Here is a 144,179-nt window from a genome sequence, read left to right as displayed (position 1 = left end):
AAAGGGCACTCCAACCAGTATTATTCTTGAAGGCACAAATATAGACATTTTTTTCTTCTAGATTTGAAGCTTTCGTGACTGCAAGGATTCATACTCTTTGGTTTTGTTCGGTAAAGTCACGTAGGTGAAAAATAAAGAAAAATAAATGAGAAAGTCGACAGGTGGTTTGGAGGTGTAATGCTGCGTCAAATGACTGAGCCCAGCACCGCCGATCCTGGATTCAAACCCAGGCGAGCGTGCAAAATTAAACCATATTCTCAAGTGTAGCCAAGTTGAAGATCTTAGCCAAATCACCAACAAGAGCTCAAACAAAGTCTTGTAAAACATTTATTTCTGCATTTACATATATGGTAGTTTACCTTTGAGCGATCAAAATACATTGCTGAATTATTGAAATGTGAAGAACTGTTTAACACGTCGGCTTTCGCGACCAATATCATCCTTATTCTTGGTTTTATTGTTTCGCTTCTACGTGGTGGTGACTTCACCGAAAGAGCCAAGAATATGAATCCCTGCAGTCACGAAAGCTTTAAATCAAAATATCATCCTCGTAGGTTTTATTGGGTTAGATTGCGTGAACACGTAACTGTGTCATGAAACCTGCCACCATCCGACACAGCCAATTTGTAAGGTTCGTCACAAACAGAACATGCCAAGTCGTACTCAGATGTTGTGGCTTCGCTCCCCAACACACCGGCGTGAGTTGTACTAGTGACGAATTGGCGTCTTCTGTTTAAGTGAAAAACCTTACTAGTTGGCTGCGCCGGGTGGTGGCAGATTTAACGACAACATTTATATATAACCCCCCAAAATAACCCCCTGTGTCATGGTGAAAAACTGTCTATTGGGTAAGAATGGCTCTTTCAAGCAACTTCAGAAGCAGCTGTGCAAGTGTAGTGGCCTTATTGACGACGGAGACTTATTCTTCGGAGGCAACACGTATTTATTACAGACACTTCACTCTACAGTGGCTAATCTGATACTTGAAGAGGTAACGGCCTCTTCACCCGTACTATACAGAGGGAACGTTCCCCGAGCCTTAGCCCACGCCAGCTCCCTGGTTCCCTCTATCCTGGTCCTCTCTCAGGAGGCTGTCTGACCTGGCCCAGCTTCGGCGCAGGTCCCGATCACCAGCCACACGAGTTCGGCCCTCGGAAGGACATCGGCCCTCGTGGCTCTGGGGTCACACCCTGGCTTGCTGTGCCCGGCCCTCAGAAGGGCAGTGGGCCAAAGGAGTTCCAGGGTCTGGCTAGTCGATCTTCGTTCTTCACTGGCTCTTCATCTTGCTTGAGTCGAACTAAACCTCAGCTCCCCGGGTCCCACCTTTTATACTGTCCCTCACTGAGGGGCGGGGCTGGGAGTGATCACAGCGTCCCCCAGTCCCCCAGGGTGGTGGCCGTAGCGGACGTGTTTGTGGCCACCGTTACACAACCGCGTGTCACCCTCCCGTAACACCTCTACACGTGTTTGTGGCCACCGTTACACAACCGCGTGTCACCCTCCCGTAACGCCTCTACACGTGTTTGTGGCCACCGTTACACAACCGCGTGTCACCCTCCCATAACACCTCTACAAGTGTTTGTGTGGCCACCGTTACACAACCGCGTGTCACCCTCCCGTAACACCTCTACACGTGTTTGTGTGGCCACTGTTACACAACCGCGTGTCACCCTCCCGTAACGCCTCTACACGTGTTTGTGTGCCACCGTTACACAACCGCGTGTCACCCTCCCGTAACGCCTCTACACGTGTTTGTGTGCCACCGTTACACAACCGCGTGTCACCCTCCCGTAACACCTCTACACGTGTTTGTGGACACCATTACACAACCGCGTGTCACCCTCCCGTAACACCTCTACAAGTGTTTGTGGCCACCGTTACACAACCGCGTGTCACCCTCCCGTAACACCTCTACACGTGTTTGTGGACACCGTTACACAACCGCGTGTCACCCTCCCGTAACACCTCTACACGTGTTTGTGTGGCCACCGTTACACAACCGCGTGTCACCCTCCCGTAACACCTCTACACATACAACACTCTTCATGTGCAAGGCAAGGTGGTCTGACCCGGAGAAAGACCTGCAAAGATCACAAGCTCGCATTACAATTGTGAACTGTGGGGATGAGAATGTATTTTTCTGCCTCCACCACCATAACCACAAGCTTAGTAATGTGTGAACAACAGATCAATGTTGGTGAACAGATATACATGGGTTATCTCCACTGTAATGAAGGTGAGCGGTGCTGTTCAACAAAGCTGTAAGTATATTTGTACAGCCACTATATTGCAGTCTTTTTTTGGAAAGACTGGTTCCCATTAAGTGAAAAATGGATCTCCCCTTCTCACGCATCAAATTAGAGCAGAAATGTAAATATATACACACACAGCAGATTGAGCAGTTGCTAACATTCATCATCCATATTTCATTAGAATATTTACCCAGGAAAGCACCACCGAGACTGAAGACTACGTGCATAGATCAAAATGAACGCTCTGACAGACACCACAGTGCTGCCCTGCAAGTCGGGCGTGCAGAGTTTTACGATCATTGCGTGATCCATAAACTCAAAGAGTTGCTGTGTAAGAGTGTGGCACCGTACTCCGCTGATGAAAAAAGAGCTCCATCCTCTGCTTTCACAGATACCATTAAAACATTAACCTTGTTTATATAAAGTGTTTTAGAAATGCTTGACAAGTTTCTTCACTTGCTGGGAAGACTGTTATAAAGTTCACAGACCTTCAATAATGCACACCATAAATTTCATCAATGTGGTATACTTTCATAAAACATATTTGAGCTTATTTCCATTCACATTAATGAATGGCATCTCGGCTTAAATAAAATGAACGTTATGCACACTTGAAGGTCAGAAGCTGTATTCCTGTATAGTCATCTGTTTGAATGCAAAATGCAACCTATATGTTAACCTTATCCAGAAACACAAAGCAAAGTGTCACCATTGTCAAATATACATTTGACGGCTCTTATCTGAGCTCGAGGGTGGAAGTTACACATTTATTGGCAGGCACCGGTCTCTGCATAGGATGACTCTTCTATTATTTTTAGGATGTATAGCAAGGTTGGCTACGTACTGTGCGAAAGGAGTTCAACATACACACATGAGGATTACAATAATCATGAGAATAACGCGAATGATTTTTATCCAGAATAGCCTTCTTGAGTCTCGAGATATTCGTGTCGAGAATACTGCCATTGGGATGCTGTGATGACGTTGATAGGCGCCTGCAAACGTGGGAGGAGCACCCGGAGAAGATTCCTGACCTTCACGCTTCAAGGTCGCCCCTTCTTCATATTTCACCGTCACTCGTGGCCACGTAGCGAATCGTTTTTATGGATTTTGTTGTTGTTGTTGTTCTGTCTCTCACTGTTCAAATAAACGTATCATTAAAATTATAGGCTGATCATTTCTTTGTCATGGGGCTAACGTACAAAACCAGCAGGGGACCAAATACTTTTTTCCCTCACTGTAGACAACACTACCATAGACACAACACTACCATAGACTCAACACTACCATAGACTCAACACTACCATAGACTCAACACTACCACAGACTCAACACTACCATAGACTCAACACTACCACCCATAGACTCAACACTACCACCCACAGACTCAACACTACCATAGACACAACACTACCATAGACTCAACACTACCACCCATAGACTCAACACTACCACCCATAGACTCAACACTACCATAGACACAACACTACCATAGACACAACACTACCACCCATAGACTCAACACTACCATAGACTCAACACTCCCATAGACACAACACTACCATAGACACAACACTACCACCCATAGACTCAACACTACCATAGACTCAACACTACTATAGACTCAACACTACCACCCATAGACTCAACACTACTATAGACACAACACTATTATAGACTCAACACTGCACATACAATCAGCACTGCCCATAGACTCAGCACTACCAATGGACTCAACACTGCCACCCATAGACTCAACACTGCTACCCATAGACTCAGCACTACCCATGGACTCAACACTACCATCCATAGACTCAACACTGCCATAGACTCAACACTACCCACAGACTCAACACTACCACCCATAGACTCAACACTGCCATAGACTCAACACTACCCACAGACTCAACACTGTCTACACACTCAGCACTACCCATAGACTCAACACTTCCATAGACTCAACACTGCCATAGACTCAACACAGCCCATAGACTTATGGACCACAACGCCTGTGTCACCAGACTTATGGACCACAACGCCTCTGTGTCACCAGACTTATGGACCACAACGGCTCTGTGTCACCAGACTTATGGACCACAACGCCTGTGTCACCAGACTTATGGACCACAACGGCTCTGTGTCACCAGACTTATGGACCACAACGCCTGTGTCACCAGACTTATGGACCACAACGCCTCTGTGTCACCAGACTTATGGACCACAACGCCTCTGTCACCAGACTTATGGACCACAACGCCTCTGTCACCAGACTTATGGACCACAACGCCTGTGTCACCAGACTTATGGACCACAATGCCTTTGTCACCAGACTTATGGACCACAACGCCTCTGTGTCACCAGACTTATGGACCACAACGCCTCTGTGTCACCAGACTTATGGACCACAACGCCTCTACGTGTACAAATATTTTTTTTACCAATTCCACTTAACGTATAAATAAAAAAGACTGCTTACAAATATCAGCTCTATGTTTTCAAGTAAATACAGTTTGGGTAGTGAATAAATTATAGTCTAAATAAGCTACACATGACGAATTGTAGGCAATTATAGTTATAATCAAAGACATTTTTAAACAATCACGTGGTCCCTGTAGTCGCCGTTAGAGACAATCTGCTTGAAAACAGTTTATCAACATATATGAATACATTGATTCGAATAAGCAGAGTTAATTTCCTATTTATGGCATGCCAGTTATATGTCAGTTTTCGATATCAACATCACCTGACACGTGGAGCGATTTCATTGTTTCGTCTCCCCACTGGGCATCATCTCGGGTGACCACCTCGCCGCCCATCGGCATCACTCGCCCCCTTCGCGCCCTCCACCGTCACCCTCAACTCCACCCGCGGTGGTTTCAACAGCCTGGTTGGCCACTGGAACGGTATCCCGGACAGTGCCGGATTAAGCTCGTGCGGGTCCTGTGGCGTGTATTATAAAGGTGCCCAAAATAAAATTAAAAAACACAATTATTAAAACGCAAAGTTTACACATCTACCGGGTCTCCACTTGACTTTGTATTGTCTCGGAGGAAGTCCACCCACACCTCCACTTCCACAAACTGCTGGGAGTTGCCTCGCTCTGCCTCACAGTCAGAATTCACCTCCTGCTTTACGTTGCCTCCATCGATGTGAAGGTCCCATTTTGGAGTTGAATCTTCATCTTCACATTTTACCTTCACTTCTTCGCTCTTCCCCATCACTTCTTCCCTCTTCACCATCACTTCTTCACATTTCACCATCACCTCTTCACATTTCACCTCGATACCTTTAAAAGTGTCCAAGCTGGGATTTTCTTCCGGTTCGTGTTTCATGAGGGGTGGGATAATTGCGGCACTTTGACTTTCACAAGCTGATTTCAGACTGCACTCCTTGTGGATCTTCTGATGCTTCTGTGTTCTCTGGTGTGTTTTAAGAGCAGATGACTGTGAAAATGCCTTCCCATACACACTGCACTTGAAGGGTTTCTCTCCCGTGTGTGTACTCTGGTGTGTTTTAAGAGCAGATAACTGTGAAAATGTCTTCCCACACACACTGCACCTGAAGGGTTTCTCTCCCGTGTGTGTTCTCTGGTGTGTTTTAAGAGCAAATGACTGTACAAATGCCTTCCCACATACAGTGCACTTGAAGGGTTTCTCTCCCGTGTGTGTTCTCTGGTGTGTTTTAAGAGCAGATGAATCTGAAAATGTCTTCCCACACACAGTGCACTTGAAGGGTTTCTCTCCCATGTGTGTTCTCTGGTGTTTTTTAAGAGCAGATGACTGTGCAAATGCCTTCCCACACACACTGCACTTGAAGGGTTTCTCTCCCGTGTGTTTTCTCTGGTGTGTATTAAGAGCAGATGAATCTGAAAATGCCTTTCCACACACACTGCACTTGAAGGGTTTCTCTCCTGTGTGTGTTCTCTGGTGTGTTTTAAGAGCAAATGAATCTGAAAATGTCTTCCCACACACACTGCACTTGAAGGGTTTCTCTCCCGTGCGTGTTCTCTGGTGTCTTTGAAGATGAGATGAATCTGAAAATGCCTTTCCACACACACTGCACTTGAAGGGTTTCTCTCCTGTGTGTGTTCTCTGGTGTTTTTTAAGAGTAGATAAATGTGAAAATGTCTTCCCACACACACTGCACCTGAAGGGTTTCTCTCCCGTGTGTGTTCTCTGGTGTGTTTTAAGAGTAGATGAATCTGAAAATGTCTTCCCACACACAGTGCAATTGAAGGGTTTCTCTCCTGTGTGTGTTCTCTGGTGTGTTACAAGATTACATGACTGTGCAAACGCCATCCCGCACATCGTGCACCTGAAGGGTTTCTCTCCCGTGTGTGTTCTCTGGTGTTTTACAAGATCAGATGACTGTGCAAATGCCTTCACGCACACACTGCACTTGAAGGGTTTCTTTCCTGTGTGTGTTCTCTGGTGTTTTTTAAGAGTAGATAAATCTGAAAATGTCTTCCCACACACACTGCACTTGAAGGGTTTCTCTCCCGTGTGTGTTCTCTGGTGTGTTTTAAGAGTAGATAAATGTGAAAATGCCTTCCCACACACACTGCACTTGAAGGGTTTCTCTCCCGTGTGTGTTCTCTGGTGTGTTACAAGATTACATGACTGTGCAAACGCCATCCCGCACATCGTGCACCTGAAGGGTTTCTCTTCCGTGTGTGTTCTCTGGTGTTTTACAAGATCAGATGACTGTGCAAATGCCTTCACGCACACACTGCACTTGAAGGGTTTCTCTCCTGTGTGTGTTCTCTGGTGTTTTTTAAGAGTAGATAAATCTGAAAATGTCTTCCCACACACACTGCACTTGAAGGGTTTCTCTCCCGTGTGTGTTCTCTGGTGTATTACAAGATTACATGACTGTGTAAACGCCTTCCCGCACACAGTGCACCTGAAGGGTTTCTCTCCCGTGTGTGTTCTCTGGTGGTTCTGAAAAACTGATGGCAATGCAAACGCCTTCCCACACACAGTACATTTGAAGGGTCTCTCTCCTTTGTGACTTCTCTGGTGCCGTGTCAGATTTCCAGTCCGGTCCGTGCTGTATGCACGCTGGTCGCATTGTTGACTTGTCGTACCGAGCTGCGCTGAGTGCCTTTGCTCCATCAGACCAATTCTGCAGAGGAAGCGTCAGCTGCAGACAGAAAAAAAAGAAAATCCACACCATCTACACGTCAGGCACAGAGGAATGCACACGTGACTTACACGTCTATACTTATTAATATATTCATGATGTAGTGAAAAAGTTTCCCAAATTCATCAGATTTGATGAATGTGCAAACGCCTTCCTGCACAGAGTGCACCTGAAGGGTTTCTCTCCACGGGCTGTTAGGGCACACAATGATAGGGCAAATGTCATTAATATGCCTGGAAGCCTTCATATCTTCAAGATGAATGATAATCCAAAACTCTAAGCACACAATTTCGGCTGTCTGACTACAAAAGGAATATTTATGAGAGCTAAATTCAGCTGACATAGCAATACTATTTGTGTTATGCAGAAATTAATGTTCAATCGCAACTTAGAGGTGTGAATCCAGGCTCAGATGTCCTTGAATGCTGGGATGAAGAGTTCCGAATTCAGCTGCATGTGTGTGCTGTGTTCACCTCCTGTTTCCATTCTTACAAAGCGTTCCAGAGGAAAACAAAAATAAACTATTGTTTTGATATAACCTCCGTGTGCAATAGAGTTAATAGACTTTACTGCAAACACAAACTTGACACTGTCACACACTGCCATGGGTAAACAGGTGGTGGTGTGACCAGAACCATGCCTGGCCACCTTCATCTGCTCAGCATTAATTCTTCCTCACTCCACCAAGTAATGAATCGAGGATCAATCAACATAGCCGAGGCTATCCGTGTCTCTGTCTCTCTATCCCCGTGGTGAAGGTGTTCCCCTCCACACATTCAGAGTCAACAGCGGCACGCGCTTAGCGTCTTTGACCGATAGATACATTGACGCACGTATTGTTGGTTCTTTCAGTAAAGTCACGTAGATAGAAAATAAAAATAACAGATTAAATTCAATAAGATAAAGACCACTTGTGTTGCGATCGAAACGTCGTGGGTGTATTACTTTTTTTTTTATTTTTCTTATTTTATTTTTTATCTACGTGACTTTACCGAAAGAACCAAGAATATTAATTCCTGCAGTCACCAAAGTTTTAAGTCAAAACATTCACACACGTTGACAAAGCCTCACCTTGTGTTGTTGTGGGCAGGTCGCTTCTGATAACAAGAGCGGTATAGCAGCTCAAGCGGGCTTGGCCTGGTGAAAACAAAAGAAAATAAAAACTGCGTGAATATTTACAATAAAACAAAGTTACAAAGTGGCGAGCCGGGTGAAGACAAATTAAACTTAAGCGAGATAATTAAAGTAAACGCAATCAGGCGAGGGCAGGAGGCAAGGCCCCGCGTGGCTAGGCCCCGCGCTGTAAAGTTCCAACCTGGACATCGATTCCCATGCTCGCTGCTACTCAACTGACATCCCTACGAGAGAGAGGCTCTACCTTGGTAAACAACAACAACCACCACAACCACCACCACAACCACCACCACAACAACGATGAGAATTTCTCACCTCGGATTTCAGTGCAAGCGCGCACACGGCAGCTTCCTGTTACCTCGCGACAGCAGGAAGTAGTATGACGTCACTTCCCTCCCAAGAGCTGCTCTCCAACTGAATAAATTATGTTAATGACGCCGGCCCATATGTGGAGGGATGGGGGCGTGGGCGCTGAACCCGTCGCAATAAACTTTCGACGGCTTTAACGGATACATTATGTTAATGAGCCACCAGTCACTGGACGTGATGAGTACTAGGTGCCTCGGTGAATGTATATGCTCTGACTTTAACAAGCTAATCACTCAGCTATTTCAATGCTAAATTTTATGCTAATTCCTTTGTCAAGGGGTACCTCTGCGGATGTGTATACTTTAACTTAGCTATTTCAATGAGCCATTTCAATGCTAAATTATATGCTAATTCCTTTGTCAAGGCGCTTGGTCTTTTTCTTCTCACACAGCTTAAAGGTCGTGATCTAAGCATGGCTTCTTCCACTCCAGCGCTGTCCTAGAGACAGTCTCGTCCCTTCACCTGATGAAGGCCGCTTGTGTTGTGGCCGAAACGTCGTGATTTTTTGTTATTTTTTTTATTTTATTTTCACCTACGTGACTTTACCCAATAGAACCAAAGAGTATGGATCCTAGCAGTCACGAAAGCTTTAAATCTAGAATTTAGCCAATAGAACCAAAGAGTACTGGGCGTAGCTTTGCCCAAATAAGGATTGCCACTGGAACGATATCGGCAGTGACCCAAGCGGAGGTGACGTCACGCTCAAGAGCGCTGTGGACGGGGTTGGGGTGAACACCTTGGTGACATGACGTCACTAGCGAGGTACACCTCCCCCTGGCGTTTCACACCGATGAGGTAATGCAGAGTGGTGACGTCACAGAGTTGGAGTTTAAGTTGATTTCGATTCATTTTCCATTGCTCCCTCCCTTGGGTGCGTGGGTTCAGCAACGTGGACATTATTGTGTATACACTGTGTGTACACTGTGTGTGTGTGTACACTGTGTGTGTACACTATGTGTGTGTACACTGTGTCACTGTGTGTGTCACTGTGTGTCACTGTGTGTGTACACTGTGTGTGTACAGTGTGTGTATGTACACTGTGTACGTATATACATTGTGTGTACACTGTGTGTGTACACTGTGTGTCACTGTGTATACACTGCGTGTGTTTACACTGTGTGTACACTGTGTGTGTGTACACTGTGTGTGTCACTGTGTCACTGTGTGTCGCTGTGTGTCACTGTGTCACTGTGTGTGTGTCACTGTGCCTGGCACAAGCGTGGTGACGTCACCGCCACTTAGTGGTGAATGGCGGTTGTTATGTCACTGTGTGTATGTCACTGTGTCACTGTGTGTACACTGTGTGTGTACACTGTGTGTGTACACTGTGTGTCACTGTGTGTCACTGTGTCACTGTGTGTGTCACTGTGCTTGGCACAAGCGTCGTGGTGACGTCACCGCCACTTAGTAGCAAATGGCGGTTGTTGTTGTGTCACTGTGTCACTGTGTGTGTGAACCCCCGGCAAGGCCATCTACTTAATGACGAGAGAAAATTAACACGCAATGTCCTTTTCAATGAAGTCTTCCAGATGTAAATTGATACAAGCTTTTAATGAGGAAATAAAATAATCTAATTCAAAACACAACACAATTCAAAGATGTTTCATTTTAAAACTTCAAAACGGAGCATGGGGTACTTGCGTGAATGCGTCCTTCGTGTGCAAATGTTGTGACTTTCCTGGCCTGAAGGCCGTCAATGTGTTGGACCCTTATTGGTGCACAGCGTCTCAACAACAGCAGTGGGGTTTGCTTCAACCGATAGGTACGAACATCCAGACGTGAATCAGCAAGGTGCATTTCTAGTCCCAGTTAGACAAAATCAACGTCAACACGTAAGACAAAACTACAATTCGTGTTGTAGAGAATGTACCTCCTCCTATACGTGTAACTTTTAAGTGGTATGCCTTGTAACTGATTAATGATCCGAGCGTGCTACCTATTTCAAAGACAATGAGTTGCTCCAGAGGCAGACGCTTCGTGAAACACAAAAGTACCCTTTGACCTGTATCACAAGAACAACGGGTCTCACCCGAGTTCTCTGTACAGGTTACTTCCAAACACACACACACACACACTTTGTCCTAACATCACTTATTCAATGTTTGACCCTCACAGACAAAATGTTACATGTACGCGCACAATCAGACAAGTATTCATTCTAAATCATTGACGGGAATATTAACATTGAATTACTGCAGCAAAATTGACTGCATCACGTTACATCGTATTAACAAGAAGCTATTTTAAAAATACGCACCGTCTGCTTAACAGTGTATGTACAACGTACTATTGTTGCATCATTCAAAACGAGTAGGCCGTTGCATGCTGGCGTCTGGGTCAAAATGTAGCAAATTCTAAACATTACGCTACAAATAATAGATCACGGCGTTTCGATGGCAACACAAGCAATCGTCATCAGGTGGGACAAGCACAGCAGCAATAAGAGGAAACTGCTGGAGTAGGCGCCTACTACTTCAGCAGTTTCTCTTGCTGTGGTTGTCCCACCTGATGACGATTGCTTGTGTTGTGATCTAAACGCCGTGATGTTATGTTTCTACCCACGTGGTGACTTTACCGAAAGAACTCAAGAGTGTGGATTCCTGCAGTCACGAAAGCTTCGAATCAAGATTGCCTACAAACTACACAACTGAGATGACGCATCAATCATCCCCCCCTACTGACAGGCTCTTGTCCACATGCAGGCCGGTACAGGGCCACCACCCTGTGCCACACAGGGACAGCTGCTACTTGGGGATGCTCTTCGAGAGTTTCAGACGAGATACAAAACTCCGAGTTGCCGAGGCGATTAAGTAAGCACCATGTAAAAGCAATTATCATTAGAACATCGTGAATGCTTGGGAGCTTATTGGTTCTCGCTCCTGGTGAGAGATTGACCCAACCCACAGGTCCACAAAGACTGGCCACTCTTACTCTGCAAGTTGAACCTAGGAGCTGAGTGTTCAACTTCACATTCTTGTCATTAAAGGCCTCTGACAAAGGTGCATCTATTGGAGCGACATCGTCTCTGGCTTACACATCTACCGGGTCTCCACTTGACTTTGGATTGTCTCGGAGGAAGTCCACCCACACCTCCACTTCCACAAACTGCTGGGAGTTGCCTCACTCTGCCTCACAGTCAGAATTCTCCTTCCTGCTTCACGTTGCCTCCATCGATGTGAAGGTCCCATTTTGGAGTTGAATCTTCATCTTCACATTTCACCTTCACTTCTTCGCTTTTCACCATCACTTCTTCCCTCTTCACCATCACCTCTTCATATTTCACCTCGATACCTTTAAAAGTGTCCACGCTGGGATTTTCTTCCGGTTTGTGTTTCATGAGGGATGGGCTCATTGCGGCACTTTGACTTTCACAAGCCGATTTCAGACTCCACTCCTTGCGGATCTTCTGATGCTTCTGTGTTCTCTGGTGTACTTGAAGATTTTATGAATGTGCAAACACCTTCTTGCAGAGTGCACCTGAAGGGTTTCTCTCCTGTGTGTGTCCTCTGGTGTACTTGAAGATGTGATGACTGTGCAAACATCATCCCGCACAAAATGCACTTGAAGGGTTTCTCTCCTGTGTGTGTTCTCTGGTGTTTTTTAACAACAGATGACCGTAAAAACGCCTTCCCACACACAGTGCACTTGAAGGGTTTCTCTCCCGTGTGTGTACTCTGGTGTCTTTGCAGATTTGATGAATGTGCAAATGCCTTCACACACACACTGCACTTGAAGGGTTTCTCTCCCGTGTGTGTTCTCTGGTGTAGTTGAAGATGTGATGACTGTGCAAACGCCTTCCCGCACATTGTGCACTTGAAGGGTTTCTCTCCTGTGTGTGTTCTCTGGTGTTTTTTAACAACAGATGACCGTAAAAACGCCTTCCCACACACAGTGCACTTGAAGGGTTTCTCTCCCGTGTGAGTTCTCTTGTGCCGTGTGAAATCTCCAGTCCGATCCGTGCTGTATGCACACCGGTCGCATTGTTGCCTTGTCCTACCGAGCTGCGCTGAGTGCATTTGCTCCATCAGACCAATTCTGCAGAGGAAGCGTCAGAGGAAGCGTCAGCTGCTGACAGAAAAAAAATCCACACCATCTACACGACAGTATCGAGGCACAGAGGAATGCATATATAGTGTCACATGTGACTTACACGTCTATACTTATTCATATATTCATGATGTAGTAAAAACGTTTCCCAAATTCATCACACAGGCTGTTATGGCACACAATGAGAGGGCAAATGGTTATAAACATGCCTGGAAGCCCTCGTATCTTCAAAATGAATGTTCACCCAAAACTCCGAGCACACAATTTTGGCTGACTGGCTACAAAAGGAATATTTATGAAAGCTAAATTCAGCTGACCTAGCAAAGGGTGTTGAAAACAATACTATTTGTGTTATGCAGAAATTCATAAATTAATGTTCAATCGCAACTTAGAGGTGTGAATCCAGGCTCAGATGTCCTTAAATGCTGGGATGAACAGTTCCGACTTCAGCTGAATGTGTGTGCTGTGTTCACCTCCTGTTTCCATTCTTACAAAGAGTGCCAGAGGAAAACAAAAATAAACTATTGTTTTGATATAACTTCCGTGTTCAACAGAGTTAATAGATCTTCTTTGGTTCTTTTGGTAAAGTCACGTAGAATGAGAAAATAATAAAGTAAAACAATAAAATTCTCACGACGTTTCGGCCACAACACAAGTGGCCTTCTTCAGGTGAAAGGAACAGACCTGTCGGGATGACACAGCTACAATGAACGCTAAGATTCGCAGAGTCTTTTAAGCTGGTTGAGAGAAGTGAGGCACCTTGACAAAGGGGTTTACATAACAGGCTAATTTAGCATAGACTTTACTGCAAACACAAACTTGACACTGTCACACACTGGCACGGGTCAAGAGGCGGTGGCATGTCCAGAACCATGCCTGGCCACCTTCATCTGCTCAGCATGAATGCTTCCTCACTCCACCAAGTAATTAATTGAGGATCAACGAACATAGCCGAGGCTAACTGGAGTTTGCGTGTCTCTCTCCGTGGTGAGATGTTAACTACCTCACCTGGTATACAGGAAGTCGTGGGTTCGATCCCGACCCTGACGCCTGCTGTATATTTGGAGTTTGCGCGTCTCTCCGCTGAGCGTCTTTGACCGATAGACATTGACACATGTATTCTTGTTTCTTTCGGTAAAGTTACGTAGATAGAAAATAACAATAACTGATAATACAATTACATTAAATAAAGACCACTTGTGTTGCGATCAAAACGACGTTTTTTTGCTTTATTTGGAATTATTCATTTATTTTATTGTTATTTTCATTTAATTTTCTATCTACGTGACTTTACCAAAAGAACCAAGAATATTAATTCCTGCAGTCACCAAAGTTTTAAGTCAAAACATTCACACACGTTGACAAAGCCTCACCTTGTGTTGTTGTGGGCAGGTCGCTTCTGATAACAAGAGCGGTATAGCAGCTCAAGCGGGCTTGGCCTGCTAACAAAAGAAATAAAAACTGAGTGAATATTTACAATAAAACAAAGTTACAAAGTGGCGAGCCGGGTGAAGACAAATTAAACTTAAGCGAGATAATTAAAGCGAATGCAATCAGGCGAGGGCAGGAGGCAAGGCCCCGCGTGGCTAGGCCCCGCGTTGTAAAGTTCCAACCTGGACATCGATTCCCATGCTCGCTGCTACTCAACTGACATCCCTACGAGAGAGAGCGAGGCTCTACCTTGGTAAACAACAACCACCACCACCACAACAACCACCACCACCATGAGAATTTCTCACCTCGGATTTCAGTGCAAGCGCAGATCGGCAGCCTCCTGTTACCTCGCGACGTCACGCGCGTAAATCAGGTAACATGACGTCACTTCCGGGTTAAGAGACACGCCCCTCCCATAAGGAGCGGCTCTGTAACAGAATAAATTATGTTAATGAGTTCGGGCCATATGTCCATGGGATGGGGCGTGGCTGCTGAACCCGTCGCAATGAACACTCGACGGTTTCAACGAATACATTATGTTAATGACCGCCAGTCACTGGGCGTACCTTTGGCCAAATAAGGATTGCCACTGGATTGATATCGGCAGTGACCCAAGCGGAGGTGACGTCACGCTCAAGAGCGCTGTGGACGGGGTTGGGGGTAGTGTGAATACCTTGGTGACATGACGTCACTAGCGAGGTACACCTCCCGCTAACACTTCATGGCGATGAGGTCATGCTGAGTGGTGACGTCACAGAGCGGGGATGGAGTTTAAGTTGATTTAGATTCATTTTCCATTGCCCCCTCCCTTGGGTGTGTGATCTCAGCAACCTGGACATTATTGTGTATACGTACACACTCACAGTGTGTACATACACACACAGTGTATGTACACACACACACAGTGTGTGTACGTACACACTGTGTGTGTGTAGTGGAGGGCAAAGGCGGAGCATTGGCCAGTCATCTCAGTCAGTCGACCCATGGCATCTTCTCATCAATTTATTTTTTAAAATGTATTATTTTTATTTATTTGCATCTTTTTAATCTTTTATTGTTTATTTTTTTGTATTCTCTTTACGTGGCTCTACCGAAAGAACCAGGAATATGGTAGCGCATTCTCTATTTGTTGCAGAGGTTCAAAGTTCAAATCCGACAGGCACACCTGGCTACCCCTGTAACATTCACCACAATATGCGCTGTTCTGCTTCACGGCGGATGTAAAACAGAGTATTGTGTCACTCACAACGCACAGGTCATTGCATGCTGGTGTCACAGTCAAAATTGTGGTTAATTCCAGACATTATCCAGAAACTCTACAACGGAAATGTTTGGCTACGTAAGGTTTGAAAGAAGTGTTAGTCAAACAGAATGTGTATTTGCGTGCGCGTGTTTAAACGTATCTTTGTACGAGCAGTAGGGCAGCGGTTAGCGCTACGCTGCGCTACGAACCCGGAGACCCGGGTTCGTTTCCCGCTCACGGCCAACACCGCCAGTGACGATTATCTGAACCGGTCCTGGGCCTTCCCTAGGTCGTCTCAGCCTAAAAATGAGTACTTCGTGTGATGTGAGCATCGCCACTCGGGATACAAAGGCGGCCGGGCGCGGTGCTGGCTACCCACCCCCCACGTGTGCCGTGCCATCCTTCATAGGTGCTCGCTAACAGCACTTGCCCCTAGAGTCTGCTAATGCTCTACCGGGGATCTTTGTTCTTGTCGTTGTGTACGAGTGGGGAGCGGTAATTTAGTGGCTATCGCACTGCACTCCGAAACTCGGTGACCCAAATTGGATTCCTGCTCATGACACACAACAGTGGCAGATATTTAAACCAGTCCTGGGTTTTCCCTACATCGATGTAGTCTTGAATGACTTCCTAGTGTGCTGTGTAAATATCAGGGGAGACAAAGGCGGCCCGGTGCGGTGTTGGCCACCCTCCCCCTCGAGTGCCGTGCGTGCCGGCGTTTATAGGAGCTCACCAACAGCACTTGCCCCAGCAGTCTGTTGAAGGCTGTACGGGGGCTCTTTGTGTGTGTGTGTGAGTACCTGGTACAGTGTAAACATTGCCACTAGGGAGAAAAGGCGGTCGGGCGTGGTGCTGGCCACCCACCACCTCGTGTACCGTTCTGGCCTTCATAGGTGCTCGCTAACAGCACTTGCTCCTACTGTCTGTTAAGGCTATATGGGGGATCTTTGTCTTTGTGTGAGTGCAAAAAGATCAGGCAACATGACTGGCAGAGAAAATTGCTTGAGAATGTTTTAAAAGCATGGGTTTAGGAAAGAGAACAAAGCATGTCTCTATTATGTGCATTACCATTGAAGGGTGCATTGGGTTCAAAACCATCCGCATAGCCTCAAATCTGCATTAATGCCAATTTGTCTCCGTATCTGGTAAGATCATAGTATTACAGGTCCTCTCACGCGCTAACCCAGACTGATGTGAGTGCACGATCTCTGTATTAGTTTTTTTTATTGTCCTTAACTCAAATCAAACAATATGCAGTTCAGGTCAAATAAGACATTCCTTTTTAACGCTTTCCAACCAAGGTTGAGATGTTCATGCATTAGCTCTGTTCGTTCATATCTGCCCATCTGTCTGTTGCATGGCATTTCGATAACCCTCTTAAAGATGTATGGACTTATGCTGTACATAAAGATGTGGAGCTGAGTGGACTTGCCGATGACCGGTACCAGTGGTGTTAAGATAGGCCTCTGTGGAGGAGGCTCGTGAAGCACGCTGCTGGGCAGTTGGAGGCAGTCGCCCTCCAGTAACAACGGAGGGCGGATGAGCGACGCTCACGACGAGCGGAGCGTCTACCACACCAAGTCGGTGCAGTGGTGCCTGTCAGTCATCTTATTGAGCACATGGCAACTTGGGTCTGTCCTGTGAGCTGGCAGAGAGCCTTCGACATATCACGTGGCCTCAACACGTAAGACAAAACTATAATTCGTGTTGTAGAGAATGTACCTCCTCCTATACGTGTAACTTTCAAGTGGTATGCATTGTAATTGATGAATGATCCGAGCGTGCTCCCTATTTCAAAGACAATGCGTTGCTCCAGATGCTTCGTGGAACACAAAAACACCGTTTGACCTGTATCACAAGAACAACGGGTCTCACCTGAGTTCTCTGTACAGGTTACTTTCAAACACACGCACACTTTGTCCTAACATCACTTATTCAATGTTTGACCCTTACAGATCAAATGTTACAAGTATGCACAAAATCAAATAAGTATTCATTCTAAATTATTGACAGGCATATTAACAAAATTTGATTACTGCAGTTAAATATACTGCATCACGTTACATCGTATTAACAAGAAGCTTTTAAAAAAAAGTTGCACAGTCTGCTTCAGTGTATGTAAACCATTATTGTGTCATTCAAAACGAGTAGGCCATTGCATGCTGGCATCTGAGTGAAAATGTAGCAAATTCTAAACATTACCTACAAACTACACAACTGAGATAACGCATCAATCATCGCCCCCTACTGACAGGCTCTTGTCCACATGCAAGCTGGTGCAGGGCCACCACCTTGTGCCACACAGGGGCAGCTGCTACTTGGGGTTGCTCTTCGAGTGTTTCAGACGAGACACTAAACTCCGAGTTGCTGAGGCGGTTAAGCAAGTACCGTGTAAATGCAATTATTATAACATAGTGAATGCTTGGGGGCTTATTGTCTCTCGCTCCTGGTTAAAGATCTACCCAACCCACAGGTCCACAAAGACTGGCCGCCCTTATTCTGCAGGTTGAACCTAGCAACTGAGTGTCCAACTTCACGTTCTTGTCATTAAAGGCCTGTGACAAAGGTGCATCCATTGTAGCGACATCATCTCAAGCTTACACATCTACCGGGTCTCCACTTGACTTTGTATTGTCTCGGAGGAAGTCCACCCACACCTCCACTTCCACAAACTGCTGGGAGTTGCCTCGCTCTGCCTCACAGTCAGAATTCTCCTCCTGCTTCACGTTGCCTCCATCGATGTGAAGGTCCCATTTTGGAGTTGAATATTCATCTTCACATTTCACCTTCACTTCTTCCCTCTTCACCATCACTTCTTCACATTTCACCTTCACTTCTTCACATTTCACCTTCACTTCTTCACATTTCACCATCACCTCTTCATATTTCACCTTCACTTCTTCACTCTTCACCGTCACTTCTTCCCTCTTCATCTTCACATCTTCCCTCTTCACCATCACTTCTTCATATTTCACCTCGATACCTTTAAAAGTGTCCAAGCTGGGATTTTCTTCCGGTTCGTGTTTCATGAGGGATGGGCTCATTGCGGCACATTGACTTTCACAAGCTGATTTCAGACTCCGCTCCTTGTGGATCTTCTGATGCTTCTGTGTTCTCTGGTGTACTTTAAGTTGTTGTTGCTGTGCAAACGCCTTCCCGCACGGAGTGCACCTGAAGGGTTTCTCTCCTGTGTGTGTTCTCTGGTGTACTTGAAGATTTGATGAATCTGCAAACGCCTTCCCACACACACTGCACTTGAAGGGTTTCTCTCCCGTGTGTGTTCTCTGGTGTACTTCAAGATTTGATGAACGTGCAAACGCCTTCCCGCACAGAGTGCACGTGAAAGGTTTCTCTCCCGTGTGTGTTCTCTGGTGTTTTTTAAGAGCAGATGACCGTGAAAATGCCTTCCCACAAACACTGCACTTGAAGGGTTTCTCTCCCGTGTGTGTTCTCTGGTGTTTTTTAAGAGCAGATGAATCAGAAAATGTCTTCCCACACACACTGCACAAGAAGGGTTTCTCTCCCGTGTGTGTTCTCTGGTGTTTTTTAAGAGCAGATGACCGTGAAAATGTCTTCCCACAAACACTGCACTTGAAGGGTTTCTCTCCCGTGTGTGTTCTCTGGTGTTTTACAAGATCAGATGACTGTGCAAATGCCTTCACGCACACACTGCACTTGAAGGGTTTCTCTCCTGTGTGTGTTCTCTGGTGTTTTTTAAGAGTAGATAAATCTGAAAATGCCTTCCCACACACACTGCACTTGAAGGGTTTCTCTCCCGTGTGTGTTCTCTGGTGTTTTACAAGATCAGATGACTGTGCAAATGCCTTCACGCACACACTGCACTTGAAGGGTTTCTCTCCCGTGTGTGTTCTCTGGTGTGTTACAAGATTACATGACTGTGTAAACGCCATCCCGCACATCGTGCACCTGAAGGGTTTCTCTCCTGTGTGTGTTCTCTGGTGGTTCTGAAAAACTGATGGCAATGCAAATGCCTTGTTACACACAGTACATTTGAAGGGTTTCTCTCCTGTATGAGTTCTCTGGTGCCGTGTCAAATTTCCAGTCCGGTCTGTGCTGTATGCACACTGGTCGCATTGTTGACTTGTTGTACCGAGCTGCGCTGACTGCCTTTGCTCCATCAGACCAAATCTGCAGAGGAAGCGTCAGCTGCAGACAGAAAAAAAGAATATCCACACCATCTACACGTCAGGCACAGAGGAATGCACACGTGACTTACACGTTTATACTTATTAATATATTCATGATGTAGTGAAAAAGTTTCCCAAATTCATCAGATTTGATGAACGTGCAAACGCCTTCCCACACAGAGTGCACCTGAAGGGTTTCTCTCCACGGGCTGTTATGGGACACAGTGAGAGGGAAAATGTCATGAATATGCCTGGAAGCCTTCATATCTTCAAGATGAATGTTAACCCAAAACTCTAAGCACACAATTTCGGCTGTCTGACTACAAAATGAATATTTATAAAAGCTAAATTCAGCTGACATAGCAAATGGTGTTGAAAACAATACTATTTGTGTTATGCAGAAATGCATAAATTAACGTTCAATCGCAACTTAGAGGTGTGAATCCAGGCTCAGATGTCCTTGAATGCTGGGGATGAACAGTTCCGACTTCAGCTGAATGTGTGTGCTGTGTTCACCTCCTGTTTCCATTCTTATAAAGAGTTCCAGAGGAAAACAAAAATAAACTATTGTTTTGATATAACCTCCGTGTTCAACAGAGTTAATAGACTTTACTGCAAACACAAACTTGACACTGTCACACACTGCCATGGGTAAACAGGTGGCGGTGTGACCAGAACGATGCCTGGCCACCTTCATCTGCTCAGCATTAATTCTTCCTCACTCCACCAAGTAATGAATCGAGGATCAATCAACATAGCCGAGGCTATCCGTGTCTCTGTCTCTCTCTCCCCGTGGTGAAGGTGTTCCCCTCCACACATTCAGAGTCAACAGCGGCACGCGCTTAGCGTCTTTGACCGATAGACATTGACGCACGTATTGTTGGTTCTTTCAGTAAAGTCACGTAGATAGAAAATAAAGATAACAGATCAAATTTAATAAATAAAGACCACTTGTGTTGCGATCAAAACGTCGTGGGTTTATTGCTTTATTTTTAAAAAAATATTTTTCATTTATTTGTATTATTTTATTTTCTATCTACGTGGCTTTACCGAATAAACCATGAATATTAATTAGCGAGTTACACCTCCCGCTGGCACTTCATGCAGTCACGAAAGTTTTAAGTCAAAACATTCACACACGTTGACAAAGCCTCACCTTGTGTTGTTGTGGGCAGGTCGCTTCTGATAACAAGAGCGGTATAGCAGCTCAAGCGGGATTGGCCTGCTAACAAAAGAACGAAAATAAAAACTGCGTGAATATTTACAATAAAACAAAGTTACAAAGTGGCGAGCCGGGTGAATACAAATTAAACTTAAGCGAGATAATTAAAGTGAATGCAATCAGGCGAGGGCAGGAGGCAAGGCCCCGCGTGGCTAGGCCCCGCGTTGTAAAGTTCCAACCTGGACATCGATTCCCATGCTCGCTGCTACTCAACTGACATCCCTGAGAGAGAGAGCGAAGCTCTACCTTGGTAAACAACAACAACCACCACAACCACAACAACCACCACCACAACAACCACAATCGCAATGAGAATTTCTCACCTCAGATTTCAGTGCAGGAAGCGATAGCTTCCTGTTACCTCGTGACGTCACGCGGTAGCAGGTGACGTGACGTCACTTCCGGGTCACGAGACGCGCTCCTCCCATGAGCTGCTCCGTAAATAAATAAATTATAGGGTAAATAAATTATGTTAATGTACCTCCCGTTATGTCGTGGGTGCTGAACCCGTCGCAATAAACTCGCGACGGCTTTAACGGATACATTATGTTAATGAGCCGCCAGTCACTGGGCGTAGCTTTGCCCAAATAAGGATTGGCACTGGACCGATATCGGCAGTGACCCAAGCGGAGGTGACGTCACGTTCAAGAGCGCGATGGACGGATGAATACCTTGGTGACATGACGTCACTAGCGAGGTACACCTCCCCCTGGCCTTTCACGCCGATGAAGTAATGCTGAGTGGTGACGTCACACAGCGGGATTGGAGTTTAAGTTGATTTAGATTCATTTTACATTGCTACCTCCCTTGGGTGCGTGGGCTCAGCTACAACAACGTGGACATTATTGTGTATACACTGTGTGTGTGTACACTGTGTGTGTGTGTACACTGTGTATATACACTGTGTGTGTGTGTACACTGTGTGTACGTATATACACTGTGGACATACACTGTGTATACACTGTGTGTGTGTACACTGTGTGTGTGCACACTGTGTGTGTACACTGTGTGTGTGTGTACACTGTGTACACTGTGTGTGTGTACACTGTGTGTACACTGTGTGTATGTATCTCCTGTACGTGTAACTTTCAAGTGGTATGCCTTGTAACTGATGAATGATCCGAGCGTGCTCCCTATTTCAAAGACAATGAGTTGCTCCAGAGGCAGACGCTTCGTGAAACACAAAAGTACCCTTTGACCTGTATCACAAGAACAACGGGTCTCACCTGAGTTCTCTGTACAGGTTACTTCCAAACACACACACACTTTGTCCTAACATCACTTATTCAATGTTTGACCCTTATAAATAAAATGATGCATGTACACACAAAATCAGACAAGTGTTTAATCGAAATAATTGACAGGCATTTTAACAAAATTTAATTACTGCAGTGAAATATACTGCATCAGATAACATCTGATTAAGAAGCTCTTTAAAAAAATATGCAGCATCTGCTTAACAGTGGATGTAAAACATACTATTGTAGTGTCATTCAAAACGAGTAGGCCATTGCACGCTGGCGAATTCTAAACATTACCGACAAATTACAGAGGGGTCAAATACTTATTTCCCTCATTAAAATGCAAATCAATTTATAACATTTTTAACATGCGTTTTTCCGGATTTTTTTGTTGTCATTCTGTCTCTCACTGTTCAAATAAACCTACCATTAAAATCCTAGACTGATCATTTCTTTGTCTGCGGGAAAACGTACAAAATCAGCAGGGGATCAAATACTTTTTTCCCTCACTGTACATACATACATTCCCTCACTGTACACACAGTGTGCAGGTTGACTGAATGAGGCAGTGTCCAGGTCTGGCTCAGGTGTCACTCTGCCACTTGACGGTTAGCCGTGACGGAGAATCAAACTCGGGCGGTGGAGTTCATCGCGCACCGCGCTCACCGCGGCAACAACCGCTCCACCCCACGCGTTATTGAAAGACGAAATTTTCACCGAAAACTTTCGCGGCTGCAGGAATTAAAATATTCCTCATTTGCCGTCTACGTCTACGTGACTTTACCGAAAGAACCGAGAATATCGATGTGAAACACAACACACGATTCGCAATAGCTAAACGGTTTGCGCCTCGGTACATGCTAATTTGTGTCCCATTGTCTCTGAAACCCAGTCCCTCCATCTCTGGCTATTTAAGGGCTCGGTACAGAGCTGCTTCACCTCTTAACTGTGTGCGTGTCTCCCCCCATAGGTCTCTCTATGGTATGTATTCTATCACTCGTAAATTTCACACTCAACTTACAGTTTAACAATCTTTGAAATAGCGTATTCAACTAGACCATGCGTTGTGTTTTAACTGACCGTCTGTGTTGCTTTACAAAGTTTCCAAATTTTGCTAAACCCTGTTTGATTTAGTGTGATGCTCCGTCTCTCTATATCCCCTGGTATATCTGTGTTAATTCCTTCTCCTTAAGGGCTGTATATATCTGCGGTTACGTGTGTCCTCTACCTAATGATGATTGCTTGTGTTGCAATCGAAAAGTCGTATATTATGTAATTATATTTTTTCTTATTTCTACGTAACTTTACCGAAAAAAACAAAGATTAATTCAGTGGATGTTTGTTCGATGCGACGGCGGTGTTGGCGCGTAGGGGGCTGCGTATTTGTGGAACGTCGTCGGTTCAGACTCAGAGTTTGCTGCCAGCGGTGGAGACCGCTGTGGCTCGCAGCTGTGGGCTTGTCGGAGCAAACCCGAAACTTGGGGGGGCTTGCCCCACTTCCTCCTCCCTCGGTGGCCGTACCAGACGAGAGCCGCTGACTTCTTTGCCAATGGAACCCATTTCAAAGCGTCTCTTCTTCTTCTGCTGCTGCTCACCCAAGCATTGCCGCCACCCTTCCCAGATCGGCAGCTGCGAGCTCGTCGTGAAGATCCCTCATTGCTGCGACGCGAAAGACGACCACGATTACAAACAGCGTCTTACGACGACAATGCAACTGAAGATGTGGACAGCGGCGACTGGACGCATTGGCAGCTCAGGCTGCGGTACGGGAGAGTTTGATGTGTGCACGACCGTAGTCTCGCGTTATATATTAATACACACGCCTACTCGGGATGTGTGTTTTAAGAGAGAAGGGCCTTTGTGGTGCTCGGTTTTTTTGTTATCGCCTCTGACGGATTATGGCCTAAGTCGACCTTCGACTTTCATTTGAATGTTCAACCTCTTGACCCCGAGGAAGGCTATACACAGTTAATACCGCTCAGCTTATACAACAATAGCCTCGCTTTTACAGTTGTGTTTGATCAACCTCTTGACCCCGAGTAAGACTATACGCAGTTAATACCGCTCAGCTTGTATAACAACACCTCGATTTTACAGTTGTATTTGATCAACCTCTTGACCCCGAGTAAGACTATACACAGTTAATCTTGCTCAGCTTAAACAACAACACCTCGCTTTTACAGTTGCATTTGATCAACCTCTTGACCCCGAGTAAGACTATACACAGTTAATCCCGCTCAGCTTAAACAACAATAGCCTCGCTTTTACAGTTGCATTTGATCAACCTCTTGACCCCGAGTAAGACTATACGCAGTTAATACCGCTCAGCTATACAACAACACCTCGCTTTTACATTTGTATTTGATCAACCTCTTGGCCCCGAGTAAGACAATACGAAGTTAATCCTGCTCAGCTTATACAACAATACCTCGCTTTTACAGTTGTATTTGATCAACCTCTGCGCACCTTATTCGTACGTAAATGGAATTGTAAATCCACATGAGGCAGGTAGGACTTGTGACAGCCTTTATTATGAACGAGCTTTACTACCCGGCTTCGCCGGGGACTTGGATTATCGTCTTGGATTAATTTAATATTCCCTTTTATTTCAGTGGAAAACCCTGAAAAAACATTGATGCCTGCAAGAAGGAAAAACATCCGAAACAAATCAATTATGTCTTTCACTCAAGGAAATTGAACCTTAACCAGGCAACTCGGAAGGGGAATGACGTGGCGAGCTGAAAATTGTCGCGTTCCCTTAGAAATTCCAGACGGCGTAAGCTGTGCAAATTTCATGACGATTTAAAGCTTTCGTGACTGCAAGGATTCATCTTCTTTGGTTCTTTCGGTAAAGTCACCACGTAGAATGAGAATAAAATAATAAAAAAATAACAATAAAATTCTCACGACGTTTCGGCCACAACACAAGTGGCCCTCTTCAGGTGAAAGGAACAGACCTGTCGTCCGACCTGAAGAGGGCCACTTGTGTTGTGGCCGAAACGTCGTGAGAATTTTATTGCGTTATTTTATTAATTTATTAATTTATTATCATTCTACGCGGTGACTTTACCGAAAGAACCAAAGAAGAAATTTAATGATGTCGGAGTGTCAGCGTTCGAGAGTTTTTGCCACTTCGCACAAACAGATGAATCTTTATTTTATTTCATGCAGGGCCACCACCTTGTGCCACACAGGGGCAGCTGCTACTTGGGGATGCTCTTCGAGCGTCTCAGACGAGATACAAAACTCCGAGTTGCTGAGGCGATTTATCAAGCACCGTGTAAAAGCAATTATCATGATAACATAGTGAATGCTTGGGGGCGTATTGGCTCTCGCTCCTGGTCAGAGATCTCCCCAACCCACAGGTCCACAAAGACTGGCCGCTCGCTCTTACTCTGCAGGTTGAACCTGTCTCAAGCTCTAGATTTAAAGCTTTCGTGACTGCTAGGATTCATACTCTTTGGTTCTATTGGGTAAAGTCACGTAGGTGAAAATAAAATAACAAAAAATCACGACGTTTCGGCCACAACACAAGCAGCCTTCATCAGGTGAAGGGACGAGACTGTCTGAAGGACAGCGCTGGAGTGGAAGAAGCCACGCTTAGATCACGACCTTTAAGCTATGTGAGAAGAAAAAGACCACGTGCCTTGACAAAGGAATTAGCATATAATTTAGCATTGAAATGGCTCATTGAAATAGCTAAGTTAAAGTATACACATCCGCAGAGGTACCCCTTTTCTCAGACAGGCATTAACATTTTCTCACATTTCTCTCTTATTTAAACACTCTCAAAGTTCAAACTTTTGCAGATTTAAAAAAATAAGTACAATATTAGTAAATGAAACCAAAGATCAAAACCTGTTTTCAAGCCCAAACATTTTTGTAAATCTGGCTAGCCGAACGCATTCTGTACTCCCTTAGCTAATCAGGACGCAGAACACATGTGCGGTTCTCCCTTAGCCAATCAGGACGCCGAACACAATGCGCGTTCATACTGTATGCAGGAAAAGAAAGCATGCAAAATTACACTAAAAAATCCGCGAAACAGCGAGGCCGTGAAAGGTGAACCGCGTTATAGTGAGGGACAACTGTACAGTACGATACACTATACACTACACACTATACACTACACGACTATACACTATACACTACACTATACACTACACTATACACTACACACTACATTATACACTATACACTACACTATACACTACACTACTATATACTACACTACTATACACTACACTACTCTACACTACACTATACACTACACTACTACACAATATACACTACACTACTATACACTACACTATACACTACTATACACTACACTATACACTACACTATGCACTACACTATACACTACACTACTATACACTACACTACTATATACTACACTACTATACACTACACTATACACTACACTACTATACTATACACTACTACACTACACTATACACTACACACTATACACTACACTACACACTATACACTACTATACACTACACTACTATACACTACACTATACACTACACTATACACTACACTACTATACACTACACTATACACTACACTACACACTATACACTACACTACTATACACTACACTACTATTTACTACACTACTATACACTACACTATACACTACACTATACACTACACTACTATACACTACACTATACACTACACTACACACTATACACTACACTACTATACACTACACTACTATTTACTACACTACTATACACTACACTATACACTACACACTATACACTACACTACTATACACTACACTACTATTTACTACACTACTATACACTACACTATACACTACACTACACACTATACACTACACTACTATACACTACACTACTATATACTACACTACTATACACTACACTATACACTACACTACTATCCACTACACTACTATACACTATACACTACTATACACACCACTATACACTACACTACTATCCACTACACTATACACTACACTACTATACACTACACTACACTCTACACTACTATACATGCCACTATACACTACACTATACACTACACTACTATACTCTACACTACTATACACACCACTATACACTAGACTACTATCCACTACACTATACTCTACACTACTATACACTACACTATATACTACACTACTATACACTACACTACTATACACTACACTATACTCTACACTACTATACACGCCACTATACACTACAATACTATACACTACACACTATACACTACACTATACACTACTATACACTACACTACTATATACACTACTATACACTATACATTACACTATACACTACACTATACTCTACACTACTATACGCTACACTACTATACACTACACTATACACTACTATACACTACACTATACACTACACTACACACTATACACTATACTATACACTACTATACACTACACTACTATATACACTACTATACACTATACATTACACTATACGCTACACTACTATACTCGTAACTACTTGGCGCGTTGTTTACGTGACAAACCTTACTGGCTGTGTCGGCTGGTGGAGGGTTATGACACAACATTTATACTTAATGCGCTCTGACCCCAAAAACCTTTGTGACATGTTTATGAACCACACGAGGTTGCACAACTGCACTGCCCCCCCCCGCCCAACCAACCGTGGCAGATACAAATACTTTACACGCGCACAAAATATGAACAGAGAAACATCTTAAAGTGACGACGTGCAACAGAAGCAACCTGGATAAACCCGCAAATCTTACAGAAAAAAACCCCACCGTATTACAACGCTGTGTGTAAAATTCCCAGTGTGATGCAAGTCAAACAATAACAACCATAAGACAATTTAGATTCAAGTTATCAGGCCCAACTCCGCACTTCCGCAAGAAACATGGCTTAACCATGTTTTCAAAATCACCAAAATAAAGATGTAAAATACAATCTAACAACAGCAATCAAAGTAACTGCGATTCAAATGTAACAATAAACGATATACATAACATGTATGTAACGGTCAACCTAGCTAATTGAGTCCTTGACATTTGCAGAGGTATCAAGATATGACATTTATTAGAACTATGGTCCTGGTAATAACTATCCATTATTGATGAGGAAGCCAATGAACGACAGGATGGCTGGCATGAATCAATGATCGTCGCAGCAATCAATTAAATTGCTTCGTGGTGAATCGACTGAGCTAGGTTTGGGGTAGGAATTAGGTTTTCATAGTTTCATAGTTTATTTATTTGGTATAGCCCTGTGAGCCATTCGGCTCTTGAATCGGGAAACCATAACAAAGAAAATTCTAACGTTTACCAAAAGGTATTTTGAACATCGATGCAATCATCGCTTTGCCTGTGTTTACAATACTGACCACTGTCCGTTTAATCTCTCTCCGCTGTCTCCCAGTGTCCCCTAGGAAGCTGTACACGCAGACCAGCCACGAAAGCTTGAAATCAAAATGTAAATGATCTCTATTGAGATATTTACACGAATGTTAAAAATCCACGGGCGGATTAACAAACACAGTTTAGACCCCCTCAGCTATTCCACAAAGACGACAGGGGAATGGTGGGAGGGAGGGGGGGGTGGTACCAGCCCAGCCCAGCCCAGCCCCGGCAGGCCGGGCCATCTAGCCCAGGCCGGAGACACTCACCAGGACCAGGCCTCACTTACCGGCACAACGCTCCGTAGATGTCTGTGGGGGTGGGGGGGGGGTCTTCAGCTCTTTACCACGTCGTGGCGAGGTTACACACGAAACTATTCCCTCGTGTGGTGGTGAAGGAGGTCCGACGTTTCGTGCCGCTAACACGGGCGGGTGACTTGTCCGCTGTCGCGACCACGTGTGGCTTTAGCAGGGCGCGTTTATAAAACGTAGCGCGGATAGGCGACCACGTGACAGCGAGGCTAAAATTCCGTAGAACTGATAAGCACTGCCCATAGACTCAACACTGCCCATAGCCTCAACGCTGCACCATAGACTCAACACTGCCCATAGACTCAACACTGCCCATAGACTCAACACTGCCCATAGACTCAACACTGCACCATAGACTCAACACTCATAGTTCATAGTTCATTTATTTGGTATAGCCCTGTGAGCCATTCGGCTCTTGAATTGGGTGCAACCGCAACAAACAAAAAACATGAACAAGAAAACATCTTAAAGTGACTTTGTGTGACTGTACAAACAGAAAATACAGGAAAAAAATATCAAAATATTCCTGAAATAGCACCGTACACCAACGCTGTGTGCAAAAATCCCAGTGGGATGCAAGCCAAATAACAACAACAACCACAAGACAACTAAGATTAAGGCCATCAGTCTAACTCCGTACTACAATAAACATTAACATGGCCAAAACAAACAAAAAAACTTTTCGAAATCACCAAAATAAAAGCCATAAATCCAATGTAACAGTGATCATATGTAACAGTGATCATAGGGACTGTGACCGAATTTTTAACAATAAACTACATAAATAAATTATAACACCAAAATCTAGAGCCATATTTTAGGCCACTGAATAGCAGTGGCAGTTAGGGTTGTACAACTCCTCTAGAGCAGTTTTGAGTGAAGATCTCATAGGTAGTGATTCAAGTTGCAGTTTATTGGCAATAGCATTCCAGACCCTGGGGGCATCAATAGCAAAGGCCCTTCATCCAGTTTTTGTACGGCAATAGGGAATGTGAAGCTGGTAAATGAGCGAAGACCTGAGGTCAAATTTGTTCTTTGAAACAGAGAGGAGATCCAGTAGGTAGTCTGCGGAATGTTTTGTAAGTACATCGTGAATAAATAAGATCTGGTGCACAAGCCGTCGAACATTAAGATATGTTAAGTTTGACCCAATGTAGAGATCATAGTGGTGAGTCCTATATGGGCAGTTCAATGCAAATCTTAAGGCCGAGTGATAGATGGAATCAAGCTTCTTCAGTACAGTACTTGGGGCTGATTTATACACGATGTCACAGTAGTCAAGTAGAGGCAGTATGGTAGCTTTTATCAATTCCAAACGGAACATTGGGGGGAAGCAATGCTTGTGTCAATACAGAAAAACATTTTTTGTCTTTTTACCAATATAATCAATGTGATCTTCAAAATTAAGTTTTGAATCCAGGATGACCCCAAGATACTTATAGATCTTAACTTGCTCTATTGGATAATTATTCAAGGAATGTAATTGGGGAAAAATAACTTCCTGCTTTAGTTCCGGTGAAAAGCATAGCACCTTGGTTTTGGAGGTATTCAAGACTAGTTTAAGAGAAACTAGCTGATGTTGTAGTTTGTTGAAATCACCCTGGAACTTAGCAATCACGTCATCTGGAGAGCGGCCAGCAATAATCAGTATCGTGTGATCTGCAAAAAGATTTACCCTGGAATGATCCAGGTCAGTGCCCAAGACATTGACATAAAGAGAGAACAAGAGGGGGCCGAGGATGGAACCCTGTGAAACCCCTTTTGTTATCTTAACACTGTTTGACCTCCAACCATCTGTGAATACAGTTTGTGTGCGAGAAAAGAGGTAATTTTTTAACCATTGTACTGTGTTCTCGGAAAAACCGAGGCAACTTAGTTTACTAAGCAGGGTGTTGTGGTCTACTGTATCAAAAGCTTTGGACAGGTCAAGAAAAAGACAGGCACAGTACTGCTTATTATCAAGGCTGTTGTGAATTTTATTCAAAGAGTCTAATGCAGCAGATGTGGTGCTGTATTTTTTTTAGGAACATGGATTGTTTTAGATGTAGTAGATTGTTGGTGGACAGGAAACTGATAATTTGGTAGTTCAATAATTTTTCAAAAATTTTCATCAATGGGGACAAAATTGAGATAGGTCGGTAGTTATTGGGATCATCTTTAGGGCCCCCTTTGTAAAGTGGACGGACATAGGAATCTTTCCATTCTAGAGGAACTGATGCTTATTTGATGGACAGGTTGAAAATATGGGCTATAGGTTTGTATATTAGGTGACCAACATTTAGTTGAGCAAATACGGGAAAAACTATCTGCTCCGGTAGAGGAGGACCCTCGTGGGTTAGATCATGTCTCTGAGAGATGTTAACTACCTCGCCTGGTATACAGGAGGTCGTGGGTTAGATCATGTCTCTGAAAGATGTTAACTACCTCGGCACCCCTCGGCACCCCTCGGCACCGCCCCTGGACCCGCCCCTCGGCATCCCTCGGCACGGCCCCTGGACCCGCCCCTCGGCACCCCTCGGCACCGCCCCTGGACCCGCCCCTCGGCACCCCTCGGCACCGCCCCTGGACCCACCCCTCGGAACCCCTCGGCACCGCCCCTGGACCCACCCCTCGGCACCCCTCGGCACCGCCCCTGGACCTACCCCCCGGCACCCCTCGGCACCGCCCCTGGACCCACCCCTCGGCACCCCTCGGCACCGCCCCTGGACCCACCCTTCGGAACCCCTCGGCACCGCCCCTGGACCCACCCCTCGGAACCCCTCGGCACCGCCCCTGGACCCACCCCTTGGAACCCCTCGGCACCGCCCCTGGACCCACCCCTCGGCACCGCCCCTGGACCCACCCCTCGGCACCCCTCGGCACCGCCCCTGGACCCACCCCTCGGCACCCCTATGCACTGCTCCTGGACCCACCCCTTGGCACCCCTCGGCACCGCCCCTGGACCCACCTCTGGACCCGCCCTGGACCCGCCCCTCGGCACCCCTCGGCACCGCCCCTGGACCCACCCCTCGGCACCCCTCGGCACCGCCCCTGGACCCACCCCTCGGCACCCCTCGGCACCGCCCCTGGACCCACCCCTCGGCACCCCTCGGCACCGCCCCTGGACCTACCCCCCGGCACCCCTCGGCACCGCCCCTGGACCCACCCCTCGGCACCCCTCGGCACCGCCCCTGGACCCACCCTTCGGAACCCCTCGGCACCGCCCCTGGACCCACCCCTCGGAACCCCTCGGCACCGCCCCTGGACCCACTCCTTGGAACCCCTCGGCACCGCCCCTGGACCCACCCCTCGGCACCGCCCCTGGACCCACCCCTCGGCACCCCTCGGCACCGCCCCTGGACCCACCCCTCGGCACCCCTATGCACTGCTCCTGGACCCACCCCTTGGCACCCCTCGGCACCGCCCCTGGACCCACCCCTCGGCACCCCTCGGCACCGCCCCTGGACCCACCCCTTGGCACCCCTCGGCACCGCCCCTGGACCCACCCCTGGACCCACCCCTCAGCACCCCTCGGAACCGCCCCTGGACCCACCCCTCGGCACCACCCCTGGACCCACCCCTCGGCACCGCCCCTGGAGCCACCCCTCGGCACCCCTTGGCACCGCCCCTGGACCCATCCCTCGGCACCCCTCGGCAGCGCCTCTGGACCCACTCCACGACACCGCCCCTGGACCCACCCCTCGGCACCGTCCCTGGACCCGCCCCTCGGCACCCCTCGGCACCGCCCCTGGACCCGCCCCTCGGCACCCCTCGGCACCGCCCCTGGACCCACCCCTCGGCACCCCTCGGCACCGCCCCTGGACCCACCCCTTGGCACCCCTCGGCACCGCCCCTGGACCCACCCCTGGACCCACCCCTCAGCACCCCTCGGAACCGCCCCTGGACCCACCCCTCGGCACCACCCCTGGACCCACCCCTCGGCACCGCCCCTGGAGCCACCCCTCGGCACCCCTTGGCACCGCCCCTGGACCCATCCCTCGGCACCCCTCGGCAGCGCCTCTGGACCCACTCCACGACACCGCCCCTGGACCCACCCCTCGGCACCGTCCCTGGACCCGCCCCTCGGCACCCCTCGGCACCGCCCCTGGACCCGCCCCTCGGCACCCCTCGGCACCGCCCCTGGACCCGCCCCTCGGCACCGCTCGGCACCCCTCGGCACCGCCGCTGGACCCGCCCCTCGGCACCCCTCGGCACCGCCCCTGGACCCGCCCCTCGGCACCCTTCGGCACCGCCCCTGGACCCGCCCCTCGGCACCCCTCGGCACCGCCCCTGGACCTCCCCCTCGGCACCCCTCGACACCGCCGCTGGACCCGCCCCTCGGCACCCCTCGGAACCGCCCTTGGACCCGCCCCTCGGCACCCCTCGGCACCGCCCCTGGACCCGCCCCTCGGCACCCCTCGGCACCGGCCCTGGACCTGCCCCTCGGCACCCCTCGGCATCGCCCCTGGACCCGCCCCTCGGCACCCCTCGGCACCGCCCCTGGACCCGCCCCTCGGCACCCCTCGGCACCGCCCCTGGACCGGCCCCTCGGCACCCGTCGGCACCGCCCCTGGACCCGCCCCTCGGCACCGCTCGGCACCCCTCGGCACCGCCGCTGGACCCGCCCCTCGGCACCCCTCGGCACCGCCCCTGGACCCACCCCTCGGCACCGCCCCTGGACCCACCCCTCGGCACCCCTCGACACCGCCCCTGGACCCACCCCTCGGCACCCCTCGGCACCGCCCCTGGACCCACCCCTCGGCACTGCCCCTGGACCCACCCCTCGGCACCCCTCGGCACCGTCCCTGGACCCACTCCTCGGCACCCCTCGGCACCGCCCCTGGACCCACCCCTCGGCACCCCTCGGCACCGCCCCTGGACCCACCCCTCGGCACCCCTCGGCACCGCCCCTGGACCCACCCCTCGGCACCGCCCCTGGACCCACCCCTCGGCACCCCTCGACACCGCCCCTGGACCCACCCCTCGGCACCCCTCGGCACCGCCCCTGGACCCACCCCTTGGCACCCCTCGGCACTGCCCCTGGACCCACCCCTCGGCACCCCTCGGCACCGTCCCTGGACCCACTCCTCGGCACCCCTCGGCACCGCCCCTGGACCCACCCCTCGGCACCCCTCGGCAGTGCCCCTGGACCCACCCCTCGGCACCCCTCGGCACCTATCGGCACCGCCCCTGGACCCAGCCCTTGGCACCCCTCGGCACCGCCCCTGGACCCACCCCTCGGCACCCCTCGGCACCGCCCCTGGACCCACCCCTCGGCACCCCTCGGCACCGCCCCTGGACCCACCCCTCGGCACCTCTCGGCACCGCCCCTGGATCCACCCCTCGGCACCCCTCGGCACCACCCCTGGACCCACCCCTCGGCACCCCTCGACACCGCCCCTGGACCCACCCCTCGGCACCCCTCGGCACCGCCCCTGGACCCACCCCTCGGCACCCCTCGGCACCGCCCCTGGACCCACCCCTCGGCACCCCTCGGCACCGCCCCTGGACCTACCCCCCGGCACCCCTCGGCACCGCCCCTGTGACAATTATATTTAATTACGTTTATTTAAAGTTGCGCATTTTTACGTGACGTCACATTTCTCAAACCCCCCTCCTCCCGCCACCTCGTCACACATCGTCACAAATGTCTGACCCCCCTCCCCCCCCCCCCATAGGTGCGTGACGTCATTTATGGACGGCCCCTGAACTTGACTTTCCAACATCGGAGGAAGCCCCCCAAACTCAATTGGGTAGCGCTCTAATCCCGTCGTCTGAAACGTGCCGCTGTTTTGCCGCTTGCACGAAGCTGGCCCGTGGTGAACACCGTGGCTGGACTCACCCACAACAACATTTGGGCTACTCGCGCTGCTAGTGGGGCAACGAGAAAAAGCATGTTGGCGCCAACAAAGTTACAGGCCATTGGCATGTTTGTACATGATGTGTATTTATTTTTTAAAAAAATATTAATATATCGTCGTAGGAAGGAGATATCACTTGATTAAAAACATTGCTCACGTATGTCTGCTAAGAACGCTGACGATGTACGGTGGCAGTTCAGTACTATGTTCTTGTATATATGGCTTCTGGTTCATGTATATATGGCTTCTGGTTCATGTATATATGGCTTCTGGTTCATGTATATATGGCTTCTGGTTCATGTATATATGGCTTCTGGTTCATGTATATATGGCTTCTGGATCATGTATATATGGCTTCTGGTTCATGTATATATGGCTTCTGGTTCATGTATATATATGGCTTCTGGTTCATGTATATATATGGCTTCTGGTTCATGTATATATGGCTTCTGGTTCATGTATATATGGCTTCTGGTTCATGTATATATGGCTTCTGGTTCATGTATATATGGCTTCTGGTTCATGTCTATATGGCTTCTGGTTCATGTCTATATGGCTTCTGGTTCATGTCTATATGGCTTCTGGTTCATGTATATATGGCTTCTGGTTCATGTATATATGGCTTCTGGTTCATGTGTATATGGCTTCTGGTTCATGTTTATATGGCTTCTGGTTCATGTCTATATGGCTTCTGGTTCATGTCTATATGGCTTCTGGTTCATGTATATATGGCTTCTGGTTCATGTATATATGGCTTCTGGTTCATGTCTAGATGGCTTCTGGTTCATGTTTATATGGCTTCTGGTTCATGTATATATGGCTTCTGGATCACGTATATATGGCTTCTGGTTCATGTATTTATGGCTTCTGGTTCATGTATATAAGGCTTCTGGTTCATGTATATATGGCTTCTGGTTCATGTATATTTGGCTTCTGGTTCATGTATATATGGCTTCTGGTTCATGTATATATGGCTTCTGGTTCATGTATATATGGCTTCTGGTTCATGTATATATGGCTTCTGGTTCATGTATATATGGCTTCTGGATCATGTAGAAACGGCGCATAACGAATTTGGTGCCTTCGAGTACTCTAACACGGTAATATGTCACTGCCTTGTGTACTGTATGAAGCACGTGGTTTTTATCCCATGTGGTTTTTAGTAAATGGTTCGCAGAAGCGATTGGTGGCCCGTGGCTGCACGTGCGCGTGGGATGAGGCTGTTGGTGGTACAGTTTTGAGGGGTGTGACCCCCGTTCAAGAGATAACTATACCATCTCCTTCCTCGCCCCAAGCCACGGCTAAATAACGAGTCGAGCCAGAGTCACGATCCAGACTTGGTCCTGCCACGCACCTAGCAGGGCGAAGTTGCACCACAGGTGAGCCTCGGTGCTGTAATCAAACCCTAGCTGCCACTGCTATTCAGTGGCCTAAAATATGGCTCTAGATTTTGGTGCTATAATTTATTTACGTAGTTTATTGTTAAAAATTCGGTCACAGTCCCTATGATCACTGTTACATTGGATTTTTGGATTTTATTTTGGTGATTTCGAAAAGTTTTTTTTTGTTTTGGCCATGTTTTTGTTTATTGTAGTACGGAGTTAGACTGATGGCTTTAATCTTAGTTGTCTTGTGGTTGTTGTTGTTGTTATTTGACTTGCATCCCACTGGGATTTTTTGCGCACAGCGTTGGTGTACGGTGCTATTTCAGGAATATTTTGATATTTTTTCCCTGTATTTTCTGTTTGCACAGTCACATAATCACTTTAAGATGTTTTCTTGTTCATGTATTTTGTTTGTTGCGGTTGCACCCGATTCAAGAGCCGAATGGCTCACAGGGCTATACCTAATAAATGAACTAACTATTAAATGAACTCAGCCCAGACCACTGGCTGCATGCCCAGGGAATCGCCAATCGTCAAGAAAAATGATTTGGGGGCATTGTGTTATGCTGGTGTGTTGGTTTCAGTTACATTTCTTTGGACGATTTACCATAAAAAAACCATCGTTGTGTAGACTTGCCACTCACTACCAGTCTGAACGGATTGCTCTGCTGTGTTGGTCAACTTTGGTGATTTTATCTCCTGCATAACATTTCAAATGAACGTGTGTAATAAGTATGTTAAGATAAGCATTTACTCCTATGCTTATTTCATTTACTTATTTAGCATGTTGACATTTCTTTACAAACAGATTTTTTTTTTAAATTAATCGACCTATTGCTTATTTGGGTTAATAGTATTTCATTAAAAAGCATACTATTTTTTTTTTGCTGTGAATCACATTTTAAATATATGTATACACAATGCTGGGTATGTTATTGTTAGAATGTTTAATAATTGCACCACACAGTGGAATGCAAACCTATAATTTGTCAATACATAAAAAAAAAATATTTGTTACAAGTTAAAACGGAATGCATTTAAGAAAAAAAACACGAATGTAGTTTGCTTGGTAATAATGAATATTAATATATTTTTTTATTTAAAGCTTTCGTAACTGCAGGGATTCATATTGTTGGTTCTTTCGGTAAAGTCACCACGTAGAAGGGAAACAATAAAAAAATATAAAACAACAAAATTCTCACGACGTTTCGACTGCAACCACAAGCAATCATCATCAAGCGTGAAAAACCACAGCGGGAAAATTTTCATTTTATTGTTTCCCTTCTACGTGACTTTACCCAAAGAACCAAGAACGTGAATATTAATCGTATATTAAGGACACTCTTAATAATGCAGGGCTAGTAGATTAGACATCGCCCTGCATGTCAAACACCCCGTTTGTTGGGCTATGGAGACACCGAGTTAATGGAAGTACATTAAGTAGGTTGGGAGACCTACTATCTATACAGATGTTTGAGTATCAACCCTCTGTGTATTGCAATGGTAGTCTCTGTGTAATGGTTTTGTTTCTCATAAGCAACGAAACTAAGTAAAAAAAAAATTGGACAAATGTCCCAAGGCATTTGATAAAACACTCCCTGAGTGCTTGGGGAAAAGTGATGATGGGAAGGAATTTGAATGCTGACCAGTGTGAAGGAAGAAGCCGACATAGTTGTGTTGTGACTTGCAAAATGTTGGTTGAACGTTGCATGGATTAGACAAAACAGTCTGCTCAACTCAATCTTCCACATTGATGCGGAAACAGAGACAACAACACCAAGTTGGTCCTAAGTAGTTCAAGAAAAAAAACATTCAAGAGCCTTCACTTCAGTTTCATTTCGTTGTAAAGTTTAGTATTAGGTATGAGAAGAGGTTTTCCACTTCTTTTCTGGCAACACAAGATGCAAAGTCTATCGTGGAGGGAGGGGGAAATGGAAAGCTTGCACGCAGTGTACGCTAAGTCGATCCACGTTACGTCCACCCACATTAAACTAATTTCAATGGTACAGTATATTTTTCAAGTAGTGGTACCCCAAACTTTCGCAGCTCTTATAAATTCCCTTTTCACACCATCAATAGGTAAACTCCCCCCCCCCCCCCCCGCGCCAAACGGCAAGTCCACCGGCACGTACACCACCTCTTTTCTAAAATCGGCCAATCAAATGCTAATTTTTATGCTAATTTCTTTGTCAGGACACCTTGTTTGCTCGCACACAGTTTAAAGGTCCGCGGTCTGAGCGTGGTTGTGTTTCGCTAAATTCTCCTGTTTGATTTGTACTAGGTGCCTCGGTGAATGTATATGCTCTGACTTTAACATAGCTATTTCTGTGACCAATTACAAGCTAATCACTCAGCTATTTCAATGCTAAATTCTATGCTAATTCCTTTGTCAAGGGGTGCCTCTGCGGATGTGTATGCTTTAACTTAGCTATTTCAATGAGCCATTTCAATGCTAAATTCTATGCTAATTCTTTTGTCAAGGCACTTTGTTTCTTCTCACACAGCTTAAAGGTCGTGATCTGAGCGTGGCTTTTTTCACTCCAGCGCTGTCCTCCAGACAGTCTCGTCCCTTCACCTGATGAAGGCCGCTTGTGTTGTGGCCGAAACGTCGTGATTTTTGTTATTTTATTTTTTACCTACGTGACTTTACCAATAGAACCAAAGAGTATCGATCCACGTTGTCCAGAGTGCACACATCAGGTGGGGCTTACATGGTCCACTGAATGCCAATTGTCCATGGAGTTCGCTTTAACTCTTATTAACTACACCGGGGTTTGGCTACTGTGAAAAAAAACATTTTAGAATCGCTTGGCCTGATTGGAATGGACTTAAAATCACTTAGAAAATATAATATACAGTATGCGAAGTTCCCAGCCTAAAACAATATCGTCATCTATTTGTCCGTAGACCTGAAACGTGGATTACGCACGTGGGCAGGCTCAGCATGCGCTTGTTCCGCCCTTGTTTCAATCTAGTGATGGATGAGGGTCTCCTCATGGCATTCAGGGTCGTGGGGGCTTATTTCACTTTACTTCAACGCTGTTCAGCGAATGTTGGTGAAGGCAGGGAGCATAGACGCAGGAGCATAGTGCAGCACAACACTTTTTATGCAGTTGCTAAAACGCAAACCCCCGCATGTGGGGAATATTGACGTGTAAATGCACATTCTTCCGTCTACGTGTGGAGAATATTTATAAAGATTTTGAAAAACCTGATGCTCTATCGATGATCTCCGCGGGTAGGTGTCTACCGAGTTTTGTAAGGACCCAGGTGAGGAATATTTGCGTTTGTAATCTAAAGGTCACGGACTACCACGCACCATAGGTCACCAATTATGATGCTGAAGACGTGAGTATGGTGAGCTTGACGTACTGAGCTTTTAACAATTTCTGGCAAATGTAAAACCTCAGTACGAATTTGTACGAATTTGCATGTTGACATTTCTTGACAAACAGATTTTTTTTGTTAATTAATCGACCTATTGCTTATTTTGATTAATAGTATTTCATTAAAAAAGGAAAACTTTTTGGGGAAATTTTTTGTCGGCTGCGAATCACAATTGAAGTAAATACATGCATACACAATGCCGGACGTGTTATTGTAAGAACGTTAAATAATTGTGTCGTGACATGGGGGCATGTCACACCGCATGGTGCCGGGCCCGTGGCGTGTAGTTTGAACAACGTTACCGTCCTCTTGCCCCGACGTTATCTGCTCGCCACACAGAGTCGTGAGCAGCGATGACACCGGTACGGAGGGATATAAAGGGGGGCACGTCCATAAATGACGTCACACGATTTGGCCGATTTTTGACCCCCCCCCCCCTCCTCCTCGTCACACGGCGTCACAAAAAGTCAGACCCCCCTTTCAAATATGACGTCACAAAGCTCTGCCCCTCCCCCCCTAAACCATATTTCCATTTTGAAAATAAAACACGCGGCAAATCACTTTAAACTATTGTCATTGTAGTGCGTATTTAATTATTTTATGGTCTGCCTACCAACGAGACGACTTTACCGACAGAACCAAAGAGTGTGGATTCCTGTAGTCACGAACGCTTCAACTCGAGATTGTTTGCTTCAACATTCTCCCATAGAGAAGCAACTCACTCACTCAACCACCCACTCACTCACCCACCCACTCACTCACCTACCCACTCACCTCACCCACCCACTACTCACCCACTCACTCACTCACCTCACACACCCACTTACCCCACCCACCCACTACTCACTCACTCACCCACCCACTCACTCACCCACTCACTCACCCACCCACTCACCTCACCCACTCACTTACCCCACCCACCCACTACTCACTCACCCACTCACCCACCCACTCATCCACCCACTCATCCACCCACCCACTCAACCACCCACTCACTCAACCACCCACTCACTCAACCACCCACCCACTCACCCATTCACTCACTCACCCACCCACTCAACCACTCACCCACCCACTCACTCAACCACCCACTCAACCACTCACTCACCCATCCACTAAACCACCCACTCACCCATCCACTCACTCAACCACTCACCCACTCACCCATCCACTCACCCACCCACTCAACCACCCACTCACTCAACGACCCACTCACCCATTCTCCCATGGAGAAGCAAAATGCTCCTTCGTGGAAGAAATAAAAGATGGCCTTAGTCAATTTAAATAATCAAATAGTGAATAATGAATCAAAAGTAGCTGTGACAATTCTATTTAATTACGTTTATTTAAAGTTGCGCATTTTTACGTGACGTCACATTTCTCAAACCCCCCTCCTCCCTCCACCTCGTCACACATCGTCACAAATGTCTGACCCCCCTCCCCCCCCCCCCCCCCATAGGTGCGTGACGTCATTTATGGACGGCCCCTGAACTTGACTTTCCAACATCGGAGGAAGCCCCCCAAACTCAATTGGGTAGCGCTCTAATCCCGTCGTCTGAAACGTGCCGCTGTTTTGCCGCTTGCACGAAGCTGGCCCGTGGTGAACACCGTGGCTGGACTCACCCACAACAACATTTGGGCTACTCGCGCTGCTAGTGGGGCAACGAGAAAAAGCATGTTGGCGCCAACAAAGTTACAGGCCATTGGCATGTTTGTACATGATGTGTATTTATTTTAAAAAAATATATTAATATATCGTCGTAGGAAGGAGATATCACTTGATTAAAAACATTGCTCACGTATGTCTGGTAAGAACGCTGACGATGTACGGTGGCAGTTCAGTACTATGTTCTTGTATATATGGCTTCTGGTTCATGTATATATGGCTTCTGGTTCATGTATATATGACACTTTTGTGAGGAGCAATGTGGATGAGGTTGGTCTAGTTAATTGTGTGAACGTAGCTCCTTGAATTTAAACGTGCCCCATTTGTTGCAAAGTGTAAATCTATACAATTAATTGTGCAACCGCCAAAGGTTTTTACAGTGGGGAAAATTACCGGTAAAAACGATGTTGCAGAGTTTCACCCTTACCAAACCCCAACTCCCTGGAATTTTGACAATGCAATAATCTATGTCGCATTTGCATTGTCTGCATTGAATTACATTTTGCCCAAGTACGCAAAATGTATCGGCGTAACATTTGCGCGCATTTCAATTCCCACTGGCGCAATTCTACGCGTGCATTTTACACGTTAGAACTGGTTACAGTAATAATAATAATAATTGCGTTACTTGCTCTCAGTATTGAAAATACAGCGACACGTTCGCCGGCGTTGTTGGCGCTTTCAGCACCAGCTCCACGCCGTGGTTCTCACGGTGAAGTCGCACGGTGGGTAGAAACACAATAATAGATCACGTGACGTTTCCATCGCAACACGAGCAAGCGTCTTGTTCTTACCTGCTGTGCGACGACGTTGCCGAAAGAACCAGACGGCATGGATTCCTGCAGTCACGAAAGCTTAAAATCAAGAGTCATTACACGCTCGTTATGGAGACGCGTGCAATGATACTATTTTGTTCAATGTTTACTTTTCTAAGGCCGCCTTTCAGAACAAATTAACTATATGGATGCCTCTAAATTAAGGGAATATATTTACGTGATCAATAACTTCCCCCCACCCCCCATAAAAAAACGGCGGCCCAAACGGATCCATAGAATGTGGCCAAATTCCCTTTCCAGTTTACTAGACGAACAAATCTTTAATTTTTCCCGGTAATGCCGACCGAGCTAAATGACCGCTTTTTCAGAAGTTGACCGGGCGATCACAAGCGACAGTCTCAGTTCTCATCCTCCTGCTTTACGGCGACTACATCCACCAGGAGGTCGCCACCTGGAGTCGAACCCTGACCTTCACGCTCCACCGTTATCTCCTCTTCACACTCCACCATCACTCCGGGCCACGTAGCGAAGTTGTTATTTTCTTCCGGTTCTTGTTTCATGAGAGATGGGCTCATGGCAGCGGCGCTGTGGCAATCGCTTTTTGTGTGTCAATGAGTGCCGTTCCGTCCACAGGACACCGACTGTTGGGGTACCTCGACACCAAATCGGGCCGCATCTACCGCTTGCCTGTAAATTCCCCGCTTATCTTTAACTAGAATTGTTTAAAAAGACCAGTGGATACCTTCTGCGAGCACAGGCAAAGGTTTGTTAGGTATTGTATTTACATGATGGATGTATTTGCAATGTTATAATGTGCGCCAGGTGTAAAAGTAATGCATGTTGGGCAATTATTTTTAAAAGTGCATAATTCCGGTGGCTTATCGGAAGTCAGAGCGTTCCAGACGGCCGCAAGGGCCCGCCAGAAGCCGCTGATGTGAGGATGACCACCGGAGTTTGCGTGACGGTGGTTTTTTGCTCTTTGACGAGACCAGCGAGGTTACTGCGGCTAATTCGTGGCAAAGCGCTTTGCGTGTTAAATGAGTGCCGTTCCGTCCACGGGATACCGACTGTCGGGGTAACTCGACACCAAATCGGGTAGCAACTACAGCCCGCGAAACACGGAGGGGATGCCACGGAACCCCCACGCGGAGAGGCGCGCCGGCCGAGCGCTTGGTCCGGGGCCGTGCGAGCGTGGCGTGGCTGGAATCTGGGGTGACCGCTTTGTACCCACGGATAACGCTACGGGTCTTCTCGGTTGACGCTCGCATTCCAACATCTATTTAACTCTTTACGCGCAATCTCTGTAAACTTATTATATATGCAGGGCTTGGTTTCTTTAGAGCGTATATGCTGTCAGTTTCCTGCCAAGTCAACTGCATTTTCATAAGTTTAGAACGGCCAGGTATAATTGTATTGGTATTAGTTTTTTTACAGGATCTGATTGGTTGTTTGTATGCACGTGGTGGATTGTAGAGAAACCTTTCCTAAACCCACTTGCTCACCCTGTGCTTGGTTGACATCTAAATTTACACCAATAAAATATACATGCAGTAAAACCTTGGATTGCGAGCATAATTCGTTCCGGAAACGTGTTTGTAATCCATCAATAAAATATACATATACTCGTATATCAAAGCACTCGTATATCAGTTGTGATCACGTGACGCTCCGCAGACAAAGCGTGTACTGTACGTACTGCTCTTATTGCAAGACCTCGCTCGTTTATCAAATTATTTACTTAAAATTTTTGCTCGTCTTGCAGACCAAGTTACTCGCAATCCAAGGTTTTACTCTGCTGTATGCAAAGGGGAGATAAAGGAGACAGTTTCTCCAACGTCAATCAGTGAAATGAACACGTGTTGCAGAGACAGCAATTCATTTGGTGGCAGATCTGGAGCAACTCTAAAGCAGTGTCTGTTGTGTCAATCAGTGGCCCCTCGCAGATAGAAAAAAAAACGAAATCCAGGCCCTCCATCGTTTCTCCAGGAATTGATCAGAGATCCCTCCAATCACAACTCAAAGCTTTTCATCACATAATAAACAAGGATCTATTTATATTCTTGGTTCTTTCGGTAAAGTCACGTATAAGGGAAACTTCTACGAGACTTTACCAAAAGACCAAGAATATGAATCCCTTCAGTCACGAAAGCTTTAAATCAAAATTTAAAGGCTCTATTTGACAATGTAAATCAAGTAGACGCCTTGTAGGTGCAATGGCCGAAGGGCTTTGTGAACCGATGTTTTTTCAGCAGCAAACTTTGGACCAATTTAGATTTTCGGATTCTCAACTGCAGGACGTGGCCCGTAAAAAAGGTCGCTGGGCTAATCAATGTTATGGGGTCAGCGGCATTCTCGAGCGAACCCCGCGGATGATCGCGGTCAGTGCTCGCTGCATGTCCTCGTGAAATGTTCTCAGGCACAAATCGCCTTGCTGCTCAATCCATCAGCGAGGCGGCGGCAGTAACAGGAGCACTTCACCCCCTACACTAACAAAGGCGGAACAAAGAAGTGGCGAGTAAACTTTGTTTAAATCAAGCCGACGCTTTATTTCTATCTCACCATCGTCGTCATCATCATCAAACAGCAGCAGCGGCCAACGCAAAGATCGTGATCGCAATCATCGCGATCATTTATCAGTCGCCGTATTTCACGTGCGACTGCGGCCTCTTCTGTCAACCCGTCTGTACCGATTTGAGCAACGCGATTTTTTTTGTTGCTCCGAAGTTTTCTGATGATTAAAAAAATGTCCCTGGCACCCCCACCCCCACCTGACAGCGTGAACCACCACCACCACGACAAGACTGCACGGGAGCAACTCCTCAGTGCCCAGGGGCACCGTAGCACTGCGCCCTTTCACCCCGGCCGCTGTGGGCCACCCTCAGTCTGCGGGAGTGAGTAGAGACACTGGAGTGTTCTAGATTTAAAGCTTTCGTGACTGCAAGGACCCACACTCTTTGGTTCTATTGGGTAAAGTCACGTAGGTAACAAAAATAAAATAACAAAAATCACGACGTTTCGGCCACAACACAAGCAGTCTCGTCCCTTCACCTGATGAAGGCCGCTTGTGTTGTGGCCGAAACGTCGTGATTTTTGTTATTTTATTTTTTACCTACGTGACTTTACCCAATAGAACCAAAGAGTTTAGAGACAGAGTGGTTCGATGTTCAATTGCAAATGCGGCCGTCATTCCTGTACAAAGTGGTGGAATGTTGACCACAATCGAAAATGAATTGGACCTTTTAATCGTCTGATTATCTTTTTAATGTAAAACAATTACAATTTTGGCATGACATCATTCACGTGTCTACATTGCTATTGTAAATAAAAGGCTACTCATCTTGTTTCAGAACAATACAGACAAGATGCAAAAAAGTGTTACCAAAACGGAATGCCGAATTTATATTCGTCGCGTTGACAGCTAACAAAATCCATTTAAGATGTTAGAGAAGTAAATTAACGTGTACAGCGGAAGAAATCTGGGATGCGAATCCCATGCGTGAAGATGAATTTCTAAATGATCTACCGTGTTCTTTCGTTGCTGTCATTCTGTCAATCGCAGGAAGCGCCTGCTACGTAAAATGAACGCGTTCGGTGGTTACACAAAACTAGTTAAACCCCACGTAAACTATTACAAACAAACTACATTCACGTCCATCACGCCGACTTTTGGTCAATGATGACCTGGACACAGGCCCAGGCACGGTCCACAAAACTACGATTCAGTTTAGCGGCAAGAGAAGCACGTGCGGGACGCGGCCTGCTCGGCATTCTGGGTAGCTGCGTGAAAAAACGAAGTTGTGCATGTCGCGCGGCGGTCTCTCCGGCACTGCGAGCTCGGCTCGTGATGGTGTCACTGTAGAGAGTGGAGCGTGATGGTGTCGCCGTGGAGGAGAGTGGAGCGTGATGGTGTCGCTGTAGAGAGTGGAGCGTGAGGGTGTCACTGTAGAGAGTGGAGCGTGATGGTGTCACTGTAGAGAGTGGAGCGTGATGGTGTCACTGTAGAGAGTGGAGCGTGAGGGTGTCACTGTAGAGAGTGGAGCGTGATGGTGTCACTGTAGAGAGTGGAGCGTGATGGTGTCACTGTAGAGAGTGGAGCGTGATGGTGTCGCTGTAGAGAGTGGAGCGTGATGGTGTCGCTGTAGGGAGTGGAGCGTGATGGTGTCACTGTAGAGAGTGGAGAGTGATGGTGTCACTGTAGAGAGTGGAGCGTGATGGTGTCGCTGTAGAGAGTGGAGCGTGAGGGTGTCGCTGTAGAGAGTGGAGCGTGATGGTGTCACTGTAGAGAGTGGAGCGTGATGGTGTCGCTGTAGAGAGTGGAGCGTGATGGTGTCACTGTAGAGAGTGGAGCGTGAGGGTGTCACTGTAGAGAGTGGAGCGTGATGGTGTCGCCGTGGAGGAGAGTGGAGCGTGATGGTGTCGCTGTAGAGAGTGGAGCGTGAGGGTGTCACTGTAGAGAGTGGAGCGTGATGGTGTCACTGTAGAGAGTGGAGCGTGATGGTGTCACTGTAGAGAGTGGAGCGTGAGGGTGTCACTGTAGAGAGTGGAGCGTGATGGTGTCACTGTAGAGAGTGGAGTGTGATGGTGTCACTGTAGAGAGTGGAGCGTGATGGTGTCGCTGTAGAGAGTGGAGCGTGATGGTGTCGCTGTAGGGAGTGGAGCGTGATGGTGTCACTGTAGAGAGTGGAGAGTGATGGTGTCACTGTAGAGAGTGGAGCGTGATGGTGTCGCTGTAGAGAGTGGAGCGTGAGGGTGTCGCTGTAGAGAGTGGAGCGTGATGGTGTCACTGTAGAGAGTGGAGCGTGATGGTGTCGCTGTAGAGAGTGGAGCGTGATGGTGTCACTGTAGAGAGTGGAGCGTGATGGTGTCGCTGTAGAGAGTGGAGCGTGATGGTGTCGCTGTAGAGAGTGGAGCGTGATGGTGTCGCTGTAGAGAGTGGAGCGTGGTGGTGTCGCTGTAGAGAGTGGAGCGTGAGGGTGTCACTGTAGAGAGTGGAGCGTGATGGTGTCACTGTAGAGAGTGGAGTGTGATGGTGTCGCCATGTAGGAGAGTGTAGCGTGATGGTGTCGCTGTAGAGAGTGGAGCGTGAGGGTGTCACTGTAGAGAGTGGAGCGTGATGGTGTCGCCGTGGAGGAGAGTGGAGCGCTCGTTGATCACTGCACCGCGACACGAAGGAGATGCACCGTGCACGTTTTTCTCCGTTAGCCTGAATAACAAAAGCCAAACGCATTGGTCCGTACCAACCGTGGCCTTGAAATGCAAAATGTTATAAAGAACAGCTTTAAATTGGCATAGGAACTAGTTGCCTGTTGGTAAATATTAAGGTAACAGACAAACCCTTCAAAACGTACTAACACAAACTAATTTGTATTCAAATGTGAAATGTTGCAGGCACGTGGAATCCACGCACATTGCCTGGTCCGGAAGATGGTGTGTGTGTGTGTTGCGCTGGGGATGGTGTGTGTGTGTAGCTGGGGATAGTGAATGTGTGTAGATCTGGGGATGGTGTGTGTGTGTAGCTGGGGTTAGTGAATGTGTGTAGATCTGGGGATGGTGTGTGTGTGTGTGTAGCTGGGGATAGTGAATGTGTGTAGATCTGGGGATGGTGTGTGTGTGTAGCAGGGGATAGTGAATGTGTGTAGATCTGGGGATTGTGTGTGTGTGTAGCTGGGGTTAGTGAATGTGTGTAGATCTGGGGATGGTGTGTGTGTGTGTGTGTAGCTGGGGATAGTGAATGTGTGTAGATCTGGGGATGGTGTGTGTGTGTGTGTAGCTGGGGATAGTGAATGTGTGTAGATCTGGGGATGGTGTTTGTGTGTGTGTAGCTGGGGCTAGTGAATGTGTGTAGATCTGGGGATGGTGTGTGTGTGTGTAGCTGGGGTTAGTGAATGTGTGTAGATCTGGGGATGGTGTGTGTGTGTAGCTGGGATTAGTGAATGTGTGTAGATCTGGGGATGGTGTGTGTGTAGCTGGGGTTAGTGAATGTGTGTAGATCTGGGGATGGTGTGTGTGTGTAGCAGGGGTTAGTGAATGTGTGTAGATCTGGGGATGGTGTGTGTGTGTGTGTAGCTGGGGTTAGTGAATGTGTGTAGATCTGGGGATGGTGTGTGTGTGTGTGTAGCTGGGGCTAGTGAATGTGTGTAGATCTGTGGGTGGTGTGTGTGTGTGTGTAGCTGGGGTTAGTGAATGTGTGTAGATCTGGGGATGGTGTGTGTGTGTGTGTAGCTGGGGATAGTGAATGTGTGTAGATCTGGGGATGGTGTGTGTGTGTGTGTGTAGCTGGGGTTAGTGAATGTGTGTAGATCTGGGGATGGTGTGTGTGTGTGTGTGTAGCAGGAGTTAGTGAATGTGTGTAGATCTGGGGATGGTGTGTGTGTGTGTGTGTAGCAGGGGTTAGTGAATGTGTGTAGATCTGGGGATGGTGTGTGTGTGTGTAGCTGGGGTTAGTGAATGTGTGTAGATCTGGGGATGGTGTGTGTGTGTAGCTGGGGCTAGTGAATGTGTGTAGATCTGGGGGTGGTGTGTGTGTGTGTGTAGCTGGGGTTAGTGAATGTGTGTAGATCTGGTGGTGTGTGTGTGTGTGTAGCAGGGGCGGAGTCCCCGTTCAAAGCCTGAGTGCCGGAGCTTGGGGATAGTGAATGTGTGTAGATCTGGGGATGGTGTGTGTGTAGCTGGGGTTAGTGAATGTGTGTAGATCTGGGAATGGTGTGTGTGTGTGTAGCTGGGGTTAGTGAATGTGTGTAGATCTGGGGATGTTGTGTGTGTGTAGCAGGGGTTAGTGAATGTGTGTAGATCTGGTGGTGTGTGTGTGTGTAGCTGGGGTTAGTGAATGTGTGTAGATCTGGGGATGGTGTGTGTGTAGCAGGGGTTAGTGAATGTGTGTAGATCTGGTGGTGTGTGTGTGTGTGTAGCTGGGGTTAGTGAATGTGTGTAGATCTGGTGGTGTGTGTGTGTGTAGCTGGGGTTAGTGAATGTGTGTAGATCTGGGGATGGTGTGTGTGTGTGTGTAGCAGGGGTTAGTGAATGTGTGTAGATCTGGTGGTGTGTGTGTAGCAGGGGTTAGTGAATGTGTGTAGATCTGGTGGTGTGTGTGTGTGTGTAGCTGGGGCTAGTGAATGTGTGTAGATCTGGTGGTGTGTGTGTGTGTGTAGCTGGGGCTAGTGAATGTGTGTAGATCTGGTGGTGTGTGTGTGTGTGTGTATAGCTGGGGTTAGTGAATGTGTGTAGATCTGGTGGTGTGTGTGTGTGTGTGTAGCAGGGGCGGAGTCCCCGTTCAAAGCCCGAGTGCCGGAGCCGGGACTCCTCGGCGTCGCCGCGGCCCCGGCCTGCGCTCCGTCTTGTGCAGCGGGTCGAGCTCCTTGAAGGTCGCCGCCCCCTCTGGCTCTCCTTCATCCTCATGCACCTCGTCTGATGAACACCACCAGGGCCCGGTCAACCGCCCGCAACGGGCAAAACCACAGAGCGCGTCCCGCCAACAACGCAGGGCCCGCCGATCGACGCGCCGCCGAGCACGGGGGGCCCCACTCCTCCACCGGCCGCCTCCGCCGCGCACTCAAAATCCGACGCGGACGCCCCCGCGGGGCGGCCGAACACGAGACGGCGGAGCGAGGAATGTGGACTCAATGGGTCGTACACGGTCGCGCGTTGGCCATCTTTGTCCACGAGGGGTACGGGTGAAAGGAGAAACCCCCCCCCGTACGGCAAAACTGGTTCACGCGAGCTCACTTGGCCGACTCCAGCAGCAGACAGAGAGAGAGAGAGTTGACCGCCGTGAGCTCGTCACTCCGACCGGATGATTAAAAAACGACCTCGGGGTAAAATCGAGCGACAAACCTGCGTCGGCCGCTCCGCGGGCCACGATCGACTCCAGCTCCGTGGTGCACCTGTCCAAATGCTCCACCGCCGATCGCAGCTTCTCGCCGACTGCATGGTGAAATTCCCGACACGCACGCCAACACGCAAACACGCCCAGGCGGGGGATCATCAGGGATGCTCGTGGAATCGTCCTCCGCGGAGCCTGGAAGCCCGGAACGCCGTTTTCCCATCGCGACAAACCACCAATGCACCGGAACGAGACGAATTATTTGGCGATGCTGCGCAGAGCACAGCCTAACAAAGAAAAACCTCGCGTTAGTCACGGCCTCAAAACGTATCTACGTAACGCGACGTTTCAGGCAACGGCCCTCCTTCACAGCGCTGAGAAAGCGCCGGTAGAGGTCGCGTTAACAATTGCACGTCACCCTGCTGCGCACCGTGGCAAACCGGCCGTGTGGCTCAGTGTTGGAGAGAGGGGGGGGAGGCTCGCGATGGCTGCGAGTTCAAATCCTGGTTGGCGCTTCCTCTCCTCTCCCCGCGTGAACCGCCACCTCAAGGTGCTTGCGCCGACCTCTAAGGCCTCATCATTGCAAGCCTCCTCCGCGGAGGCAGAGCCGCGCGCGATGGCCCGCTCGGTCAATCCGAGGCCTCTAAGGTTGCGTTCGCATAAGCGGAGGGGATTGCCGAGAGGCGTCAGGGTCGGGATGTAACCCGCGACCTCCTGTATGCCGGGCGAGGTAGTTCACATCTCAAAGCCACCGAGGCGCCCCATCACGAGGCACCGCGACCGGGTCTGAGTGGCATCGCGGGTTTGGTGTTGCCCTGATGCGGTACTGGAGACCCGGCACCAAGGAGTCCGTGATCCGATGTGAAGATGCGGTGCTCTCACCATCTTCGGATTGACGACCACACGGATTAATTTGCTCTGTAAGGTTCCATCTGCCACAAGATGGGACCGCAAATCGCATTTATGTTAAGGGAGTTAATCAAGTAAACGGTGTTCAAAGTAATCTCTTTAAAAAGGAGTTAGGAGCCTTCACTCTGACAGGATACAGTTTTGATTACAAAGCGACGCTTCTCCAAGATCCATCATCAGCGGATGCGATTAATTAATAAACCGCATCCGCACAGAGCGGGGGCAGAAGCAGATACCTGATGCAGAAATGGAATATTAAAAACTCTCCTGGATGCGACTGTGGACACGTAACGACGCAATTCCCGATCATCCAACAAATACGCAGAAGACATCGTTACAGCGATACACCCGGTGTTCCTGACGCGATTGTCCGGCTTGACCCCCCATGCACGTCAAATTGTGCACGTTGCTCTGCATCCATATCGGCAGCCGTACGAATGGAAAATAAAAGATCGCCGTGATCAATCCACCGCCGAGTGAAGGCCTCCCGGGGCCACTGCCACCGCCCGCGCAATCCCGCGGTGCAACAATCTCGATCTCGTCGCTCCGGTGGACGCGACCTCTCTCTCTCTCTCTCGGACGCAATGTCCCTTCGCCGCTTGCTCCGTTATCGGCGTCGACCATCGGGTAACCGTCGTTCCTCCCGGTCCGTTGACGACGCGTCCTGCCCAAGCCCCCCAAGCTCGCTTCTCCTAGCAGCAGCACTTTGGATGTCTTTTGCTGGTGTTTTTTTAATACTTTGCCCAAGCTTTGATAAATACGAATACAAATCATCACTTTTGATTTAAAGCTTTCGTGATTGCAGGAATTCATATTCTTGGTTCTTTCGGTAAAGTCACCACGTAGAAGGGAAACAATAAAATAATAAAAATATAAAAAAAATATTCTCACGACGTTTCAACTGCAACACAAGCAATCATCGTCAGGTGTGAAAACCACAGCAAGAACATTTGAAAAAAAAAATTATTGCTGTGGTTTTCACACCTGATGATGATTGCTTCTTGTGTTGCAGTCGAAACGTCGGGAGAATTTTTAAAAAAAATATTTTTATTGTTTCCCTTCTATGTGGTGACTTTACCGAAAGAACCAATAATACAAATGATCACTTATTTATATTTAGTGAATTGCTTAACCATCTTCTCAGTGTTGCACTCCTATCGGTTTTTATTGCATTGATTGCTGTTGTAACTGGCTGACCCAGCCCCCCCCCCCCCCATTCTGGACATCCGCGGGAAAGAGCTTCACAGCTCACCGGATTCCTCCTTGCAGTCTAAATGAAGATTCCGATCGGACGCGGCGAGCAGGAAACCGAGGAGGACATCTTGGTAAAACAAATCAAGGCGAGCGGATATTTAAACCCCCGATAGCCGTGCACGCGACGAGGAGGAGCAGCGACCCTTACCATCCCAAAGCACGCCGGTGCGCTGCTCGCGCTCCAGCAGCTCCACGCGCTTCATCGCCTCCCTCAGCTCCTCCCGACGCATCTCCAACCGCGCGCCGGCGCGCCCCCGGCGGCGCGGCCCTTCCGACCGCCGGAGCCCCGCCGCCGCCTTCCGCGTCGCCGGATCTACCAGGCGACGGAACTCGACGACGTAGGCGTGATACCGCTCCGTCCCGGACGCGTGGCCCCGGGACCCGTAGTGGCCGCTCGCCGAGACGCCGGACGCGCCGGCGGCGGCGGCGGCGGCGGCGTCGGCGTCGGCGTCCCGCTCCTCGGCGAAGCTCACGCCGCACACGCCGCAGCGCCCCTGGGTCAGCCGCGCGGGTCTGAGGACCGTCTGTCCCGTGGCTTCCTCCCTCAGCCCGGCGCTCAGGGCCACGGCAAACTGCAGGGCCCGCCGTGCCGCTCTCCACCTGCGCCGAGCCTTCAGCCGCGTCCGCTCCTCCGTTTCCCGCCGCGCGGCCAGATGACGCAGCAAGAGCAGCTCGCTCCGCTCCTCGTCCTCGTCCTCCTCCTCCCCCCTCTCCTCGCCGCCGTCGCCGTTCGGGAACCGCCCCGGGCTCGAAGCGGAAATCCCCGGCTCCCCCGGGTCGCGCTCAAATCGCTCGGGGAATCGGGAGGCCGACGACCCGCGGCGGAGGAAGAAGCCGCGCCTCCGCGAGCTCCACACGCAGTCGTAGAGACGATCGCCATCCCTCTGCCGCAGAAGCGCGTCCAGGACAGCCGCCACGTCGCCGGGTCCTTTGGCCGCGTCGGCCGCTTCCAGGCAGCGCAGGAGACGCGGCGGCAGCCTGTCCCGCCTCTCGGGCGGGAGGCCCTCGCCGGCGTTCCTGACGGCCGCGCGGATGCGGGACTGGAGCTTCGCCCTCCTCAGGATGTGGACGTTAACGAGCATGACCAGGCACAGCACGACCAGGCGCTCCGCTGCCCCCGACTCCACGCAGGGGTCATCGCCGCAGGCGTCGAGCAGGAACTCGTTGCGCTCGCCGCACACCATGAGGGCCAAGTGGTCGACGTGCCTCAGCACTCTGTCGTGGCCGGAAGGTTGCTGCTGGCCTCTGCCGAACTCATTAATAGCCTCGAAGACGTCACGGTGATGTTTCGCCTGAAGGGGGGAACGATGAAACAATCTTGATTTTAAGCTTTCGTGGCTGCAGGAATCCACACTCCTTGATTCTTTCGGTAAAAGCCCACGTGGTAGGTAGAAAATAAGATGAAATAAAACGAATCGCGACAACAGGTGGGACAACCACAGCAAGAAAGAATTGCTGAAGTGGGCGAGAGGTCTGCCGTGACAAGAGGTCATATAGGTAAGAGAGGGGGGAGGAGAGAGAAGCGCTAGGGGAAGAGAGGACCTGAGACCGGGGGGGAAGTGGGCAGGGCTGGGAGTGGGAGGCTGGGGAAGCTGGAGATGCGGATATGAAGGCAACAACCATGAAGCAGTTAAGTTTTTTACCTGGTTAATAACATCCTTCCAATGATTGCTCAATTTGTATCCAAACCTTAACTGCTTTATGGTTGTTGCCTTCATATCCGCATCTCCAGCTTCGCCAGCCTCCCACTCCCAACTCCGCCCACTCACCCCCCCCTCTCTCTCCCCCCTTGCTCCTCCCCCCTCTCTTACCTATATAACCTCTTGTCACGGCAGGCCTCTCGCCCACTTCAGCAATTATTTCTTGCTGTGGTTGTCCCACCTGCTGACGGACGCCTGTTGTTGTTGTTGCGCACGAAACGTCGTGATTTAATTTATTTTATTTTCTAACCACCACGTGGACTTTACCGAAAGAGCCACAGAGTGACAATTAAACGGCGTGAGAGAGCGAGCGTCCGGAGCATCGCGCTCACGTGCTCCGTCAGCGTGGGTCACGTTGCGAGAGCCGTACGATGATACAATCGCACCAAAACGCGTCGCCAACTCTGCGCCTGAGTTGCCGTGGCCAATCTCCTCGTTGAGTTTTGGGCTCGGAGGCGGTTGCTGAATTTGGTTGTTGCGGATTGTCCGTCAGCTTACCGGTGAGCCGCAACTTTAAAAGTTTGCGTGCCGCGCCCGACGTTCAATTTGTTTGGCCGTGTGCGGCGGGTGCGGTGTTTCTAATGACACGCAGTTGGCCAGATCAACAATCGATTACGATTCAATACACACCAAGACTCCGTCCACACACACACACATACACACACACACATACACACACACACACGTACACACATACACATACACACACATGCGCCTATCTGCTTGGTGCCGGCTGTTATAGCCACATCGTGGGCGCTTAAACTTTTCGATCAACGGGGACGGTTTTCTCACGATCAAATTCCGTTCGTGTCGGATCATTCTCAGCAGGAGAGAGCCACCGCAACCCCCGTGTTACAGAGAGACGGACGGACGGACGGCCGGACAGAGTTGACGCACGACTAACTTTCACCCTCCGTTGGAAAAGCCTCACGGAAAAACGTCCGGGAGGTAAATATCCGCGAGGCGCCACCCCCCGGTCCGCGCGTGGCGCACCCACCCGCGGGTTGGGCGGATGCATCCAGCTCCACAGGTTCAGCGTGGCGAGGTAGCCCTGCGGCAGGCAGACCGTGTTCACGTCGGGGCGCGCGCTCGCGTGGACCGCGCAGACCAGCACCAACTGCAGCTCCGCCATCGCCGCCGCGTTGGCCACGCTGGGCACGAGGCCGCCGCCGCCGCGACGCTGCCGCCGCGTCCCGATCAGCTTGCGGAAGCGGCAGAAGGCGTGGATCGAGCCCAGCACGTCTCCCCGCGCGAACGCCCTCTCCGCCGATTCCACGAAGAGGTTGAAAAAGCTGGCGAGGCGTCCGTTGGGCAGGTCGAGCACGCCGGCGGCGCCGCCCGGCCCCGGCCTCTTCCGCTCGACGCGCCGGCGAAACGCTTCTTCTTCTTCGGCGCGCAGGAGCCTGCCGGGCTCCGTCGGAGAATTGACGGCGCGCGCCGCGCGGTACGCCTCGAGCCAAAGGTCGGTCGATTCCCTCCGGCTCTCCTCGCCGCGGGAGGCGACTTCCCGCGCCACGAGCTCGCGCATCGCGGAGCCGACGTGAGGGTTGCTCCGTATCGGCGCCAGGATGTCCCCGCAGGACGCCGGGCTCTCCGACAGCCCTCGCGGGTGGAAACGGCTGGGGAACAGCAGGGCGAGGAGGTCCTCGCAATCAGCCAGCTCTGGCTTGGGAAGGAGCGCCTCCACAAATTTTGCCGCTTCGGGGCTCCGGGACTCCAGTTGCGGGATCGCTTCCAGGAGAATTCCGGACAGCGTCACCAGGTGAACTTTGCTCGCCACCAACTTTTTCAATTCCGCCCCGCCGGCCGCGCCGCCGTGCGCGCCGCGGCAATCTCGGAGCGGGCACGCCCCTCCCGTCGGGTGGCGCCCGCAGACCCCCGGCGTCTGGCGCGCGCGGGACTCCGCCGCCCGGGCGAGGCGCTCGCAGCGACCCAGCAGGTGCCGCGCGAGGACGCGGTCCGCCTCGGGCGTGGGCACGCGCGGCGGCTCGCCGTCGCCGTGCCTCGGGCCGCCGGGGACGTCGAGGAACCTGGAGCCCTCCTGCGTCAACACCCTGCAGGTCCCCTCGCTCCGGCTCAAGCCGTAAAACTCGTAGCTCTGCGCCAGCCACTGCTCCCGATGAGCCGCGGCCTCCCCCGATCTCGCGCCGCCGCCGCCGAGGAAGCTCGCCACGAGCCGCAGCAGGGGCTGCAGCACCTCGAGTGTGATGGGGACGACGTGCGGCGACCCCCCGCCCTCGACGTCCAGCAAAGCCGCGGTCGCTTCGGCAGCGCCCACGACCACGTCGGCCTCGAGGAAGAGCGTGATTGCTTCACGCAGGAGGTCTTCGTCGCTTTCCAACTTCCCAAGCATGTAGCAGGCTTCGGCCTTCCCGCTCACAAAGTTGTTATTCTCGCACGTTTCCCTCACGCTCTGGAGTTCTGCTTTTATTTCGCGCAAAGCTTCCTCCTCCTCCGCCTCGTCTCGTCGGCTGGCGCGTGCCCGCAACGCCCGCAACGCCCGCAACGCGGCACGGGCCTTCGCCAGGAGGCACTCGCCAGCGAATTGGCTCCCGGGCCTGGCGAGCCGCAACGCGTCGGTAATCATCCCGTGTTCTCGAAGCATCTTCCCGGCTTCTTCGACCCTGCCCCTCTGCTCGAGGAGGGCGACGGCCTGGGCCAAAAAGTCGTTCATCCTGAGGAAGGCGAGCTGCTCCTCGAAGGCGACGCGGGACAGCGAGCTCATCATCGCGCCCTCGTCGCCCCGCTCCACGTGACGCCTGGCGGCCACGAAGCGGAGCTCGCGCCACTTCCACGGGAAGTCCACGGGGGCGAGGCCTCCGTCGGGGCTCTGCTCGGCCTCACACCTGGGCGCACCGCACCGTGGCACGGGGGGGGGGGGTCCAGAGTGACGGTGGCACCACGCCGTTCAACACTTTTAAACGTATGGCCGATCACGTTTTGATTCCATACAGCCCCTTCGCTAAGGTGCCCAATGGAGAATTGGCAATGATACATACAAGTGTTTTTTTGGGTTAGGTCGCTTAATTATAAACGTGTCCACGTTAAGCCGGCCACCACCTGACACAGCCAATTGGTAATGTTTGGCACGTGAACGGAACGTGGCAATTGGTTACTAGTACAGCACACCGGTGTGTTGGGAGAGTAAATCCAAAACAACATTCATTTACAATCTGACTACGATGTTTCGCCAGCAATTACAACTAGCATCATCAGGCGACAGCCAGATTTATGGAAAAATCCTGCTGTTTCGCCTGATGATGCTAGTTGTAATTAATGGCGAAACGTAATTTGGATTGTAAATGTGGATTTACTCTCCAACACACCACCGGTGTGCTGTACTAGTAACGAATTGGCGTGTTCTGTTTAACGACACATTTATATTTACGCGATTTAACCCCAAAAAACCCCTGTATTATGAACGATATTGGTCGTGAAAGCCTACGTGTTGGAAATCGAACGGTGCGATGAGTAGCCCGTGAATATGATGAGTGCAATAAACGATGATGAAAGTGACAATCAGTAGTTGATGATGAATGAGTGTGATGAATGGGTAGGGAAGTTGGGAAGAGAGATCGTGTAAAAGATGGGGAATGGATGGGGAAGGGGAGTTGAGGGTAAGCAAGGGGCCATTCGTGAGTTTTTAGAGAAGAGTGAAAAATAACGACGCTGATTGTTTGGCGATAATGCGCAAACCGTGGTTTCTCAATCATCCAGCTGTAAAAACACGCCAAACAATCTCTCAGAAACTTCACGAACTGTCTAACCGTTACAACAACTGATGCAGCGCCAAAATCGAAGCGTACCAGATCGCGCAGCGACACACGAGGACGACGACGACGGTGGGTTGTCGTACGACTTTAACATGCGAAGAGGGCAACCTGGTTGAGCGGATGAAAGTCGCGCGATTGAAATGCAACCCGGGGCACGGGCGGAGTACAAACCGTTCAATGAGCCTCGCGGCCTCGTCGTAGCACGAGCTCTTCATGTACCACCCGACTGCCTCTCGCACCTACTCGCACACCACGTGCAGCACGCGAGGTCAACACGAGGTCAACACGAGGTCAACGCCGGGTCAACACGAGGCAGTCCGACAGCGCTGCTGCTGCTGCTGCTGTCCTCGCATCGCGACGTCATCGTTCGGTCACTGGGCGACCCATCGGCTCGCTAACACTTGAGAACCCGCATTATTCACAGGTGGCTGCAGCCCGGATTCGAATCCGGTTCTTCTCAGGGGTGGCCATCGCAGCGTTTGGGAACTCTTTGAGCCACCCGGCCACTTGGCCCCTAGCCCTGTATCATTAACGAGGCTCCAGCTCGTGCCAGGCAGCTCGGGATAGGCAACACTCGGTGAGCACGTGACACAAAGCCACGCCGTCCTTCAGGACGTGCCTCCTGCGTCGCTTGGCAATTGTCGCGATATCAATAATGGGGCAGGATCCAATGTCGTGGCTTATAATAACGGGCGACGTACTTAAGATGATGAATAACTTTTGATTTAAAGCTTTCATGACTGCAGGGATTCATATTCTTGGTTCTTTCGGTAAAGTCACCACGTAGAAGGGAAAAAATAAAATAGTAAAAATATAAAACAATAAAATTCTCACGACGTTTCGACTGCAACACAAGCAATCATCATCAGGTGTGAAAACCACAGCAATAATTTTTTTCCAAATTTTCTTGCTGTGGTTTTCACACCTGATGACGATTGCTTGCGTTGCAGTCGAAACGTCGTGAGAATTTTATTGTTTTATATTTTTATCATTTATTGTTTCCCTTCTACGTGGTGACTTTACCAAAAGAACCAAGAATATGATGAATAACGTTTACAGGCGTGGGATGAAAGATGGTAAGGGGGGGGGGGGGGTGGTGGTGGTGATGATGCCGGAGGCTCACCTTGCCGAGACGCTCGCACAGCCTGCCGCAGAGGGGGTAGCTCTTTGCGTTCTGCAGGCACTTGAGCGCCATGTGGGGCAGGCCACACTCGAGGTACGTTTTGGCCAGGGCAAGGTAGTCCTGGGCCTTGCTGCTCGCAACACGCGGGCAGCAGCAACAGCAGCAGAGGGGGAGCGTCGTTGCATACCGAGAAGCGGCGACGTTCTGTGGTGCTCAAGCCTGGCTCGGTATCCTTTAAAGCAGACGTGGGAAAAGTACGGCCCCCGGGCCCTATACGGCCCGTTGGGCTTTTTAATCCGGCCCGCCGAACTTGTCCAAATATTATTATTAAATTAAATTTTACCTTTCTCCTGTAATGCCCCCAGTTTCCCCATTAGATGGCGCACTTTGACCGGGAGTGTGGTGTATAGGCCCTATGTTCGTGCAATTTGTTAAACTGCCTTGCAAATAAATGCTTTGCTACCTGTTAAAGGCCAAATCATTTCACGTAATGATTTTTAACACGTAATTTTTATTCAGTTCACACAAACACTCCATCCATCTGTTCCTGGCCCGGCCCCTCTGTCAAAGTTTAGAAACCATCGTGGCCCGCGAGTCAAAAAATTTGCCCACGCCCTGCTTTAAAGTCATGGGCAGTGACAAAGGCTCGCGAGTTAGAGTTACAGTGTTAATGTGCATCCCATTGTTTAAACAAAACTAAATATCATCGCCGGCTGTGTTCTATCAACCGTTAAATGAAGGCCTCCCCGAGCCGCCGCCATTCCTCATTGTCTAACAATTCAGCAATTAAATCAGCTTCTAGCACAAAAAGCCGGTAATCGTGGCTCCGTCTCCCACGGCGGTCGCCCTTCACCGGCGTTGCGTTCTACCCGGGACAATTTACTCTTTTCCGGTCAACTTGACGTCTCTGATTTCTGTCTCTTCTCTGATCCATGCGTTTTACCTTTTAGTCTCTCAGTGTAATTCCCCCCCCCCCCACCCCCCACCCCCATGCACCTCTGCACACTTCTTTGCGCCTTTCGTAACAAAAAACATTCTCGGTCAGCGTCCTAACGACTTCCGATCCACATCACTGCCGCCGGCGATGCGGAGGATTGGGAAGCGTGGAACCGACTCGCGGGTGGCACGGAACCGGCTTTCCCGGGCGCTCTTCCCCCCCAGGCGCCGCCGACGCCGGCTTCCTCACTACCGAGCGCCGACCCCCCGCCCGGCCCTCCGCGAGGGAGCGGCGCAGGTGCGGCCGTACCCGGGGCTCCATCCGTTGCTCTGCACGCGCAGCGCCGCGTCGTGAGCCAGCGCCAGCTTCTCCTTCGCCGCAACCCCACCCTTGTGGTAGCACTTGGCTGCCACCTGGACACAAAGACAAAGATCTGTCGGGGCGAGCGCTGGTTGCGAGCGCGCTACGAAGCTCCGGCACGGCGCACGAGAGGCCGGTTGCCATCGCGCCGCCGTTTCCTTATCCTGGAGGAAACTTCCTTGCGTGGAAGCAAGCGCTTCTGTTTGTTTGCCTGCGTCATCACACGTGTGCGTGTGTGTGTGCGTGCGATTCCTCGCGTCTTATTTTGCGTTGCAAAATATGAACGCCTCCGGTATAATGCCAGCAAGGGTAAAACCTTTTTTTTTATCATCTCAAAACTGGCAAAAGGGTCGCCGTGGAAATGTTTTAGCTCTGCTATGTTCTGAGTGGGCCACCTCTGCCAAAGGCCTTGGGTTACAAGATGTTAAATACCTCGCCTGGGATACAGGAGGTTGTGGGTTCAATCGCGACCCTGATGCCTGGAGTTTGCATGTCTCCCTCCCTCTATCTCTCTCTCTTCGTGGACGCATGGAGGCACTCCGATTTTTCCCTCCACGTTGATCAATGTGCGTTAACAGGATTTGGCTGCTAGATTAGCCAGCGCATTGAGCTTTGATTTGTGGCCAGGTTGCTTCCAAAAAAGAGCTCTACAACTCAGTGGGCCTTGCCTGGTCAAATAAAAAAGCTCAGTTTAGTGAAATTGGTAACCGTGAATTCAATAACAAGCACTGGCAAGCGACGGCTGGACTGCCACGCTGAGGCCCAGGTGTCCAGACTGAGCTGTCTCGGCACTCACCTTCCAGCGACGATGCTTGAAAAAGAAATCTCCCTGAGCGTTCCACTCCTCCGGCGTGGAAGAGCGCACAAAGACACCATCATCCAGGCCTGCAGGGCATAAGACAAAGGTCTCCCGTATAGCCTTAACAGACTGTTGGGGAAAGTGCTGTTAAGCGAGCTAAATCTTACAATGAGAGGAGAGAGGCAGGAGAGAGCGTGGAGGGTGGTGGGGTGAGATGAGAGGGGAGAGGCGGGAGAGGACATGGAGGTGAGTATAGTGAGATGAGAGGGAGGAGAATGCATGGAGGTGAGTATGGTGAGATGAGAGGGGAGAGGCAGGAGAGGACATGGAGGTGAGTATGGTGAGATGAGAGGGAGAGGCAGGAGAGGACATGGAGGTGAGTATGGTGAGATGAGAGGGAGAGGCAGGAGAGGACATGGAGGTGAGTATGGTGAGATGAGAGGGAGAGGCAGGAGAGGACATGGAGGTGAGTATGGTGAGATGAGAGGGGAGAGGCAGGAGAGGACATGGAGATGATTATGGTGAGATGAGAGGGGAGAGGCAGGAGAGGACATGGAGGTGAGTATGGTGAGATGAGAGGGGAGAGGCAGGAGAGTGCCTGGAGGTGAGTGAGATGAGAGGGGAGAGGCAGGAGAGGACATGGAGGTGAGTATGGTGAGATGAGAGGGGAGAGGCAGGAGAGGACATGGAGGTGAGTATGGTGAGATGAGAGGGGAGAGGCAGGAGAGGACATGGAGGTGAGTATGGTAAGATGAGAGGCAGGAGAGGACATGGAGGTGAGTATGGTGAGATGAGAGGGGAGAGGCAGGAGAGGACATGGAGGTGAGTATGGTGAGATGAGAGGGGAGAGGCAGGAGAGGACATGGAGATGATTATGGTGAGATGAGAGGGAGAGGCAGGAGAGGACATGGAGGTGAGTATGGTGAGATGAGAGGGGAGAGGCAGGAGAGGACATGGAGATGATTATGGTGAGATGAGAGGGGAGAGGCAGGAGAGGACATGGAGGTGAGTATGGTGAGATGAGAGGGGAGAGGCAGGAGAGGACATGGAGATGATTATGGTGAGATGAGAGGGGAGAGGCAGGAGAGGACATGGAGGTGAGTATGGTGAGATGAGAGGGGAGAGGCAGGAGAGTGCCTGGAGGTGAGTGAGATGAGAGGGGAGAGGCAGGAGAGGACATGGAGGTGAGTATGGTGAGATGAGAGGGGAGAGGCAGGAGAATGGAGAGTGCCGTGGAGTGAGACGAGTGCTAGTCAGTGGCTGAATGGAGGCTCTTGGGACAAGCAGGATCGTGCGAGCGCAAGTTGGACGACCGATCGGCTCGGGAGCCGGCGGAGCGTTATCGCCGAAGCGGCGACGCGACTCCGCCACCCACCCTCCTCTTCGCCCGGGGTGGCACGGACGAGCGTGACGAGGTTCCTCCCGACGAGGTAGCGGAACATGGGCGTGCGCTTCTCCTCGTGGTCATCGAACACCCACAGGTTGACCCGGGCGCGCGTCACCGCCGTGTACAGGCGCTTGAGCTCGCCGACAAGCACCTGGGGGAATGGATACGGCGCGGTGAGCCGGCGCGCCGGCGTCGCCGCGTGACCTCGGTAAAACCCCCTTGGCAAGTGGAAACCCTGCCGCTCGGTGTAGCCGCCGCCCTCCGCAGCGTGTGTGTGTGTGTGTGCGTGTCTGTGTGTGTGTGTCTGTGTGTGTGTGTGTCTGTGTGTGTGTCTGTGCGTGTGTCTGTGTGTGTCTGTGTGTCTGTGTGTGTGTGTCTGTGTGTCTGTGTGTGTGTGTCTGTGTGTGTGTGTCTGTGTGTCTGTGTGTCTGTGTGTGTCTGTGTGTGTGTGTCTGTGTGTGTGTGTGTGTCTGTGTGTGTCTGTATGTGTGTGTCTGTGTGTCTGTGTGTGTGTGTCTGTGTGTGTGTGTGTCTGTGTGTGTGTCTGTGTGTGTGTGTCTGTGCGTGTCTGTGTCTGTCTGTGTGTGTCTGTGTGTGTGTGTCTGTGTGTGTGTGTCTGTGTGTGTGTGTCTGTGTGTCTGTGTGTGTGTGTGTCTGTGTTTGTGTGTCTGTGTGTGTGTGTGTGTCTGTGTGTCTGTGTGTGTGTGTCTGTGTGTGTGTGCGAGAGACGCGCCGAGTGTGCGGAGGCGCCCGGCGCGTAGCGTCGAACGTCTTTCACGCCGTACGTAGCCAACCGACCTTCGTAGGAGGCGCATGGGATGAAGAACAACGAAACTAAACAATGCGAGAAGCGGTCCTGAAGAAGGAGGGGCGTTTCAGAGAGCTGTGGAAGCGCACCCTGAAGGCGCGCGATGCGGCGGCCGTCTTTGTTCAACGGGCCAGCCAAAGGCCGCTGCAAGGGTGGGGCGGAGTTTGCGGCGATGGTTTGCGCTCGGTGACGAGATCAGCGATGGTTTTGACACAAACCGTTCCAGCTTGCCAATTTTCACGAGGGTACAAAAAAATGAAACCCCGCGCCAATTTTCACCCCGGGGGATTCTTCAAATGCCTTTTCATCGAACAATGTCGATGACGGCAACGGTTTGCGTTTGACAGAGTGCCACCTCCCTCCTGTACGCTGGGTCGTCCCAGAGTGCTGTACACCTTACATCTATCTATATTCTTGGTTCTTTCGGTAAAGTCACCACCACGTAGAAGGGAAACAATAAAATTATAAAAAAATAATTAAAATAAAATTCTCATGACGTTTCGACTGCAGCACAAGCAATCATCATCAGGTGTGAAAACCACAGCGAGAAAATTTGAAAAAAAGTGGTGCTAACGTTAAAAATAACCGCCACTTGTTTCAAATTTTCTTGCTGTGGTTTTCACACCTGATGGTGATTGCTTGTGTTGCAGTCGAAACGTCGTGAGAAATTTATTGTTTTATTTTTTTTATTGTTTCCCTTCTACGTGGTGACTTTACCGAAAGAACCAAGAATATGAATCCCTGCAGTCACGAAAGCTTTAAATAAAAAATCTTACATCTAATCTCAGATGAGGTCAAGCGCCAATTCACAAGGTGACTCGGCACTTGACCCGCCAACAGGCATGAGTCTGCCAGTCGCGGGCGATGATTACTGCCACGTGTAATCACCAACTGAGTAATCGCCTGGAATATTTGCTCAATATGCTCATCAGTTCTAAGAAGCTAAGCTGGTATTTGGGCCTGGCTAGTGCTTCCACGCGTGACCGCCATGCATAACACGTGCTGGAGGCCGCAGAGCTCCGTGATGAGCAGCAGTGGGAGAGGTGTAGCAACATCAAATTGTTATACTGCGCTTCCATGCTCACACGTCTAAGCTCCCCGACTTCGTCAACCGACGTTGACCGGCGTGGTGAAGTATGGTCAAATCACCCCCCCCCCCCCACCACAGCCCGCCTGGCCAATGGGGAGGCCCTCATCCAGCAGCGGAGTGACGAGACGGCCGAATGTGCGCACGGGGTTCAAGCACTGCTCCGAAGTCGACTCGGGTTTGTGAACGTCAGGTGGAGAGGCCCTGTGGGGGGGCGAGCGCTCGGCACGGTCAGCGGTGTCGGTGGAGCCGGCTTTGTGTGCGGCGGCAACGACGTCAATAACCGGACGACGCGTCCTGTTCAACCAGATCTGTTGCCGCCGTGTGAAAAATAAAGTCGCTTTTAAAAACTTCCTGTCTACCGCAAGGTACTCTGGGAATGCGCGATCTGAGAAGCGTTGCGTGACGAGGAATGTGAGAAGTGCTTTCACGTGGAGGACAGGGATGTGCGGGTGCCACAGTGGCGAGATGTTAACTATCTCGCGTGGTACAGAGAAGGTCACTGGTTCCATCCCCAAGCCTGGCACCTGTGTATTTGGAGTTTGCCTGTTTCTCCCCCGTGGGCACGTGGATTTCTCTCCGTTTCCACATTTAGAAACATGCATTTGGAGTATTTGGCTGAGGAAAAATGAAATCCACATCATAAGTTAATTCACTGAGCTATGATTTGTGGCCAGGCCACTTCTGAAAAAGAGCTGTGTAGCTCAGTGGGCCTTGCCTGGCATGATTTGCCACAAGTACTGTGTGTGGTGGTTAATGCAGACTTGATGCCTTGCAAAATGTTTCTATTTTTAAACCTCCTGTTTAATTTCCCAGAAAGGGTTAAAACCTTTTCTTATTTTTAATTATGTAAAAAAAACATCTTTAAAATATCAACGAAGGAGAGGTATCGTCCGCTTGCTTTGTGTTGTGCAGCGATAGCTGGCCAGACAAGCGAGCGACCGTTAGCGAGGAGCCGACCTTGTGGGCAATGGGGTCAAAGTTGAGAGGGCGGGAGCCGGGCAGCAGCACCTCCTCCTCCAGCAACGTCTCCTCCAGCGGCCGCGGCGAGGGCACGGTGCCGGCGTCGTCGCTGCGGGCAGGCGCCTCGTACGAGTTCACCACCCGCCACTCCTTGGTTGCCTGCGCACGGCCCCCCCCGCGGGCGTAAAGAACGCGACCGGAGCGAGGAGGGTCGGCGGGGACGCGCGCACGCCAGACGCACGAGCGAGAGAACGAGACGAGCGGAAAGAGTTGAGCCGGCGTGACCAGAAGGAGGGCGAAGACGTGCCGCCAGGGCATGATGGCCGCACCGAGGAGTCCCCTGACAAGGAGGGAAAGGTGGCAATATCGGGGACACGTGCAACGGGCACCAAGCGGAGGCCGTGGGGGGGGGGGGAAGCTCGCCTCCGAGTCGGAGAAGAAGTTGTAGAGGAGAACGTCGTCAAACTCCAGCCCCTTGGCCTCGTAGACGGTGAGCACCAGGCCCAGGCTCAGCTCCTCTGGGAGCTGCTCCTTGGCTTTCTCATTACAAACCAGGATCACCTGTCGCGCGCAAGAGGCAAAGGTACCCCCTGTAGCGGCACCACGCAAGACTATTGGGGCGAGTGGCTCTGCTGAGCACGAGGGGGGTGGTGGTGGTGGCCAGCACCACGCCCGGCCGCCTTTGTTTCCCAAGCGCTGAAGTTTACATGCCGCACAAGATGGTCCTTTAAGGCTGAATCGACCAGTAATGGAACCCAGGTTTCCGGCTGATATCCACTACACCATGCGTGTTTACCTGTGTAATGACTCGCGTGTAAGGGGGCATACGTGCACACTCACAAGCAGGCGATAACAATGCGCTACGTGTAGACGAGCCCTAACCTGCACCGAGCACTCCTTACGCTCGAGTACGGGCTCGGCTTGGAACTGCGAGGCTACATCTGAACACTAGCACGGTTGGTTACGTACGGAGGCGAAAGAAGTTCAACGTACGTTACATCCAGAGGTATCTCGGTAACAAATCGTTCGGGCCCATTTCTCAAACGAGGGTGCCATGCGCTTCGTACGCGAGTGGAAAGCTAAGACACGTACAAACCGCTGTTGCTAACTGGTAACTGATCCGATAACCGGCTTGAGCAACGATTACCGGTTATGAAAGTCTAGGAAACGGCAACCGATTCCAGTGGAACTTTTAAGTAACGAATGCACCGATTGGCGCACACGCGGACGTACAAACCTCACGGCGGCCTAGATCACCCCTCGGTTACATTTGTCCTAGTTACTGGGTCGAAAAGAGATAGAGGGGCAAGCCCTGCAATTGATTTATTGCTCATGCCACTTCCGGAAGAAGGGCTTCCAATAGAGGGTATCTGGCATTGTCTCCTAAGCTAACGTCTTGGAAGGAGGAGGCGTACCCTCACTTGATCCCACCACGCGTAACCTGCCAGTCGACTGCGGTGCGCCCGTGTGTATTGCAGAGTGGATAGTGGGGGAGGGGAGGGATTTGAAAAACCTGCTCCATTGTTGCAGCTGCTGTGCCCCGGAATCAACGACCGCTGGATTGCAAGTCCAGCGTGCTGCCTATGACACCCACCGCGGCAGGCAGCTCCCTTCGTTCCCGAGTTTAAAAGGTTACGTTTACTGCTGCAGATATCTACACGTGCCGAAAACCGGTTCAGACCGCTTTATACCGGTTTCATACCGGTTTCCACCAGGTTGTACACGGATTACAGATGACAAAAAAAACAAAGCCGACCTCCGCCGCCCAATGGCAAACAAACCTGGTGCGCCCCGAACTCTATGGGCTGGGCGCGGCGCTGGTGGCCTCGCAGCAGGATGGCCAGGTCCTCGGAGCTGCACGAGTCGAGCAGGACGGGCAGCGGCCCCGCGAACAGCCCCTGGTCCCGTGGCAGCCAGTCCAGCGACTCGGGGAAGAAGTGCTGGAGCAGGTCCACGACGCTGGAGGCGAACGCCAGGATGCCTGGCGCGAAGGGACGCGGGGGGCACGTGGGAGAGGAAGGACCGGCGGTGGTTACGTGGTGGGGGGGGATCGTGCGGAGGCCGCGTGTTAACGGACCAAGTGTTTAAACTCGTGGTCCCGACCTGAGAAGAAGGCGCGGCTTGACTTTGCGCCGAGGTTGTCGCGTTTTTAATAGCATTACGAGAACCGGCGATACTCAGCAGCAGTAACTAATTGGCACGTTTTGATTACGTGACAAACCTTACCAATTTGCTGTGTTGGGTGGTGGTGGGTTTAATGACGCATTTTCACATTTACGCAATCTAATAATGGTTGCGAAAAGCCTCCATGTTAAACTATCTGCTGCAGGCTTCACCGTTCAATGAGCCCGACTAGTTTTGCTCCCGGCTGCATTCACGGAAGGGCGGCGGTGTACGGCAAAAAAGGGCCCTTCCCCAATAACCACAGCGGATTCATTAGATGCCGGTTCAGAGCCCGAGTCCAACCAGCTCGCTCAAGCCGACTCTGCCACACGGAGCCAAGGAGAGTCACCGAACACGGGCGGACGCCCCCCCCAACGCAAGGGCGCGTACCTCGCGCCGGGGACATCCGCAGACCCGGACCTCGGTGGCAGCGACGGCGGCTCGGCGTGCCACCCGCCTGCCCCCCCCCCCCCCGCCCAGGCGCAGGCCTGCACGTGTTCGCAGGCGCTCACCCGAGTGCGAGCGGTAGTTCTGGCAGAGCTCGTACAGACGCTTGGGCTTGCGCACGTCGATGCGCGAGCGACGCGCCGCGCCGCCGCCGCCGCCGCCGCTTGGCGGGAGGCTGGCGAAGTGGAAGAGCGAACGCAGCTCGCTGAAACGGAACGCCACGCCGCGCACGATGCTCTGGGCCGTGTCCCCCGTGAGGAACATGGCGTTGGGGTCGGCGCAGCAGCGCATGAGCAACGCCAGCTCGGCCTGCGCACGGGACACGGTGGAGTGGTGGTGGGTGGAGGGGGCAAAGGGGGGGCGGCGGTCGCAGGTGACGGCGCTCGGTCAGTCGGCACCTACTTTGCCGTCGTCTCTCCACCGTCAACGTCCTCCCGCTGCTGGGCAAACGCCTCCCGGCGGTGTCGGCGGCTCTTCGCCGTCGCTTCTCCGAATCGCGTCGTCTGTCTACACCGCTTTCTCCTTCCTTGGAACCTCTACTCCGCCGTTAGTCTCGCCCGTCAGTCCCCCGACGTCCTAGCCGGATGTCCCGGCCCAGGGTCTATCTCAGCGTTTTTATTTTGTGGGAGACGTTTGTTCTGCTCTTTTTGATTCCCAAGTGTTGCTTCACACTTTGGCCCGTCGCTCCTGGTTATTTTCACCAATGGCGTGCTGTACACCTCCCTAACCTTGCTATTTAGTTATGGACCCGGTTAATGCTCTGTGGGTCACCGTGGTGAAATACAAGAATCCACACGTGCGCAATGCAGTTTAACACGTCACGTAGGCTTTCGCAACCAATATCATCCGTAATAGAGGTTTTTGGGTTAAATCGCGTAAATATATAAATGTGTCGTCAAAACAGCCAACTAGTAAGGATTGTCACGTAAACAGAACGTGGCCAATTCATCACTAGTACAGCACTAGTGTGTAGTGTCATGTATAGTAGTGTAGTGTATAATGTAGTGTATAGTGTAGTGTATAGTAGTGTATAGTGTAGTGTATAGTGTAGTGTATAGTAGTGTAGTGTATAGTGTTGTGTACTAGTACAGCACACCGGTTGTGCGTTGGAGAGCCAAGCCACAACATTTACAGTCTGAGTACCGTGACGTTTCGCCAGTAATTACAATTAGCTTCATCAGGCAACAGCCAGATATGTGGAAAAGTCTTACTGTTCCGTTCCTTATATAGAGGCATAGATGTGTTGACCACGCAGCTGGGCTCTTGCACAATTGACGGGGGGGGGGGGGGGGGATTACTGAGGCAACGTACATTATGCATGTGCATTATGCGAGGCCTTTGAACTTGTCCTTCCTCTTTATTATTCATTGTTTATTAAAATAGCCCTACCAATGGCAATCCCTATTGAAGTACGCTGCTCTTTGTAGGCACGCATTTAAATAACGTGTTATTTGATGATTCGCTAACCACGCAGCACTAAGGCAGTAGCGAATCATCAAGCTCGTCCCTTGGTGTGGACCAATCAGTTTCAAGGACAATGCCACATATATTATCATAGTGTGTGTTTTTTGTTTGCATTTTGACTGCAGGTATTGTGGTTAATGCAGTAACATTAATCCTTGTAAAAAGGTTTCAGTTTTGTTGCCAGAAAAAAAAGGGGAAAACCCTATTATTTTATTTTGGTACTGGCAAAGGAGGTCTAATGATGTAAATTCTGATCTCGTCCGAAATTCTTATCTAGGTACCAATTTTCATAATTTTTCAGATGCATCCAAAAATCAGGAACACATCTCCAAATGTGCCCTGAGATCTGGAGATCTGTAAAAAAAAGAGCTTTATAGTTCATATTCTTGGTTCTTTCGGTAAAGTCCTTTCATTTCGGGTCTTAATTGATTGTTCACGCTTACGGTGGCTTTCAGACCGCATCCATTATTTTCGTCTCCCCCCTCCTCTTTTCCAAACATAGATGGACTCGTCCATCTGAACAAACTTGTCAAATCGCTCTGCGTGGTGCTGACGTTAAGAAAAAAACGCCACTTTTTTCAAATTTTCTTGCTGTGGTTTTCACACCTGATGATGATTGCTTGTGTTGCAGTCGAAACGTTGTGATGGTTTTATTTTTATTATTTTATCGTTTCCCTTCAACGTGGTGACTTTATCGAAAGAACCAAGAATATGAATCCCTGCAGTCACGAAAGCTTTAAATCAAAATTTAGCTTCATAGCTCATCGGATTCCTCCAATGCAAATAAACGTTCCGATTCCGACGACTTAACGCGTGCACCGGCACGGTTGATTTTGCACCTGCGTGAAGTCCTGGATCTCGTCCCCGTAGAGCTCATGTATTGACCAAGGCGTGACCTCGAGCCGGCAGAGGCGAGAGTAGATGTGGAACACCAGGTCCTCCTCGTCAAAGAAGCACCTCTGGGACTTGACGTGCTGGTAGGCGCGGAACAGCCGATGCACCTCGCCACGGTCCCCGGTGAAGTTTGGCGCCCGCTTCCGGCCCAGCTCCTCGTAGTGCTCCAAACCGAGGACCCCGTTGGGGCTCTGGAGGGCCTCCACGGAGCCCTTTACGAAAGACTTGATCTCCATCCACACCGTGGCAGGGTTATACGGGCTCTTCCCCTTCACCATGGCGGGCCAGATGTCGCTCGTGAACACTTCGTACGTCACGAACTTCCTGGGGTCCTCTTTTTTGGATTCGTGAAGTTTGCCGATGTCCGCCCGGTGGTCTTCCTCGTCGTCAGGATCCTCTTCCATCGCGTCTTCTGTGTCGCCGAGGCCCAAAATGTCGTCGTCCATGGACCACCCGCGGACGGCTTCCTTTAAGCTCCCGTCTCCGTTCCTGGCAAAGAATGGGTTCGCGAGCGACGCGTCGAGCAGCAGGAGGAGTTGTCGCGAGTTCAAGAAGAGCGGAAAGTTCTCGTCTTTGACGTCCTGGAGCCTGTACACGCCGCTGATGTCAACGGGCGAGTAGTGCCGGGTGCCGGCGGTAGATTTGGACAGTTCCACAAAGTTCCTTTGCGCCTCTCGAGACAGCACGTGGTTCTTGGTGACAAACAGCTGATGAAGATGTTCACAAATTGGAGCGGCGCCTCCCTCGGGCTGGTGACTTGCGAGCCGTGCGGCACCGAGCTCGGCCGCAGGTTCCAAGAAATCATTTCCTCGGTCGACGTCGAAAAGCTCTGAAGCATGGAGGCAAGCTTCTCGTTCCGGCTCGCGCGTTCCCTTTCGGCCGGTATCACCCACACAGCCGTTCTTCACGGGGCAGTCAAACGCAACGTCCTCCCCGACTCCCGCGTCGTCCGGCAACGGAGGCGGCGGAAGCGCGGCCTTCGGGATCCACGGCTCTCCCCGGAGCGCGGTCGTCTGCCAATACCTGTCGAACGTGTTCCACAGCCGGTACATCAGGCACGTGGTCTTGCCGGTGCCCGAGCGGCCAACGAGGATGATGGCTTCCGAGGGCATGGGGTTCAGGTTGATGACCGCGTGCTCCAGCTCTCCCACGCGGAACGGGTATTCGATCGTCTGCTCGGGGCAGCGCAGGACGTTGAGCGCCACGGTCGTGCCGAAGGTGTGGAACTTCTCGATGTTGTACTCGTTCTCCGTCGTGCTCGCCGGAGGAAAGTAATCCCGGGCTTCCGCCGACACGGGCCGGGCACCGGCGGAGCCGCCCGCCTTGACGAAGAGCAGCGGGTACCTCCGCCGCACGTTCTGCTGCGAGGGGAACGATGCTCGCTCGATGCCCTTCAGCTTGCGGCGGAGCGAGCAGGACGTCCCACGGTCGCAGGAGGAAATGATCCTCTTTATTCTGTGGTCGAGTTGCTTGTGATCAAGGACAATGTCCCAAATGCGGATGATCTCGCTGTAGACTTCTCCAGTCGTCTCTCCTCCCGAAGCAGACTCTTCGGAGCCGGTGATTTTCTCGGGCTTGGCACTGCAACGTGGCGAAAAGTCGATCGCCAATTCCCAAAGCAGCCTGGCGGCCCTGTCTACCCTGGCCTCAAACAGCCTGATCTCGCTGGACTCGGCGACGCCTTTCACTTTCTTGATGCGGTGAAGGTGCCAGTCACCGTTGCCCAGCGAGTAAATCACCCTCACGATATTCCTCCTCGCGGCGCGCGGGAGGCTCTTGTCGTTGAGGGTTCTGAGGGCGTCGCGAGTGCACTCGATTTCCCAGGTCAGCGATTCAAAGTCAGGGCCCGCCGTGCCGTCGTCACCGTCGTCGTCGCCGTCCCCGACACCGTCCTCGTCGCGGGCGTCTTCGCCGTCGGACAAACCGTCCGCTTCGTCGGGCGCGTCCGGAGGGCCGCCGCCGCCGCCGCCGCCGGCTTGGCGTTCGGCGACGCTCGGGGGCGGCTCGGCGGCCGTCGGCGCGGGAGACGCCGGCTCCGCGGATCTCGCCGCCCGCGTCTCCGCGGGGTCGTACTCCTCGATGAGCCCTTCGATTTCTCGGGCCAAGGCGTCTCGGGCCAAACTGACCGCATCCTCCTTCGCGGCGTCCACTTTTTCCACGTCGCCGTCGTCGCCGTCGTCGTCCTCCCCCGCCTCCTCGACCGTTTCGCCCACGGGATCGGAGGCGAGCGCCTCGGGCCCGGCCGCCCTCCTGCGCTCCGGCGGGCGCCTGCGTCTCCCGCCGTCGCGTCCGCTCCCGCCGCCGCCGCCGCCGCCGCCTTTCTGCTCGCGGGCGAGGCTGTTCCACGTCCGCACGCGGGGGTCTTTCGGCCCGACGCCCCAGAACGCGCGCCTCCCCGCCTTGTTGCGGCACGCGCCGTCGACGCGGCACGCGGCGAGCAGGCGCAGTATCTCGTCGTGGCGCTTCGAGGGCGGCGAAGAGAAGACGAGGTGCAGCAGGGAGTTGCCGCCCGCGTCCCTCGCGTTGACGTTCGGGGCTTTCTCCAAGAGCAGCTTCAGGACGCGCAGCCCCTCTTCGTCTGGCGACAGATAAAAAAACACGGCGCAAAGCGATAAGCAGCTCCAGAGAAACGCGGCTCTCTGCGCCAATCGCCCGGAGGCGCGCCTCCCGACCCTGTCGGTTCTCGCGAGCTAAGCAGGCGCCGAGCCCGCGACGTGGCCCGGGTGGCGAACCGACGTGCCGGCCAGTTTGCCCGTAGACGGCCGCTCACCGCCACGTGGCGGAGTTAGACTGATGGCCTTAATCTTAGTTGTCTTGTGGTTGTTGTTGTTGTTATTTGACTTGCATCCCACTGGGATTTTTGCACACAGCGTTGGTGTACGGTGCTATTTCAGGAATATTTTGATATTTTTGTTCCTGAATTTTCTGTTTGCACAGTCAACACAAAGTCACTTTAAGATGTTTTCTTGTTCATGTTTTTTGTTTGTTGCGGTTGCACCCGATTCAAGAGCCGAATGGCTCACAGGGCTATACCAAATAAATGAACTATGAACTAACTATGAACTATGTACTGTAATAAAGAAGTTGCCTATCCAAAGTGTCTCCAGAACCCACCACACATAACGGCGCAAAATTAATTAAACATACGTGCAATACAATAGCACCCCTGGGTTAACACACACTCTTACGCGTTTCCCACTTGCGCACCTCGAAGAATCACCGCGCACTTCTTGCTACTTACCATCAATGCCCTTGTGAAGGATGAGGATCATCGCGGCGTGCAAGGGGTTGGCGCCGATGGAGGCGGGCTTCGCGCCGTGGCTGAGGAGCCACGTGACCATAACGGCGATCCACTTCTCTTGACCCGGGGCCAGCAGCTGTGGCAAGATGACACTGGTCAAAAAGTACACAGGAGGGCCCTCCACACGCCAGTTCACCACGGGTCTCCTCCCTTGAAACCGTTCTTGCTTAGGTTAAGTCAAAAGTGATTTGCCTACCCCAAATTAGTTGAAGCGGTGCTCATCTGCTGTTTCACGGCCCTAGCCAGCGGTGTAAACTCTGCGTTTCTACGGTGGGAGGGCGAGTCGATCCACACGCCAACTGCCGCTGACATCCTCACAAAGTGGTTGCTCATTTTAAAGTTTTGATTTAAAGCTTTCGTGACTGCAGAGAGAGATTCATATTCTTGGTTCTTTCGGTAAAGTCACCACCACGTAGAAGGGAAACAATAAAATACGTGACTTTACCGAAAGAACCAAAGAAGATGAATCATTGCAGTCACGAAAGCTTTAAATCGAAATAAAATTCTCACGACGTTTCGACTGCAACACAAGAAGCAATCATCATCAGGTGTGAAAACCACAGCAAGAATTTTTTTTTTCAAATTTTCTTGCTGTGGTTTTCACAGCTGATGATGATTGCTTTGTTATCAAACGGTTGAGGGGTGATGATGATGATGGGTGAAGTGAACTCCCAACCAGGATTAGAACTCACAGCCCTCTAACTGGGAGCCGTTTGCTCTGCCACTGAGCCACCCGGCAGGTTGCTTAGATCACAATCACCGCCTAATAAGACACGGATGAGAAACGCAGAGAGCCGCTGGGAAAACACCGGAAAATAAAAGCTGGAAATTACGCAAAAAATCACGGCGAGACATCCGTTGGAATGCACCGAGAGACAGGGAGAGGGAACAACGTCGATTAGAGAATAATCACGCGTTAGAGGCTGCTGTATATTTGACTTTTCCAAAAAAGAATTTAAAAAATGCGATCTTGTCTGTCCCTTGTAGACATTTGTGTGTTATCTTTGAGTTCCAAGAGTTAAAAAAAACAGATGCAGAAAAAAATAAATTAGCACAGTAGTTGGAAATCGAACAGGCTTGGTGGCTTGGAATGATAACAAGTTCACGTGAACCTGGGAAACTCCTTCCTCGAGCACAGGCATCACCAGAGAGGCCATACCCTGCTGTTTGAACTGTGCCCAAGACAGGGAACTGGCCACACTCAGTATCTGAACATTAATTTAGAATACATCCTGGTGATTGGAGTCGAAACGTTGATAATGACAGCCACCGCATATGAATATTCTTGATCATGGTATTAAACTTAACTTTGACGAGGACATACGACTACTATTTTGCATGACCTTATGAACAATCACCGACAGGTTGAGTCAGCCTACAGTGCGAATGCACTAGTGGCCACGGAAGGTAATGACAAGGGTATCAGTTATGAGTGTGAAGGGACTGGTGGCTACAGGAGGTAATGACAGGGGTATCAGTTGTGAGTGTGAAGGGACTGGTGGCTACGGGAGGTAATGACAGGGGTATCAGTTGTGAGTGTGAAGGGACTGGTGGCTACAGGAGGTAATGACAGGGGTATCAGTTGTGAGTGTGAAGGGACTGGTGGCTACGGGAGGTAATGACAGGGGTATCAGTTGTGAGTGTGAAGGGACTGGTGGCTACGGGAGGTAATGGCAGGGGTATCAGTTGTGAGTGTGAAGGGACTGGTGGCTACAGGAGGTAAGGACAGTGGTATCAGTTGTGAGTGTGAAGGGACTGGTGGCTACAGGAGATAATGACAGGGGTATCAGTTATGAGTGTGAAGGGACTGGTGGCTACGGGAGGTAATGACAGGGGTATCAGTTGTGAGTGTGAAGGGACTGGTGGCTACGGGAGGTAACGACAGTAGTATCAGTTGTGAGTGTGAAGGGACTGGTGGCTACAGGAGATAATGACAGGGGTATCAGTTATGAGTGTGAAGGGACTGGTGGCTACGGGAGGTAACGACAGGGGTATCAGTTGTGAGTGTGAAGGGACTGGTGGCTACGGGAGGTAACGACAGGGGGAGTCAGCTGTGAGTGTGAAGGGACTGGTGGCTACGGGAGGTAATGACAGGGGTATCCGTTGTGAGTGTGAAGGGACTGGTGGCTACGGGAGGTAACGACAGGGGTATCAGTTGTGAGTGTGAAGGGACTGGTGGCTACAGGAGGTAACGACAGTGGTATCAGTTGTGAGTGTGAAGGGACTGGTGGCTACAGGAGATAATGACAGGGGTATCAGTTATGAGTGTGAAGGGACTGGTGGCTACGGGAGATAATGACAGGGGTATCAGTTGTGAGTGTGAAGGGACTGGTGGCTACGGGAGGTAACGACAGGGGTATCAGTTGTGAGTGTGAAGGGACTGGTGGCTACGGGAGGTAACGACAGGGGGAGTCAGCTGTGAGTGTGAAGGGACTGGTGGCTACGGGAGGTAATGACAGGGGTATCCGTTGTGAGTGTGAAGGGACTGGTGGCTACGGGAGGTAACGACAGGGGTATCAGTTGTGAGTGTGAAGGGACTGGTGGCTACAGGAGGTAACGACAGTGGTATCAGTTGTGAGTGTGAAAGGACTGGTGGCTACAGGAGATAATGACAGGGGTATCAGTTATGAGTGTGAAGGGACTGGTGGCTACAGGAGATAATGACAGGGGTATCAGTTATGAGTGTGAAGGGACTGGTGGCTACGGGAGGTAATGACAGGGGTATGACCAGAAACATTCTACGGCCACATCGCAAACTCATCGACCCACCTGAAAGAGGGAGTAGAGACTCACTAATGACGCCGGCTCCACTCCCACCACAGAATTTAGGGGTCGGAGGTCATCGGGCGTACACGCCACTATGTACATCTCCTGTTATTTGCACACCGGACACAAATAAAAACCAACATCACCCACACACGTTCCACGACATGAGGGCTATCCCCCCCCCCCCCCCAAGCATTAACGTCAGCCAGGTTAAAACCAGCACGAGTCGTTGGAAAACACCGCCGTTAATTCGAACAGGGCACGATCACTACGGGAACTGCGCGTGCATCGAACGGATCGCGCAACATTAAAACGCCGCTCGTTGAGCATTCGCGCGCGTCCAAGACGGCGCGAACGCTGCGCGTGCCAATTCACACGCGCCAAGCTGACGGCAGAACGGAGCGCCGTAAAACCCCCGTCGTTGTGCCGTACGATGCTCCAGGGTGCCCGCAAACGTCGCCTTGCTCTCAGCAGACGCGTGACACGATCCCACGAGGCCGAGCGGGAGATGCCGCCGCGCCCGTAGGGGCATCAGACACGACTGGCGTGCGCGACTCGCGGTCGGCCGCACGTGCCTTCCAGAGGCCCTGCTCTGCCATCTCGCGCAGCAGCTGTTGCCACACTTTCTCCGTGTGCAGCAGCGGTTCTTCTTGAAGCATGCGGAGAACCCCTACGAACAGGCTCTTGTTGTCGGTCTTGCCTGCGGCCAACACAGACAGAAAGGCCACCAAGTCAAGCGTGGGAGCATACGTAAAAGACAAAAACGTAGCAATGTCACACCGTAGGGTGTAAAAACGAAGGGAACATTTACGTGAAAAAAACTTACCATTTGTGTGTGCGCGTGTGTGCGCGTGTGTAAACGTGCATCAGCTGCTGGTGAGAAAAGTGGCGTTCGTGTGCGTGTTGATCATACGTCCATGTGTGTGTCAGCTTCGAGTGAGGAATGCGGTGTTCGTGTGTGTGCGTTCCCAATGTGTACAAAATAACAACGCGCACCGTCCACTTACAGAACCTTGAGATGAAATCACATTTAGATGCACGCTACACAGATCCACATTATCTAGGAGGTGACCTCTGTGTCTAAAACCACACGTGCCTAAGAGATCAAATCACATTTAGATGCACGCTACAGAGATCCACATTATTTAGGAGGTGACCTCTGTATCTAAAACCACACGTGCCTAAGAGATCAAATCACATTTAGATGCACGCTACACAGATCCACATTATCTAGGAGGTGACCTCTCTGTGTCTAAAACCACACGTGCCTAAGAGATCAAATCACATTTAGATGCACGCTACACAGATCCACATTATCTAGAAGGTGACCTCTGTATATAAAACCACACGTGCCTAAGAGATCAAATCACATTTAGATGCACGCTACACAAATCCACATCATCTAGGAGGTGACCTCTGTATCTAAAACCACACGTGCCTGTGTTGCGGTAAGTGTGCCCACAAACCGTATGACATTGCGCCTAATGATCCCAAGGCATACTAACGGTTCATGGCCTTGAACATTTCCATGAGGAATTCAACGGTGAGGTTGACGGTGTGGCCAGAGGAGACAAGCAGGACAGCCAGGCCATGTTGCAGCGCAGCGACTGCTTCCTTTGCCTCGCCCAGCCCAGCGAGCGCCGTGCCCAGCTGATAGTAACCCTGCACACAAAGACAAAGATCCCCCCTTGGAGCCTCAACAGACTTTTGGGGAAAGTGCTGTTTTGCAAACCACCTATGAAGACCAGCGTGGCACACGAGGGGGTGGGTGGCCAGCACCATGCTGGGCTGCCCGTGTCTCCCTAAGTTGCGATTATTTACACAATGCACCAGGTACTCATTTGAGGTCGAATCGAACTCGGCGGAAGCCCAGGAACGGTTCGGATAATGGTCACTGGTGTTGGCAATGAGTGTGGGATTGTTTCCTGAAAAAAACTTTCTATGAAATTGCAGTTCATGTGGGTAGGCAAAGAATTTACCTTGTTTTTTACTTTTAATTTTACTGTGCAACACAGTATAGTAATTAATAAATACATACACTATATAGTTTATACAGTACGGTACTGTAAATTGCTCTGTTATGCTAAATTATCACCATTTCTTGAGACTCTTGGGTAGGGCTAGGCCATTTTTCGACTTACGATGGGGGGGTCGTCGTAACGCATCTCCGTCGTGAGTCGGGGACTACCCTGTACACCGGGGCAAGGGCCCAGGACAAGTGTGGATATCTCTCACGACAGTTTTAACTGTGGGTGGACGTTGAACACAGGTGGTGGGGTCGTTAAGAGCAACGCGCTAAACCGCTGAGACGCTTACTCCACACGTAACACGATCGCCTTCGCCGGGGCTGTGCCAGCCTTAGAGAAGGTGCTTGGTCGGAGCACGTGCACCAACAGCATATGCAGGTTATCTAGGAAATATTTGATACGTGTCTAGATTTTTGTCTGTCTCTGTGTGTCCCTCCCGTCTCTCTCTCTCTGTGTGTGTGTGTGTGGCTGTGTTTCCCTCAACTCCCCGTCTGCGTGACATCCCACATTGCTGTTGAGTGGGCCTATCTCTCCCTGGGGGCTGTAAAACAAATTCCGTTGGGGGGGGGCACATGATGGCACAACTTCCAAATGCATTTGAAAAGCAGTTGGCAATGCCAAAAGGATTATACCAAATATGAATTAACGTAGCATCTGACCAGCTTACATATTTACACAGACGACAATTCGCGTTGTTGACTATGATGATGACTCGTGCAAAGGTGTGGCTTGCCGCCTGCAATGAATACCTTGCACCATTGCCGGTCAGCGTCGATGGACTTGCACGACATGGTCACAGCATCTTCGAATCTCCCCAACTTGACGTAAGTCATGGCCATGTTGCAGAAGAGCAGGGAAACAACTCTGCCAGGAGTCACACGTCAGCTGTCGCTTAATGCCACGACTCGGGGTTTGTTTCACTGAAATCCACTCGCAGCGATTAATGAATGAATGTCATGATTTACAGCAAAGGTCTCTAGTTTTTTTTTTTAAAGGGCATTTACTGCCAATGCAACAGTTCATCCCACGAAAGCACAAACACCTCCTGGCATAGGCCTGGCCTACAAGGGGAAGCATTATCACCCGTTATTACATCTCGGACCCAGCTGATGCCTGTCTCTATGTGTAGTGGTTGGTGGCACTGTGCCATGAACTCAGTTACCCGGGTTCGATTCCCAGTCACGGCCACCACCAGTGACGATTATCTGAACCGGTCCTGGGCCTCTCCTAGGTCGACTCAGCCTCAAATGAGTACCTGGTGTGGTGTGTAGTAAACATCGCCACTGGGGAGACAAAGGCGGTCGGGCGTGGTGCTGGCCACCCACCCCCTCTTGTGCGGTGCCGGCTTCGTAGGTGCTCGCTAACAGCACTTGCCACTACAGTCTGCTAAGGCTACACGGGGGATCTTTGCCTTTGTATTTTGTCTTGCTGTCTCTCCTGTATCTCTGTATTCCTTTGTCTACCCTCGGTGCCTGTCTCTATTGGTAGTTCTCTTCACTTTAAGTTAATTTCACGAGTTATTTACTGTGGGTACTTTATTTAATGCAATTACACTTTGATTGTTTTTGGTCTCAGCCAAGAATGATCGGTACAAGTCTAGGCCTAGCCTAATGCATGGTAAATAAACAGTCAAAAGTGACTACTTTCTGTTAAAACAATTACTATTAAAATGTTTCGTGGTATTCATAAACAAGACGGAAGCTTGTGTTGCCTCCGAAACGTCGCGATTTCATTTTTAGTCGTTTTCATTATTTTACTTTTTTACCTAACGTGGGACTTTACCGCAAAAAAACAAAGAGCACGAATCCTTGCAGTCACGGAAAGCTTCAAATCAAATTCTAGATTTGAAGCTTTCGTGACTGCAAGGATTCATAACTCTTTTGGTTTCATTCGGTAAAGTCGCGTAGATAAAACGAAATAAGACAAAACAATTAAATCACGGACGTTTCGGAGGCAACACGAGCTTCCGTCTTCGGGTGTAAAAGTCAACGCAGAATATCTGTGTCGGGAGCACAGTTTAGAGACGACCTGGATTATATATACACAGGTTAAGGGAGGGGCTGGGATAAGTTACCCCTTTGATAGCGATCAAAGGAGCACTTGCCCTGAAACGTGAAGCAGGCGTCTTCTTTGGTTCTTTCGGTAAAGTCACGTAGAATGAGAATAAAATAATAAATTGATAAAATAAAATAACACAATAAAATTCTCACGACGTTTCGGCCACAACACAAGCGGCCTTCATCAGGTGAAGGGACGAGACTGTCTGGTAGGACAGCGCTGGAGTGAAAGAGCCACGTTCAGATCACGACTTTTAAGCTGTGTGAGAGGAAACAAAGCGCCCTCAACTTTAGCACCACGGATAGCTACGGGCCCCGTTCAGACGGACGAGTTCATCCATGGTCGGAACAGAGGAGGGGGAGAGAGACAGCTTAGAGTCGCGGCATCTCTTCAGAAAGGTGAGAGACTCGATTAGTTGAGCCTTCTTATCCCAGGCGGTTGAGGGAAGGGGGGGGTGAGGAGTCAGCAAATCAAAGTTCAAATAAAATCCCGACTCGGGATGGTTGCGCAACAAGCGCCGAGTCTCCATCGCACAACGCACAGCAGCTGCTACCTCGCGACCGCGTTCCTTGACCCTGTAACAATCTCACGTTGTGACCTCCAGCCGATCAGCGCCACCACATTGATTATTCTTCTTTGGTTCTTTCGGTAAAGTCACCACCGTCACCACGTAGAATGAGAATGAAATAATAAATTGATAAAATAAAATAACACAATAATAATATTCTAACACGACGTTTCGGCCACAACACAAGCGGCCTTCATCAGGCGAAGGGGACGAGACTGTGTCTGGTAGGACAGCGCTGTAGTGAGAATATTATTATTGTGTTATTTTATTTTATCAATTTATTATTTTATTCTCATTCTACGTGGTGGTGGTGGTGACTTTACCGAAAGAACCAAAGAAGATGAATCCTTGCAGTCACGAAAGCTTCAAATCGAAATTTAACCACGTTGATTATTATTATTGTCAACGCCGGGGCAATCCCGTGACGACGTACGCGTGTGACCAAGCTGAGATGTCACAAATTCCATTTGGAACCTGCCCGTTAGATGTCACGATATGCGTCTGCATTTGACGATACCTGCCGACAGAGGCGGAGTGGCAGAGTTGCAGGGACAGAGCCTCCTCGTAGATTTTGAGGGCTTCAAGGTAGTAGCCCATGTGAAATAAATCCTTCCCCATCCGATTCATTACGATGGAGAGCGCATCCACTTCTTCTACAAATTCAGCCTGCACACATCACCCAACACAACATCAACACATCACCTGCACACATCACCCAACACTACATCAACACATCACCTGCACACAACATCAGCACATCACCGACAAACATCACCCAACACAACATCAACACATCACCTACACACATCACCTGCACACAACATCAGTACATCACCTGCACACATCACCCAACACTACATCCGCACATCACCTGCACACAACATCAACACATCACCTACACACATCACCTGCACACATCAGTACATCACCTGCACACATCACCTGCACACATCAGTACATCACCTGCACACAACATCAACACATCACCTGCACACAACATCAGCACATCACCTACACACATCACCCAACACAACATCAACACATCACCTACACACATCACCTGCACACAACATCAGTACATCACCTGCACACATCACCCAACACTACATCAGTACATCACCTACACACATCACCTGCACACAACATCAACACATCACCTGCACACAACATCAGCACATCACCTACACACATCACCCAACACAACATCAACACATCACCTACACACATCACCTGCACACAACATCAGTACATCACCTGCACACATCACCCAACACTACATCAGTACATCACCTACACACATCACCTGCACACAACATCAACACATCACCTACACACATCACCTGCACACAACATCAGTACATCACCTACACACATCACCCAACACTACATCAGTACATCACCTACACACATCACCTGCACACAACATCAGCACATCACCTACACACATCACCTGCACACAACATCAACACATCACCTACACACATCATCCGCACACATCAGTACATCACCTACACACATCACCTGCACACAACATCAGCACATCACCTGCACACATCACCTGCACACATCAGTACATCACCTACACACATCACCAAACACTACATCACCTGCACACATCACCTGCACACATCACCCAACACAACATCACCTGAACACATCACCTACACACATCACCCAACACAACATCAGCACATCACTTGCACACAACAACATCAGCACATCACCTACACACATCAGCACATCACCTGCACACAACATCAACACATCACCTGCACACATCACCTGCACACAACAACACCAGCACACTACATCACCTACACACATCACCTACACACATCACCTACACACATCACCTACACAAATCACCTGCACACTACATCACCTGCACACTACATCACCTGCACACAACATCACCTGCACACTACATCACCTACACACTACATCACCTACACACTACATCACCTACACACTACATCACCTACACACAACATCACCTACACACAACATCACCTACACTACATCACCTGCACACAACATCACCTGCACACAACATCACCTACACACTACATCACCTACACACAACATCACCTACACACATCACCTACACACTACATCACCTACACACAACATCACCTACACTACATCACCTACACACTACATCACCTACACACATCATCACCTGCACACTACATCACCTACACACTACATCACCTACACACTACATCACCTACACACATCACCTACACACTACATCACCTGCACACTACATCACCTACACAATACATCACCTACACACTACATCACCTACACACTACATCACCTGCACACAACATCACCTGCACACTACATCACCTACACACTACATCACCTACACACAACATCACCTGCACACATCACCTGCACACTACATCACCTACACACTACATCACCTGCACACTACATCACCTGCACACTACATCACCTACACACTACATCACCTGCACACAACATCACCTACACACTACATCACCTGCACACAACATCACCTACACACTACATCACCTACACACTACATCACTACACACAACAACATCAGCACATCACCTACACACTACATCACCTACACACTACATCACCTACACACATCACCTGCACACAACACCTGCACACAACATCAACACATCACCTACACACATCACCTACACACATCACCTGCACACAACATCAACACATCACCTGCACACAACATCATCAGCACACATCACCTGCACTACATCACCTACACACATCACCTACACACTACATCACCTACACACAACATCACCTACACACTACATCACCTACACACTACATCACCTACACACATCACCTGCACACAACATCACCTACACACTACATCACCTACACACAACATCACCTACACACTACATCACCTACACACTACATCACCTACACACTACATCGCCTACACACTACATCACCTACACACAACATCACCTACACAACAACATCACCTACACACTACATCACCTACACACTACATCACCTACACACAACAACATCACCTGCACACTACATCACCTACACACTACATCACCTACACACATCACCTACACACAACATCACCTACACACTACATCACCTACACACTACATCACCTACACACATCACCTGCACACAACATCACCTACACACTACATCACCTACACACTACATCACCTACACACTACATCGCCTACACAGTACATCACCTACACACAACATCACCTACATAACAACATCACCTACACACTACATCACCTACACACTACATCACCTACACACATCACCTGCACACTACATCACCTGCACACTACATCACCTACACTACATCACCTGCACACAACATCACCTACACACTACATCACCTGCACACAACATCACCTACACACTACATCACCTACACACTACATCACTACACACAACAACATCAGCACATCACCTACACACTACATCACCTACACACTACATCACCTACACACATCACCTGCACACAACACCTGCACACAACATCAACACATCACCTACACACATCACCTACACACATCACCTGCACACAACATCAACACATCACCTGCACACAACATCATCAGCACACATCACCTGCACTACATCACCTACACACATCACCTACACACTACATCACCTACACACAACATCACCTACACACTACATCACCTACACACTACATCACCTACACACATCACCTGCACACAACATCACCTACACACTACATCACCTACACACAACATCACCTACACACTACATCACCTACACACTACATCACCTACACACTACATCGCCTACACACTACATCACCTACACACAACATCACCTACACAACAACATCACCTACACACTACATCACCTACACACTACATCACCTACACACAACAACATCACCTGCACACTACATCACCTACACACTACATCACCTACACACATCACCTACACACAACATCACCTACACACTACATCACCTACACACTACATCACCTACACACATCACCTGCACACAACATCACCTACACACTACATCACCTACACACTACATCACCTACACACTACATCGCCTACACAGTGCATCACCTACACACAACATCACCTACATAACAACATCACCTACACACTACATCACCTACACACTACATCACCTACACACATCACCTGCACACTACATCACCTACACACATCACCTACACACAACATCACCTACACACAACATCACCTACACAACAACATCACCTACACACTACATCACCTACACACAACATCACCTACACACTACATCACCTACACACTACATCACCTACACACTACATCACCTACACACTACATCACCTACACTACATCACCTACACACTACATCGCCTACACACAACATCACCTACACACAACATCACCTACACACAACATCACCTACACACTACATCACCTACACACTACATCACCTACACACTACATCACCTACACACAACATCACCTACACACAACATCACCTACACACTACATCACCTACACACTACATCACCTACACACTACATTACCTACACACTACATCACCTACACTACATCACCTACACACTACATCGCCTACACACAACATCACCTACACACAACATCACCTACACACAACATCACCTACACACTACATCACCTACACACTACATCACCTACACACAACAACATCACCTGCACACTACATCACCTACACACTACACCTACACACTACATCACCTACACACTACATCACCTACACAATACATCACCTACACACTACATCACCTACACACTACATCACCTGCACACAACATCACCTGCACACTACATCACCTACACACTACATCACCTACACACATCACCTGCACACAACATCACCTGCACACTACATCACCTACACACTACATCACCTGCACACTACATCACCTGCACACTACATCACCTACACACTACATCACCTGCACACAACATCACCTACACACTACATCACCTGCACACAACATCACCTACACACTACATCACCTACACACTACATCACTACACCAAACAACATCAGCACATCACCTACACACTACATCACCTACACACTACATCACCTACACACATCACCTGCACACAACACCTGCACACAACATCAACACATCACCTACACACATCACCTGCACACAACATCAACACATCACCTGCACACAACATCATCAGCACACATCACCTGCACACTACATCACCTACACACATCACCTACACACATCACCTGCACACTACATCACCTACACACATTACCTACACACATCAACTACACACTACATCACCTACACACTACATCACCTGCACAATACATCACCTACACAATACATCACCTGCACACTACATCACCTACACACTACATCACCTACACACAACATCACCTACACACAACATCACCTACACTACATCACCTACACAACAACATCACCTACACAACAACATCACCTACACACAACATCACCTACACTACATCACCTACACTACATCACCTACACAACAACATCACCTACACACATCACCTACACTACATCACCTACACACTACATCACCTACACACTACATCACCTACACTACATCACCTACACAACAACATCACCTACACAACAACATCACCTACACACAACATCACCTACACTACATCACCTACACAACAACATCACCTACACAACAACATCACCTACACACAACATCACCTACACTACATCACCCACACAACAACATCACCCACACACCACACCACCGTGTGAACCACGTGGTGCACCACCACCACCCCCTCTCCTCTCTCCCCGTGTGCGCCCTCCTACCTGGCTCATCGTTGCCTGCTGACGGGTTCCGCCGATGCCAGCCATTGGCGAGGTTACACGCGAAAAACTATTCCCTCGCGTGGCGGTGCCGGCGGGCTGATAGGAGGGGGAGGTCCGACGTTTCGCGCCGCCGGGCCCGGGGTGACGCGACCCCCACGCTCGTTTGCGACCACGTGCGAGGCCTTAGCAGGGCACGTTTAGAAAACGTAGCGCGGATAAGGCGACCACGTGACAGCGAGGCTAGAATTCCGTAGAACTGATAAGCGCTGCCCCTCCCCCCGTAGACTCCTGTTAATACGCACTGTACTTTAACACGCGCAAGAGTACTGTACCTGCCCCCCTGTTACAGTCGTCCACAAACCCCCCCCAGCTTATAACCAATTTGGTTTCGCCCTCCCCCCCAGCTTGTAACCAATTTGGTTTCGCCCACCCCCCCGGCTTGAAACCAATTTGGTTTCGCCCACCCCTTAGCTAGTAACCAATTTGGTTTCGCCCACCCCCTTAGCTAGTAACCAATTTGGTTTCGCCCACCCCCTTAGCTTGTAATCAATTTGGTTTCGCCCACCCCCTCAGCTTGTAACCAATTTGGTTTCGCCCACCCCCCCTCAGCTTGTAACCAATTTGGTTTCGTCCACCCCCTCAGCTAGTAACCAATTTGGTTTCGCCCACCCCCTCAGCTAGTAACCAATTTGGTTTCGCCCACCCCCCCAGCTAGTAACCAATTTGGTTTCGCCCACACCCCTCAACTTGTCACCAAGTTGGTTTCGCCCACCCCCCCAGCTTGTAACCAATTTGGTTTCGCCCACCCCCCCAGCTTGTAACCAATTTGGTTTCGCCCACACCCCTCAACTTGTAACCAATTTGGTTTCGCCCTCCCCCCCAGCTTGTAACCAATTTGGTTTCGCCCACACCCCTCAGCTTGACACCAATTTGGTTTCGCCCACACCCCTCAGCTTGACACCAATTTGGTTTCGCCCTCCCCCCCTCAGCTTGACACCAATTTGGTTTCGCCCGTCAGCGTCACGATTTTGGTTCCACTTCACTTTGTAAGATCTCGGCTGGCCTTGGGAGTTTGCGGCTGAGGGAGTTTGCGACTGAGTGAGTTTTTTTTTAAACTTCCATCTTAATCCACCCGCACTTTTAAACATTTAAAACAAACAAAATACAAAATGTACCGACCGAGATTAATCGATTAACCCCTCGTTTTAAAAAGCGATCGAAACTAAAAAAAAAGCCGGCTTCGGGGCCTGCAAGTCTGGGGGCCTTTCGCCGATTTCTTCCCTTCAATCGATCGAATGATCGATCGATCGAACTCGTGGTGGTGGTGGTGTTTAACGTCGTTCGCGTGGACATCGTGAAACAACACGCCACGTGAACACAAAGACAAAGATCCCCCGTGTAGCCTTAGCAGGCTGTAGGGGGCAAGTGGTGTTAGTGACCCCCTTTCACATTCTAAAGATAAACACGTGTATACACACACAGTGTACACACACACACAGTGTACACACACACGTGTACACACACACAGTACACACACACGTGTACACACACACGTGTACACACACACACACGTGTATACACACAGTGTACACACACAGTGTACACACACGTGTACACACACACACGTGTACACACACACGTGTACACACACACACGTGTACACACACACGTGTACACACACACAGTACACACACACACGTGTACACACACACGTGTACACACACACGTGTACACACACACGTGTACACACACGTCTACACACACACAGTGTACACACGTGTACACACACAGTGTACACACACACAGTGTACACACACACACACGTGTACACACACGTGTACACACACACATGTGTACACACACACACAGTGTACACACACACACAGGTGTACACACACACACACGTGTACACACACAGTGTACACACACACAGTGTACACACACACACACGTGTACACACACACGTGTACACACACGTGTACACACACACAGTGTACACACACAGTGTACACACACACGTGTACACACACAGTGTACACACACACACGTGTACACACACACAGTGTACACACACACATGTGTACACACACGTGTATACACACACGTGTACACACACACAGTGTACACACAGTGTACACACACACGTGTACACACACACGTGTACACACACACGTGTACACACACGTGTACACACACACGTGGCAAGAATAACAACAACACTTATTTGCCCTTGCTCGTCTCGTTGTGATTGTGCATGTGTCCGGTTTGCTTGTGTTCACCGCTTTTGTATTCCTCAACTGTGTTGCTTAATTTTATTTTACGGGAAGCATATTAAGATATATTCTTAGTTCTTTCGGTAAAGTCACCACGTTGAAGGGAAACAATAAAATAATAAAATATATAACAATAAAAAGAATATGAATTACTGCAGTCACGAAAGCTTTAAATCAAAATTTAAGCATATTAAGAGTTTACATTTTAACGTAAAGTAACAAGAAAATGTTGACACTCGTGAGAATTTTCAACGAGAAACGTGGCTCTGGGGAAGGATTCCAGAGGCACGCGCTGACCAACGAAGGCGGACAAGTGGGGAGGAGAGATAATCTTTTTGACTTTGTGAAGATATTAACATCACGTTTGTTATCATGTTGCAAGTGTGTTAACCGTTCATTTATTTGGGTTGATAGTATTTCATTAAAAAGCATACTTAATTTTTTTTTGCTGTGAATCACATTTTAAATATATGTATACACAATGTTGGGCACGTTATTGTTAGAATGTTTAATAATTGCACCACACAGTGGAATTAAAACCTTTAATTTGTCAGTACGTAAAAAAATATTTGTTACAAGTTTAAACGGAATGCATTTAAGAAAAACACACGAATGTAGTTTGCTTGGAAATAATTAATGAATATTGATATATTTTTTATTTAAAGCTTTCGTGACTGCAGGGATTCATATTGTTGGTAATTCGGTAAAGTCACCTGCACGTAGAAGGGAAACAATAAAATAATAAAAATATAAAACAATAAAATTATTGTAAAACAATAAAGTTATTATTCTTGGTTCTTTCGGTAAAGTCACCACCACGTAGAAGGGAAACAATAAAATAATAAAAATATAAAACAATAAAATTATTGTAAAACAATAAAATTATTATTCTTGGTTCTTTCGGTAAAGTCACCACCACGTAGAAGGGAAACAATAAAATAATAAAAATAATAAAACAATAAAATTATTGTAAAACAAAATTATTATTCTTGGTTCTTTCGGTAAAGTCACCACCACGTAGAAGGGAAACAATAAAATAATAAAAAATATAAAACAATAAAATTATTGTAAAACAATACAATTATTATTCTTGGTTCTTTTTGTAAAGTCACCTGCACGTAGAAGGGAACCAATAAAATAATACAAAATATAAAACAATAAAATTATTGTAAAACAATAAAATTATTATTCTTGGTTCTTTTTGTAAAGTCACCTGCACGTAGAAGGGAACCAATAAAATAATACAAAATATAAAACAATAAAATTCTCAAGACGTTTCGACCGCAACACAAGCAATCATCATCAGATGATTTTATTGTTATTGTGTTATATTTTTATTATTTCATTGTTTCCCTTCTAACGTGGTGGTGACTTTACCAAAAGAACCAAGAATATGAATCCCTGCAGTCACGGAAGCTTTAAATCAAAATTCGTTCTTTTTTTTCTATTAAAAGCGACAGCCCCGTAATGTGTTAACATTTTTGTTGAAGCCCTCTATTGTATATTGTGTGCCGTTGTATTGATATGGGCAAGGATAACTTAGGCGACTATCTCTGCGAGTCTCGGTGAAATCCCCTAACCCCCTTCATCTCGTGAAACGTCGTGGGAATTGTATCGCGTGATTTTATTATTTTATTCTCATTCTCTCACGTGGTGGTGGTGACTTTACCGAGAGAAGCAAAGAAGACGAATCCTGTATCATTATCACTTAGGGGCCGCCCATAAATGACGTCACGCACCTATGGAGGGCGTCAGACGTTTGTGACGATGTGTGACGTAGGGGGGGAGGAGGGGTTGAGAAATGTGACGTCACATCAAAATGCGCAACTTTAAATATCTATATTCTTAGCTCTTTCGGTAAAGTCACGTTGAAGGGAAACAATAAAATAATAAAAATATATAAAACAATAAAAATTCTCACGACGTTTCGACCATAACACAAACGGTCGTCATCAGGCGTTATGGTCGAAACGTCGTGAGAATTTTTATTGTTTTATATATATTGTTATTTTATTGTTTCCCTTCAACGTGACTTTACCGAAAGAGCTAAGAATATGAATTACTGCAGTCACGAAAGCTTTAAATCAAAATTTAAATATCTACTTAATTAAATAGAATTGTTATAACGGCACTAATTTTGAATAATTTTCATTATTAACTATTTGATGTTTTAAATTTACTAAGGTCACCTTTTATTTATTCCATGAAGGAGCATTTCGCTTCTCCGTGGGAGAATGGTGATGCATACATTTAGTAAAAAACATTTTGAATGATTGTTATTAAACATTTTGATTTTAATGATTCTACCAGGGCTTTTCATTCTGTGGAATGAATATGTAATTGATATTATTGTACTCTCCATTTTGCTTCGTTCTACTGCAAAGTTTCAAGTATTTTTTTAATAGAATTACTTTTAATATTTTATAATTCTACAAATGTTTTCTCCTACAACATCAGAGTGCAGCGCCACATTAAATACGCACTACAATGACAATAGTGTAAAGCGATTTGAAGCGTGTTTCATTTTAAAAATGGAAATATGGTTTGGGAGGTGTGGGGGGCAGAACTTTGTGACGTCATATTTCAGGGGCGTCTGACTTTGTGACGCTGTGTGACGAGGGGGGCAGGGGGGGGGGGTCAAAAATCGGCCAAACTCGTGTGACGTCATTTATGGACGGCCCCTTATGGGAACATTGCTTTTGACATACACGATTTTGAGATAGGCGTGCTTTTCGCGTATGCCAAGGAGTGCCTGTGGGGAGCGGTTAGTGTAGCGGTTAGTGCGCCGAGCTACAAACCTGGCGACCCGGGTTCGATTCCCACTCACGGCCAACACCAGTGACGATTGTCTGAACTGCTCCCGGGCCTCCCCTAGGTCGACTCAGCCTCAAATGAGTACCTGGTGCGATGCGGAAACATTGCCACGAAGGAGACAAAGGGTGGCCGGGCGTGGTGTTGGCCACCCACCCCCCTTGTTTGCTGTGCCGGCCTTCATAGGTGCTTCCCTAACAGCACTTGCCCCGACAGTCTGTTACAGGCTACACGGGGAGGGGGTCTTTGTAATGGAACAAATTCTGAATTAAACTCTAAGAGACAGGGACAGGAGCGTGTGTATGTTGAGCGTCTTTCGCACCGTACGTAGCCAAACCGTGCTGACCAGAGGCGTGGGGGAAGGGCAACGAACTTCAACGCAAAATCAGCTTCAAAGAAGTTTGTTTTCGGCATAGAGAAAGCACATTGATTAGAGAACGTACGAAAAGGTAAGAGACACATTGTCAAGAGAGAGGCGAGCGGGATTGTGCGGGGCGTTGGCGTTCTAAGGCACGGCCAAGGGCAGTGTCAGAGAATGTAAGTGTGTGGGCACGTCTAGTAGAACCTCTTTTGCACTGCACGTAGCCACCCGTGCTAATCGGGACAGCGGCCCAGCCAAGAGGAGAAAACGTGCCTGAGACCATCCCACTGCCGAGTTGGGAGCGATGAAAATCGGCTCATTCATTGGTTACGTTTTTTTGAAGCCAGCTGGCCAGGCGTTAGGGCAAAACGGAGCCCAACCTTTCACCCAGGCAACTGGCGAGCACGGACTAAGCTTGTGATTCGCATGCACTAACCTACGTACCCGCTCACCTACCCACCCAACCTATACAAGACAAAGATCCCCCGTGTAGTCTTAACAGGCTGTTGGAGGAGGTGCCGTTAGCGAGCACCTATGAGGGCCGGCACGGGTGGGTGGCCGGCACCACGCCTGATCGCCTTCGTCTCCCGAGTGGCGATGTTTACATACTACATTCGGTAATCATTTGAGGCTGAGTCGACCTAGGAGAGGCATATGATCGGTTCAGATAATTGTCACTGGTGTTGGCCGTCAGCGGGAATCGGGTTCGTAGCGCAGCAGCGTGCTAACCGCTACAGTACCGGTCCCCATATCTACCTGTGCACCTGCCTGCCCACATGCATGTCCACCTACATGCCTACCTACCTGCCTGCCTGCCTCGTCACGCACTCGCAAACCCACTCATATACTTGCCCACCTACACGCCTACCCGTGCGCCTGCATGCACACCTATCCGTCTACCCGCTCGCCCACCCACCCACCCACACACCCACACGCCCACACACCCACCCACCCACCCACCTAACCCGCCCACCCACCGGTAAATTAACGCTGCCCCCCACGTTCCTCGCTGCGTTTCGGTAGCAAGGGGGGGGGCCGATGCAGCGCCTCACCGTGCGCAAGAAGGAGACAGCGGAGGTGGCGGGCGCCGAGATGTCATTTGCGCTGTCGCAACGGGCGCGCCACGCCGCCCGTGTGCTTCTGCAGCGCTTCCCCGACACTGGCTCTGACCCAGGTTCGTTCCCGCTTTGGAGTTGCCGGCGACGTTTTTTTTTTCCGTGGTGCTCCATTGGTGCCCTCTATCAACTAATCTATTCAGGCATTATTTTACCGGGCAAGGCTGCGCTGAGCTGCGTAGCCATTTATCAGCAGCGACCTGGCCACAAAATGATTGCTCGAATGAAGTGGCTTATCACGTGGACGTTCGCAGCAGCCAAATACGCTCAACGCACGTCGATTCGAGAGAGACACCGCAAACTCCAAATATACAGCAGCAGATGTCGTGGTTGGGATCGAACCCACGACCTCCTGTATACCAGGCGAGGGAGTTAACATCTCCTAGCCACCATGATGATGATGAGGGAGAGAGACACAGACTCCAAATATACAGCAGCAGATATCGGGGTTGGGATCGAACCCACGACCTCCTGTATACCAGGTGAGGGAGTTAACATCTAGCCACCATGATGATGACGAGGGAGAGAGACACAGACTCCAAATATACAGCAGATGTCGGGGTTGGGATCGAACCCACGACATCCTGTATACCAGGCGAGGGAGTTAACATCTAGCCACCATGATGATGATGAGGGAGAGAGACACAGACTCCAAATATACAGCAGCATATGTCGGGGTTGGGATCGAACCCACGACCTCCTGTACACCAGGCGAGGGAGTCAACATCTAGCCACCGTGGCACCCGTGACGCTGATGCAATTCGACGCGTGTCACTCACAGGGGCGAGACGCGAGGCGAGCAGGCCGAGCGGACGGCTCAACGACGGGATCGCTCAGGTCCCGCCACCGCGGGGGCGATCGGAGCTGGAGGCGTTCCGCCAGACCCTCCCCGTGGCCGCGTTCCGGGAGCAGTTGCTGGGCACCATCGCCAAGTCCAACATCCTGCTGGTGCTGGGCGAGACCGGCTCCGGCAAAACCACGCAGGTGCTCGCAGCACAGTCCTAGAACTCGGCGCTCCTTCATTCAGCATGTCGGGCTCATTTCCCCAGGACCACCACCACGACGAGCGGGGTGAACGTGGATTATTATTTTATTTTTTACCCCCGAATTGCGATCTTGAGGACTGCCTCCGATCACCGCTTAACACTCGGCGCGCGCCGCCGCCCGTGTCGTCCCCCACCCCCCCGGCAGATCCCTCAGTACATCCTGGACGAGGGCAGCCGCCTGGGGTCGCCGTGCCGCGTGATTTGCGCGCAGCCGCGCCGAATCTCTGCCGTCGCCGCGGCCGAGAGGGTGGCGGAGGAGCGAGGGGAGGGCGTCGGCCAGACCGTCGGCTACCAGATCCGGTTGGAGAGCAAGTGCGTGTACGCGTGTTGGCGCTTCCGTTGTGCGCGCGTGCGCGTGTGTGTGTGTTCTGTTGTTTTTGTTGTTGTTGTTGTGTTTTCCCTCTGGGCCGTGTGCTATTGTAATTTTTCTCGTCGTTTCATTCCAACTGTGCTAGTCGCGCCCCCACGATTAGCGCGGTCGGCTGCGTACGGTGTGAAAGACGTTCAACGTACACACGCGCACATGCACACATACGTTTGTTATTGTGTACTTTTACCGCTGTGTCCTGTCGTGTTTCTCCCTGCCCTGCGCCGTGTCCTTTCGTTGAGTTGTGTGATTTTTAGGGTTGTGTTCGGTTTGCGTTTCTCCGTCCTGTCTGAGCTCTGCAGTGACACAACTCTACGAAAACCGAGCCGGTGCAACAATATTTACGGCACATTTATTTTTGGTTAGGCAACGAAGAAATTATCTTGACAAAAACAGCTGTCGTGAAATCCTTCCTCTGCACGATGCAAGCCAAACAACAATTTGCCATGGGTATGGGTGGGGGTGCAGAACAATTGTCACAAGGAAATTTAGCATATCGCTTTATAGGCATTGTATACGATTGCTGAATTTGTGTTGATGGAATTGTTCTTCAACTCAACTGTCGGTGGTGAGCTGAAACAATCTTGTTGGGCGCACAGTGAAACACTTTTACCACCATGTGGTAATTTAATTGGTTTGGCTGTGTCGGCTGGTGGGGGGAGGACTTCACACACGTTGGACCATTGAGCACGGTTGGCTACGTACGGTGGTGCGAAAGAAGTTCAACTTGCATACCTACGTTAAATTTACGAATCGTAATATTGACTGACAACCTAGATGTTAGGTTAACAGGAAAACACCATGTATGTATTTGAGATCCCTTATACCTCAGCTTATCACTCAGCTATTTCAATGCTAAATTCTATGCTAATTCCTTTGTCAAGGGGTGCCTCTGCGGATGTGTATACTTTAACTTAGCTATTTCAATGAGCCATTTCAATGCTAAATTCTATGCTAATTCCTTTGTCAAGGGGTGCCTCTGCGGATGTGTATACTTTAACTTAGCTATTTCAATGAGCCATTTCAATGCTAAATTCTATGCTAATTCCTTTGTCAAGGGGTGCCTCTGCGGATGTGTATACTTTAACTTAGCTATTTCAATGAGCCATTTCAATGCTAAATTATATGCTAATTCCTTTGTCAAGGGGTACCTCTGCGGATGTGTATACTTTAACTTAGCTATTTCAATGAGCCATTTCAATGCTAAATTCTATGCTAATTCCTTTGTCAAGGGGTGCCTCTGCGGATGTGTACACTTTAACTTAGCTATTTCAATGAGCCATTTCAATGCTAAATTCTATGCTAATTCCTTTGTCAAGGGGTGCCTCTGCAGATGTGTATACTTTAACTTAGCTATTTCAATGAGCCATTTCAATGCTAAATTATATGATAATTCCTTTGTCAAGGCGCTTAGTGTTTTTCTTCTCACACAGCTTAAAGGTCGTGATCTGAGCGTGGCTTTTTTCACTCCAGCGCTGTCCTACCAGACAGTCTCGTCCCTTCACCTGATGAAGGCCGCTTGTGTTGTGGCCGAAACGTCGTGATTTTTGTTATTTTATTTTTTACCTACGTGGTGACTTTACCCAATAGAACCAAAGAGTATCCCTCATTAAAGGTCGTGATCTCAGCGTGGCTTCTCTCACTCCAGCGCTGTCCTCCAGACAGTCTCGTCCCTTCACCTGATGAAGGCCGCTTGTGTTGTGGCCGAAACGTCGTGATTTTTGTTATTTTATTTTTAACCTGCTACGTGGTGACTTTACCCAATAGAACCAAAGAGTATCCCTCATACCGTCGCGTTCCGCACGCGGCGTTGCGCGCAGGGTCTCGCCAAAGACGCTCCTCACGTTCTGCACCAACGACGTGCTGCTGAGGACCCTCATGGCCGGAGACAGCGCCACGTCTACCGTCGTGACGCACATCATCGTGGTACGTGCCGAGCTACAGTCGATCCACCACACACCGGTGCTCAAAAGTTTTCTTTTCAGTCTAATCTAGATTTGAAGTTTTCGTGACTGCAGGGGTCCACGCCCCTGGGTTCTCTCGGTAAAGTCACCGTGGTAGGTAGAAAATGAAATGAATTAAATCACGGCGTTTCGGGCGCGCGCACACGCAAGCGTCAGTCAGCAGGTGGAACAACCACAGCAAGAAAGAATTGCTGAAGTGGGCAAAAGGGCTGCTGCTGCTGTCACAAGAGGCTATCGAGGCCTGTAGATGTGGTTGTCCCACCTGCTGACGGACCCTTGTGTGTGCGCTCGCTCGAAACGTCGTGATTTTAATTTATTTTATTTTATTCGGTCTAACCCAAGATGTGGCCAGTTCCGGTTTCTGAGTTTTTGTTCGGTTTTAGTGTCTCAATCATTGGATTGACAACGGACTGTATGTACATGGTGAAGTTTAATTATTGTTATGAAGCTGGTGCTGATGCTGTTGCTACTGGTTGGTTAAAGGTGATGATGGTGGTGATGCTGGTAGTGTTGTTGCTGCTGCTAAGGGTGGTGGTTATTGATGGTTCTGCTGGTGGTGGTGATGGTTAAGGGTGGTGATGATGGTAGTGATAATTGTGGTGGTGGTGGTGATTACGGGTGGTGATGATGATGGTGGTAGTGCTGGTGTTGGTTCTGGTGGTGGTATTGGTGGTGGTTCTTAAAGAGTGGTGCTTGCCACCCACCCCCTTGTGTACCGTGCCTGCCTTCATAGGAGCTACTCGCTTACAGCACTTGCCCCAACGAGTCTGTTAAGGCTATACGGGGGATCTTTGTCTTGTCAGTTGGTCATGATAGATTTTTGTTAACTGGTGGTGGCGAAATTGGCAATGGTGATGATGGCGGTGGTGGTGGTGGTTACATTGACGATGATGATGATGATGGCAGCGTTGGCGGTGATGTATCCACTAGGACGAGATCCATGAACGCGACCGCTTCTGCGACATCCTGCTCATCAAGCTGCGCGACATTCTGGAGCGGCAGTGCAACCTCCGCGTCGTGCTGATGAGCGCCCCCCTCAACGTCTCACTCTTTTCAGAGTACTTCGGCGGCTGCCCCGTCGTCAGACGTGAGAGACGGCTAAATCCATCCGTCGGTTGAACACGTAGCGGTAGGCTTTCGCGACCAATATTATCGATAATGTATTAGAGGTTTTTTTGGGTTTGATCGCGTCAATGTAAATGTGTTGTTAAACCCGACGGCCAATTTGTAAGATTTTGTCACGTAAAACAAAATATCGTTACTAGCACGGCGCACCGTTGTGTTGGAGGAGTAAACCCACAACATTTACCATTGGAGTGCGACATTTGCCGGTTGTAATTACCGAACGGTAAATGTTGTGGGTTTACTCCTCCAGCACACCGGTGTGTGCCGAATTAGCAACTCGTTGGCCACGTTTTGTTTACTTGACAAACCTCGCTAACCGGCTGCTGCGTCGGGTGGTGGCAGGTTTAACGACACAACATTTATATTCACTCGATCTAACCGTGCGTCGGCGGCGGCGGTGGCGGCGGCGGGCCAAACGCAACGGCGATGTTGGACGTGGCGGTGTGCACGCCGTGTTGCCTCTCGTCCGTGGGCCAGTGCCTGGGAGGCTTTTCGAGGTGAAGCGGTTCTTTCTGGAGGACATCCTGCCCACCACTGGTTACAAGTCTAAGGAGATGGAGAGACGCCAGAAGGAGAAAGATCAACGTACGTACAGCCGGCAAAAACCACCCCCCCCCACCACCCACCCGCCCCCCGCATTGCTTGAGAGAGCCTCCCATTGTGTTGAGGCGGCGATCTCCAACTGTATCGGAATCAGGAGAATATTGATAGCGGTAGGAACCTCCTGGTTACACCACCAGCCCACACGGGGATTATTGTTGTTGTGTCCGTCCGTCGTGCATCCAAAAATGGGAGAGGTGGGGCTGGGTGGAGAGGGGAGGGTGGGGAGGGGCTGGGTAGGGAGGGAGGGGCTGGGTAGGGAGGGGAGGGTGGGGAGGGGCTGGGTGGGGAGGAAGGGGCTGGGTGGGGAGGGTGGGGAGGGTGGGGAGGGTGGGGCTGGGTGGGGAGGGGAGGGTGGGGCTGGGTGGGGAGGGGAGGGTGGGGAGGGGCTGGGTGGGGAGGGTGGGGCTGGGGGTGGGGGTGGGAGGGGTGGGGCCGGGGGGGCAGGGGCTGGTCACCCCGTGGTGCCCTTATAAAACTCAACGTTTAACCTACTCACGCCGGCTTGTGCCCGCCCTCACAGTCGGGCATATTTGCGGAATACACCACGGAGCCGCCGTTGACCCTGGTCGTTGACCAAGCAACCCAACGTTCCTACCGGCTCCCTCCGCAGGAGAATGTGTTTGTTCATATTGGAGGAATCCAATCAGCCAATGTCAACTGGGCTCTTCCGTCGCTCTTCTTCTTCATCATGATTGTGCAATCGCATCGCCACAGTAGCCGTGTTGTTATTATTAACACTGTGAATGTTGTCGTTATTGTTGTGTGTTGTTGTTGTTTTATAAACTGTCGTCCGTGTCGTTATTATTATTAACACTGTGAATGTTGTCGTTATTGTTGTGTGTTGTTGTTGTTGTATAAACTGTCGTCCGTGTCGTTATTATTATTAACACTGTGAATGTTGTCGTTATTGTTGTGTGTTGTTGTTGTTTTATAAACTGTCGTCCGTGTCGTTATTATTATTAACACTGTGAATGTTGTCGTTATTGTTGTGTGTTGTTGTTTTATAAACTGTCGTCCGTGTTGTTATTATTATTAACACTGTGAATGTTGTCGTTATTGTTGTGTGTTGTTGTTTTATAAACTGTCGTCCGTGTTGTTATTATTATTAACACTGTGAATGTTATCGTTATTGTTGTGTGTTGTTGTTTTATAAACTGTCGTCCGTGTTGTTGTTATTATTATTAACACTGTGAATGTTGTCGTTATTGTTGTGTGTTGTTGTTGTTTTATAAACTGTCGTCCGTGTTGTTGTTATTATTATTAACACTGTGAATGTTGTCGTTATTGTTGTGTGTTGTTGTTTTATAAACTGTCGTCCGTGTTGTTGTTATTATTATTAACACTGTGAATGTTATCGTTATTGTAGTATGTTGTTGTTGTTTTATAAACTGTCGTCCGTGTTGTTGTTATTATTATTAACACTGTGAATGTTGTCGTTATTGTTGTGTGTTGTTGTTTTATAAACTGTCGTCCGTGTTGTTATTATTATTAACACTGTGAATGTTGTCGTTATTGTTGTGTGTTGTTGTTTTATAAACTGTCGTCCGTGTTGTTGTTATTATTATTAACACTGTGAATGTTGTCGTTATTGTTGTGTGTTGTTGTTGTTTTATAAACTGTCGTCCGTGTTGTTGTTATTATTATTAACACTGTGAATGTTATAGTTATTGTTGTGTGTTGTTGTTTTATAAACTGTCGTCCGTGTTGTGCATCCACAAGTACAGGTGTGTGTGTCACAGACTTAGTGCATCCACAAGTACAGGTGTGTGTGTGTGTCGGACTTAGTGCATCCACAAGTACAGGTGGGTCGGTGTGTGTGTGTGTCGGACTTAGTGCATCCACCAGTACAGATGGGTCGGTGTGTGTGTGTCGGACTTCACGCATCCACAAGTACAGGTGTGTGTGTGTGTCGGACTTAGTGCATCCACAAGTACAGGTGGGTGTGTGTGTGTTGGCTTAGTGCATCCACAAGTACAGGTGTGTGTGTGTGTCGGCTTAGTGCATCCACAAGTACAGGTGTGTGTGTGTGTGTCGGACTTAGTGCATTCACAAGTACAGGTGTGTGTGTGTGTGTCGGACTTAGTGCATCCACAAGTACAGGTGGGTGTGTGTGTGTTGGCTTAGTGCATCCACAAGTACAGGTGTGTGTGTGTGTCGGCTTAGTGCATCCACAAATACACGTGGGTGTGTGTGTGTCGGCGGTGGGTGGCTTACTGCAGCTACCATATCATGCGTCCTGTGCTGGAAGAAATAAAGCCTCCAGTTAAATTTTTGACTTGTTACACTGGTCTACAGCCAAAATGCTTTCGAGAAATAAACATGTAGTCCAACTTTACTAATTCTGTGTCACTGAGCTGTCCACTTGACACTGATGTTCCGCTGTGTCTGTTCCACCTGAAGAAGGAGACTTGTGTTGCCTCCGAAACGTCGTGATTTAATTGTTTTCTTTTGTTTTATTTTATTTTACCTCCGTGACTCCACCGTACAAATTGATTCTCATTCTTTCGTGAGGAGTCGACTCCTTTTTAATCGCATTAAGAATCGACTCCCATTGACTTGCACGGGGAATCGGATTGTAGAGTTGTATTAGATATCGATTGCTCATTGAATTGCATGAGCAATCGACTTAGCGTCTGAATCAATACCTTGTCGACTTGTGTTTGGAACCGGTTCGTCGTGTGGAGTTGGATCCGGGTCTGGGGGGTTCAGCATCGCCTGGTGAGTTTACACTCAACACTCACCACTACTCACCACTCACCACTAGTACACTCACCACTAGTACACTCACCACTCACCACTACTCACCACTAGTACACTCACCACTAGTACACTCACCACTCACCACTAGTACACTCACCCCTAGCACACTTACCACTCACCACTAGTACACTCACCACTACTCAACACTCACCACTAGCACACTCACCACTACTCACCACCACTCACCACTAGTACACTCACCACTACTCACCACTAGTACACTCACCACTAGTACACTCACCACTCACCACTAGTACACTCACCACTAGTACACTCACCACTACTCACCACTCACCACTACTCACCACTCGCCACTAGTACACTCACCACTACTCACCACTACTCACCACTAGTACACTCACCACTCACCACTAGTACACTCACCACTAGTACACTCACCACTACTCACCACTACTCAACACTCACCACTAGTACACTCACCACTAGTACACTCACCACTAGTACACCCACCACTAGTACACTCACCACTACTCACCACTAGTACACTCACCACTAGTACACTCACCACTAGTACACCTACCACTCACCACTACTCACCACTAGTACACTCACCACTAGTACACTCACCACTAGTACACTCACTACTCACCACTACTCACCACTAGTACACTCACCACTAGTACACTCACCACTCACCACTACTCACCACTCACCACTACTCACCACTAGTACACTCACCACTAGTACACTCACCACTACTCACCACTCACCACTACTCACCACTAGTACACTCACCACTAGTACACTCACCACTCACCACTACTCACCACTCACCACTACTCACCACTAGTACACTCACCACTAGTACACTCACCACTCACCACTACTCACCACTCACCACTAGTACACTCACCACTAGTACACTCACCACTACTCACCACTAGTACACTCACCACTAGTACACTCACCACTAGTACACCCACCACTCACCACTACTCACCACTAGTACACTCACCACTCACCACTACTCACCACTCACCACTACTCACCACTACTCACCACTAGTACACTCACCACTAGTACACTCACCACTAGTACACTCACCACTCACCACTACTCACCACTACTCACCACTACTCACCACTCACCACTAGTACACCGCTGTGTCTGTTCCACCTGAAGAAGGAGACTTGTGTTGCCTCCGAAACGTCGTGATTTAATTGTTTATTTTATTTTGTTTTATTTTACCTCCGTGACGCCACCGTATAAATTGATTCTCAACATTGTTTCGTGAGGAGTCGACTCCTTTTTAAACGCATTAAGAATCGACTCCTATTGACTTGCACGGGGAATCGGATTGAAGAGTTGTATTAGAATTCGATTGCTCATTGAATTGCATGAGAAATCGACTTAGAGTCTGAATCAATACCTTGTCGACTTGTGTTTGGAACCGGTTCGTCGTGTGGAGTTGGATCCGGGTTTGGGGGGTTCAGCATCGCCTGGTGAGTTTACACTCAACACTCACCACTACTTACCACTAGTACACTCACCACTAGTACACTCACCACTAGTACACTCACCACTAGTACACCCACCACTCACCACTACTCACCACTAGTACACTCACCACTAGTACACTCACCACTCACCACTACTCACCACTCACCACTACTCACCACTAGTACACTCACCACTAGTACACTCACCACTAGTACACTCACCACTCACCACTACTCACCACTACTCACCACTCACCACTAGTACACCGCTGTGTCTGTTCCACCTGAAGAAGGAGACTTGTGTTGCCTCCGAAACGTCGTGATTTAATTGTTTATTTTATTTTGTTTTATTTTACCTCCGTGACGCCACCGTATAAATTGATTCTCAACATTGTTTCGTGAGGAGTCGACTCCTTTTTAAACGCATTAAGAATCGACTCCTATTGACTTGCACGGGGAATCGGATTGAAGAGTTGTATTAGAATTCGATTGCTCATTGAATTGCATGAGAAATCGACTTAGAGTCTGAATCAATACCTTGTCGACTTGTGTTTGGAACCGGTTCGTCGTGTGGAGTTGGATCCGGGTTTGGGGGGTTCAGCATCGCCTGGTGAGTTTACACTCAACACTCACCACTACTTACCACTAGTACACTCACCACTAGTACACTCACCACTAGTACACTCACCACTAGTACACCACTAGTACACTCACCACTACTCACCACTAGTACACTCACCACTAGTACACTCACCACTCACCACTAGTACACTCACCACTCACCACTACTCACCACTCACCACTACTCACCACTAGTACACTCACCACTAGTACACTCACCACTAGTACACTCACCACTAGTACACTCACCACTCTCCACTAGTACACTCACCACTACTCACCACTAGTACACTCACCACTCACCACTAGTACACTCACCACTACTCACCACTAGTACACTCACCACTACTCACCACTCACCACTAGTACACTCACCACTAGTACACTCACCACTACTCTCCACTCACCACTACCCACCACTAGTACACTCACCACTAGTACACTCAACACTCACCACTACTCACCACTCACCACTAGTACACTCACCACTACTCACCACTACTCACCACTCACCACTAGTACACTCACCACTAATACATTCACCACTACTCACCACTAGTACACTCACCACTAGTACACTCACCACTAGTACACTCACCACTACTCACCACTCACCACTACTCACCACTCACCACTACTCACCACTAGTACACTCACCACTACTCACCACTAGTACACTCACCACTAGTACACTCACCACTACTCAACACTCACCACTACTCACCACTCACCACTAGTACACTCACCACTACTCACCACTAGTACACTCACCACTCACCATTACTCACCACTAGTACACTCACCACTAGTATACTCACCACTAGTACACCCACCACTCACCACTACTCACCACTCACCACTAGTACACTCACCACTAGTACACTCACCACTCACCACTACTCACCACTAGTACACTCACCACTAGTACTCTCACCACTCACCACTACTCACCACTAGTACACTTACCACTAGTACACTCACCACTAGTACACTCACCACTAGTACACTCACCACTCACCACTAGCACACTCACCACTAGTACACTCACCACTAGTACACTCACCACTCACCACTACTCACCACTAGTACACTCACCACTCACCACTAGTACACTCACCACTAGTACACTCACCACTACTCACCACTAGTACACTCACCACTCACCACTAGTACACTCACCACTAGTACACTCACCACTCCCCCACTCCCCCTCCCTCCCCCCCAGGACGAGGACTTTGTCACCACCATGGCCAACGCGGCCTTCCTGTCTCACGCTCTGCGCCCTGACCCTTCTGCTGTCCCTGCTGCTGTTGCTGCCCCTGCTGTCCCTGCTGCTGCTGCCCCTGCTGTCCCTGCTGCCCCCGCTGTCCCTGCTGCCCCTGTTGCTGCCCCTGCTGTCCCTGCTGCTGCTGCCCCTGCTGCTGCTGTCCCTGCTGTCCCTGCTGCCCCTGCTGCTGTCCCTGCTGCTGCTGCTGCCCCTGCTGCCCCCGCTGTCCCTGCTGTTGCTGTCCCTGCTGCTGCTGTCCCTGCTGTCCCTGCTGCTGTCCCTGCTGCTGCTGCCCCTGCTGTTGCTGCCCCTGCTGCTGCTGTCCCTGCTGCTGCTGCCCCTGCCGCCGCTGCCCCTGCTGCCCCTGCCGCCGCTGCCCCTGCTGTCCCTGCTGCTGCTCCTGCTGCTGTCCCTGCTGCTACTGCCGCACTGCCGCTTAGCTCCCCGCTGTGCCGCTGGTGGCTCGGCTTCCTGGGCGCTCTCAGACGCTGCTGCTGCTGCTGCACCACCACCAACACCACCGCCGCTGGCTGTGGTGTTGGTGGTGTTGGTGGTGGTGGGGGTGGTGGTGTTGGTGGCGGTGGTGGCGGTGGTGTTGGTGGTGTTGGTGGTGTTGGTGGGGGTGGTGGCGGTGGTGGTGTTGGTGGTGGTGTTATTGGTGGTGGTGTTGGTGGCGGTGGTGTTGGTGGTGGTGGTGTTGTCGGTGGTGGTGTTGGTGGCGGTGGTGGTGTTGGTGGTGGTGGGGGTGGTGGTGTTGGTGGTGGTGGCGGTGGTGGTGGTGTTGGTGGGGGTGGTGGCCGTGGTGGCAGTGGTGGTTGCGAGCAACCCGAGGAGTGGGCGGTGGCAGTGGTGAGGGCGGCTGGGACGCCGCGCTCACTCCTCACGCTGCTCACTGACCGTGAGGACGACGACCAGGTGAGACCACGGGTGGGGCGCACAAGGATATGTGTCTGTGTGTGTGTAGGTCGACTCAGCCTCAAATGAGTACCTGGAGGGATGTGTAAACATCGCCGCTAGGGAGACAAAGGCGGCCGGGCATGGTGCTGGCCACCCACCCCCTCGTGTGCTGTGCCGGCCTTTAAAGGCGCTCGCTAACAGCACTTGCCCCTACAGTCTGTTAAGGCTATACGGGGTATCTTTGTCTGTGCGCGGCACGGGCTAGAGAAGAGATGGAGTGACGTGGTACAAGAGGATGTGGAGCTGAGTCGACTTCCCGATGACTGGTACCAGCGGTGTAAAAATCGGCCTCTGTGGAGGAGGCTCGTGAAGGACGCTACTGGGCAGTTGGAGGCAGTCGCCCTCCAACAACAACGGAGGGCGGAGGAGCGACGCTCAGAACAACGAGCGGAGCGCCGGGTGGCTAAAGCACAGCAGGTTGGCACAGGAGGGGGCACAGGCGGTGCATCAGCCAGTCATCTCAGTCAGTCGACCCGTGGCACCTGGGTCTGTCCCTTGACCTTCTGCCAGCGGGCGTTCGACACTTCACGTGGCCTCAAGGTGCACATAGCCTGGCACAAGCGTCGTGGTGACATCACCGCCACTTGGTGGCGTATGGCGGTTGTTGTTTGTGCATCTCCTCATCTCCCCGTGCCCCCACAGGTGCGTGCATATGCATGTGAGGTGTTGCAAGTCCTCAGCTCCAACCATGTTGGCGCATTGGCCCTCTGCAACAATGGAGGCATCGCGGCCTTCGCCAGCCTGCTGGGACGCACTCACAACCCTCACACCCTGGAGAAGATCACCGGTAGCAACCCACCCACACTCACCACCCACTCTCGCCACCCACACTCACCACTCACCACCCACTCTCGCCACCCACACTCACCACCCACGCTCACCACCCACACTCACCACCCACACTCACCACCCATGCTCGCCACGCTCGTCACGCTCACCACTCTCACCACGCTCACTACTCTCACCAGGCTCACCACTCTCACCAGGCTCACCACTCTCGCCATGCTCACCACCCACACTCACCACTCACACTCACCACCCACCCACCCTCGCCACCCCAGGCACGCTGTGGAACCTGTCGTGCCACGAGCCTCTGAGGGCTGCGCTGGTGGAGCTCTGCCTCCCGGCGCTGGTGGAGCTTGTGCTGGTGCCAGAGAGCGGCTGGAGGAGCAACGTTGGAGACAAACCCTCCTCACCGTCCTCACCTAGCTCGCCCGTCTCACCCTCCTCACTCAGCTCGCCCGCCTCGCCTTCCGCGGCGTTCTGCAACGCCTTGGCGTGCCTGCGGTAAGGCGCGCCGAGACAGACGTGACGGGGACGTTGCGGTGGACGCGACGGGAATGTCGTGGTTGACGTGACGGGGACGTCAGGGTTCACGTCACGGCGGTGACGTTGCAGGGAGTTGAGCTTGGCAGACCCGGACAGGCGGCTGAGCATGCGGCAGTGCGAGGGGCTGGTGGACTGCGTGCTGCACTTCATCCGCTCGGCACTCAAAGGGCACAACATCGAGACTCAGGTGACCCCCACACCAAGATGGGTAGTGGTAAAGTAGTGGTTAGCGCTACGAACCCGGCGACCCGGGTTCAATTCCCGCTCGTGGCCAACACCGGTGAAGATTATCTGAAATGGTCCTGGGCCTCCCCTAGGTGTACTCAGCCTCAATTGAGTACCTGGTGTGGTGTGTAAACATCGCCACTGAGCAGACAAAGGTGGTCGGGCGTTGTGCTTGCCACCAACCCCCTCGTGTGCCGTTCCGGTCTCTTCATAGGTGCTCGCTAACAGCACTTGCCCCTACAGTCTGTTGAGGCTATATGGAGGGTCTTTGTTTATGTATGTGTATGTATGTACACGTGTGTGGATGTATGTGTATGTGTATGTATGTCCGTGTGTGTATTGTCCGGCAAAAACAACCCCCTACCTCCTTGAGGTGCCGGACGGCAAAATTGTGGTGGGCAGTGCCGTGGGGGGAGGGCCAATTTAGATTGGCCTTTCCCTTCATGGCATTTGTTACCACCACAATGGCCAAAAGGGGGCTTTGGACCGGTGCGAGGGACTGGTAACCCCTCCACTTTCAATTAAATACCACTAAAATACGAGGTAATGCATTTATTAAGTTTGTGCCGGAGGCACCAGGGGTACGGGCGTCTATGACGTCTCCTGGCCAAACCCCATTTGGCGGAGCGAGGAGATTGAATCTTTATCCTCGGGGCTTCTTCAGAAACAACAAAAAGCCTCTACGGATGGCCACGTGGAATGTTCGAACGCTCATTGCGGAGGAGAGGCTTCCATTCTTTTGTTGGGAGCTGGACCGGTACCGCCTGCATCTCTATGGTATTCAGGAGGTCCAGGGGACCGGCTCTGGCTCCTGCCACCATGAGGGGTGGACAGTCCTTTACTCGGGGCAGGAGACTGCCAAACAACAGGGAGTGGCTCTTCTTCTGAACAAAAGAATGAAGGGGGCGTGGGAGTGTGGCGGTCAGGTGTGGGATGCTGTAATCCCCAGGATACTTTGGGCTCGCCTTCCCATCAACCAGAGGCAAGGAGTGGTGGTCGTGGTTATGTATGCCCCCACTGAAGACGAACATCTGGAAGGATGCAGGCAAGGCCGATGAGTCAGATGGCTTCTATGACCTCCTGTCAAAGATACTGGCTAAAGTGGCCCCTCGGGATAGAGTCATCTTGTTGGGTGACTTCAATGCCCGAGTTGGTCATGATGCTAGCACCTGGTCTGAAGTGATTGGAGGGCATGGGCCAGATCAGCTCAATAACAACGGTAAGAGGCTGATAGATTTTTGTGCAGCCCATGGGCTTGTAATTACCAACACGCTGTTCCGGCATCGGCACATCCACACAACATCATGGATGCATGCCAGGTCCAAGTGTAACGAGTTCAACTGAGTCGCAGACGTTGTCTTGGGAGCAACACTTTATTCAGAAACTCAACGTAACATAACACAACCTACACTTGGGTGTTGAATGCTCATCTAGCCACGCTACGGCAGAACTAGACACGGTTCGCTATCCCGGCCCAGACCACAAGCTGGGTCCCGGACCACGTGGCTAGAGGCTTCTTCAACCCGACGTGGATCTTCATCACCAGTAACACGAAGAACCCCGAGCCCCTCCTGGGGCCCCCATTATATCGGCCTGGGCTGGGGTTGGCTCCGCCCCTCGCCCCGCCCACCTTCCAGATCTCTCCGGCTCTTTCCCGAAGGCTCCCCGAGAGCTCTGCTATACCACGTGACCGCCCAGCGGCCCCCGTCCACCGGAGGCCCCCCTCCAATATCATCCGGTTACGTGTCGGCAGGCCAACCAGCGTATCATGCCCCAACGTAACCCTGGCTGGCTGACACTCCCTCTCGCTCCCTCACCGGGAGCCCGCACCGCACACCGCACATGGTGCCTCCACGCTGCACAGCGCTCACCCAAGCCCCGTGAGGGCTGGTACTTCGCCCAGTAAGCGGACTACACATAATGCCAAGACATTATCCGCTGTGGTTTCGTAAGCCCGGCACCACACAGTGACAATCACAGTCACTACACAAGCAAGACCATCTGCTGGACTACATTGTGATGGAACAGTGGATGCGGGCCCATGTCCTTGACACCAGGAGCTGATCTGCCCACTGACCATCGACTTGGCATCTTTAAGATGTGCCTGCCATTCTTCCACTCCGGTGGTGGGTGTACACCCAGGACCCCATTCAAACCCATAGTGGCATGGTCTCAGCTAGCTGATTAAAATTTCAAGCGAGAATTTAATCATCGCTTGCAGCTGGGGTTGGCATCATCCCAAACCTCCTCATGTCGAGGGGAAATGGGCGAGGTTTAGGACTGTGGCTTATGCAGCTGCAATGGCTTCTTTGGGTACACGGTCCAGACCTCCTCAGAGACCCTGGCTGACAAAGGAGGTGTTCAGGCTGGCTGAGAAAAAGCGACAGGCCCACTCTCATCATCTACAACATCCCATGTCAGAGAATGAGGAGGCTTACCGAAGCCTTCGCTCGGAGGTTCGTAGAGCCGTGAGGCGCCTTAAGGATGGTTGGTGGTTGCAGGTTGCTGAGGAGATGGAGTCTGCCCCAATGGCCTGTGATCACAAATTCCTATTTAACTCCATCAAAAAAGTAACCTGCAGCGCCACACCTATTACCATCATTAGGAGAAAGAACGGTGATCCAATCTCCGACCCCCAGGAACAGGTTTGCAGATTTGCTGAGCATTTTTGGGAGGTCCTGGGGGAGGGGAAATCCCCCAACCTGGAAAACATCGTGGCACAAAGTGAGGATGACCCTGTTGAGGCTGCGGTGCCTCATAGAAGAGGAAGTCACCCCCTGTGAGTGGCTGGCTGAGGTGCCATCTGTTGAAGAAGTACTGAAGGCGATCCGGAGTCTGAGACCAGGAAAGGCACTGGGTAGAGATGATCTCCCAAGCAAAATGCTGAGGGAGGGTGGCGTTTGTGCACAGACTGCCCTATATGACATCATAACAGCAGTCTGGACCACTGGACGGGTTCCGCAGGATTGGAAGGATGCCCTGGTGGTCCCCCTCTTTAAGAAGGGGGAACGCACAGACTGTAACAACTACAGGGGCATCTCATGCCTCAGTGTGCCGGGAAAGGTCCTGGCAAGGATTATTCAACATCGCCTTGCCAGGCACGCTGAGGCGAGGCTTGCAGAGCCCCATTGCGGTTTCAGGAAAGGGCGGTCCTGCAAAGATGCCATATTTTCTATCGGTCTGCTACAGCAGAAGTGTAGGAAATTCCACATCTCCGCTTTTTTGACCTGCTCAAGGCCTATGATACCATCAGTAGGCCTGGGCTCTGGGTTGTTCTTAGTGCTTTCAGAGTCCCTAACGCTCTGCTTATGATCATTAAGGACCTTCATGATGGTGAGCGGGCCCGGGTAGAACTTCGTGGCCGGGGTGCGACAGTGATGTCCTCTGGCTCCCACATTATTTAACATCTATTTTGACCACGTAGTTCGTGAAGCCTTCAATAGCTGTACTGGGGGAATCTCCATTTGGTACAGATATAAGGGAGGCTGATCGATGCCCAGGTGCAGTCAAGGGATGGCTCTCTATTGCTCAACCACGTTATGTATGCCGATGATTTGGTAATTGCTGCTCATTCAGAGGAGGAATTGGAGATGCTGGCTGCTGAGACTGGAGCGTGCCACTAAGAGATGGGGCCTTACCATCACCCCCACCAAAACTAAGCACCTGCCTGGGTATTTTGTACCATCGGACACTCCACCCCCACAACTCCCAATCGGTGATGGGGCAGTTGTGGAGAGAGTGGAGAGATTCCCATATTTATTTTTTACCTACGTGACTTTACCGAATAGAACCAAAGAGTATGAGTTTCCCATACCTGGGCAGTGTGCTTATGACCGGCTCCATTTTAACAGCAGAGGTCTCACTCCGAATCAGTCGAGCAGCAAAATCTTTTCATCGGTTGCGTGACGCTGTGTGGAAGCTACCTGGTCTATCGCTCCGCACTAAGCTTCAGGTCTTCTCGGCCACGGTCATTCCCTCCCTTCTCTACGCTTGCGAAACGTGGACCCCCCTAATGGAACATCTTCACCGGTTAGAAACAGTTAGGCTGGCCTGCGTACGATCCATCCTGGGTTTAACCAGACTAGATTGTGTGAGGAGCTCACAAATCCTTGAAAGATCTGGGCAAGGTCCCATCGGTGAGCTCCTCCCGCGGGCAAGGCTGCGATGGCTGGGTCATGTAGCCCGCATGCCCAGCCACCGCATGCCGAAACAGCTTTTGTTCGGCCGGATCGAGGGGACTAAACGGGCGCGGCACGGGCTAGAGAAGAGATGGAGTGATGTGGTACAGAAGGACGTGGAGCTGAGTGGACTTGTCGATGACTGGTACCAGCGGTGTCAAGGTTGGTATCTGTGGAGGAGGCTCGTGAAGGACGCTACTGGGCAGTTGGAGGTAGTCGCCCTCCAACAACAACGGAGGGCGGAGGAGCGACGCTCAGAACAACGAGCGGAGCGCCGGGTGGCTAAAGCACAGCAGGTTGGCACAGTAGGGGGCACAGGTGGTGCATCAGCCAGTCATCTCAGTCAGTCGACCCGTGGCACCTGGGTCTGCCCCGTGACCTCCTGCCAGCGGGCGTTCGACACTTCACGTGGCCTCAGGGTGCACATAGCCTGGCACAAGTGTCGTGGTGATGTCACCGCCACTTAGTGGCTAATGGCGGTTGTTGTTGTTGTTGTTGTCTGTGTGTGTGTCTGTGTGTGTGTGTGTCTGTGTGTGTGCCTGTGTGTGTGTCTGTGTGTGTCTGTGTGTGTCTGTGTGTGTGTCTGTGTGTGTCTGTGTGTGTCTGTGTGTCTGTGTGTGTCTGTGTGTGTCTGTGTGTGTGTCTGTGTGTGTCTGTGTGTGTGTGTCATGATACTGGAACCTGGTCTGGAGTGATTGGAGGGCATGGGCCAGATCAGCTCAATAACAACGGTAGGAGGCTGCTAGATTTTTGTGCAGCCCATGGGCTTGTAATTACCAACACGCTGTTCCGGCATCGGCGCATCCACACAACATCATGGATGCATGCCGGGTCCAAGCAAGAACATCTGCTGGACTACATAGTGACGGACCAGCGGATGCGAGCCTATGTCCTTGACACCAGGACCTACCGTGGAGCTGATCTGCCCTCTGACCATCGACTAGTCATCTGTAAGATGCGCCTGCCATTCTTCCACTCCGGTGGTGGGTGTACACCCAGGACCCCATTCCGACCTAAAGTGGCCTGGTCTCAGTTATCGAATGAAAGTTGCAAGCGAGAATTTCATCATCGCTTGCGGCTGGGATTGGCATCGTCCCCGACTCCTCCTGATGTCGAGGGTAAATGGGCGAGGTTTAGGACTGTGCCTCATGCAGCTGCAATGGCTGCTTTGGGTACGCGGTCCAGACCTCCACAGAGACCCTGGCTGACAGAGGAGGTGTTCAGGATGGTTGAGAAAAAGTGACAGGCCCACTGTCATCGGCTACAGAATCCCACGTCAGAGAATGAGGAGGCTTACCGCAGCCTTCGCTCGGAGGTTCGGAGAGCCGTGAGGCGCTGCAAGGATGGGTGGTGGTCGCGGGTTGCTGAGGAGATGGAGTCTGCCTCAGTGGCCCGTGATCACAAATCTCTATTTAACTCCATAAAAAAAGTAACCTGCAGCGCCACACCTATTGCCATCATTAGGGGAAAAAACGGTGATCCAATCTCCGACCCCCAGGAACAGGTTTGCAGATTTGCTGAGCATTTCTGTGAGGTCCTGGGGAAGGGAAAATCCCTCAGCCAGGAAAACATCGTGGCACAAAGTGAGGATGACCCTGCTGAGGCTGTGGTGCCTCAAATATTGGAAGAAGTCACCCCCCGTGAGTGGCTGGCTGAGGTGCCATCTGTTGAGGAAGTACTGAAGGCGATCCGAAGTCTGAGACCAGGAAAGGCAGCGGGCAGAGATGATCTCCCAAGCGAAATGCTGAGGGAGGGTGGCGTTTGTGCACAGACTGCCCTATATGACATCATAACAACGGTCTGGGCCGCTGGACGGGTTCTACAGGATTGGAAGGATGCCCTGGTCGTCCCCCTCTTTAAGAAGGGGGACCGCACAGACTGTAACAACTACAGGGGCATCTCACTCCTCAGTGTGCCGGGAAAGGTCCTGGCAAGGATTATTCAGCATCGCCTTGCCAGGCATGCTGAGGAGAGGCTTGTGGAGCCCCAATGCGGTTTCAGGAAAGGGCGGTCCTGCACAGATGCCATATTTTCTGTCCGTCTGCTACAGCAGAGGTGTAGGGAATTCCAACAAGACCTACATCTCTGCTTTATTGACCTGGTCAAGGCCTATGATACCATCAGTAGGCCTGGGCTCTGGGTTGTTCTTCGTGCTTTTGGAGTACCTGACCGTCTGCTCACGATCATTAAGGACCTTCATGATGGTGAGCGGGCCCGGGTAAAACTACGTGGCCGGGAGTCAGAGCCATTCCCTGTACACCTTGGGGTGCGACAGGGATGTCCTCTGGCTCCCACATTATATAACATCTATTTTGACCACGTAGTTCGTGAAGCCTTCAATAGCTGTACTGGGGGAATCTCCATATGGTACAGATATAATGGGAGGCTGATCGATGCCCGGGTGCGGTCAAGGGATGGCTCCTACAGACACTTACATACAGACACTTACATACAGACACTGAGACACTTACATACAGACACTTACATACAGACACTTACATACAGATACTGAGATATTCACATACAGACATTTACATACAAACACTTAACATACAGACACTTACATACAGACACTTACATACAGACACTTAGACATTTACTTACAGACACTGAGACACGTAAATACAAACACTTACATACAGAAGCTTACATACAGACACTTACATACAGACACTGAGACACTTACATACAGACATTTACATACAGACACTGAGACACTTACATACAGACACTTACATAAAGACATTTACATACAGATACTGAGACACTTACATACAGACACTTACATAAAGACATTTACATACAGATACTGAGACACTTACATACAGACACTTACATACAGACACTTACATACACACACTTACATACACACACTTACATACAGGCACTTACATACAGACACTTACATAGACACTTACATACAGACACTTACATACTGACACAAACAGACACTGAGACACTTACATACAGACACTTACATACAAACACTTACATACACACACTTACATACAGACACTTACATAGAGACACTTACATACAGACCCTTACATACAGACACTTAGACACTTACATACAAACACTGACATACAGACTCTTACATAAAGACACTTACATACAGACACTTAGACACTTACATACAGACTTACATAAGACTCTTACATAAAGACACTTACATACAGACAATTACATACAGACACTTACATACAGACACTAAGACACTTACATACAGACACTTACATACAGACACTTACATACAGACACTGAGACACTTACATAGACACTTACATACAGACGCTTACATACACTTACATACAGACACTGAGACACTTACATACAGACACTTCCATACAGACACTGAGACACTTACATACAGACACTTACATACAGAAACTTACATACAGACACTTCCATACAGACACTGAGACACTTACATACAGACACTTACATACAGAAACTTACATACAGACACTTACATACAGACACTGAGACACTTACATACAGACACTTACATACAGACACTGAGACACTTACATACAGACACTGAGACACTTACATACAGACACTTACATAAAGACACTGAGACACTTACATAGACACTTACATACAGATGCTTACATACAGACACTTACATACAGACACTGAGACACTTACATACAGACACTTACATACAGACACATATAGACGCTGAGACACTTACATACAGACACTTACATACAGACACTTACATACAGACACGAAGACACTTACATACAGACACTTACATACAGACACTTACATACAGACACTTACATACAGACACTAAGACACTTACATACAGACACTTACATACAGACACTTACATACAGACACTGAGACACTTACATAGACACTTATATCCAGACGCTTACATACACTTACATACAGACACTGAGACATTTACATACAGACACTTACATACAGACACTTACATACAAACACTTACATACAGACACTGAGACACTTACATACAGACACTTACATTCAGACACTGAGACACTTACATACAGACACTTACATACAGACACTTACATACAGACACTTACATACAGACACTGAGACACTTACATACAGACACTTACATACAGACACTTAAATACAGACTCTTACATAAAGACACTTACATACAGACAATTACATACAGACACTTACATACAGACACTAAGACACTTACATACAGACACTTACATACAGACACTTACATACAGACACTTACATACAGACCCTTACATACAGACACTTAGACACTTACATACAGACACTGACATACAGACTCTTACATAAAGACACTTACATACAGACACTTAGACACTTACATACAGACACTTACATAAGACTCTTACATAAAGACACTTACATGCAGACAATTACATACAGACACTTACATACAGACACTAAGACACTTACATACAGACACTTACATACAGACACTTACATAGAGACACTGAGACACTTACATAGACACTTACATACAGATGCTTACATACACTTACATACAGACACTGAGACACTTACATACATACACTTACATACAGACACTTACATACAGACACTTACAAACAGACACTTACATACAGACACTGAGACACTTACATACAGACACTTCCATACAGACACTGAGACACTTACATACAGACACTTACATACAGAAACTTACATACAGACACTTACATACAGACACTGAGACACTTACATACAGACACTTACATACAGACACTGAGACACTTACATACAGACACTGAGACACTTACATACAGACACTTACGTAAAGACACTGAGACACTTACATAGACACTTACATACAGACGCTTACATACACTTACATACAGACACTGAGACACTTACATACATACACTTACATACAGACACTTACATACAGACACTTACAAACAGACACTTACAAACAGACACTTACATACAGACACTGAGACACTTACATACAGACACTTCCATACAGACACTGAGACACTTACATACAGACACTTACATACAGAAACTTACATACAGACACTGAGACACTTACATACAGACACTTACATACAGACACTGAGACACTTACATACAGACACTGAGACACTTACATACAGACACTTACATAAAGACACTGAGACACTTACATAGACACTTACATACAAACACTTACATACAGACACTTACATACAGACACTTACATACAGACACTTACATACAGACCCTTACATACACACACTTAGACACTTACATACAGACACTTACATACAGACTCTTACATAAAGACACTTACATACAGACACTTAGACACTTACATACAGATACTTACATACAGACTCTTACATAAAGACACTTACATACAGACCCTTACATACAGACACTTAGACACTTACATACAGACACTGACATACAGACACTTAGACACTTACATACAGACACTTACATAAGACTCTTACATAAAGACACTTACATACAGACAATTACATACAGACACTTACATACAGACACTAAGACACTTACATACAGACACTTACATACAGACACTTACATAGAGACACTGAGACACTTACATACATACACTTACATACAGACACTTACATACAGACACTTACAAACAGACACTTACATACAGACACTTCCATACAGACACTGAGACACTTACATACAGACACTTACATACAGAAACTTACATACAGACACTTACATACAGACACTGAGACACTTACATACAGACACTTACATACAGACACTGAGACACTTACATACAGACACTGAGACACTTACATACAGACACTTACATAAAGACACTGAGACACTTACATAGACACTTACATACAGACGCTTACATACAGACACTTACATACAGACACTGAGACACTTACATACAGACACTTACATACAGACACTTCCATACAGACACTGAGACACTTACATACAGACACTTACATACAGAAACTTACATACAGACACTTACATACAGACACTGAGACACTTACATACAGACACTTACATACAGACACTGAGACACTTACATACAGACACTGAGACACTTACATACAGACACTTACATAAAGACACTGAGACACTTACATAGACACTTACATACAGACGCTTACATACAGACACTTACATACAGACACTGAGACACTTACATACAGACACTTACATACAGACACATATAGACGCTGAGACACTTACATACAGACACTTACATACAGACACTTACATACAGACACGAAGACACTTACATACAGACACTTACATACAGACACTTACATACAGACAATTACATACAGACACTTACATACAGACACTAAGACACTTACATACAGACACTTACATACAGACACTTACATACAGACACTGAGACACTTACATAGACACTTATATACAGACGCTTACATACACTTACATACAGACACTGAGACATTTACATACAGACACTTACATACAGACACTTACATACAGACACTTACATACAGACACTGAGACACTAACATAAGACACTTACATACAGACACTGAGACACTTACATACAGACACTTACATACAGACACTTACATACAGACACTGAGACACTTACATACAGACACTTACATACAGACACTTACATACAGACACTGAGACACTTACATACAGACACTTACATACAGACACTTACATACAGACACGAAGACACTTACATACAGACACTTACATACAGACACTTACATACAGACAATTACATACAGACACTTACATACAGACACTAAGACACTTACATACAGACACTTACATACAGACACTTACATACAGACACTGAGACACTTACATTGACACTTATATACAGACGCTTACATACACTTACATACAGACACTGAGACATTTACATACAGACACTTACATACAGACACTTACATACAGACCCTTACATACACACACTTAGACACTTACATACAGACACTTACATACAGACTCTTACATAAAGACACTTACATACAGACACTTAGACACTTACATACAGATACTTACATACAGACTCTTACATAAAGACACTTACATACAGACAATTACATACAGACACTTACATACAGACACTTACATACAGAAACTTACATACAGACACTTACATACAAACACTGAGACACTTACATACAGACACTTACATACAGACACTGAGACACTTACATACAGACACTGAGACACTTACATACAGACACTTACATAAAGACACTGAGACACTTACATAGACACTTACATACAAACACTTACATACAGACACTTACATACAGACACTTACATACAGATACTTACATACAGACCCTTACATACACACACTTAGACACTTACATACAGCCACTTACATACAGACTCTTACATAAAGACACTTACATACAGACACTTAGACACTTACATACAGATACTTACATACAGACTCTTACATAAAGACACTTACATACAGACAATTACATAAGACACTTACATACAGACACTAAGACACTTACATACAGACACTTACATACAGACACTTACATACAGTCACTTACATACAGACCCTTACATACAGACACTTAGACACTTACATACAGACACTGACATACAGACACTTAGACACTTACATACAGACACTTACATAAGACTCTTACATAAAGACACTTACATACAGACAATTACATACAGACACTTACATACAGACACTAAGACACTTACATACAGACACTTACATACAGACACTTACATAGAGACACTGAGACACTTACATACATACACTTACATACAGACACTTACATACATACACTTACAAACAGACACTTACATACAGACACTGAGACACTTACATACAGACACTTCCATACAGACACTGAGACACTTACATACAGACACTTACATACAGAAACTTACATACAGACACTTACATACAGACACTGAGACACTTACATACAGACACTTACATACAGACACTGAGACACTTACATACAGACACTGAGACACTTACATACAGACACTTACATAAGGACACTGAGACACTTACATAGACACTTACATACAGACGCTTACATACAGACACTTACATACAGACACTGAGACACTTACATACAGACACTTACATACAGACACATATAGACGCTGAGACACTTACATACAGACACTTACATACAGACACTTACATACAGACACGAAGACACTTACATACAGACACTTACATACAGACACTTACATACAGACAATTACATACAGACACTTACATACAGACACTAAGACACTTACATACAGACACTTACATACAGACACTTACATACAGACACTGAGACACTTTCATAGACACTTATATACAGACGCTTACATACACTTACATACAGACACTGAGACATTTACATACAGACACTTACATACAGACACTTACATACAGACACTTACACACAGATACTGAGACACTAACATAAGACACTTACATACAGACACTGAGACACTTACATTCAGACACTTACATACAGACACTTACATACAGACACTTACATACAGACACTGAGACACTTACATACAGACACTTACATACAGACACTTACATACAGACACTGAGACACTTACATACAGACACTTACATACAGACACTTACATACAGACACGAAGACACTTACATACAGACACTTACATACAGACACTTACATACAGACAATTACATACAGACACTTACATACAGACACTAAGACACTTACATACAGACACTTACATACATACACGAAGACACTTACATACAGACACTTACATACAGACACTTACATACAGACAATTACATACAGACACTTACATACAGACACTAAGACACTTACATACAGACACTTACAATCAGACACTTACATACAGACACTGAGACACTTACATTCAGACACTTACATACAGACACTTACATACAGACACTTACATACAGACACTGAGACACTTACATACAGACACTTACATACAGACACTTACATACAGACACTGAGACACTTACATACAGACACTTACATACAGACACTTACATACAGACACGAAGACACTTACATACAGACACTTACATACAGACACTTACATACAGACAATTACATACAGACACTTACATACAGACACTAAGACACTTACATACAGACACTTACATACAGACACGAAGACACTTACATACAGACACTTACATACAGACACTTACATACAGACAATTACATACAGACACTTACATACAGACACTAAGACACTTACATACAGACACTTACAATCAGACACTTACATACAGACACTGAGACACTTACATAGACACTTATATACAGACGCTTACATACACTTACATACAGACACTGAGACATTTACATACAGACACTTACATACAGACACTTACATACAGACCCTTACATACACACACTTAGACACTTACATACAGACACTTACATACAGACTCTTACATAAAGACACTTACATACAGACACTTAGACACTTACATACAGATACTTACATACAGACTCTTACATAAAGACACTTACATACAGACAATTACATACAGACACTTACATACAGACACTTACATACAGAAACTTACATACAGACACTTACATACAGACACTGAGACACTTACATACAGACACTTACATACAGACACTGAGACACTTACATACAGACACTGAGACACTTACATACAGACACTTACATAAAGACACTGAGACACTTACATAGACACTTACATACAGACACTTACATACAGACACTTACATACAGACACTTACATACAGACCCTTACATACACACACTTAGACACTTACATACAGACACTTACATACAGACTCTTACATAAAGACACTTACATACAGACACTTAGACACTTACATACAGATACTTACGTACAGACTCTTACATAAAGACACTTACATACAGACAATTACATACAGACACTTACATACAGACACTAAGACACTTACATACAGACACTTACATACAGACACTTACATACAGTCACTTACATACAGACCCTTACATACAGACACTTAGACACTTACATACAGACACTGACATACAGACACTTAGACACTTACATACAGACACTTACATAAGACTCTTACATAAAGACACTTACATACAGACAATTACATACAGACACTTACATACAGACACTAAGACACTTACATACAGACACTTACATACAGACACTTACATAGAGACACTGAGACACTTACATACATACACTTACATACAGACACTTACATACAGACACTTACATACAGACACTTACAAACAGACACTTACATACAGACACTGAGACACTTACATACAGACACTTCCATACAGACACTGAGACACTTACATACAGACACTTACATACAGAAACTTACATACAGACACTTACATACAGACACTGAGACACTTACATACAGACACTTACATACAGACACTGAGACACTTACATACAGACACTTCCATACAGACGCTGAGACACTTACATAGACACTTACATACAGACGCTTACATACAGACACTTACATACAGACACTGAGACACTTACATACAGACACTTACATACAGACACATATAGACGCTGAGACACTTACATACAGACACTTACATACAGACACTTACATACAGACACGAAGACACTTACATACAGACACTGAGACACTTACATAGACACTTATATACAGACGCTTACATACACTTACATACAGACACTGAGACATTTACATACAGACACTTACATACAGACACTTACATACAGACACTTACATACAGACACTGAGACACTAACATAAGACACTTACATACAGACACTGAGACACTTACATACAGACACTTACATACAGACACTTACATACAGACACTGAGACACTTACATACAGACACTTACATACAGACACTTACATACAGACACTGAGACACTTACATACAGACACTTACATACAGACTCTTACATTAAGACACTTACATACAGACACTTACATACAGACACTTACATACAGACACTGAGACACTTACATACAGACACTGAGACACTTACATACAGACACTTACATAAAGACACTGAGACACTTACATAGACACTTACATACAGACGCTTACATACAGACACTTACATACAGACACTGAGACACTTACATACAGACACTTACATACAGACACATATAGACGCTGAGACACTTACATACAGACACTTACATACAGACACTTACATACAGACACGAAGACACTTACATACAGACACTTACATACAGACACTTACATACAGACAATTACATACAGACACTTACATACAGACACTAAGACACTTACATACAGACACTTACATACAGACACTTACATACAGACACTGAGACACTTTCATAGACACTTATATACAGACGCTTACATACACTTACATACAGACACTGAGACATTTACATACAGACACTTACATACAGACACTTACATACAGACACTTACACACAGACACTGAGACACTAACATAAGACACTTACATACAGACACTGAGACACTTACATTCAGACACTTACATACAGACACTTACATACAGACACTTACATACAGACACTGAGACACTTACATACAGACACTTACATACAGACACTTACATACAGACACTGAGACACTTACATACAGACACTTACATACAGACACTTACATACAGACACGAAGACACTTACATACAGACACTTACATACAGACACTTACATACAGACAATTACATACAGACACTTACATACAGACACTAAGACACTTACATACAGACACTTACATACAGACACGAAGACACTTACATACAGACACTTACATACAGACACTTACATACAGACAATTACATACAGACACTTACATACAGACACTAAGACACTTACATACAGACACTTACAATCAGACACTTACATACAGACACTGAGACACTTACATTCAGACACTTACATACAGACACTTACATACAGACACTTACATACAGACACTGAGACACTTACATACAGACACTTACATACAGACACTTACATACAGACACTGAGACACTTACATACAGACACTTACATACAGACACTTACATACAGACACGAAGACACTTACATACAGACACTTACATACAGACACTTACATACAGACAATTACATACAGACACTTACATACAGACACTAAGACACTTACATACAGACACTTACATACAGACACGAAGACACTTACATACAGACACTTACATACAGACACTTACATACAGACAATTACATACAGACACTTACATACAGACACTAAGACACTTACATACAGACACTTACAATCAGACACTTACATACAGACACTGAGACACTTACATAGACACTTATATACAGACGCTTACATACACTTACATACAGACACTGAGACATTTACATACAGACACTTACATACAGACACTTACATACAGACCCTTACATACACACACTTAGACACTTACATACAGACACTTACATACAGACTCTTACATAAAGACACTTACATACAGACACTTAGACACTTACATACAGATACTTACATACAGACTCTTACATAAAGACACTTACATACAGACAATTACATACAGACACTTACATACAGACACTTACATACAGAAACTTACATACAGACACTTACATACAGACACTGAGACACTTACATACAGACACTTACATACAGACACTGAGACACTTACATACAGACACTGAGACACTTACATACAGACACTTACATAAAGACACTGAGACACTTACATAGACACTTACATACAAACACTTACATACAGACACTTACATACAGACACTTACATACAGACACTTACATACAGACCCTTACATACACACACTTAGACACTTACATACAGACACTTACATACAGACTCTTACATAAAGACACTTACATACAGACACTTAGACACTTACATACAGATACTTACGTACAGACTCTTACATAAAGACACTTACATACAGACAATTACATACAGACACTTACATACAGACACTAAGACACTTACATACAGACACTTACATACAGACACTTACATACAGTCACTTACATACAGACCCTTACATACAGACACTTAGACACTTACATACAGACACTGACATACAGACACTTAGACACTTACATACAGACACTTACATAAGACTCTTACATAAAGACACTTACATACAGACAATTACATACAGACACTTACATACAGACACTAAGACACTTACATACAGACACTTACATACAGACACTTACATAGAGACACTGAGACACTTACATACATACACTTACATACAGACACTTACATACAGACACTTACATACAGACACTTACAAACAGACACTTACATACAGACACTGAGACACTTACATACAGACACTTCCATACAGACACTGAGACACTTACATACAGACACTTACATACAGAAACTTACATACAGACACTTACATACAGACACTGAGACACTTACATACAGACACTTACATACAGACACTGAGACACTTACATACAGACACTGAGACACTTACATACAGACACTTACATAAAGACGCTGAGACACTTACATAGACACTTACATACAGATGCTTACATACAGACACTTACATACAGACACTGAGACACTTACATACAGACACTTACATACAGACACATATAGACGCTGAGACACTTACATACAGACACTTACATACAGACACTTACATACAGACACGAAGACACTTACATACAGACACTGAGACACTTACATAGACACTTATATACAGACGCTTACATACACTTACATACAGACACTGAGACATTTACATACAGACACTTACATACAGACACTTACATACAGACACTTACATACAGACACTGAGACACTAACATAAGACACTTACATACAGACACTGAGACACTTACATACAGACACTTACATACAGACACTTACATACAGACACTGAGACACTTACATACAGACACTTACATACAGACACTTACATACAGACACTGAGACACTTACATACAGACACTTACATACAGACTCTTACATTAAGACACTTACATACAGACACTTACATACAGACACTTACATACAGACACTGAGACACTTACATACAGACACTGAGACACTTACATACAGACACTTACATAAAGACACTGAGACACTTACATAGACACTTACATACAGACGCTTACATACAGACACTTACATACAGACACTGAGACACTTACATACAGACACTTACATACAGACACATATAGACGCTGAGACACTTACATACAGACACTTACATGCAGACACTTACATACAGACACGAAGACACTTACATACAGACACTTACATACAGACACTTACATACAGACAATTACATACAGACACTTACATACAGACACTAAGACACTTACATACAGACACTTACATACAGACACTTACATACAGACACTGAGACACTTTCATAGACACTTATATACAGACGCTTACATACACTTACATACAGACACTGAGACATTTACATACAGACACTTACATACAGACACTTACATACAGACACTTACACACAGACACTGAGACACTAACATAAGACACTTACATACAGACACTGAGACACTTACATTCAGACACTTACATACAGACACTTACATACAGACACTTACATACAGACACTGAGACACTTACATACAGACACTTACATACAGACACTTACATACAGACACTGAGACACTTACATACAGACACTTACATACAGACACTTACATACAGACACGAAGACACTTACATACAGACACTTACATACAGACACTTACATACAGACAATTACATACAGACACTTACATACAGACACTAAGACACTTACATACAGACACTTACATACAGACACGAAGACACTTACATACAGACACTTACATACAGACACTTACATACAGACAATTACATACAGACACTTACATACAGACACTAAGACACTTACATACAGACACTTACAATCAGACACTTACATACAGACACTGAGACACTTACATTCAGACACTTACATACAGACACTTACATACAGACACTTACATACAGACACTGAGACACTTACATACAGACACTTACATACAGACACTTACATACAGACACTGAGACACTTACATACAGACACTTACATACAGACACTTACATACAGACACGAAGACACTTACATACAGACACTTACATACAGACACTTACATACAGACAATTACATACAGACACTTACATACAGACACTAAGACACTTACATACAGACACTTACATACAGACACGAAGACACTTACATACAGACACTTACATACAGACACTTACATACAGACAATTACATACAGACACTTACATACAGACACTAAGACACTTACATACAGACACTTACAATCAGACACTTACATACAGACACTGAGACACTTACATAGACACTTATATACAGACGCTTACATACACTTACATACAGACACTGAGACATTTACATACAGACACTTACATACAGACACTTACATACAGACCCTTACATACACACACTTAGACACTTACATACAGACACTTACATACAGACTCTTACATAAAGACACTTACATACAGACACTTAGACACTTACATACAGATACTTACATACAGACTCTTACATAAAGACACTTACATACAGACAATTACATACAGACACTTACATACAGACACTTACATACAGAAACTTACATACAGACACTTACATACAGACACTGAGACACTTACATACAGACACTTACATACAGACACTGAGACACTTACATACAGACACTGAGACACTTACATACAGACACTTACATAAAGACACTGAGACACTTACATAGACACTTACATACAAACACTTACATACAGACACTTACATACAGACACTTACATACAGACACTTACATACAGACCCTTACATACACACACTTAGACACTTACATACAGACACTTACATACAGACTCTTACATAAAGACACTTACATACAGACACTTAGACACTTACATACAGATACTTACGTACAGACTCTTACATAAAGACACTTACATACAGACAATTACATACAGACACTTACATACAGACACTAAGACACTTACATACAGACACTTACATACAGACACTTACATACAGTCACTTACATACAGACCCTTACATACAGACACTTAGACACTTACATACAGACACTGACATACAGACACTTAGACACTTACATACAGACACTTACATAAGACTCTTACATAAAGACACTTACATACAGACAATTACATACAGACACTTACATACAGACACTAAGACACTTACATACAGACACTTACATACAGACACTTACATAGAGACACTGAGACACTTACATACATACACTTACATACAGACACTTACATACAGACACTTACATACAGACACTTACAAACAGACACTTACATACAGACACTGAGACACTTACATACAGACACTTCCATACAGACACTGAGACACTTACATACAGACACTTACATACAGAAACTTACATACAGACACTTACATACAGACACTGAGACACTTACATACAGACACTTACATACAGACACTGAGACACTTACATACAGACACTGAGACACTTACATACAGACACTTACATAAAGACGCTGAGACACTTACATAGACACTTACATACAGACGCTTACATACAGACACTTACATACAGACACTGAGACACTTACATACAGACACTTACATACAGACACATATAGACGCTGAGACACTTACATACAGACACTTACATACAGACACTTACATACAGACACGAAGACACTTACATACAGACACTGAGACACTTACATAGACACTTATATACAGACGCTTACATACACTTACATACAGACACTGAGACATTTACATACAACAACAACAACAACCGCCATTCGCCACTAAGTGGCGGTGACGTCACCACGACGCTTGTGCCAGGCTATGTGCACCCTGAGGCCACGTGAAGTGTCGAACGCCCGCTGGCAGGAGGTCACGGGGCAGACCCAGGTGCCACGGGTCGACTGACTGAGATGACTGACTGATGCACCACCTGTGCCCCCTACTGTGCCAACCTGCTGTGCTTTAGCCACCCGGCGCTCCGCTCGCTGTTGTGAGCGTCGCTCCTCCGCCCTCCGTTGTTGTTGGAGGGCGACTGCCTCCAACTGCCCAGTAGCATCCTTCACGAGCCTCCTCCACAGAGGCCGATCTTGACACCGCTGGTACCAGTCATCGGCAAGTCCACTCAGCTCCACGTCCTCCTGTACCACATCACTCCATCTCTTCTCTAGCCCGTGCCGCGCCCGCTTAGCCCCCTCAATCCGGCCAAACAAAAGCTGTTTCGGCATGCGGTGGCTGGGCATGCGGGCTACATGACCCAGCCATTGCAGCCTTGCCTGCCGGAGGAGCTCACCGATGGGACCCTGCCCAGATCTTTCAAGGATTTGTGAGCTCCTCACACAATCCAGTCTGGTTAAACCCAGGATGGATCGTAGGCAGGTCAGCCTAAATGTTTCTAACCGGCGAAGATGTTCCATTAGGGGGGTCCACGTTTCGCAAGCGTAGAGAAGGGAGGGAATGACCGTGGCCGAGAAGACCTGAAGCTTAGTGCGGAGCGACAGACCAGGTAGCTTCCACACAGCGTTACGCAACCGATGAAAAGATATTGCCGCTCGACTGATTCGGAGTGAGACCTCTGCTGTTAAACTGGAGCCAGTCATAAGCACACTGCCCAGGTATGGGAAACTCTCCACTCTCTCCACAACTGCCCCATCACCGATTGGGAGTTGTGGGGGTGGAGTGTCCGATGGTACAAAATACCCAGGCAGGTGCTTAGTTTTGGTGGGGCTGATGGTAAGGCCCCACCTCTTAGTGGCACGCTCCAGTCTCAGCAGCAGCGTCTGCAACTCCTCCTCTGACTGAGCAGCTATTACCAAGTCATCAGCATACATAACGTGGTTGAGCAATAGGGAGCCATCCCTTGACCGCACCCGGGCATCGATTAGCCTCCCATTATATCTGTACCATATGGAGATTCCCCCGGTACAGCTATTGAAGGCTTCACGAACTACGTGGTCAAAATAGATGTTAAATAATGTGGGAGCCAGAGGACATCCCTGTCGCACCCCAAGGTGTACAGGGAATGGCTCTGACTCCCGGCCACGTAGTTTTACCCGGGCCCGCTCACCATCATGAAGGTCCTTAATGATCGTGAGCAGAGGGTCAGGTACTCCAAAAGCACGAAGAACGACCCAGAGCCCAGGCCTACTGATGGTATCATAGGCCTTGACCAGGTCAATAAAGCAGAGATGTAGGTCTTGTTGGAATTCCCTACACCTCTGCTGTAGCAGACGGACAGAAAATATGGCATCTGTGCAGGACCGCCCTTTCCTGAAACCGCATTGGGGCTCCGCAAGCCTCTCCTCAGCGTGCCTGGCAAGGCGATGCTGAATAATCCTTGCCAGGACCTTTCCCGGCACACTGAGGAGTGAGATGCCCCTGTAGTTGTTACAGTCTGTACATACAGACACTTACATACAGACACTGAGACACTAACATAAGACACTTACATACAGACACTGAGACACTTACATACAGACACTTACATACAGACACTTACATACAGACACTGAGACACTTACATACAGACACTTACATACAGACACTTACATACAGACACTGAGACACTTACATACAGACACTTACATACAGACTCTTACATTAAGACACTTACATACAGACACTTACATACAGACACTGAGACACTTACATACAGACACTTACATACAGACACTTACATACAGACACTGAGACACTTACATACAGACACTTACATACAGACACTTACATACAGACACTGAGACACTTACATACAGACACTTACATACAGACTCTTACATTAAGACACTTACATACAGACACTTACATACAGACACTTACATACAGACACGAAGACACTTACATACAGACACTTACATACATACACTTACATACAGACAATTACATACAGACACTTACATACAGACACTAAGACACTTACATACAGACACTTACATACAGACACTTACAAACAGACACTGAGACACTTACATACAGACACTTACATACAAACACTTACATACAGACACTTACATACAAACACTTAGACACTTACATACAGACACTTACATACAGACTCTTACATTAAGACACTTACATACAGACACTTACATACAGACACTTACATACAGACACGAAGACACTTACATACAGACACTTACATACATACACTTACATACAGACAATTACATACAGACACTTACATACAGACACTAAGACACTTACATACAGACACTTACATACAGACACTTACATACAGACACTGAGACACTTACATAGACACTTACTTAGACACTTACTTACAGACACTGAGACACTTAAATACAGACACTTACATACAGACACTTACATACAGACACTTACAAACAACAACAACAACAACAACCGCCCTTCGCCACTAAGTGGCGGTGACGTCACCACGACGCTTGTGCAAGGCTATGTGCACCCTGAGGCCACGTGAAGTGTCGAACGCCCGCTGGCAGGTGGTCACGGGGCAGACCCAGGTGCCACGGGTCGACTGACTGAGATGACTGGCTGATGCACCACCTGTGCCCCCTACTGTGCCAACCTGCTGTGCTTTAGCCACCCGGCGCTCCGCTCGCTGTTGTGAGCGTCGCTCCTCCGCCCTCCGTTGTTGTTGGAGGGCGACTGCCTCCAACTGCCCAGTAGCATCCTTCACGAGCCTCCTCCACAGAGGCCGATCTTGACACCGCTGGTACCAGTCATCGGCAAGTCCACTCAGCTCCACGTCCTCCTGTACCACATCACTCCATCTCTTCTCTAGCCCGTGCCGCGCCCGCTTAGCCCCCTCAATCCGGCCAAACAAAAGCTGTTTCGGCATGCGGTGGCTGGGCATGCGGGCTACATGACCCAGCCATCGCAGCCTTGCCTGCCGGAGGAGCTCACCGATGGGACCCTGCCCAGATCTTTCAAGGATTTGTGAGCTCCTCACACAATCCAGTCTGGTTAAACCCAGGATGGATCGTAGGCAGGCCAGCCTAAATGTTTCCAACCGGCGAAGATGTTCCATTAGGGGGGTCCACGTTTCGCAAGCGTAGAGAAGGGAGGGAATGACCGTGGCCGAGAAGACCTGAAGCTTAGTGCGGAGCGACAGACCAGGTAGCTTCCACACAGTGTTACGCAACCGATGAAAAGATATTGCCGCTCGACTGATTCGGAGTGAGACCTCTGCTGTTAAACTGGAGCCAGTCATAAGCACACTGCCCAGGTATGGGAAACTCTCCACTCTCTCCACAACTGCCCCATCACTGATTGGGAGTTGTGGGGGTGGAGTGTCCGATGGTACAAAATACCCAGGCAGGTGCTTAGTTTTGGTGGGGCTGATGGTAAGGCCCCACCTCTTAGTGGCACGCTCCAGTCTCAGCAGCAGCGTCTCCAACTCCTCCTCTGACTGAGCAGCTATTACCAAGTCATCAGCATACATAACGTGGTTGAGCAATAGGGAGCCATCCCTTGACCGCACCCGGGCATCGATTAGCCTCCCATTATATCTGTACCAAATGGAGATTCCCCCGGTACAGCTATTGAAGGCTTCACGAACCACGTGGTCAAAATAGATGTTAAATAATGTGGGAGCCAGAGGACATCCCTGTCGCACCCCAAGGTGTACAGGGAATGGCTCTGACTCCCGGCCACGTAGTTTTACCCGGGCCCGCTCACCATCATGAAGGTCCTTAATGATCGTGAGCAGAGGGTCAGGTACTCCAAAAGCACGAAGAACGACCCAGAGCCCAGGCCTACTGATGGTATCATAGGCCTTGACCAGGTCAATAAAGCAGAGATGTAGGTCTTGTTGGAATTCCCTACACCTCTGCTGTAGCAGACGGACAGAAAATATGGCATCTGTGCAGGACCGCCCTTTCCTGAAACCGCATTGGGGCTCCGCAAGCCTCTCCTCAGCGTGCCTGGCAAGGCGATGCTGAATAATCCTTGCCAGGACCTTTCCCGGCACACTGAGGAGTGAGATGCCCCTGTAGTTGTTACAGTCTGTGCGGTCCCCCTTCTTAAAAAGGGGGACCACCAGGGCATCCTTCCAATCCTGCGGAACCCGTCCAGTGGTCCAGACTGTTGTTATGATGTCATATAGGGCAGTCTGTGCACAAACGCCACCCTCCCTCAGCATATCGCTTGGGAGATCATCTCTGCCCGCTGCCTTTCCTGGTCTCAGACTCCGGATCGCCTTCAATACTTCCTCAGCAGATGGCACCTCAGCCAGCCACTCACAGGGGGTGACTTCATCCAATATTTGAGGCACCGCAGCCTCAGCAGGGTCATCCTCACTTTGTGCCACGATGTTTTCCTGGCTGAGGGATTTTCCCTCCCCCAGGACCTCACAGAAATGCTCAGCAAATCTGCGAACCTGTTCCTGGGGGTCGGAAATTGGATCACCGTTTTTTCCCCTAATGATGGTAATAGGTGTGGCGCTGCAGGTTACTTTTTTGATGGAGTTAAATAGAGATTTGTGATCACGGGCCACTGAGGCAGACTCCATCTCCTCAGCAACCCGCGACCACCACCCATCCTTGCAGCGCCTCACAGCTCTCCGAACCTCCGAGCGAAGGCTGCGGTAAGCCTCCTCATTCTCTGACGTGGGATTCTGTAGCCGATGACAGTGGGCCTGTCGCTTTTTCTCAACCATCCTGAACAACTCCTCTGTCATCCAGGGTGTCTGGGGAGGTCTGGACCGCGTACCCAAAGCAGCCATTGCAGCTGCATGAGTCACAGTCCTAAACCTCGCCCATTTACCCTCGACATCAGGAGGAGTCGGGGACGATGCCAATCCCAGCCGCAAGCGATGATGAAATTCTCGCTTGCAACTTTCATAAGATAACTGAGACCAGGCCACTTTAGGTCGGAATGGGGTCCTGGGTGTACACCCACCACCGGAGTGGAAGAATGGCAGGCGTATCTTACAGATGACTAGTCGATGGTCAGAGGGCAGATCAGCTCCACGGTAGGTCCTGGTGTCAAGGACATGAGCTCGCATTCGCTGGTCCGTCACTATGTAGTCCAGCAGATGTTCTTGCTTGGACCCGGCATGCATCCATGATGTTGTGTTGATGCGCCGATGCCGGAATAGCGTGTTGGTAATTACAAGCCCATGGGCTGCACAAAAATCTAGCAGCCTCCTACCGTTGTTATTGAGCTGATCTGGCCCATGCCCTCCAATCACTCCAGACCAGGTGCCAGTATCATGACCAACTCGGGCATTGAAGTCACCCAACATGATGACTCTATCCCGAGGGGCCACTTTAGCCAGCACCTGTGACAGGAGGTCATAGAAGGCATCTGACTCATCGGCTTTGCCTGCATCCCTCCACGGATGTTCATCTTCGGTGGGGGCATAAGTAACCACGACCACCATTCCTCGCCTCCTCATACAGACACTTAGACACTTACATACAGACACTTACATACAGACTCTTACATAAAGACACTTACATACAGACAATTACATACAGACACTTACATACAGACACTGAGACACTTACATACAGACACTTACATACAGACACTTACATACAGACACTGAGACACTTACATAGACACTTACATACAGATGCTTACATACACTTACATAGAGACACTGAGACACTTACATACAGACACTTACATACACTTACATACAGACACTGAGACACTTACATACAGACACTTACATACAGACACTTACATACAGACACTGAGACACTTACATAGACACATACAGATGCTTACATACAGACACTTACATACAGACACTGTGACACTTACATACAGACACTTACATACAGACACTGTGACACTGACATACAGACACTTACATACATACACTTACATTGAGACACTTACATACAGACACTTACATACAGACACTGAGACACTTACATAGAGACATTACTTACAGACACTTACATACAGAAGCTTACATACAGACACTTACATACAGACACTGAGACACTTACATACAGACACTTACATACAGACACTGAGACACTTACATACAGACACTTACATACAGGCACTTACATACAGACACTTACTTAGACACTTACTTACAGACACTGAGACACTTAAATACAGACACTTACATACAGATACTTACATACAGACACTTACAAACACACACTGACATACAGACACTGAGACTTACATACAGACACTTACATACAGACACTTACATACAGACATTTACATAAAGACATTTACATACAGATAGTGAGACACTTACATACAGACACTTACATAAGACACTTACATACACACACTTACATACAGACACTTACATACAGACACTTACATACAGACACTTACATACAGGCACTTACATATAGACACTTACATACAGACCCTTACATACAGACACTTAGACACTTACATACAGACACTTACATACAGACTCTTACATAGAGACACTTACATACAGACACTTAGACACTTACATACAGACACTTACATACAGACTCTTACATAAAGACACTTACATACAGACAATTACATACAGACACTTACATACAGACACTGAGACACTTACATACAGACACTTACATACAAACACTTACATACAGACACTGAGACACTTACATAGACACTTACATACAGACGCTTACATACACTTACATACAGACACTGAGACACTTACATACAGACACTTACATACACTTACATACAGACACTGAGACACTTACATACAGACACTTACATACAGACACTTATATACAGACACTGAGACACTTACATAGACACATACAGATGCTTACATACAGACACTTACATACAGACACTGAGACACTTACATACAGACACTTACATACAGACACTGTGACACTGACATACAGACACTTACATACAGACACTTACATTGAGACACTTACATACAGAAACTTACATACAGACACTGAGACACTTACATAGAGACATTACTTACAGACACTTACATACAGAAGCTTACATACAGACACTTACATACAGACACTGAGACACTTACATACAGACACTTACATACAGAAACTTACATACAGACACTGAGATACTTACATACAGACACTTAACATACAGACACTTACATACAGACACTTCCATACAGACACATACAGACACTTACATACAGACTCTTACATAAAGACACTTACATACGGACACGTACATACAGCCACTTACATACAGACACTTACATACAGACACTTACATACAGACACATACAGATCTGAGACACTTACATACAGACACTTACATACAGACACTTACATACAGACACTGAGACACTTACATACAGACACTTACATACAGACACTTACATACAGACACTTACATACAGACACTGAGACACTTACATAGACACTTACATACAGACGCTTACATACACTTACATACAGACACTGAGACACTTACATACAGACACTTACATACACTTACATACAGAAACTGAGACACTTACATACAGACACTTACATACAGACACTTATATACAGACACTGAGACACTTACATAGACACATACAGATGCTTACATACAGACACTTACATACAGACACTGAGACACTTACATACAGACACTTACATACAGACACTGTGACACTGACATACAGACACTTACATACAGACACTTACATTGAGACACTTACATACAGACACTTACATACAGACACTGAGACACTTACATAGAGACATTACTTACAGACACTTACATACAGAAGCTTACATACAGACACTTACATACAGACACTGAGACACTTACATACAGACACTTACATACAGAAACTTACATACAGACACTGAGATACTTACATACAGACACTTAACATACAGACACTTACATACAGACACTTACATACAGACACATACAGACACTTACATACAGACTCTTACATAAAGACACTTACATACGGACACGTACATACAGCCACTTACATACAGACACTTACATACAGACACTTACATACAGACACATACAGATCTGAGACACTTACATACAGACAATTACATACAGACACTTACATACAGACACTTACATACAGACACTAAGACACGTACATACAGACACTTACATACAGACACTTACATACAGATACTTACATACAGACACTTACATTCAGACACTTACATACAGACACTTACATACAGACACTTACATACAGACCCTTACATACACACACTTAGACACTTACATACAGACACTTACATACAGACACTTATATACAGACACTTACATACAGACACTTACATACAGACACTTACTTAGACACTTACTTACAGACACTGAGACACTTAAATACAGACACTTACATACAGACACTTACATACAGACACTTACAAACACACACTGACATACAGACACTGAGACTTACATAGAGACACTTACATACAGACACTTACATACAGACACTTACATACAGATACTGACACACTTACATACAGACACTTACATACAGACACTTACATACACACACTTACATACAGTCACTTACATACAGACACTTACATACAGACACTTACATACAGACACTTACATACAGGCACTTACATACAGACACTTACATAGACACTTACATACAGACACTTACATGCTGACACTTACAAACAGACACTGAGACACTTACATACAGACACTTACATACAAACACTTACATACAGACACTTACATACAGACACTTACATACAGACACTTACATATAGACACTTACATACAGACCCTTACATACAGACACTTAGACACTTACATACAGACACTTACATACAGACTCTTACATAGAGACACTTACATACAGACACTTAGACACTTACATACAGACACTTACATACAGACTCTTACATAAAGACACTTACATACAGACAATTACATACAGACACTTACATACAGACACTGAGACACTTACATACAGACACTTACATACAGACACTTACATACAGACACTGAGACACTTACATAGACACTTACATACAGACGCTTACATACACTTACATACAGACACTGAGACACTTACATACAGACACTTACATACAGACACTGAGACACTTACATACAGACACTTACATACAGACACTTACATACAGACACTGAGACACTTACATAGACACATACAGATGCTTACATACAGACACTTACATACAGACACTGAGACACTTACATACAGACACTTACATACAGACACTGTGACACTGACATACAGACACTTACATACAGACACTTACATTGAGACACTTACATACAGACACTTACATATAGACACTGAGACACTTACATAGAGACATTACTTACAGACACTTACATACAGAAGCTTACATACAGACACTTACATACAGACACTTAGACACTTACTTACAGACACTGAGACACTTAAATACAGACACTTACATACAGATACTTACATACAGACACTTACAAACACACACTGACATACAGACACTGAGACTTACATACAGACACTTACATACAGACACTTACATACAGACACTTACATAAAGACATTTACATACAGATAGTGAGACACTTACATACAGACACTTACATACAGACACGTACATACACACACTTACATACAGACACTTACATACAGACACTTACATACAGACACTTACATACTGACACAAACAGACACTGAGACACTTACATACAGACACTTACATACAAACACTTACATACAGACACTTACATACAGATACTTACATGCAGACACTTACATACAGACCCTTACATACACACACTTAGACACTTACATACAGACACTTACATACAGACTCTTACATAAAGACACTTACATACAGACACTTAGACACTTACATACAGATACTTACATACAGACTCTTACATAAAGACACTTACATACAGACAATTACATACAGACACTTACATACAGACACTAAGACACTTACATACAGACACTTACATACAGACACTTACATACAGACACTGAGACACTTACATAGACACTTACATACAGACACTTACATACAGACACTTACATACTGACACAAACAGACACTGAGACACTTACATACAGATACTTACATAAAGACATTTACATACAGATACTGAGACACTTACATACAAACACTTACATACAGACACTTACATACAGACACTTATATACAGACACTTACATACAGACACTTACATACAGACACTTACATACAAACACTGAGACACTTATATAGACACTTACATACAGACGCTTACATACACTTACATACAGACACTGAGACACGTACATACAGACACTTACATACAGACACTTACATACACTTACATACAGACACTGAGACACTTACATACAGACACTTACATACAGACACTTACATACAGACACTGAGACACTTACATACAGACAATTACATACAGACACTTACATTGAGACACTTACATACAGAAACTTACATACAGACACTGAGACACTTACATAGAGACACTACTTACAGACACTTACATACAGAAGCTTACATACAGACACTTACATACAGACACTGAGACACTTACATACAGACACTTACATACAACAACAACAACAACAACCGCCATTTGCCACTAAGTGGCGGTGACGTCACCACGACGCTTGTGCCAGGCTATGTGCACCCTGAGGCCACGTGAAGTGTCGAACGCCCGCTGGCAGGAGGTCACGGGGCAGACCCAGGTGCCACGGGTCGACTGACTGAGATGACTGGCTGATGCACCACCTGTGCCCCCTACTGTGCCAACCTGCTGTGCTTTAGCCACCCGGCGCTCCGCTCGCTGTTGTGAGCGTCTCTCCTCCGCCCTCCGTTGTTGTTGGAGGGCGACTGCCTCCAACTGCCCAGTAGCATCCTTCACGAGCCTCCTCCACAGAGGCCGATCTTGACACCGCTGGTACCAGTCATCGGCAAGTCCACTCAGCTCCACGTCCTCCTGCACCACATCACTCCATCTCTTCTCTAGCCCGTGCCGCGCCCGCTTAGCCCCCCCAAACAAAAGCTGTTTCGGCATGCGGTGGCTGGGCATGTGGGCTACATGACCCAGCCATCGCAGCCTTGCCTGCCGGAGGAGCTCACCGATGGGACCCTGCCCAGATCTTTCAAGGATTTGTGAGCTCCTCACACAATCCAGTCTGGTTAAACCCAGGATGGATCGTAGGCAGGCCAGCCTAAATGTTTCTAACCGGCGAAGATGTTCCATTAGGGGGGTCCACGTTTCGCAAGCGTAGAGAAGGGAGGGAATGACCGTGGCCGAGAAGACCTGAAGCTTAGTGCGGAGCGACTGACCAGGTAGCTTCCACACAGCATTACGCAACCGATGAAAAGATATTGCCGCTCGACTGATTCGGAGTGAGACCTCTGCTGTTAAACTGGAGCCAGTCATAAGCACACTGCCCAGGTATGGGAAACTCTCCACTCTCTCTACAACTGCCCCATCACCGATTGGGAGTTGTGGGGGTGGAGTGTCCGATGGTACAAAATACCCAGGCAGGTGCTTAGTTTTGGTGGGGCTGATGGTAAGGCCCCACCTCTTCGTGGCACTCTCCAGTCTCAGCAGCAGCGTCTCCAACTCCTCCTCTGACTGAGCAGCTATTACCAAGTCATCAGCATACATAACGTGGTTGAGCAATAGGGAGCCATCCCTTGACCGCACCCGGGCATCGATTAGCCTCCCATTATATCTGTACCATATGGAGATTCCCCCGGTACAGCTATTGAAGGCTTCACGAACTACGTGGTCAAAATAAATGTTAAATAATGTGGGAGCCAGAGGACATCCCTGTCGCACCCCAAGGTGTACAGGGAATGGCTCTGACTCCCGGCCACGTAGTTTTACCCGGGCCCGCTCACCATCATGAAGGTCCTTAATAATCGTGAGCAGAGGGTCAGGTACTCCAAAAGCACGAAGAACGACCCAGAGCCCAGGCCTACTGATGGTATCATAGGCCTTGACCAGGTCAATAAAGCAGAGATGTAGGTCTTGTTGGAATTCCCTACACCTCTGCTGTAGCAGACGGACAGAAAATATGGCATCTGTGCAGGACCGCCCTTTCCTGAAACCGCATTGGGGCTCCGCAAGCCTCTCCTCAGCGTGCCTGGCAAGGCGATGCTGAATAATCCTTGCCAGGACCTTTCCCGGCACACTGAGGAGTGAGATGCCCCTGTAGTTGTTACAGTCTGTGCGGTCCCCCTTCTTAAAAAGGGGGACCACCAGGGCATCCTTCCAATCCTGCGGAACCCATCCAGTGGTCCAGACTGTTGTTATGATGTCATATAGGGCAGTCTGTGCACAAACGCCACCCTCCCTCAGCATTTCGCTTGGGAGATCATCTCTGCCCGCTGCCTTTCCTGGTCTCAGACACTCACATACAGACACTTACATACAGACACTTACATACAGACACTTACATACAGACACATACAGACACTTACATACAGACACTTATATACAGACACTAAGACACTTACATACAGACACTTACACACAGACATTTACATACAGATACTTACATACAGACACTTACATACAGACACTTACATACAGACACTGAGACACTTACATACAGTCACTTACATACAGACACTTACATACAGACACTGAGATATTCACATACAGACACTTACATACAAACACTTAACATACAGACACTTACATACAGACACTTACATACAGACACTTACTTAGACACTTACTTACAGACACTGAGACACTTACATACAGACACTTACATACAGACACTTACAAACACACACTGACATACAGACACTGATACTTACATACAGACACTTACATACAGACACTTACATACAGACACTTACATAAAGACATTTGCATACAGATACTGAGACACTTACATACAGACACTTACATACAGACACTTACATACACACACTTACATACAGACACTTACATACAGAAACTTACATACAGGCACTTACATACAGACACTTACATAGACACTTACATACAGACACTTACATACTGACACAAACAGACACTGAGACACTTACATACAGACACTTACATACAAACACTTACATACAGACACTTACATACAGACACTTACATACAGACACTTACATACAGACCCTTACATACACACACTTAGACACTTACATACAGACACTTACATACAGACTCTTACATAAAGACACTTACATACAGACACTTAGACACTTACATACAGACACTTACATACAGACTCTTACATAAAGACACTTACATACAGACAATTACATACAGACACTTACATACAGACACTAAGACACTTACATACAGACACTTACATACAGACACTTACATACAGACACTGAGACACTTACATATACACTTACATAAAGACGCATACATACACTTACATACAGACACTGAGACATTTACATACAGACACTTACATACAGACACTTACATTCAGACACTTACATACAGACACTGAGACACTTACATACAGACACTTACATACAGACACTTACATACAGACACTGAGACACTTACATACAGACAATTACATACAGACACTTACATTGAGACACTTACATACAGAAACTTACATACAGACACTGAGACACTTACATAGAGACACTACTTACAGACACTTACATACAGAAGCTTACATACAGACACTTACATACAGACACTGAGACACTTACATACAGACACTGAGACACTTACATACAGACACTTACAAACATACACTTACATAAAGAAACTTACATACAGACACTTACATACAGATACTTACATACAGACACTTACAGACACTTACATACAGCCACTTACATACAGACACTTACATACAACAACAACAACCGCCATTTGCCACTAAGTGGCGGTGACGTCACCACGACGCTTGTGCCAGGCTATGTGCACCCTGAGGCCACGTGAAGTGTCGAACGCCCGCTGGCAGGAGGTCACGGGGCAGACCCAGGTGCCACGGGTCGACTGACTGAGATGACTGGCTGATGCACCACCTGTGCCCCCTACTGTACCAACCTGCTGTGCTTTAGCCACCCGGCGCTCCGCTCGCTGTTGTGAGCGTCTCTCCTCCGCCCTCCGTTGTTGTTGGAGGGCGACTGCCTCCAACTGCCCAGTAGCATCCTTCACGAGCCTCCTCCACAGAGGCCGATCTTGACACCGCTGGTACCAGTCATCGGCAAGTCCACTCAGCTCCACGTCCTCCTGCACCACATCACTCCATCTCTTCTCTAGCCCGTGCCGCGCCCGCTTAGCCCCCCCAAACAAAAGCTGTTTCGGCATGTGGTGGCTGGGCATGTGGGCTACATGACCCAGCCATCGCAGCCTTGCCTGCCGGAGGAGCTCACCGATGGGACCCTGCCCAGATCTTTCAAGGATTTGTGAGCTCCTCACACAATCCAGTCTGGTTAAACCCAGGATGGATCGTAGGCAGGCCAGCCTAAATGTTTCTAACCGGCGAAGATGTTCCATTAGGGGGGTCCACGTTTCGCAAGCGTAGAGAAGGGAGGGAATGACCGTGGCCGAGAAGACCTGAAGCTTAGTGCGGAGCGACTGACCAGGTAGCTTCCACACAGCATTACGCAACCGATGAAAAGATATTGCCGCTCGACTGATTCGGAGTGAGACCTCTGCTGTTAAACTGGAGCCAGTCATAAGCACACTGCCCAGGTATGGGAAACTCTCCACTCTCTCTACAACTGCCCCATCACCGATTGGGAGTTGTGGGGGTGGAGTGTCCGATGGTACAAAATACCCAGGCAGGTGCTTAGTTTTGGTGGGGCTGATGGTAAGGCCCCACCTCTTCGTGGCACTCTCCAGTCTCAGCAGCAGCGTCTCCAACTCCTCCTCTGACTGAGCAGCTATTACCAAGTCATCAGCATACATAACGTGGTTGAGCAATAGGGAGCCATCCCTTGACCGCACCCGGGCATCGATTAGCCTCCCATTATATCTGTACCATATGGAGATTCCCCCGGTACAGCTATTGAAGGCTTCACGAACTACGTGGTCAAAATAAATGTTAAATAATGTGGGAGCCAGAGGACATCCCTGTCGCACCCCAAGGTGTACAGGGAATGGCTCTGACTCCCGGCCACGTAGTTTTACCCGGGCCCGCTCACCATCATGAAGGTCCTTAATAATCGTGAGCAGAGGGTCAGGTACTCCAAAAGCACGAAGAACGACCCAGAGCCCAGGCCTACTGATGGTATCATAGGCCTTGACCAGGTCAATAAAGCAGAGATGTAGGTCTTGTTGGAATTCCCTACACCTCTGCTGTAGCAGACGGACAGAAAATATGGCATCTGTGCAGGACCGCCCTTTCCTGAAACCGCATTGGGGCTCCGCAAGCCTCTCCTCAGCGTGCCTGGCAAGGCGATGCTGAATAATCCTTGCCAGGACCTTTCCCGGCACACTGAGGAGTGAGATGCCCCTGTAGTTGTTACAGTCTGTGCGGTCCCCCTTCTTAAAAAGGGGGACCACCAGGGCATCCTTCCAATCCTGCGGAACCCATCCAGTGGTCCAGACTGTTGTTATGATGTCATATAGGGCAGTCTGTGCACAAACGCCACCCTCCCTCAGCATTTCGCTTGGGAGATCATCTCTGCCCGCTGCCTTTCCTGGTCTCAGACACTCACATACAGACACTTACATACAGACACTTACATACAGACACTTACATACAGACACATACAGACACTTACATACAGACACTTATATACAGACACTAAGACACTTACATACAGACACTTACACACAGACATTTACATACAGATACTTACATACAGACACTTACATACAGACACTTACATACAGACACTGAGACACTTACATACAGTCACTTACATACAGACACTTACATACAGACACTGAGATATTCACATACAGACACTTACATACAAACACTTAACATACAGACACTTACATACAGACACTTACATACAGACACTTACTTAGACACTTACTTACAGACACTGAGACACTTACATACAGACACTTACATACAGACACTTACAAACACACACTGACATACAGACACTGATACTTACATACAGACACTTACATACAGACACTTACATACAGACACTTACATAAAGACATTTGCATACAGATACTGAGACACTTACATACAGACACTTACATACAGACACTTACATACACACACTTACATACAGACACTTACATACAGAAACTTACATACAGGCACTTACATACAGACACTTACATAGACACTTACATACAGACACTTACATACTGACACAAACAGACACTGAGACACTTACATACAGACACTTACATACAAACACTTACATACAGACACTTACATACAGACACTTACA

At 48.2% G+C, this 144,179-nt stretch overlaps 4 protein-coding genes and 1 long non-coding RNA gene across 5 annotated transcripts in view; 2 read left to right on the top strand and 3 right to left on the bottom strand.

Moving 5' to 3' along the window:
• Window positions 1-7,366, bottom strand: part of LOC142915781 (uncharacterized) — a 9,814-nt gene extending 2,448 nt beyond the window's left edge. The window contains exon 1 of the mRNA XM_076061457.1: window positions 5,447-7,366. Coding sequence (XP_075917572.1) covers window positions 5,447-7,366 — 1,920 coding nt within the window. The remainder of the gene's footprint in view (window positions 1-5,446) is intronic.
• Window positions 7,367-22,322: 14,956 nt separating this feature from the next.
• LOC142915792 (uncharacterized) lies at window positions 22,323-29,100 on the bottom strand. Its single transcript, XR_012936101.1, has 2 exons — window positions 28,921-29,100; window positions 22,323-23,891 (listed from the first exon to the last, which is right to left on the bottom strand). It is a non-coding gene; the product is annotated as an uncharacterized LOC142915792 (long non-coding RNA).
• Window positions 29,101-48,873: 19,773 nt separating this feature from the next.
• LOC142915780 (TPR and ankyrin repeat-containing protein 1-like) lies at window positions 48,874-86,687 on the bottom strand. The gene is made up of 20 exons (XM_076061456.1): window positions 86,453-86,687; window positions 81,121-81,269; window positions 78,727-78,841; window positions 77,456-77,612; window positions 76,526-76,650; window positions 75,954-76,055; window positions 73,125-73,260; window positions 69,829-72,461; window positions 67,591-67,834; window positions 66,697-66,896; window positions 64,913-65,476; window positions 62,046-62,208; window positions 60,668-60,756; window positions 59,821-59,924; window positions 58,575-58,704; window positions 57,623-57,690; window positions 54,676-56,524; window positions 52,127-53,270; window positions 49,827-49,916; window positions 48,874-49,400 (listed from the first exon to the last, which is right to left on the bottom strand). The coding sequence occupies exons 1-20, from the start codon at window positions 86,495-86,497 to the stop codon at window positions 49,267-49,269; spliced, it is 8,241 nt and encodes a 2,746-aa protein (XP_075917571.1). The 5' UTR covers window positions 86,498-86,687; the 3' UTR covers window positions 48,874-49,266.
• Window positions 86,688-87,461: 774 nt separating this feature from the next.
• LOC142915779 (3'-5' RNA helicase YTHDC2-like) lies at window positions 87,462-98,809 on the top strand. Its single transcript, XM_076061455.1, has 8 exons — window positions 87,462-87,550; window positions 92,921-93,071; window positions 93,794-93,996; window positions 94,204-94,370; window positions 96,246-96,351; window positions 97,320-97,476; window positions 97,992-98,335; window positions 98,753-98,809. Exons 2-8 carry the CDS (start codon window positions 92,936-92,938, stop codon window positions 98,807-98,809), a joined length of 1,170 nt encoding a protein of 389 aa, XP_075917570.1. The 5' UTR covers window positions 87,462-87,550; window positions 92,921-92,935.
• Window positions 98,810-100,792: 1,983 nt separating this feature from the next.
• LOC142915778 (uncharacterized) lies at window positions 100,793-108,642 on the top strand. Its single transcript, XM_076061454.1, has 6 exons — window positions 100,793-100,835; window positions 104,184-105,140; window positions 105,825-105,969; window positions 106,244-106,469; window positions 106,581-106,698; window positions 108,601-108,642. The coding sequence occupies exons 2-6, from the start codon at window positions 104,205-104,207 to the stop codon at window positions 108,640-108,642; spliced, it is 1,467 nt and encodes a 488-aa protein (XP_075917569.1). The 5' UTR covers window positions 100,793-100,835; window positions 104,184-104,204.
• The last annotated feature ends 35,537 nt before the right edge of the window (window positions 108,643-144,179 follow it).

The sequence above is a fragment of the Petromyzon marinus genome, unplaced genomic scaffold (genome assembly GCF_048934315.1).
Source record: "Petromyzon marinus isolate PM22_M1 ecotype Great Lakes invasive population unplaced genomic scaffold, UKy_Petmar_22M1.pri1.0 PM_G_Scaffold_35, whole genome shotgun sequence".
Lineage (NCBI taxonomy): Eukaryota > Metazoa > Chordata > Hyperoartia > Petromyzontiformes > Petromyzontidae > Petromyzon > Petromyzon marinus.
Note: the sequence above shows the minus strand (reverse complement) of the source record. Positions and strands in the feature narration are given on the sequence as shown.

Excerpts from the sequence above, each read along its gene's own strand:
- LOC142915779 (XM_076061455.1), top strand. The coding sequence starts at position 92,936 with ATGCAGCGCCTCACCGTGCGCAAGAAGGAGACAGCGGAGGTGGCGGGC. Across the intron at positions 93,072-93,793 it reads CGACACTGGCTCTGACCCAG|GGGCGAGACGCGAGGCGAGC; the intron begins GTTCGTTCCCGC and ends TGTCACTCACAG. Across the intron at positions 93,997-94,203 it reads GCTCCGGCAAAACCACGCAG|ATCCCTCAGTACATCCTGGA; the intron begins GTGCTCGCAGCA and ends CCCCCCCGGCAG.
- LOC142915778 (XM_076061454.1), top strand. The coding sequence starts at position 104,205 with ATGGCCAACGCGGCCTTCCTGTCTCACGCTCTGCGCCCTGACCCTTCT. Across the intron at positions 105,141-105,824 it reads ACCGTGAGGACGACGACCAG|GTGCGTGCATATGCATGTGA; the intron begins GTGAGACCACGG and ends GTGCCCCCACAG. Across the intron at positions 105,970-106,243 it reads CACCCTGGAGAAGATCACCG|GCACGCTGTGGAACCTGTCG; the intron begins GTAGCAACCCAC and ends TCGCCACCCCAG.
- LOC142915780 (XM_076061456.1), bottom strand. The coding sequence starts at position 86,497 with ATGGCTGGCATCGGCGGAACCCGTCAGCAGGCAACGATGAGCCAG. Across the intron at positions 73,261-75,953 it reads GTCTCTACTCCCTCTTTCAG|CTGCTGGCCCCGGGTCAAGA; the intron begins GTGGGTCGATGA and ends ATCTTGCCACAG. Across the intron at positions 53,271-54,675 it reads TGCATCCGCCCAACCCGCGG|GCGAAACATCACCGTGACGT; the intron begins GTGGGTGCGCCA and ends TCCCCCCTTCAG.